Source organism: Trematomus bernacchii, unplaced genomic scaffold (genome assembly GCF_902827165.1).
Source record: "Trematomus bernacchii unplaced genomic scaffold, fTreBer1.1, whole genome shotgun sequence".
Lineage (NCBI taxonomy): Eukaryota > Metazoa > Chordata > Actinopteri > Perciformes > Nototheniidae > Trematomus > Trematomus bernacchii.
In genome coordinates this window covers 11527781-11670647 of record NW_022987739.1, presented here as the reverse complement: position 1 = coordinate 11670647, position 142867 = coordinate 11527781, and the positions used below count along the sequence as shown (strand labels likewise).

At 40.5% G+C, this 142867-nt stretch overlaps 9 protein-coding genes and 1 long non-coding RNA gene across 35 annotated transcripts in view; 5 read left to right on the top strand and 5 right to left on the bottom strand.

Moving 5' to 3' along the window:
- ptprsa (protein tyrosine phosphatase receptor type Sa) overlaps window positions 1–29434 on the top strand; it is a 228539-nt gene extending 199105 nt beyond the window's left edge. For all 11 annotated transcript variants that reach the window (XM_034146584.1, XM_034146591.1, XM_034146593.1 and 8 more), the window contains 11 exons: window positions 1959–2082; window positions 4320–4495; window positions 6359–6478; window positions 11430–11584; window positions 12530–12815; window positions 16282–16460; window positions 17028–17154; window positions 17314–17439; window positions 21947–22101; window positions 24936–25071; window positions 25173–29434. In XM_034146584.1, coding sequence (XP_034002475.1) covers window positions 1959–2082; window positions 4320–4495; window positions 6359–6478; window positions 11430–11584; window positions 12530–12815; window positions 16282–16460; window positions 17028–17154; window positions 17314–17439; window positions 21947–22101; window positions 24936–25071; window positions 25173–25241 — 1653 coding nt within the window. In that variant the 3' untranslated portion in view covers window positions 25242–29434. The remainder of the gene's footprint in view (window positions 1–1958; window positions 2083–4319; window positions 4496–6358; window positions 6479–11429; window positions 11585–12529; window positions 12816–16281; window positions 16461–17027; window positions 17155–17313; window positions 17440–21946; window positions 22102–24935; window positions 25072–25172) is intronic.
- An 8541-nt stretch (window positions 29435–37975) lies between these two features.
- LOC117496191 lies at window positions 37976–57673 on the top strand. 8 transcript variants are annotated; one of them, XM_034147913.1, is made up of 14 exons: window positions 37976–38060; window positions 46741–46954; window positions 47046–47121; window positions 47361–47464; window positions 52673–52753; window positions 53037–53107; window positions 53758–53900; window positions 54182–54379; window positions 54637–54723; window positions 54900–55159; window positions 55413–55538; window positions 56628–56768; window positions 56969–57092; window positions 57336–57673. In XM_034147913.1, exons 2-14 carry the CDS (start codon window positions 46754–46756, stop codon window positions 57653–57655), a joined length of 1932 nt encoding a protein of 643 aa, XP_034003804.1. In that variant the 5' UTR covers window positions 37976–38060; window positions 46741–46753; the 3' UTR covers window positions 57656–57673. The 8 variants fall into 8 exon arrangements, with proteins under 8 accessions (XP_034003804.1, XP_034003808.1, XP_034003806.1 ...); XM_034147917.1 differs by having other exon boundaries at window positions 47361–47542; window positions 54182–54214; XM_034147915.1 differs by having other exon boundaries at window positions 47361–47542; window positions 54182–54244; window positions 54646–54723.
- On the top strand, window positions 47653–52495 carry LOC117496192. Of its 2 annotated transcripts, none has more exons than XM_034147922.1 (2): window positions 47653–49523; window positions 49933–49999. In XM_034147922.1, the coding sequence occupies exons 1-2, from the start codon at window positions 47969–47971 to the stop codon at window positions 49953–49955; spliced, it is 1578 nt and encodes a 525-aa protein (XP_034003813.1). In that variant the 5' UTR covers window positions 47653–47968; the 3' UTR covers window positions 49956–49999. The 2 variants fall into 2 exon arrangements, with proteins under 2 accessions (XP_034003813.1, XP_034003812.1); XM_034147921.1 differs by lacking the exon at window positions 49933–49999 and adding an exon at window positions 52089–52495 and having other exon boundaries at window positions 47916–49523.
- A 2544-nt stretch (window positions 57674–60217) lies between the features above and the next one.
- LOC117496189 lies at window positions 60218–61002 on the bottom strand. The gene is made up of 3 exons (XR_004557247.1): window positions 60975–61002; window positions 60759–60804; window positions 60218–60286 (listed from the first exon to the last, which is right to left on the bottom strand). It is a non-coding gene; the product is annotated as an uncharacterized LOC117496189 (long non-coding RNA).
- Window positions 61003–68906: 7904 nt separating this feature from the next.
- tbxa2r (thromboxane A2 receptor) lies at window positions 68907–81076 on the top strand. The gene is made up of 3 exons (XM_034147248.1): window positions 68907–69140; window positions 75244–76108; window positions 79416–81076. The coding sequence occupies exons 2-3, from the start codon at window positions 75320–75322 to the stop codon at window positions 79710–79712; spliced, it is 1086 nt and encodes a 361-aa protein (XP_034003139.1). The 5' UTR covers window positions 68907–69140; window positions 75244–75319; the 3' UTR covers window positions 79713–81076.
- Window positions 81077–81590: 514 nt separating this feature from the next.
- gipc3 (GIPC PDZ domain containing family, member 3) lies at window positions 81591–91082 on the bottom strand. Its single transcript, XM_034147249.1, has 6 exons — window positions 90653–91082; window positions 87571–87756; window positions 87277–87457; window positions 84705–84814; window positions 83814–83895; window positions 81591–82813 (listed from the first exon to the last, which is right to left on the bottom strand). The coding sequence occupies exons 1-6, from the start codon at window positions 90944–90946 to the stop codon at window positions 82662–82664; spliced, it is 1005 nt and encodes a 334-aa protein (XP_034003140.1). The 5' UTR covers window positions 90947–91082; the 3' UTR covers window positions 81591–82661.
- Window positions 91083–96944: 5862 nt separating this feature from the next.
- si:zfos-943e10.1 (GRAM domain-containing protein 2B) lies at window positions 96945–115030 on the top strand. Of its 6 annotated transcripts, none has more exons than XM_034147378.1 (13): window positions 96945–97124; window positions 106203–106379; window positions 108142–108205; window positions 108326–108398; window positions 108481–108584; window positions 108683–108781; window positions 108978–109049; window positions 109171–109239; window positions 109357–109453; window positions 109574–109663; window positions 110024–110123; window positions 111445–111552; window positions 112952–115030. In XM_034147378.1, exons 1-13 carry the CDS (start codon window positions 97033–97035, stop codon window positions 112965–112967), a joined length of 1161 nt encoding a protein of 386 aa, XP_034003269.1. In that variant the 5' UTR covers window positions 96945–97032; the 3' UTR covers window positions 112968–115030. The 6 variants fall into 6 exon arrangements, with proteins under 6 accessions (XP_034003269.1, XP_034003268.1, XP_034003271.1 ...); XM_034147377.1 differs by having other exon boundaries at window positions 109354–109453; XM_034147380.1 differs by lacking the exon at window positions 96945–97124 and adding an exon at window positions 101918–102032 and having other exon boundaries at window positions 109354–109453.
- A 1043-nt stretch (window positions 115031–116073) lies between these two features.
- On the bottom strand, window positions 116074–117535 carry lim2.2 (lens intrinsic membrane protein 2.2). The gene is made up of 4 exons (XM_034147818.1): window positions 117358–117535; window positions 116643–116783; window positions 116373–116507; window positions 116074–116198 (listed from the first exon to the last, which is right to left on the bottom strand). The coding sequence occupies exons 1-4, from the start codon at window positions 117533–117535 to the stop codon at window positions 116128–116130; spliced, it is 525 nt and encodes a 174-aa protein (XP_034003709.1). The 3' UTR covers window positions 116074–116127.
- Window positions 117536–119491: 1956 nt separating this feature from the next.
- LOC117495260 (WD repeat-containing protein 47-like) lies at window positions 119492–132490 on the bottom strand. Its single transcript, XM_034146411.1, has 16 exons — window positions 132288–132490; window positions 130904–131092; window positions 130627–130710; window positions 129284–129368; window positions 128795–129103; window positions 127705–128141; window positions 126461–126557; window positions 125092–125264; window positions 124767–125009; window positions 124550–124616; window positions 124172–124329; window positions 123389–123561; window positions 123005–123175; window positions 122412–122543; window positions 121505–121723; window positions 119492–120885 (listed from the first exon to the last, which is right to left on the bottom strand). The coding sequence occupies exons 2-16, from the start codon at window positions 131059–131061 to the stop codon at window positions 120743–120745; spliced, it is 2649 nt and encodes an 882-aa protein (XP_034002302.1). The 5' UTR covers window positions 131062–131092; window positions 132288–132490; the 3' UTR covers window positions 119492–120742.
- A 2500-nt stretch (window positions 132491–134990) lies between these two features.
- camsap2a (calmodulin regulated spectrin-associated protein family, member 2a) overlaps window positions 134991–142867 on the bottom strand; it is a 40734-nt gene continuing 32857 nt past the window's right edge. For 2 of the 3 annotated variants that reach the window (XM_034146842.1, XM_034146843.1), the window contains 7 exons: window positions 142089–142867; window positions 141265–141401; window positions 140638–140861; window positions 139943–140039; window positions 138406–138521; window positions 137833–137951; window positions 134991–137298 (listed from right to left, as the gene is read on the bottom strand). The exon at window positions 142089–142867 is cut by the window's right edge and continues 1229 nt beyond it. In XM_034146842.1, the coding sequence (XP_034002733.1) occupies window positions 136993–137298; window positions 137833–137951; window positions 138406–138521; window positions 139943–140039; window positions 140638–140861; window positions 141265–141401; window positions 142089–142867 (1778 nt within the window). In that variant the 3' untranslated portion in view covers window positions 134991–136992. The remainder of the gene's footprint in view (window positions 137299–137832; window positions 137952–138405; window positions 138522–139942; window positions 140040–140637; window positions 140862–141264; window positions 141402–142088) is intronic. The other variant, XM_034146844.1, reaches the window with a different exon arrangement.

Genomic DNA, 142867 nt, shown 5'->3' with positions numbered 1-142867 from the left:
TCTGAGCTCTGAGCGCGCGGTGGTTATAAATGACACCAGAGTTGATTAGAAATCAGGAGTGCTGAATCAGCTCTCGTTTGCATACAAGCAATATCCCCTCTCCGCCATTCCTAAATCACCGCGCCTGTCGCCTCGCTGCACGCCAGGCTAAGGTAGGAAGCAGGTACCCAGGCATAGATTGCTGTCATCATGCCTGCCGGGGGAATGTTTGTGGATAATGACTTCTCATAGCAATCCAGTATTTCTCGGGTATCTATTATTCATAAATCTACATCCGGGCTATGTACCAAGTGGACAAGCTTGTTCCATTCGCTGGAAAGAGAGACGTGATGCCAAAGTTGACGCTTTGCTACAACTACAACTTCTAATTACTTGGCTTTGAGGGAACATTAAACCGCCCGTTCCTCTTTTCTCCCACTCTGTCTTTTTCACTCTCTCTTTCCCGCTTCCCCTTCACAAAACCACCCCCCAGGAAAAATAAATGACCAAATTAAATAGAGAAGTGTAATTTTAATTTTGTTATTTTCTTGATGAATGGCTGCTCGTCCGGGCGCCCTGGCTTGCCAAGCGCAGCTCTACGGGGCTTTGACTGATTGGTTTTTAGCCAGCCGGGATGTGAGGGTGGAGGAAAAATGAAGAGAAGAGGGGAGAGAGTTGAGGTGGGGAGGCTTGGTTAATGATGAGGATTCAGCGAGGGAAAAGAGAGAGAGAGCGGGGCATCTCAGCTGGAGAGTGGAGATGAAGAGGAGATAATCTGACATAGAAACGGCAATGAAAAGGCAGCCACAGTTTTACTGACGATACTGAAGCCATAGAGTGTATTATCTATCTTCTGTCAGGCAGTAAGCAGCAATGTCCTGCAAAGCTGGCCTTCTTAACAAGGAGCCGTCCCTCAACTACAAAAACACCAGGTCATGAAACATAAGAGGGAGAAGTTTTAGCTGTTGCTGAATTTTTGTCTGGACTTTTGCCATACACAAGTCCTAAATCGAATTGATGATAAAATGATTAAAGTTTGGTCGACACAGATGTGGTTTTAAAATGTTTGAGTTGATCGATGTTTCAGGGAAGTGACCCCAATCTTTATACAAACACACACATGCTCACATAGCCTGCCTTAAGGTAATCTCCAAAGAAAGGAAAAATAGCTGGAGGGGGCTGCTATAGAGGGAGTTTAAACATCAGAGGGGAGACAGGAGATCGAGAAAAGAGATAAAGAGAAAGTAAGAGAGAAGACTTTGAAGATTGAGAGACGAAGATAAGGAAAACAGGGACAAAGAAAGAGGGATAGAGATGAGGGGGCAGAAATAAAGACAGAAACAGATGGAGTGAGGCTAAACAGAGGGAAGCTCTGATTGCTGTAACGATTGCATGGAAATTGTTAGATCAGCTTTCCAGTTGGACTTCATTCAGTCTCTCTCCGCAGCCCCCCACCCTACATTCTGAAGCCCTAACTGCAAATAACCTTCAAGCCTCCGTCCCCACACCAACAGAGCGGCAGACGCCAATGAGCAAACATCAGATCGTAATGGAATACTTAATTATCCTGACAAGGAAACAGAATATTTAACTGGAGTTCTTGTATTTTAAACAGGCAGCTGAATATATCTTTACCCGAGCGCCAGGCTCGTTGTAAGCCCTCGCCTCGAGGGGGAGATCTGCCGCCTTCATCAATATTGTTGTTTGTCATTATGCACACGCTACATTAATGATCTTGATAAAGTACCGTGTGCAGATGCTGCCAATGAGCAGATTTTCATGATACCAAGTTCCTTTTCCCTTTCGGGAAATCACACTCTTAATCTCTCTCCCTCACCCTCCCTTTCTTATTTCTTTGATAACATTCAGGTTTTATTGTTATTGCTCAGCTCCTCCCATAGCTCCTCTGATTTTCTTATTGGTGTGTGCTTGTTTTGCCTGTCTCTGCCCCCCCCCCCCCCCCCCCCCCCCCCCGTCAGTCTATCGATCCAGGCCAGCAGTTCACCTGGGAACATTCCAACCTGGAGGTGAACAAGCCCAAAAATCGCTACGCCAACGTCATCGCCTACGACCACTCCCGCGTCATCCTGGCCCCCATCGACGGTAAGGCACACCCATCCTCACACTCTGCATCTACACCACACGGAAGATGAGATCATTTGGGAAATCCTCATAATTACAGAGTCAGTTTGAGTTATTAGGAATTTATACTGGATAGACCGGATGGGGTTAGACAGAGAAGACTAAACTAGAACAGTGCATGGCAGTGCAGAACAGAATACATTAAATACAATGAAGTCCTTAAAATAGGAGAACAAAAATCGAGAATGGACAGGATTACACAATTATTGTCTTAAGACAATGCAGTAACATGAAACGAAACCGAATAAGACATTTAAAATAGGATTTAGTCATTTATAGTGAGGTTCAGATTTAGTTCAGCAGAAACCAATTGAATTTACAGAACAAAACTGTATGTTCAGTAAATCCTGTTATTTGTGAGGGGTTGGTAAGGACTTGTTTTAGCTCATCTATGGACCCAGCACCCTGTCAGAACTCAGAGTGACCAAGGAATTCAACCAGTGTTTCACCGTCCCATTTGTCTCTTCAGATCCGCCCCCCTCTCATGACTTCCCTCTAACTGCCCACAGACACAGTGCTGAGTATCTGGGAGCCAGAAAAGCTCCTCCTCTGACTCCTAAATCTCATTGGACATTGTCAGAGGTAGTCACCCTTCGCCGCTGACATTGTGCTGGCGTTGCATCACCAAAAGAGACTCCTCAGAGGAGTGCCAAACTCTCTACTCCAGTACTCTCCTTTTGTGCGAGATAACTGCTCGGACTACATGTCGACATCTCGCAATAGTCAGGCCAATTTGAGGGTGCAACAACATGCATAACAAAATTATCCCAGGGAAAAAAAGCCTCGTCCATAAATACATAAATTAATCAAGTCTGAAATTTCTATTTTACACTGCAGTGATTTTGCCATTAGTCGCAGCAGTAGAACAATTCATGCACGCTACCATTCTCTGTTCATTTAGCTATGACTAAAGCCAAGCCACTACAGACGTGGTATCCGTTTTAATGACATTTGCCTTTCTTTAGCTTTCTTTCTTTTTTTCCTCTTCTCCATTCTTTGTTCTCAATGTCTCTCACTCTCTCTCTCTCTATATATATATATATATATATATATATATATATATATATATATATATTTCTCTCTCTATCTTTCCCTCTCTCTCTCTCTCTATCTCATTCTTCCTCTCGACCCTGGTTGTTGTCCACACTGCGTCTCTTCTCTTAAATGAGCCCAGTCAAGTGTTTCATTGTTTGTCGCTTGAGTGAGTCACGTCACTCAAAGAGAGACGTGACTCTTCAACACGGATGCCTCCACACTCCAGTCTCTTCTCAAGTGTTGGTGAAAGGTTGTGATGTTCTGTCTTATCACTGTCAGATGCTCAGCGTTAGACATACTCTAATCGCAGATTACAGAAGCAAGCTTTTTGCGATCGAGCTTACAAGTGCCATATACACCACCCTCGTCATTATGTCTCCAGTACACATCCGTCTACCCCAAAACGTGGAGGCGTTCCTCCTTAGGGCTAGATTTAGTGGACTGATGTGCAACAGAGCATGGTGGCGGGATGAGAAGGATGGTAGCTGGATCTACCTCCTGGCTGTGGTGGCTGAGAGGCTGATTTACTCCTCGCTATCCTCCATCTACAAGCATACTCTGTCTGTGGTGGCGGTAAATCACATGTAGGCTGTACAGAAACCGAGGCAGAACCACAGGGGCAGAATAAGAAAATGAGAAAAGAGCAGTACAGGAAGTTGTGAATCTGAGGCAGTTGCTGCATTGAAATCCATTCAAATGGAAAAACAACTGAGGGTTCCTTCAGCTCTGCTGTAGCAAAGGGGGGAGAGGGGTTATGAGAGGTTATTTTAGTAATATAGTATGGTAGTATACTTAGTAGAATATATTAAGTCCCAAAAGTTGACACTGCCACTGTGCTCTGGATAATTCAATATATCTACAGATCTCCAATTTTCACTTCTTTTAACAATAGAGGTGTAAGAACTAAGCAATTAACTTCTTTCCTTTTTTTCCTTTCTGCAATCTTTACACCTTCATTGATTGGGACACAGGGTTAGTGTGTGATAACTGTGAATTGTCGAGGCAGATGGCACAAAACAAAGGGGTGCGAATAATGAGGAAAGTAAAACAATGAAAGAATCAGAGAGATTAAGGCAAGGTGTGGATTAAAAGTGAAAAAAGCCTACAAAACAGATTGATCTATCTCTTACTGTATATATATATTCTCTGTTGTTTTTATCTAGGTATCACAGGGAGCGACTATATCAATTCCAACTACATTGATGGCTACAGGAAGCAGAACGCCTACATCGCCACCCAGGGTCCTTTGCCAGAGACGTTCGGGGACTTCTGGAGGATGGTGTGGGAGCAGAGAGCCGCCACTGTGGTCATGATGACCCGGCTGGAGGAGAAGTCACGGGTAAGTCCCTGGTGGAGATTGGCTGGTCTATTTTTAAATCTCTTCAGCAGTGGCCTCACAAACTTAGAATTGTATATATAAAACCACAAATTGAAATCACTGGCCAAGGATATGAACCAGCTGCAGAGAAGGGCCCAGCTTTACAGGGATTTCCCAGTTTCACACACATTGGTAGGTCAAAATAATATATTATCTTGAGCTGGATTTCTTTCAGAGAAATGTAGAAATGTTAAGTGGTGAAAACAGCTGGGAGGGTTTAAAATAGACTTAATTCAAAGACGGACTACCTGTTCACATCTGATAAGCTAGGCTGCGTTTCCACTGGGAGTATCTTGGCTCTCATTTCTCTCTTTATTTGCAGTGAAAAACAACAAGCTGTTACTTGTTCCCTTCAGTACTCAGAGCTTAGCAAGTTTTGCGCTCCGAGTGCACAAGGCAGGATGCTAAAATTAAATGTAAAGCAACAGAGTGCCTACACTATCTGTGACCATTGCTTTCCACAACCATCTGTTGATAGTGGAAGTTAGAGAAAAGTGCATTGAGAGTACAGCAGCTCAGTCCCAAATGGGAGCAATGAGATGTCATACAAGTTCATTATTTTAGTTTTTCTGTTCTGTTCATACTTTTATCTCCATGGAGAAGAGTATTTTTGGAAGTTTTACAGATGGAGTTTAGCCTGGTATCCTTGAGCTTGCAAAGACACTTTTCCCAAGATACCATAAGTCCAACCTAAACTAAACTGTAAAATAAATTGTAGACAATTTACTCTTGCTTACAATAGATCAAAATACGGAAGGCAACAGCAGCACTTGGAAATCGTTTAGGAAAATTGTCATCTGGCATTGTGAATCAGTAAAAACCAAGGTGGCACTGTTAGGGAAGTCTCTTACATATTTAACATTTGCTATCAAGGAGTGAACTTGTCTAAATGTCAAAAAGCCAGCTGCGATGATTCATCTTGTCAACTCCAACATGTGTCAACATCGGGCTCGCTCACCCCAGGTGTCTCCACTAATTTACCTCACTCTATCCCTGTTCAATTGTTTACCTATCCTCCATCCTGACTTGCGCGTTCCACTCCTGTCAAACGTGATCAGGATTAGTGGGCGGTAGAACTTGAGTGTCAGCTTGAGCAGGAAATGGGAGAGAAAGACGGAGAGCAGCGAGTGCATCTCCCTCACTAGCTGTCAAATCTCATCTGAAGTCCACTGGCTCGTCACACCCCATATTGAATGAATCTTTATTAAGGGACCTGACAGGGGAGGGATGGAGGAAGCTGGTGCTGTGTTTTAAGATATAATGTAGAACCAGTGGGGAAAAAGCCAATCAAAAGTAAAATTGAGATACTTATCCAGAATTTTACTACAAATTAAACTCCTTCTGAAGCATTTACAAGAATACATTATTGTATGTAAAGTTCTGAAATGATGACCCTGTATTTGTGTGTTTGTTTTGACAGATCCTAAATCTAAATGTAATTGTTAAGGTATAATGTGTCCTAAATGTTTAACATGTACAAGACGTACGGAAAGACGCTTGCAGGATTTGTATAAGATGGGTGAAGTTAAGCTATTATAGTTGAGTTGCTGTGACAGTCTGGTTCCATCTGTTCAGTCTGCAAAGCGTTATTTCTCAGCTTTGAAATAGAGAAGAGTTACCTTGGTGTTTCTGTCAACACCGTCTTGAGTTTTAATCCCCAGGAGGGCTGTCTTAATGAGTGGTGCGTGTGTGAATGCAATTATGTCAGATCGAGAATGTTTGGATTTTTTCTTTAATTCTCCATTCGTGTGTGTGATCTTTTTAACACTGGAAACACCATTTATTGGAATGTAACATGCCTCTTTCCCTTGCTCTCATTTCCAGATTAAGTGTGACCAGTACTGGCCCAGTCGTGCCACAGAGACCTATGGTATGACCCAAGTCACCCTGTTGGACACCATAGAGTTGGCCACTTTCTGTGTCCGCACTTTCTCCTTGCACAAGGTAAGATTATTTCTCTCTCTCTCTCTCTCTCTCTCTCACAGTACAAACTTTAGTACACAACCTCTTATTCACTAATACTGTAACAAACTAGCAAGGACATAGAGATAATTCTAGAGTGGACGGTTTCTTATGCAGGACCACAAATAACAACATCCTTATTCAACAGGGATAGTTTATTGATAGGACACACATTGTAAAAACGAGACACAAAGTTTGCAAAGGGAACTCAAATGTTTGTATCAACCGTGTGCTGATTTTACATTGAATGTCAAGGTACATACTCTAAAACACTTATTTCGCATTGCCCTTCCAATCCACTCCTTTTACCTCGTTCAGCTCTCTCTCCTACAATAGATCATCTGTTTATGTGTGTCTGCCAAATTGAAGCACTTAGGTAAAGTGAGCAGAAGATAAACTCAATATACATAATTGGCAGACTGCTTTCATGCTCCTATGCCCACACACACTCACACAAAGACACGTTTTCACACTGAAACGCACATGAATTTAAAAAAAGACACTCACACTTAGACACACCAGCTCATTTACATGCAAACTCACTCTTACCGACTCACACACCTTATGTTCAAACACAATTGTTGTAAAAAAAGACCTGTGAGAAGACATAAAGCTAAAAACCTGCCATTGGACAGATTAGACGTTTCCAAAAGATAGCTCCCCCATAATGTCACAGCTGAGATGTTTGCTTCGTAGGAGTGCAAACAGAACACACACCAGGACAAACCAGTGACATAAATACAGCAGCATTTCAGCAGCCACTGTGCTTTAAAGCTTGCCAGTTGACATTCAGGGCCATTTACATTCTGCTGCTCTCAGCCTCTATCAAACTTCAGGATAGGGTTATTTTTCTATCCATTGTCTCCCCCCTCCTTATAACTGTAGCAATTGCTGTGATTTTTCACTGAGCTGTTTTCACTTTATATCTCTGAGAAAAAAGGCTGTGCTGAATCTGTGTTTACGAATAAGGTAGCAGAAGCTGGCAGTACACACACAAACACACACACACAAATAAACACACACTGCATCTACAGAGCAGTCACCATGGTATCTTTGCATATGTATGTGTGTCCTGCAGTGATGCAGAATTGTGTCCACTGATAAATCCTTAACAAAATAATTACATTTAAATAAAACCAGCAGCCAAGCACCAGGCACATCCATGCATTCTGTCTGAACTGCAGAAACAGGGAATGTCCAAAAGAAAATAAAGGAAAAAAAGATTTAGGCCAGTTTGCTTTTAATGACCACTCTCATTTATTCATTTATTCAGCAAGGAAAACATTCCCTCTGTCAGGGAAGCAGAAACACCGCATTGAAATGCAAACAGTCTCCATTAGAGGAGCTTCTGAGAGGAAAGAGAGGAGTGGAGGACAGAAAGATGCAAGGGAGATTTTTTCTCTCTCTTCTCATCCTTCTTAAAAACCTTCCTCTGGATCCAAGCTTGTATCTTTGATGCGTCGAGCGTTGAGTTTGAGGCGGGAGCTGACAGACGGCTGTGTTATGTGGGGGTTGCTGCATGTATCTGTAGATGTTCAGAGCAGCAATGTGAGAGCAAGAAGGTACTATATCTGTACTGTTAGGTATATAAATGATCGCATTCATTAAACTATGATGTATCCATCCGATCAGCTCCATATGTATGAAAGTGTTTCCCTAAAGGAAAACTATTCCCTTTTAAGCTGCACCAAAAATATTTTTTTCCATTTTGAAACTATAATCCCCTTTTAAAGTAGAAGTATAGATAGCATATGAGAGATGGTTCCTCTATAAAGGTTAGAATTTGAGATTGAGCAGTTTCTCTCTTAAGCCCCTGTCACACTGTCCCGAAATTGACACCAGATGGACACACGATAAAGGAAATGTTCAAATTCGGCTCTGATCGTAACAACATCGGGCCATTCATGAGGGCATCTTAAGCCATCGTATGACCGCCGGTGGAGTTTCTCAGGCTCCGGCAGCAACTTCGTGAGCGGTGGCAAAATCTTTGGCATGCCAAAAAATTGCCAAAGGACCTTGCGAAGGTTCATTTTCGTGTTGAATTCGTGTGTCCATTTTGCCCTTCGTAAGGCACTCGTGAGGGCATCTTGTCAAATCGTGTCATCTTCGTCTTTACTTCGTGTGATCATCGGTGCCATCGGGCATTTTTCACCTCACGAAGACAATACGAAGGAAACAAGAAGCTACCCGATTGTCTTAGGAAGGCAACACGACTACGTGAAGCCCCCGCAATGCCGTCGTGTAGCCATCGTATTATAGTACGATGACATCGAGATTGCATTTATTTCACAACAAAATCATGTAAACATATTATTTAAATAACCCAATTTGTGTTCTGTGAAACTGAAAAGGATATTACATTGTTTTTGTTACTTTCGTTGCAGTTGTATGTCTTAAATGTAATTTAGGTTAACTTCCTGTTTTATTTAGATGCTTTTATTTTGAAGGCGAGTTTACGCTGTTGACAGGAAGTTGTTGTTGCTATGGAAACAACATGACGGAGATAAGTAATATCTTCTAATCTACATGTAAAGACGGAGAAAGTAAAGAATAAAGTGTATGTTTAAATGTTAGCACCCCACGAAGAGGCACAAGGTCTTACGTTGAGTCTGGATACATTCTAAATCATCAGTAAAGTCTACGACCATATTTTCGTGTGTGGTTCGGGTGCCATCGTGTGGCCTTCTGTAGGCATCGTACTTGCTTCGGCTGTTGCTTGGCTGTTGACCAAGTTCGGGGCCATCTTCGTGCGAAATTCACAATTCCATATTCGTGTGTCCATCTGGTGTCAATTTCGGGACAGTGTGACAGGGGCTTTAATCAAACGTAAGATTCAGTGAAAGGTATTGCTTAGTGCACAGTTTCCATTTCAACACACACCTGTCAAGCTTCTTAGTTGGCAGTTGCACATACCAATACTAGAAAAGGTTTTGCAAACCAAGAAATCTGTCAGGTTACACATGCTAATCCTATTTTCCATGTAGGAGATATTAAGGCTTGAGTTGAAGATATTTTTTTTTCAAGGCAGTGTATGTACTGTACCGGACTGAATTCATGCTTTGAGTCAGACTACCGCAGTGAATAGTTAACCCTCCTGTTGTGTTCGGGTCAAATCTGACCGATTTACTACTTTCATCAATCATAACTTTTTTGTTTTACATTCAATTGCATTAAGGCTTTATGATATCCTTCACAGTAGACATTTGAACATATACAATTGCTGATCGACACTTTCATTGAATTTTTGATGATTTAGTCAACTTTGTAACACTGACCGCCATAAAGAAATGGAAATAATAGATAGATGAGTGATTCTACAATTTAGGGTACATTCCATGTCCATTGATGTCCATTGATGATAATTATAATTATTCCAACTATTTTCTTCAAAAATATCATATTTTGCCTATTATTGGAAAGCATGTTATAATATCACACAAACAGTATGTGCATCCTATGCTTTATTTACCTTGAAATGTGTCATGATGTTCTTAAATTGTCAGTTTTTGCTCTGTCCGTTTTTCAGTTGAGGGTGTCTTGGTTTCAAAATAATGAATAAAAACCATTAAAGTAAATAAAAAAAAGTATTCATTTATTTCAAAAGTCTAAATACTAAAGAATAATAACATATTTTTAATTGATTTCCTCCTTTAAATAATTTAAATATCTTAATATATGAATGTCCGCAAAAGTTCTGTCAACTATGTTACTAACAGAACTCCCCCATTTAACTCAAAAATGGTTTGTCCCAATACCATGTCACCAGCATCACATGATGCCATGTTCCTCTTTGGCAGACATTTTGAACACACTGTGGTGATTGTCCTCTAATTTTTTACAATATTTTATGTATAATAGCACATTGTCAATGAGTATATTCATTGACCGTCAACAATGTTACGTACATTGTTATGGTTTACAATTGTTTAATGATTTTAATTCAATTATATGTTCAAATGTGATGTTAACCTGTTCAAGAAAATGACATGTGGTCATCCAGGCAAGGCCTACCATTGAAATGATGGGTCAAAATAGGGAAATTGTCAACTAGGTTACCTGTCAACTAAGTTACCCAGTACTGTAATAACTATAGTAACAGTTATTACATTTATATCAAATAAAATAAAAAAATGTTTAAGCTTTGCAACCAGTGGATATGTTACACTGAGGAATATACTAACTTGAACCACTGATTGTTCTATTGAGAAAGAACACTTTCTTTGTACTGTTTTGTTGATGTGAAATGCACCCTAAATTATAGAATCACTCAGATAAAACACAAACACCCACACACATACACTAGATGTGTCGTCCCCCCCCCCTTATGTGCCCATCCCCCCATGTGAATCACACCTGGCACACACAAACACACACACACACACACACACACACAGAACAATTTGATACATTTCCCGCTCTTACTGTATGTGCCCATCCCCCCACATGGATCACACCTGGCACACGCAATACATGTTCAGTGTCTATTCTTTGTATATTTACTGCAGTTGTTCATGTATAGGCCTACCATAGTCTGATACAATATTTACAGTTTGAAAGGGTGTTAAATTAAATTTGGTGATGATTAATGTTTTTGTGTTAATGCAGTTAAAACAGGACCGGTCAAATTTGACCGCGAGGGGGGGGGAAATGAACAAAACAGGAGGGTTAAATGGGCTCTGTGGGGGCAGACGATCCAGGCATCTAGTAGATGAGCTGGATTGAGGGCGAGTCGCTGTACCTATAAAGTTAATTACAGCTCTCATTGTACAATAACCCTTAAAATGCCCTGAACCATGTCTGTAACGCCCATGTTGCTAAGGAAACACTTTATTTGTGTTTATTTTTGTTGTGACACAAAGAAAATGAGTCGGTCAATGACTCCAAACAAAACTCCACCACCAAATCCAACCCCGCCTCGCTTTGTTATTTCCAGAATGGCTCGAGTGAGAAGCGGGAGGTTCGTCAGTTCCAGTTCACGGCGTGGCCTGACCACGGAGTACCAGAGTACCCCACCCCCTTCCTCGCCTTCCTCCGCAGAGTGAAGACCTGCAACCCGCCTGACGCAGGACCCATCATCGCTCACTGCAGGTCAGTAGCAACGTTTGGTTGGATAATGTACTCTTTTGATGCTCTGGGATCCAACATGTTTTTACATGTTTATGTAACTGGAATTGTCGTGGCCAACTGGGACAGTTGAATGTGCCCCTGTGGTAAGCTGAATGCCAATAAAGTCAAATGAACCCTGCACATGGAAGGTTTTTTCTCCGTGTTGCCCCGCCCATGTGGTATGCGTGTTTGTACTGTATGTCCATGAGCAAACAAAATGCAGAACTCCTCCATGACTGCTATTATACATTACATAACGCACATTATACAAACACATGCTCTCTTTCTTACAAGATCCCACATCCTTTCTTCCCTCCGTTGGTCACATCCTCTCGGTCACATCATCTTTCCTTTTAAGGCATCCCTTTTTTCTCTGCTTTTATTCTCTCTATCTTTGTCCTCTTTTTTTCTCCTCTCTGTGAAAAGCCTCAAAGTAATCCCTTTCCATCTTTCGTGCTTCTCCCTTTTTGCTCCTTAGCCCATCCTCCCTTTACAAGTGATATTTCTCAAATGGCTTATTCAAATTGAAACCTTCCTCTTTGTCAAGATAAGAAGACTTCAGTGAGTCCAAAGCACTACCCAATAGAACTGAAATGTGACAGCTTGCTTTGCTCCGTCTCCTTCCCTGTCCTCTTGTTGTTCTGTGTGTCATTTTCTTTTTTTCAGTATTCCTGCTCTTGCTTTCACTATATCTTCTCCCACTCATTTATATAAAATGCAATACCCAAGCAATCTACAAGCATTACTGGACATACATAATCTCTAATTCTTTCAATCCTTTATATATTCAAGCACTGATAATAGCTATACCTTACACACAAAGCACCTCCGATGACTGGATCTAAAAGCAGGGGTGAAAATCTATGAAACAAACCCTTTAAAATCTATAATTTATATTTCTTCTCATTTCTTCCCCTCCTCTTGTAGTGCGGGTGTTGGCCGAACAGGTTGCTTTATTGTTATCGATGCCATGCTTGAACGTATCAAGCACGAGAAGACGGTCGACATTTACGGCCATGTGACGCTGATGCGCTCGCAGCGGAACTACATGGTGCAGACGGAGGATCAGTACAGCTTCATTCACGACGCTCTGCTGGAGGCGGTCGCCTGCGGCAACACTGAAGTGGCTGCCCGGAGCCTTTACTCCTACATCCAGAAGCTGGCCCAGGTGGAGAGCGGCGAGCACGTCACTGGCATGGAGCTTGAGTTCAAGGTACAGGAAACATAGGAACTTACTTTATAACATTATGTCTATTTTTTAACTACATTTCTATAAGTGAAATACCAAGGTTTTATGACTTTTTCAGTATTAAGTGTATTTATTTTAACTATTATTGGTGTTTGACGTGTACATTACAGACATGTCGGATCACTGTCTGTATTAACCTTCACTCCATCCACTTACAGAACATAATAATGATTGTAAAATTAGGCCAGTGTTATCTTTCTTCGCCTCACACTTTTTAATTTGTTATTGTTATTTGCGGTGTGCCTATTTGTTGCTTTTAATAATGGACTTTTCATTAGATTAGGTTAATTTTGTATACTAAAATATAGTGGTTCTGTGTTTTCTGGCAAGAAACTATGAATCTAAATAGGAACACTGAGGGAAAGATACAAAAAAAGGCCTTTCAGATGAGTGAAGATACAGTTTACAAGAAATGTGTTTATCTCAGATAAACGTAGTAATGAGTTACATAAGAGGCAGGTTAGATGTTTCTTTCCGCTTGTTGCATACAAAGACACAATTAAAAAGGAGTGAACAATTTGTACAACACAGAAAGCGTAAAGATTACAAAAATATGAGATAAAGACACGTCTCCTGAAGTTGTAATACTTGTCAGCACCAGGTGTGTATAATATAGATTAAACATCCTTATTTACATGGCAGCTACTTGTCAATGTATGCTGTACATGCTCCCAAAGTAATAGGATCTCAGATGGTATAGAAAGCAAATCTCTTTTTTTTTCTTCTTGAGCCTCACTTCAATGACTTAATCACTTAGATACACACCATTTGAATTATTATATATAAGCCCTTCAATGTTGGGTCCCAATGTTCATTTTTGAGGATTTGTAATAATATGCTTAAGCAAAGAAATTGGGTTTAATCTAGCAGACACAAGACAAAGCATTTGGCTGGAACCAACATGGAATTAAGTTTAGTTTTGAGATAGAAAGCATGTACGCTTCCTTCGAGAAATACATGACAAAGTAGTAGGTGCGGAGAAACAGCCAGGTACAGTGTTTACATAGATCTCCATTAAAGATCTTAATCATCAGTGTATAAACTCACACCAGCTCGGGTGTTTCATTCAGTATCTGCTGACCTTGAATTGCACACTTGCTCACTCTGAAATCATCCATCATCCCATTGCCATTCACCAACACAGCCCCCCCCCCCCCCCCTCCCCAGTAATAACAGTACTGGTGTGTTACCTTTTTTTTTTTTTTTTTTTTTTCGTTGATGGAATCTCCATCGCCATCTGTAGCGGGGATAATGCTGAGCTGGCGTACAGAGTCAACTGGGGATTAATAGCATCCGTGCTACATTCAGGATACAAACGATAGGTCTGGTGAAGACGGGTGGGGAAGCTTTGTAATTAATACTTGATGATGACAAATGGAGGGAGATGGCAGGGCAAGTGGAGGGAGGAACGTTTGGCTAATGAACAAAGGAACGAGTGTATGCTAACTTGGCACTTAGGAAGTGATTCGACAAAATGCTGCACTATGGGGAAGGGTGGCAGAGCATTGTCATTCTCAGGTGGGAAACGGTGTCGCGCTGAGTTAAGCTGCGACTGGAGGGATTCACAGGAGTTCAGCACGGGGAATAAACAGAGGACAGGGACTTGCTATAAAGTTGTCAGACTGCTGATTTCTGGCATATGTGTGTAAATAATACAGCTTTTTGCGGGGAAAGATGGTTGCACAGGAGAATTTAGTGAACATAACACACATGTAGGAAAAGTATACAGCAACATACTAATTATATCTCAAATGTATAAGCTATAAGTGGGCTACTGGATTCTATTAGAAGTCCGAGGAAAGGAATGATTTGAACTTCAGCAGCAGAGTTTTCAATTGGGATCGAAATGCAAACAACAAGACAAGAGAAGAGGAACTGTTCTGTTTTTTTTAAATATTGTGAAGCGACATTTTCAAAGATCCTTTCTAGGGGTTGTGAGGTATTGTAGCTACATCATAAACATAATTAAACATTGATTGTTCAAGTGTTTGTTAAGGTTATGGCTTGGGCAGGTTGGGATTAGGAAAAACAAATTGCCCCGTTGTTGTTGTTACGTAAAACCCAAAACGTAAATGTCCCTTTTGCTTCCTTACCATTGAAGTGCAGATATACTGTGATTTAAATAAGGAACTGGCAACCGTGACCAGCAGTAGGTGCTTCTCTGGCCTGATAGATGACAGGTTGCCAGGTTTGGCTCCGTTCCCTGCACCCTCTGGTGTTTGGTGGTGTAGTGGAGAGCCTCTTTAGAGCTGCCAGGCCACCTCGAGCCTTTCCAGGTGCCTTTGTGAAACACAGATCAAAGGGAGGACGGTAGCAAGGGATGAAGGGAAGCAGGGAGAAAAAAGGGCTGGACGGACTCCAAGTGGCCACTGACACGGAGATACTGGTGCTATAGGGGATTTAGAGTGAAAGAGAGGACAACGTTCTAATGGGAGAAATAGCAAATTGGTAAGTTCGGCTGTGTACACACTGAGAAATGTGGAGGTACACTTTGACTTTGGACGACAATTGAGAGACAAGGAAGTAAATCTGCACTCCTGCCTACCTTTTATTAGGGTCAATTCAACCCATCTCTCCTCTCTCATCTGATGCTACTGGTGCCTACGATGCGCCAAGCCGTTTGCTGTTTGAAAGGGCCTCTAGACCATCTTATTAGAGTGTCTTCCATTTTCAGGCGAACGCTAACAAGCAAGCACACACACCCACACACACATGCATGCTTCATTGAGACATTGAAGCCAAAAGGTGGCGATCTTATTCCCCCTGAACAGCAGCTCCCGCTGAGGTCCATGTGACGGCGACGACGTAGCAGTACAGCTTGTTTTTGATCATTATGCAGTGTTTGTGTTTCTGAAGTTCCCTTTTTTTAGTCTACGTTTTATGCTCGCATACCACACTGCTGTTATCAAAGGCACTGGTGACCCACTTTTAGAAGAGTTTTTAGTTTCACACAGGCTTGATCCAGCGGCTTGTTACTCTGGGTGTGTGGTATATCTTTCGTTGTTGCTTTCTGACACTGCAAGACCCCATAAGTTACAAAACGTTTTTGAATTGCTTAAATATATACTTAATAAACAATGTTCCTTTGAAGTGGTGTCATTATATGCAAAGCAGATTACTTTCTGTCATTGATATTCTCCCTTTATCTGTCTCGCACCTGACCTCCCCTCCTGCCATATCTCCCTTATCTCTCCACCTTTTATCATCTTCTCCTACTCTTCCTTACTCTTTCAACTCTTTTCATGTCTCTTCTTTGCTCTTTGTAACTACCTCCACCATACCTTTCTTTTCATCTTCTTCCTCCTCCATAACTTTCATGCCACACTTTCTATGTAACACTTTTTTTTCTTTCTGTATTTTTCAACCTCACTTATTTCTGTGAATTCCTTTCCACCATTTCTTCATCTAATCCTCCGTCTTTCCTCTCCAGCGTTTGGCCAACTCCAAAGCCCACACGTCGCGCTTCATCAGTGCCAACCTTCCCTGTAACAAGTTCAAGAATCGGCTGGTGAACATCATGCCCTATGAGACCACGCGCGTCTGCCTTCAGCCAATCAGAGGCCTGGAAGGATCTGACTACATCAATTCCAGCTTCATCGATGGATACAGGTAGGAATAGGGGTGGGATGGCGGGAAACATGCCTGTTCTTATCCGTTGCCAGGAACATCTTTAATAATGCAAGACATACATTTAAAATGTTCCTTTGAGGTTTAACTTAAAGATACAATTGTGTAGAGAAGGTACGGTACATAAGGGAAATCAGGATATGATTTAGATTTCAAAGGAAGATACCTACTTCAAACTGCAAATGTAAATGCATTCCTATTGTTGTTTTCTAGATCCACATATAAAGTATAACTTGTTAACACGAGGACCAGAAACGTTGTTTTAAGCTTCTTCTTGCCCCTGTTGAACATGACTATTTGATTGAAATTATTATTTAATTTTTTTATGTTTGTTTTTTTCTCTTTGTTATAATCATTATTATAAGAAAAATATATATATATTATTATTATTGTTGTATGTTTTGTTTCTGACATTTTAAAAAAATGGACTAAAAAATATTAGCTATCACTCGAGAATATTTTAACTATCAGTTTTGTACCAAGAAATTGGTACAAAGTAATTCTACAAGCTGAACATAAATGATTTTGATATGCTTTTGCTGTATTCAGGCAACAGAAGGCATACATCGCCACGCAGGGCCCTCTGGCAGAGACTACAGAAGACTTCTGGAGAATGCTCTGGGAGAACAACTCTACTATCGTAGTCATGTTGACCAAACTGAGAGAGATGGGACGGGTAGGACATAACACACATCATTTCCAAATATTTGTTGTTGTGTTATTTCTCAACTTTTTTTATACAAGAAGTCAAAGGAAAAGGAAATGTAACAAATGCAATAATTAGTTGTCAAAATCTAAATTAACAAAGAGTTTTTCTTCCCAATTGCTCAAACAGGAAAAGTGTCACCAGTACTGGCCCGCAGAGCGCTCTGCCAGGTACCAATACTTCGTGGTCGATCCCATGGCAGAGTACAACATGCCCCAGTACATCCTCCGAGAGTTCAAGGTCACAGACGCAAGGGTAAGTCATACCTAACAGTGTTGGATTTTGAATGAGTGTGTATTCAGTAGGTTGCGATGTGGAAACAAGCCACACATTATGATCATCCGAAATTAAAGACAATCATAGTAATTACAGCATGAAACATTTGAAAAGGTCTATTGTTTGGTTTTATCGATGTAAACAGTAACACACTTGACTGAATTGTTGTCTGCAAACATAATCATCCTTTGTAAATGTTAAGCTCCCGTTATGAGTCCCTCAATTTCAAAGACCAAGGAGCTTTTTGGATTCTCGATCTTAGACTGACTTTCAATACAGGACCAGTGTTTGGTTAAAAAATAATCATACACAGGCAAACTTTATCAGCAGGCTCACAAGTTTAGAAGGAAACAAAATTATGCTATCATTTCCACAATTGCACTGGCGACCCACCCTTCACTGAAGTGTGAGAAATTTAGGAGACAAAGCAGGTTAAGGGAAAGTAGGTCACATAAATATCACAAGTAGATCATATTTATTTCCTTAAAATCCCCTAAAATGGCTCAGATATTAGTTAGTTGGGTTCCCACACAAAACAAGATATCACGATAACTTAATGTTGAAAGTAACTTCATTCACAAAATAATGAGAGTTCATAACCAGCCTGACTTTCTTCATCTGAACTGCTAATAACCTACTGCAGTAATCTTTTCACCTCAGGATTTCTTTTTTGGATCCAATTAGGTCAGACAGTTTGAAGCAGCAGCAGCAGAAGTGAAGCGAGGATAAAAAACCTGCTTCCTCTCTCTGTGCCAACAGGCTGACATATTCAATGATTTCCCGTGCGTTGTGGCAGCTAGTTAGCAGTCATCCTGTTGTTATTAAAAGTGAAACATATCATATCATTGCACACACACACACACACACACACATAACAACACAAACACATACACACACAGAGACACACACACCATACACTTTAATACAAACAACACACACTTTTCAGTGTGGAAATCAGACAGAAATGCTGTTTAAGCTGGTATGCCATCACCCCCGCATAAAGTAACACACGCACACATTTCTCTTTATACTTTATGCAGTGTGCAAAATATCTCTTTTAACAGGCCCACACACAAACACAGACACTTACACAGGCTTACTTCTCACAACATACCTTTTTCCATGCTGATTTTCTATATTTAGACACATCCTTGTATTTCCTATGTTTTTCAATTTAAATTCAAGGACACAGACATTGAGTTCACAGTTAAAACTCTGACAAATGCACACATGTGGCCTAATGCCCTGCCCAGTGCTGAAGTTATTCCGAGGATTCTTAAAGGAGGATAAAAAGCCAACAGACAGTCAAAGCTTATCATTGGAGTTAAAGGTGGGGTAGGTAAGTTTGAGAAACCGGCTCGAGATACACTTTTTGTTATATTCCATGGAATGCTCTTAACATCCCGATAGCAATGAATATCTTAAGAGCTTTGACAAAAAATCCATAAAAAAATTTCATCTGTGGAAGCCGTAGTACTGTAAAAAGCACGACCAATCATTTTAGCTGGCCCGGCTAAAATAACTGGATGGCCTACCTGCCTGTCAGCCTTCCATCTGTGCACAAACTTATCTCGTGCCCTCATTGGTCATGTGCGCGTTCGTGTGTGTTGGAGGGGCTCTGTAAGGAAGTGGCAGATTTTTTCCGGCTGTGTATTTTCAAATTCTAGCGCACTCGAGCTGGTTTCTCCAAAATGACCTACCCCACCTTTAAGGAAACAAAGGAAAGATAGTAAAGAGATGGTATATGGAGGGTTATGTCTCTGTAAAATATTAAGAAACATGTATGTGTTGATGTAAGTGTGTGTGTGTGTGTGTGTGGTGTGTGTGGTGTGTGTGTGTGTGTGTGTGTGTGTGTGTGTGTGTGTGTGTGTGTGTGTGTGTGTGTGTGTGTGTGTGTGTGTGTTTGTGTGTGTGTGTGTGTGTGTGTGTGTGTGTGTGTGTGTGTGTGTGTGTGTTGTGTGTGTGTGTGTGTGATTTTGCATGTATGTCCCATGCCCTGCGCAGTAATAGCATAGACTCCACGCTTCAACACTCACATCTAGCGAGCCAGTCACGTATTTAATCACACAATTTGACACGCCGCGTGGGCCCTCAGGTTGTGTGTTAAATTTTCCTCCCTTTTTTTCTTTCTTCTTTCTTTCTTTGGCATGCTTGCTTTATTGTGTTGTTGTCTTTGCCCCTTTTTCACTTTTAATCCCCCTGCTGAGGCAAAATGTTTATGAGATGAAAACAAAGGCAACGAAAGAGAAGAAACATGCGATGCGTCATAAAACAGGGAAAGACACGAGACGTTGGACAAAGAGAGTCTGCACACAGAGATTAATTTATGAGAATCCAAATCACTGTATTTGTAGAGCGCAATAAATGTACAAGAAATCATCTTGGCTGCATCAATGCAGAAACACACCAACAGCTTAAATAGCAACACGGTGCTTACCGCCGTGTGGGACAGCAGGACTTCCCACAGGAAGCACAAAGACTCAAAGGACAGATTAGGTAGACATCTGCATGCAGTATGCTTACATTAGAGCGGGGGTGGTTAGCTCGTGGCTAAAATGGATGAATTAGAACGTGGCAAAAGGCACCGTGACAACATGCATGATGAATATAGAAGCTACTTACATCAGCACCTACTTTTCTCCCAATATGCTCTATATCATTTTTGACACAGAAATATAGATCAAGAAAACTCTTTAGGTAAGCCATTGTTAGTTTTACAAGGTTATCATAATTAATCATTGTTTTAACCTTCTTTTACTGACACATTTTATTCTCCTCTGCATATACTATCCTGACATGATGTTATTTCTCACCTCAATTATCCATTAAGCTAGCTAGATGTAATGATACCTTATGAAACCTGAGTTTCAGTGTGGGCAGTAAGTAGTCTTTAGTGGATTTAATTATTTTTCATAATAGAAGTACACCACTCCATTTGTGTCATAGTTACCTGATCAAACATCTATATACGCAGACAGACACAACTGCTATAATATAAATGTACATTTAATCTTGTAATATAACTATAAATGTAAACGGTTCTCTCTTGGGTGTTTCTATGTCCAGTATCAGAGGTATTGTGGAGATGTTAGCCCCTTACACACTGCTTAGCTTTCGACTAGTATAAGGTTGTAGCGAATGAGATCCACATTGATTGTTACTTTCCTCACTGGCTCTGTGAATAAACGTAATTTGTTAATAATTATCACGCTACTTAAACAAGTGCTGATAATTTGCTTTAGGGGAAACATATTTCAGTTTTCCCAACAAAGTTATATCTGTTTCACACAGTTCACATTCTTGCATATATCATTGATTTGCTATTTCGACAAATTCCCCCTAAAGCTGATTTTAGATTTGTTTAATTCTACTAGCGGGATGACAATAGATAAAGGACAAACATATTCCTGTTTACTCACCAAATGAGTATTGATCAAATTAAGCCTTTTGCAAAGTGAGCACATGAGAGGCAAATGTGTGAGAGCTTGTCTAAACACAAGCATAGGGTAGTGTGCAAAAAGGGAGAAATGAACACCTGGTTGTATTAATTGCTGGTGGCTTCAAGCGCACAGCAGCGCGTCTCAAAATCTCTGAAATTGCTACTCTTTGCTTACTTGTGTAACAAATGTATTCACTCCAAACTACTTCTATAACAACTTTCTTTACAAGGACACAAATATCGACTGTGCATTCTCAAACTCCAAGATCAGCTCTCTTAAAACAAAGCAGATCAATTCACTTGTCCTATTGTGATGCCACCTCATTGTAAAAATGTATCTAAGGGTGTTTGTTTGCATTGGAAGCAAATGCAAGTGCACTGCCAACACAAGATTATAAGAATCAATATTAGATTAAATTGTTAAGATTGACATTTTGTCTAGCGGGTTTGTCAGCGTGTCAGGGTTTTTATTTTCAATTGTCAACGTCCAATCCCACCTCCTGCTCCGGTAGTCCTCCGTTCTTCTTACCTCCATCAATCAGGTCGCTGCATCGATCGCATCGCAGGATTATCCTATTCAACATGATGTCTGGGAGAAGACGCTTGTCATGGCTATGACACTATTGATTAGCTTTAACCAGGACCTACTCGTGCCACACATGCACACAAACACGCACACTCACACACACTTTGGTAGGGGAGAATATAGGGACAATAGGGTTGTAGGTAGAGGACACACGGTCCCCTTGTAGGGAGACGTTTGTACATGTATCCATATGTTATGTTACTGTTATAGAGAAAATAATCATCAGTTTACACTTTTAAAGGGACAATGAGTTAAGACGTTATCACCTTTTATCAATTATCAATCTGCATTATGGTCATAAAATGATCCAAAGAGTGTAGAGTGTAAAAAAACATGAACAAAGGTCCTCTCTAACCCAAAAAAGCTTTCTTTACATATTTGTTCCTCGCGTCTCTGCCTCCTATTCTTTGTTCGGCTATCTCTGTATTCTATTCTCACATTGTTTTTCTCTATTTTTGCAGGATGGTCAGTCCAGGACAGTAAGGCAGTTCCAGTTTACTGATTGGCCGGAACAAGGCGTGCCCAAATCCGGAGAGGGATTCATTGATTTTATTGGCCAGGTGCATAAAACCAAGGAGCAGTTTGGACAGGATGGACCCATCTCTGTTCACTGCAGGTAACAAACTCACTGTCATGTCGCGCTATATTTCTCTGCTTTGTATTAAAGTGACAACACACAAAAGGATAACACTTTTTTTAAAACATCATCAATTTGATTTCTTGAAAAGGGGGGCATCACATACCATTTTCCAGGTATTGCAACAAGTATGCTTGAAGGTAAACCCTACAGACACACTTTCCTTCTTGAAAGATATATAAGGCTTCAAATATCAAGACTAGATTAAATCACATTTTAAGATGGTTATTGTTTTAGCAACGTAGCCCCACCTGGGGGGGCAGCTCTTACAGCATTGTCACATCCTCCTCACCTCCGCAGTACACTATCTCTGCTGCTCCACAGGCTCTGCTCCTCCATAATTGATAAGGCTGAAATGCGGCTTGGCATTTGCAAAAAAGTAGGCACATGAAATGATACAGCCATTCTGTTTGATTTTTATGATAGCTCCGTGATGCATTTTTATCACATTGGCTGTAGCTTCCAAGGTAACCTTTATCATTAACTCAAGTACAAACCCATATTTGGAAGTGTTCAAAACCGAGGCTTTCTCTTATTCATGTTAGACCTGCAGTAGGATCCATCCGGATTTGTTTTTACCTTTTGTTCCCTGGAGTTGGATATCTTTGATAGACTTGTTTTTGTATGCTTTGCAAGACTGTTACAGAAAAGAAGGAAATGTCTATAATTCCTTGAACAAAAGCAGGTAGGTGTATGATTCATTATACAGCGGTTTTGTCATCGTCTGGCATTCAGAAAAAGCTTTTAGGATACAACAGTTTCTTTGAATGTGATCGTGTTGACAAAGGTGTGAACACACTGAATAATTTCCTTGCCGTCTCATAAACATGGGATACTTTGAAGGCTGATCAGGTGTCACTATGTCTCTTCGTTTTGTATCACAAAGGCGCCATGACATCATCAAGCATAACCTCACCTCCCCTGTATTAAAAAGCACTGATGTCACCAGCTATGAATAGGCCCCTTGGGAGTTGTGAGACGTGACAGGGAAGCTCCAATAAGTCTGAGTTATTCCTCCCTTCTGTGAATCCTAACAGTTACTGGAGGGGGGGGGGGGAGAGCTTGTTTTCAAGCAGAAAGGGTCTGTTATTGCAGGAAGAATTGCGGGACTGGAGGAACAAAATGACTGCAAGAGTCACATGACTAGGTTTTATTCAGCTGCCAAATGCACAGTTACGGCATCCTTCACACATCTCGGTGAACTCTGTTCGATTTTCAGAGCACTATAAGAGGATTAGCACACAACGCCTACAGCCCACAGTGGAGTAAATCATTAGAATGGCATGCTGTTAATCAGGTTCCTATGTCACCTGCAGTCATTTGAAATACTTGGCGGTCATTTTGTACTTTTTTTATATGTATATTTTTTACGAGTAGGTGTCACTTTGTCATTGGATTTTGGAAATGAGTTTCTCTTGAGTAGTGATGAAAAAAAAGAACTACGCTTTAGTTGGTTTCTTTGTCTGTTACTGCCATAGCCACCTCCTGCTCCTCCCTATTATCCTCCTCCTCTCCCTCCCCCCTCCTCCTTCAGGCTTTTCATCTTCAGAGCTTATGTCTTCTTTTTCTCTTACTTTCGTCTTCTGTCACTGGTCTTTCCCGTCTGTCATCCCTCTGTCTTTTTTTTTTTTAATCCTCTCCCTGGCTCTTCTCCTCCCCTCCATCTATCCTTTCTCCCGGCTCTCCTCCATCTATCCTTTCTCCCGGCTCTCCTCTCACACCCTCTGTTCTTCCACCTCCTCCACTCCCCTCCTCAGCCACTATCTAATAGACCCACATGCTTTTTGTCATTAATTGCCTGATTACTTCCTGTGAATGGGGACACCAAATCCTCTCAGTCTGCAGCGGCTCGGCGAGCCTTCAGATTTGGAGAGTCGATCTTCCTGGAGAGACACAGAGAGAGAGAGGAGCTCTGAGTGAGTTTAAGAGTCCATGTGACAAGCTGTGACCGACTCCCAGGAAGAGGCTTTGGGTGGGATGAGAGTTCCTGCGGTGTGGGGGTTGGAAGTGGGTGGGTGTGTGTGTGAAAAGGGTGGCCGTATGTTCTGCATGATTAGACTGAATAACTACTGTGTTCAGTATAACTTAGATTATATTTAAATAATGACTCATCTTTTGTCGTACGTCTAGGATTGTCTCCTAACAGACACGCACTTGCAGGCATGCCGTACGAAAACACACACACCAAAAGTGGCTGCTAGGAGCCATCACTTTCATTCTTCACACAACCAAATAGCATCGGAGGCTGGAAGAAGCCCAAATAAATCTGTTGTCATATCAATTATTGTTCCATTGGTGAAGTGGAAGTCATTTCACAGAAAAGCAGCTTAGAGAGGCAGCTCTCAAGTATTTCAGGATCCGAGTTAAGACTCAGTATTTCTGGAGAGCAGCAGAAGGCTGAGTTTCTCGACACATGGGAGGGGCTTAATGAGACAAAATGTTTGCTCGGTTGTTGTTGTGCCCGATTTGGAGTGCGTATGTGGGTCCTTGAAGGCTCATACTGTGTTCGACGAGAAGGTGGTCGCACATGAAAGTGGATTCACACATACACAGATTGCGTCCTTTCCATTGCTCACGTTGCGTTACCCTGCCGCACTGGATTGTTGGCTAGCAAGGTTTGAAGAAGAAGAAGGCATAAAGTCTTATCTTATTGTGGAAAACGGTATTTCGATTTCTCTGTCTGGACACACAAACTGGAAGATTGACGATAAAGTTGACTTTGACTTATCCTTGGTGTAAATAGAGTTTCAAAATGCTGCTCATTTACATCTACAACATGCCTATTAAGTCACTTTGCTTTTTAATGTTTCTAGTGCTGGCGTGGGCAGGACTGGAGTCTTCATCACCCTCAGCATCGTCCTTGAGAGAATGCGCTATGAAGGCGTGGTTGATATCTTCCAGACAGTGAAGATGCTCCGGACACAGAGGCCAGCCATGGTCCAGACTGAGGTGAGAGGAAGTAACTGATCTCTCATTATCATAGCAAACTCTTTAAACCACTATTTTATTCTAATGCATTTCTCTTGTACGTGTGTGTTCTTCCCCTACAGGATGAGTACCAATTCTGCTATCACGCAGCTCTGGAGTACTTAGGAAGCTTTGATCACTATGCAACGTAAAAGCCATCTCGACCCCCCAGAATCCTGTCGCCCCCACTCAACAGTCTCCTGAGCCATAGAAACTTTTGAAATTTGAAAAGATGACAGCAGACGACAACAACACCATAACTAATTCAGACACACTTGATCCTAATGTAGATTTTTAGAAGAGGCTGCCCAACCAACCAGTTGAGAATAATTCCAATTCGACTAAAGAAACCTTTTGTGAAGAATCAAGGGAAAATTGCCCATCATCAAGAAAAGGAAAATCGGAAGAAAAACCAGGTGCTGTGGCTCAAGCTGTGGGGAGGGATTTGATCAAAGTGTCAGACTGCTTACCTTACCTCAAGTGTTTCAATGTGGAGGATATTGTAAACATTGGTGGACATTTCTCTTCTCAAAAATATTCAACGGTACCAAGCATCAGTTCAGAAGAAGAAGAAGGCAACAGCAAAAATCTATGAAAGGCAGATGGATGTAGCCAAGATGGGGTGACTTTCTCGTTTTGTTTTTTTTTAGACATACCTGGGTGTCCAAATTGTATTTCTATCAATACATTTTGTGAGTGACATCCAGAGAAAATACATATTGTGGTTGCCTGTGTGAACACAAATGGTTTTCTCCAAACTCCGTTAAGACAAAAAAATATAAACAGTGGAAATGTCACTAGCAATGAGAACATTCCCATTTAGCAACGATCAACTTAACCATGAGTTTTTATACACTCAACTATTAAAGAATACATCAAATATCTCTGTTCTTAAGAGCTAGGAGTAGGCACTGTCAGTCGTTATGGGGAAGTAAGCAGCAACAAATACCGTAAAATCAGCTAGTTTCATGAATTGAGAATTTGTGTAAAACCAGTATCCCGCGCCAGGTAACCATAGTGATGTTCAAAAGAATCCCAGTGTATTTAAAAGTCCCCCAGGAGGCTCGTGTCTCAATCACCAGAGAACTCGGGGGGGGGGGGCTGTTGCTACACACTGTGGCTGGGTCACGGTGGGAGAAATGGCGAACGTGTACCATGGTTTTTTTACAATCACTCCACTCTTTGGAACCATTGCCTCATGGGGCTTCAGTGTTCAAATCCACCATTTTGAACGAGAGATAAATCTGCTGGGCGAGAAGCTTTGGAACAAACAGAACAACCAAACAAGGATTGCCACAGATTCTGGGCTTTCTTTGTGTACAGTGACCAATGCTCATCATCAATATTTCAAACTTTTTTTGTCTTATGAGGAATTAACTTTTTCTGTCAGAACCAAACATGCTGCTTATCTCGTGTATGCTGTAAGTGTGACTCTTGAGGGAGAGGAAACTGACGAACAAACGATGCCAGCTCTGCTAACCGCTAGCATCGAGGCGGGCATGCCTGAAAGCGCATCCACACGACAACATCGTCCACTGGTCTTTTCCACCTCTCCTTTTTCTTTCCCCCAGCCTCCTCTATAATCATCTATTTCATTGTATAAGACACTCAAGAGTGGCTGAGGCCTGTTGCAATTACACAGCTGTGCGTTCATGTGGTTGACAAAAAATTGGCCTTTAGTTCCAGTGTGTGTGTGTGTTTGGTAACAGGTGGATAAACAAAGTAGTTGCTTTGGTTTTGGTCCTCTGTTTTATAGACGATGTCTCTGTGGATGACACAGCCAGACCAGGCGGCCATGTTGGATCTCGACGCCATGATGTGATAATGAAATTCTTCGGTACAAGTTACTTGCACATCCCTAAAGAAAAGAAAAGAAAGTTGAAATGAAAACCCCAAAACAACTCCCTGTTGGATATGACGTATGTGTCTGATAAAAAAAAAATCAAGCTTTTGAGATCACCAGGTTATCATTTTGAAATCAGTGCTTTGGTACAGACGAGTGTACGGATTCTGTGGCGGTTTGTGATGGGTGTGCACAAAAACCAGAGCGATGGACAGAACTGTGTGTAATCTTTTCTTATTTCCAAAAAAGCCTTATTGTTAATGTAACATTATGAAAACATTACTGTTGTATTATGACGACTTATTTTACATTACATAGTAGACTCTTTATTTTCTTTTTTGTTTATTTTCATTTAGTTTTTTAACAGAGATGTTGTATCGCATTTGTTTAAATTAGCAAGAAAAGAAAAAAGCTTATTTGTTCATATTACGTTAAAAGACATTCTATTTTTTCACTGTAGGAATGTTAAGTATAACATGTCTGTGTGAACGTGTGCATATATGTATATATACTGCACACTCACACATGCATATATATTTAAATGCAGAATATAAAGATATATCCAAACACTTAGTATTAATTACATTTTCCTCCTCATCATCTTTTTTTATACCAGTGCTCAAATTATGAATTTTATTATTTTGTTTGTGTGTTTTTTGTAATCTCAGCAACATTGTGCGTTTGATGAGGGAAAGGGGGGGGTGTCAGTTCTTTGCCTGAATCCCCTGCCTCCACTCACCATGTTTCACTTCTACCCCCGGGTAGAACCTGTGCCGATGAGGATATGCCATTTTTAAACCTTTTTGAGATTCTTTATTATCATTACCTTGTAGGCATTAGTATTTTTTTTTTTAAACTGTTGAACGATACCTTGGTCTACGAAATATCAAATCAAGCAAAAGTTTCATAATTCAACTTTTGTCAGCTATATCAGCCTGACTTGACGTACTGTACCTTGTATGATCATGTACAGACTACGGCCCTCACAGATTTTAAGTAAATCCATTTATTTAAGTTCTTTCTCTGTTTTTACTTTCATTATTTTCCAACATACTGGCTCATTCATTTTGTTAGATATCCACTATGAACTAGAATATACCTGTAAATAAACAAATATATAGATTATATGTATTTGTATCATTTGACCCTCAAAATATCAAACTTTGAGTGGAAACGGAATCACAAAGATTGAGGTTCTGCTCATATACGACTTCCTGGTGTTTGTAAAGCCTGAAATGTTCTTTCTCCAGCCCTGCTCCCTGGTCTTTAATTACCACTCGCTTTATTTCTGCCTTTAATTTCCCATTCAAGCAGTTAAACCGGGAAACAAGCCAGCTCCAGTTCTCACACCTATAGCCTCAATGAGGGCACGCAATCAGCATCAGTGACCTGCTGGTATCATTTAGCCGAGGATGGGAAGTTAGTCCACTCGCTAGCCATTTGAAATGCTAATTGACCATCAATTCAAGGTCCTGTTACATTCTCATTGTCAATGTGGACATAAACGTCCTCCTGCCCTGGCATTAGCAAGGGTCTACTAGAGATAAGATGGACTTTTTCCTCTTTCCTTACAGCAACTGGAGAGGTTTTTAAAATGATTCTGTTTAAATAATTAGACCTCCAAAGACTCAAAGTCTAACAAAAAGGGAACACAAAGATGTAGCTTCCACTAATAAGAGAAACAGTGGACCCCCAAAGGTGTTTTTGCCTAAAAATCCTCAGAAGGTTCCCAGCTGTCCAACTGCCTAAAATGCCAAGGTGTTACCCATGAATATTTCATTGGCTGATGGACGAATGCAGCTGTGTTAAAGGCCATACATAGTTCAGTTGCAACATGACATGTTTTTTTCACCTTAGATAATTTTTAAGCATTGTATAGAACCATAATGTGTGTTTTTGTTCGGCCATATTTTGTTGTGGGATGCAGAAAGAAACCAGGACTCAGTGAAACAGAGCAGTGCGATGCAACTAAGGGAAGACCAAGACAACCAAAAACTTGCTGCAAATTCTGATTTCCAGCACGTCACTTCTGAACAGTGGGAACCTTGAGATGTTTCATAATGAACTAAAAACCTGAAGTGAAGTCTTTTTGGAACCCTAAAGGACTGGTTCAAATGGCCCAAATGCCAAAACTGAAACCGTGGACCGGAAATCTTTGGAAGCTTGTGCAATGTGTTACTCTTTTGACTTCATGTAAAGATGCTAGACTTTTGAAAACCGACGCCAAATTTACTGGAATATGTCACCGAATATTTGGGGGAGGGGAGGGGACTAACAAAAAAAAAAACTAACAAAAAATGACTTCAAAAAGAATAGAACATATACAGTACAAACCGAAAAATGAAAAATAACCCAAATTCAGCTAAATAGTTTTTCCTTTCTATGAGGGCCAAGAGCTATCACTTTCAAACTGTTACTTCTAACTGAAACAATAATTGGTTTAAAGCCACTGTGTATGTAGATATGTTGACTTTGTATTAAAGAAATGTTGTCTGAAAACCATTTGGCTGTGATTTGTGACTGATCAAGCATGATAAGGGATGATGCCATTCTTCTAGATATCTGTCGCAATGTCTGTTTGTCGGCGGTCGATCAGTGTGTATGTGCTAATAGCTGTAACATTTATTTAACTACAATATTTCAATGTTTCCATTATTTACTTTGTACATCAATCATTACACTGGAAACTGAACTGAAAAAGCTGTGTTACAACAGCTCAGAGGACAAGTGGTGTAGCGCACAGATGGCGCACTTCTGTTGATAGATGGCTTGATTATCTTCCTCCTATATTTGTCCACCGGCCTCTTCACAAGCATGTCCCGATGGGTCCCTAAGCCCCTCTTTAAGCTTGATAAATGTCACCGAGACACACTGATATTGGTGTAGAGGTAAACCTTCACCTGGTGGCATGTGCTCTCTCATCTATCTTCAGATGTTTGAAAACATCAACGTGTATGAAATGAAATGAAAATATTGGTACCATAATTGAGTTTGCGTAGCTTTTTACTACAGCTTGCAATGTGATGTAAGTACAAGGAGAAAAGAAAATTAACAGAGTAAGGGGGTTACGACTTTTAAATGTCTCTGTCATGTTTGGTTTTGCATGTTCACATTTTTTTTGAATGCATGCATGAGTTACTTTTTAATTGAAGTGCAACACAATTAAGAAAAAGGATTGATCAAATGTAAATAATACAGTGTAAGACCATGTTACGCAAGCTGTAACATGGAGTGGTTACTTGCTATCCCTTTTCACACATTAATTTCAGGGTATGGAGGCTGTTAAATAAAGCATCCTCTTGGTTAACGCTTTGGGTATGCAGGCTTTAATTAGAAAAAAGTACAAACAGTGCAACCTATTTCTGGAACCCACTAAGCTTGTGTGTTTGTGTTTGTTACCTATGTCTTCTGTTGTGCCTTCTAGTAAATACCCAGTAATTATTTCATTGGCACCCTACGTTTTTACATTTTAAAACTGTTACTTCATTTTTGTAATCTAAAGGGTTTTTCTAGCTTCAGATCTAAAGATTTAGACAAACAAATCTAGTCATAGACACTCTGGGGAAACATCTCAGTATTTCAACCCCTCTCTGCTTAGAACTCTCTGTTCATGAGTGTTTCATTGACACGTGTGCGAGCTGCAGAAGATGTGCCAACGAGCTCATTGTCACCTGAAACCACAATCTGTGAAAAGTGAGTAGTGTGAAAACAAACTGAGCCACATGAGGATTGTCATTTATTAAAGGCAATAATATATGCAGGATGACACCCGTTTGGAGGATGATGTCACTAATTGTCTGCTCGGAAAGCTGTGTTTCAGTCCATTCTTTTCTAATAGTGGTGAGCCAGCCGACCGAGTGTGAGGGCAGAAGTGAATTAGGGCGGTGATTATGCAGTGATTCAGACAGCAGCTCATTAGGACCTAGCTAAGCAAGCAATCAACGAATCGATGTGACAGTGGACCCAAAAGCCACAGAAATGTGTAATAAATGGCAAAGCGATAAATTGGATTATCCACAGCCCCGTGGCCAAGCTCTTTCTGTTGCAAATGACAAATCAATCCAATCACGCGATGAAAAAAGCCAAAAGAACCAGAAACAAGGGCCTCGAGTTGCACCGGCCCCTGAGGTTGTCTGTCTGAGATGTGCATTGTTGAGGGTGGGATTTCTACAGAGGTCATTTCTGTATGATATCCAGGCCTCTAAAATATTCATGCCAGACCATTAGGTGTTTATGACCCCCTTTTATAATAAGAGATTTACCGACAATTGAACTTCAGCCAGACTTGTGGAGGTGTCAGAGGGGTACCGCATGCCTACTGAGCAGCACTGCATTGAGATCTGGATGATGTAAATGAGAAGCCGAGGCACGATGATAAATAAATAAAATGCAGATACAGCAGGATCTTCTCTCACCGCAGGGTATTACAAGCACATGGGAGGGATTTACTCGACGGATAGATAGACAAATGGATATATAGATAGATGGATAGATGGATAGATAGATAACTAATACAGGTAAAAGAAAATACAGCAGCTAACATAAAAGTCTAACATTTATTTAGCATTTTTTTCCCTTCCAGAAGAGAACTCTTGAGCTGTTTTCTCAAAAGTCTTTGCTGCCCTCTGCAGGGTATTATATGCTTCTTCATCATAGTGTTAAACACACTGCCAGCCCTATTGCCGTTAAATTAAATTAGAGATGAATGTAGATGATGTATTGTGTTCTCCAGATGCTAATTACATCAGTGTGAGATATGCTTAGTAATGCTGTCTATCAGCAACCTACACATCAGATGTAATACAGTACAGTAACCAACACATGGAACCTGTGCATTTAGACAAATACTTATGGATTCGACCCCAACAAATGAAGCGCCTATCTACAGTGTATAAATCATACACAGTTTTGAGAAGTATCTTATATGCTGCAACCCCCCCCTCATCACCGCTGTTTGAGCATTTGCCATCAGTAAACTGTGACATGACTCCTGTGTTTATGCCCTGGCTCGTGCTGATATTTCCTATAATCTGTCTTGTGTTCCCCTCCATCCTCTCTGTCTCTGTGTTCCCAGACAGAGCTCTAGCACTGACTGATTGCTGCTATTAAAACAGGTTCCTGTTGGAGAGGGAAGAAGGGCTACACTCTCTCATTTTCCCTCTCGCCCTTTCTCTTTTCACTCACTTTGTCTTTCCCTCATCCACCATTTCTATTTCTCCCTCTCTCTGCACTGTTAGTCCCCCCCGCTCCTCTGTTTACAATCGACATGTAACCATGCCAGTGGTCTTGTTCTAGGCACTGCTCTGCTGATTGATCGGTCCAATGCTGGTCCAGAGAGAAATAGGCATACAAATATTGGATGGACGACCGTATAATCGGATCCCCACAGGATAAATACTTTCAGGGTTTTTTTCATCAGGGTTATCTCAGCTTGGGTTTAAACACTACAGATGTTTTTACATAGGCTGCAAAACTAATGAAAGTCTGTTCCTCGCAATCCTTACAACTTTATGGAAGCTCAGTACTAAATTGCCTGACATTCACTAATCAAATGGCACATGGCTTGGCCAATATCTTCACCTAATCATAGTTTGGTGAAGTTGTCTGATCTGCAAAGTGCTTACATGGGTTACTTTGAATGGAAGTGTAACCATGTGTTTTGTTTTTGGTGTTTCTTTGAGAATTATCAGCTGCTTCAATTGGCAGCTGGATATTGTCTTACGAATCGTAATTATGGTTCATTTTTTTGTAATTGGAAGGATTAATTAATTACTTGTGTTTGTTAATATTACCCGCCATATGGTGGTTGTGTCAAAGCAATCAAGAGATATGCCTATTTTAAAATGAATACATCTGCTAAGTGTATTTCGTTGGTGTTTTATACGCACTCGTGTTTCACGATAACTGCCATTTGGGTGTGAGACAACTCATAGCAGGTGTATTTCTCAGGACCTAAGGATGCAATGAGTAGAGTGTTAAGTTGTCGTTCTTAAGTGCTGCAAAAGCTGCAAAAGCAAATACGGCAGCTTACATATAAATACAGTATTGGATACAAGTAGGGTTGCAAAATTCCGGGAATTTTCAAAGATGGAAACTTTCCATGGGAATAAACGGGAATTTATGGGAATAAACTGGGAATTTTCTAAATTGAAGGTTGGCTCTTCATAGGGAACTTAAATATAGTTGGGGAAAGTATATTTTAGCATAATCTTGACTAAAACAAACAGATGCCATTCAAGTACACTTGAATATCCAGCCATAGCACACTGCTTACTGCATGGCTATTGAGACCACACAAAGGTTCGCAACAGGCTCACAAATGTGAGAGTGTGAAAACTGGTTGGCATTCGGGCAAACCTAAGGCTCTTTGAGCCTGACAGAGCCATCCTCAACAAGGCTGGACAGTGACACTGAAGAGGAAGACTCAGAGTTGGATGTTGATGAGGCCCAGGAAGAGCCCGTTGACTGAAAGGGTTTAGCAAAAATGCAGAGGATTGCTTGAAGGAAGTGCATGTTTAATGGGACTTTTTGGAGGGAGAAGGGCTCTTTTCATTTAACATTTTGAATGGGACTTTGTGCAGATTTTTGGATGGGGGTGCATATTTGTTCATTTTTTAATGAGTGGGGTTGGGGGGGATGAGTAATATTTAACTCAAAATTCCTGTTTTCGTTCTTCAATGAAACAAATAATTGTTCAATAAAATAATTAAAACTTGTTCTGTTCTACTTTTAAAAAAAAATGTTTTTAAATCTGTTGAAATGTCATGTTTTTTTGTTTAATTCCCCAGCTTAACTTCCCATGGAAAATGTCCGCCCCTTTGCAACCCTAGATACAAGCCAATGTTCTGCATTCTTAGATGATGTTTTGATTAAGTGGGATCTCATTTTGAGAAAAAGCCAAATGTTTCTATTTAAAGTTTTAACAATTATGTCCATATAAGGAAAAGGAATGTATCTGGCAAAAATGACTCAATCTCTCTCTCTTTCTCTTGGCTTGGATTTATAGACATTTACCATCCATGGCCCTCAAACATAAAAAGCAGTGAAAGCGTTTAAGTCGTATATTTGAAAAAAGAAAGCGGAATAAAAAATGGTTTAAAAAAAGAAAAATGAAGGAACTCATCTGGACCTGGGTCTCGAATGTCAGCTAAAACCCCCAGATCATCACAAAACAGGCTCAGTACTGTAGGGATAATGGTTGTGTAATGGGAAACAGAATGTAAGAATGATGGCAGAGAATAAACCCCCACAGTGCTATCTGCTTTGCGATGCTCTCAAGTGAATTGTACAGTAATGACTAAGGATACATGAAACCATCAGCAGTGGAACCATTAAAGCCTGCCTGTAAACATGTCCATTTGAGCACAATCACATTCTGGAAAAGTGAGGAGCTGAGAAATTGAATTTAGGCTGAAAAATGATGTTAATGTTTTATAGTATGAGTTTTACTAAGGCAGGTGGAGCTGTTAACAGGACTTTTCTATATTCAACCTCGTATCCGAGTGCATACACGGACTGAAGTTTGGGTAACACTTTATGGTAAGGGTACATGAATCATCATGAATTCATGCATGAAAGAGCATGAATTCATTCATGTAGTACTTCATGAACTATCAGTAATGTACAAGGATTAATAGTATTCTCATGCATGACTTAATGCAGGAACAATACCTTAATGAATGCATCAACTAAGGTATCTCAATCATCATGGCTTCTGAGTTATTAATGATGTTCATGTCTTCTTCATATAGATCTGCAGTTAAAGTGACAGGCCAAAAAGTTGACCAGTCACAGCAATTCCAAGTGTTGTAATCATGATTAACTAAGCATTATTTTGTCATTACTTCATCATGTTTGTGCCCCTTCAAATAAAGTGGTGACATGTTCCGTCGTTTACACTGATAAATAACATATGATTAACAATAATAACAATCAAATGGTTATTAACCATTTGGTGCTCATGCATCAATCATCTTTGTGATCCCTCAAATAAAGTCAGCCCTTATGTCTATTTAGGCATCATGTATTTGGCAATATTACAAATGCAAATTAGATCATCATTTTGGACTTAATTTCAATTATCAATTATTTAGTTAGGACTTTTTTTATGTATCATACAGTATTATCTTAAAGCTCACAAACCATTTAAAATAACTCATTCATAATATTAACAAACTTTAATTTATAATCCAAAGCCAACAAGATCACATTTTCACATATCATGTCACATAAGAAAGCAATAACATTTTTCGGCAAAGACACAAGATACATGGCAATAGTGAAGTTAATAGTAAATCATACCATGTATATATTGTTGAATTATTTGTGATTTTAACTTGACCACAACAGATAAAATGCACTGCACGAATGTCCTTCAGTCAACGACCGAGAGGTCCTTTCTTATGCCTGTTTCCAAGCCAGTAAGTCCATTCTATAACTGCAAGATGTTCTTTCAAAAGTTTCCCAGTTCGGTTTCCCCTAAGCCGCCAAATTATTGATAGTTAATCATTCAACAGAATACATGCACTGCTGTGACCGACAGACCGGGTCAACACTTTATTTGAAGGGGCACAAACATGATGAAGTAATGACAAAATAATGCTTAGTTAAGAAGACATGAACATCCTTAATAACTCAGAAGCCATGATGATTGAGATACCTTAGTTGATGCATTCATTAAGGTATTGATTAATAAGAGATACTATTAATCCTTGTACATTACTGATAGTTCATGAAGTACTACATGAATGAATTCATGCTTTTTCATGCATTAAGTCACGCATGAATTCATGATGATTCATGTACCCTTACCATAAAGTGTTACCGAAGTTTGTGTATAGTCAGCCATCCAGGCTTGTAAAGCAAAATGAGAGTGTTCTCTAACCACTACATCCCACATAATGAATTGGGCTTTCCCCTCTGTTCTTTATGTCACCACTATGGGTTTAGGGGCAACATCTGTACGTACGATGTTGTGAAGCTATAACCTTACCATTCTGCTTCCTTCCCTCTCACTCTGTTTGTGTGCTTATAACATAAAGAGGAGTGAAATGGATGGGCCATCAATATGAGAGCAAAGTGCAGGACCTCTGTAATGGTAAATGTGTCCTTCGTCTTTCGATATGTGTCAGGCTGAGACCTGCATGTGAGATTGTTTGCAGACATGGTCTAACACTGGGCCATGACCATTATCAAATCCAAAGAGAAGAAATCTCTCTCCCCCTAGTGTCTCAGCTGATCCAGTGCATGTACTGTACAGGGTGTAGAATGCTGTTATATACTTAAAGACAAATCTGTGGTCTAAAACCACTCTAATATTGTTTTTGGAGCTCAGGCTGTTAGATCTTTTATTAAAGATGATGTTGTGTTCACTGCAAGTATTGCTGAGATTTCAGAACACAATAACTTTGGTGAGTACAATTCAAAAACGAAAATCAAAACTTATGATATCTCTTTCCACATGAAAACCACAAGTCAAAGTTGAACCAAGAAGTATGCAAACTGTGATGGGAGTTTACAACACACACTACGGGTCGTTAGGTTTGCCTTTATTGAATTTATTCTTTTTATGCACAGGCTCCAAGCTGTCTGTTTTATTTTTGTTTGGTTGTTTTTGTTGGCTTATTCACTTTAATTAGAAGTAACTACTATGTACTTTAACGCACTGTGAAAAAGGGAGAGCAAAGCTTAGCCAAGTGTCATGCATAAGCAAAGAGCACAATGTCCTACAGTACAATGACCATGTGGGCTCCTTAATTATGGCCTTTGTGTCACTGCTGCACTGTGAGAGCGTGGGATTATTTGGGTGCTAGGGGAGCATAAGCAACAGCTCTCCAGTGGGCCTTGAAAGTCATTTTTAAATGACAGAAGCATTATCAGTGTATATTAATTCAAATTAGGTAGCTGAGAAGCAGAGCTGTTGGATTAACGTGTGAGCAATAATGCCTCAGAGGAATTACGATCCTCATTATTTTCTCTAGGAGATTTTTTGCTGAGAGGTCTAAAGACAAGTTTACCTGAGAGGGGAAAGATTGGATTAAATAATAATTAACAATGGGCATTGATTTTAAAGGAAAGGTACTTTTTAGTTACTCTATTTGGTGTATTACTAATCTGAAGTCGCAATGACAAGGAGCAGGAAATTCTTCTTACTTCAAGAAGCCATACCTCATTTAATGACTCCATGTCATCCATAAACTCAGAGCACTTTCCTTTTGCCTCCCACCTCCAGTTGTTGATTTACAACAACATTGTCCTACCCATCCTGTTTAACCCCTTCTTAACCCTAATAACCATCTTCAAAAAACAAACTCACCAGCATCACACACACTACCTACAAAATAATCTTCTTCTCATAAGTTTTTCAGATATGAATCCATATCCATATGAAGAGCCACTGAACCGTCACTTCACATTACTCCTTTCTGTTCGGTGATGAAAGACACTCAAATGGAGTTGGGCTTGATTGAGCAGGAGTATTTTTCTGAACAATGCCTAGCTGACCATTATGGATGCATGCTTGCTATGTGTTGCTGTTTTGCTATTTGTAAATCTATATGTATATATGTTGTGCACCAGCTGTAAATAAATCCCATGAGAAAACAAATCTAAATCGGGTAAAAAAGCAAATAACTCCCAATATGTATCAATTAGCACCAATTTGTCACTGATAACCCTTTCTTAAATCTTGGTTTTGAACATTTGAAGTATGGTATCTATCATTGTCCTGCTGCAACAGGTTTCATTCTCACAAACTGCCAACAGCCAGGTGACCTGTCAATGTGTCTACGTGCATTAGCAAAAATGGCATCTCTCTGAAATGTATTTTATGTTACATATCTGTCCATTATAATTGTACTGAAAGTAAGTTTGCCCCTATTGAGACTGGGCCAAACCAGCATACACCCACAGTATGCTTCACGCCTTGCTAATAAGCAATTGGCTTCTAAAACTAGTTCCAACATGCCTGCACTGGCAGTTGAGAATGACGTGAAAGGAGAACGTCTTTTCAGATGTATATCAAGGTGTGTTTATTTCTGCAAGAAGAAATCTACAACTCTCTCAGCAATTGTACTTGAACAAAACATTAGTTTTGTCTGTGCTGCATCTATGGAGACATTTGCTACAGGTAGGACCCTCTGGCGGAGTTCACGTGAAGTTCAGTTAGTTAGTTTGTTTCTCTGTTGCACTGTTTCTTACCCTTATACAGCTCATTAGGGTAACAACGAAAAAGCATACATGAGGCTGGTGTTGGTACATTGATGTGTGTCAGATATAGAAATTGATGTTAGATGGAACAGTCCTTTGTACAGTATGTTTTTACGTATACATGTTTGTTTGTTGCTCTGAATTCTTTATGGGTGTCTTTCTTCTTCTTTGAAGATCTGACACTGCATTCAATGAGCAGCACGCATTTGTCTGGGAACTGTTCCAACACTATCCTGATGCACGATTCAGCATCTACACCACATGTGTCAAACTCGAGGCCCGGGGGCCAAATCAGGCCCGTGGTGGATTTAATTTCGGCCCGCAGGATAATTTCTAATTACTATTAGATCTGGCCCGCCGGTATATTGCACACACACCTTCACTCAATCCTGAGGATTTCCTCAGCTCAGAGCCTGACCCCAAACAATAGGTGCGTTCACACCAGAGTACTTTGGTGTACTTTTCCCACAATAGTTCATCAGAACTACGATATATTTGCGTTCACACCAAAAAGCCCCAGGAACTAAAGTAGCTCAATTTAGTTCGTCCGACCCGCTTTTCCGTCCCTGCTAGAGAGCAGGGACTGTCGTGGGAGAAAGTAGTTCGTACGTCTGATTGGCTGTGCGGAATGCAAACCACGCCCGTTTGACTCTGAATTTTTTGTTGTAAGCGGCCATTGTATTTGCTCGCTTCGGACAGCACACCCGAAGAGATTCCTTTTGTGAAAGCAGTTATTATAGCAACACTAAATAAATCAATTGGAGCGGTGGAGTGATGAGGATGTGTCTGCGCTTCTGGCGATTTACTCGGAGGACGCGAAGCGCCGCATTCAGAAGCTTCTACTGAATGCAGTTTCTGTGGCTCTGCAAAGTTAGCAGACCTGGCAAAGTCATGTCGGGACGACTACCAAGGTAAAATAAAATACATGCACTGCACTGTTTTAATCTGCACAATACTGGTCTTATATGTACTTTTATTTGCTCAGTAGATCGAGCTAGCCATGCTAGAACTTGCTAACGTTAGGTCCAAGCTGGCTAACAACATCTAGCTAGCTAGCTATTCTCAGCCATGCCCGCTATGAACACGTTTTGACTTGTGAATAAGTGTGCAATGTTCTGTAATTTGCTACACTAACTCATGGCACTAATCGTGTGTTTCAGGCGAGGTGTTTCTCTCAGGATTAGAAACTAGTTTTCCCCTCCGGGATAAAACGATAATATAACGTTAGCAATTAGCATGCTAGCTGGACATAATGCTACCTCTAACAATACATTAGTTGCTATAATTTCAAGTAATTTGCAACATTCATTCTACATGTTAATGGTAAAAGCTTAAACAGTTGATTACCTGCATGCCACAAAGACTGATGTTCTAATATTTTTGCACATTTAAGTAGAAATGTAATTGAAATTCTATTTATTTTTCCTTTTTTTTATTGATTGTTATAATTGTACTCAGCCATGTTATGTTAGATGTCAATCCACTTACACTGTAACTACTCTGGCCTTGAAAGAAGAAGAAGGTGATATAACTATTAATAAGTAAAAGTACATCGAAATATGTATTGCATCACCGCTGCTTAGAGTTCATGCACAAGTCATTTGCTTGATAATGAATTGATGCATTGTAGCAATAATTGTAGTCAATATCAAAGAGAGATGTAATTTCGATATTTCAGTCCAAACTTGATTGGCCCAGCTACCTGAGTATATGTGATGTATAAATAAAAGGATTACATGAAAACGGTTTGATCTTCTATCTCAGAGTAAACTGGACTATTAATCAACATTTTGCCTCGTTGTTGCGATTAAACTGATCTTGTATCTTGCATATTTCACCTTAGGAAAGTGGGCACGCGATGACAGCTTCCTTGACACCATCATGGCGATGGACCGCCGTGCCATGGTCAGCAAGGAGAATGAGGACCTGCGTGCCAAGGAGATACAAGGCCCAGGAATCGAGGTGGAGCAACAAAATACCTTTCAGGCTGGGCTTCTGGCAGTGCTAAGCGAGCTGATTAAATCCAACAGGCCTTCAATACAAAAATGAAGAAAAACTTGTCGTTGATAAACTGTACAATGACTTGTTGGGAGGCGTGTGGTGCAGTGGTCTGGTGCGTTGGTGTTCGGATCAGGGGAGCACAGGTTTAAACCCCACTGCAGTCAGGATGTCGTTGTGTCCCTGGGCAAGACACTTCACCCCAAATTGCCTACACCTGGGACAGTTAATTTTGTATTATTGTGATTATATATATATGCCACTGTTATTAATACTGACACCTAACTTTGCACTAAGGTGTGTCTGCTGCTGAGCCTACCTATTGTTATTATATATATATTAGGGCTGTCAGTCGATTAAAATATTTAATCGCGATTAATCGCATGATTGTCCATAGTTAATCGCGATTAATCGCAAATTAATCGCACATTTTTTATCTGTTCTAAATGTACCTTAGAGGGATATCTTTCAAGTTTTTAATACTCTTATCAACATATGAGTGGACAACTATGCTTTATATGTTTGTTTATTATCATTTGAACAATGACAAATATTCTCATGAATATTAAACACAACAACCTGAACATTACAAATATTCGCCTCAATTCAACCTGGAACCTCTCTCATACAATTGTGTGTGTGTGTGTGTGTGTGTGTGTGTGTGTGTGTGTGTGTGTGTGTGTGTGTGTGTGTGTGTGTGTGTGTGTGTGTGTGTGTGTGTGTGTGTGTGTGTGTGTGTGTGTGTGTGTGTGTGTGTGTGTGTGTGTGTGTGTGTGTGTGTTGTGGAGAGACACTGTGATGGATCGTTGGAGCTATGTGCAGCTCAAGGCATATATGCTCAATGGGAGCTGCCTGGACGCTGCAATCATGTTGTGCGCACTATCCGTGCTGAGTGTGCTGACTTTTCGTACAATGTCCCACTGTCTGGCTACCTGCATAAAGTCAAGTGCTCGGCGCAGTTGTCGGCGAAATGTCATTGAAACAGCTGCTTATATCCGTTAGCGCAGCTAGCTAGCACCAGATGCTAACAACAACAACACGTAAGGTGTGCCTCGCTCGCGCGAGTCGCGCCACACATACACACTCCCTCCCGGTGGCCAGTCCGGGCCTGCCAGTGAGCGTGGAAGTGTGGTCTGCCACAAGCGGGCGGCAGGAGCGGGGCTGTCAGCATCAGCTTGTAGATGGTATTTTACACTCGATGCGCTCTGAAACTACGGCGGCCGAGGACAAAAAATACACATGCGTTAATCGCGTTAAAATAATTAGTGGCGTTAATTTTTTTTTGCGTTAACGCGTTATTAACGCGTTAACTTGACAGCCCTAATATATATATATATATATATATTGCCACTGTTATTATATTGTTTTGATACTACTGACACTTATTGATCTGCTGCTGATAAATAAAAGAGAACCTACATGCACGGCACTAGCATCATGACTGTCTTTGTTTAAACCAGCAGCAGTGCAGCGGTACACAGACTAACCTGTGTGTGTGTAACGTAGTTCTTCAGGTGTGCATGCTTAACATGTATGTTAACATGTATGTATACAAAAGTTTTTAAAGAGCTTTCAACCTCATCCCATTGTCTTTAACACACATTTAACATAATATACTCATTAATATACAAATATACAGTATGAGTACTGTTTTGATACTGACATTTAATCTTTGCACTAAGGTGTGTCTGCACTATTGTAATTGTGTCTGTTGACTGGTAAATAAAAGAGAGAACCAAATGCACTGTACAAAATATCAGCTTTATTGTCAATTTACAATTTCCATGCTGTTCAGATGCCTCTCCACAACGTTGCTTCCAGGCGAATACAGAGGAGTTGAAAAGAGCCCTTGGACATTCGGAAATCTTTGATCCACTGCACATGTTGGCACCACCTCCCACCAGGCCGACGTTCTATTGTTCACCCAGAGTTCCGTAGTATTCGCATATCTGGAACACATACAAAGACACAAATTAGCCCTACATAACTCCATAAATCCTACATTAGATAGTATTAATGTGATTTAATGAACGTACCATTGCTGTTCTTTGGGCGTGATAACGGCCATCATCCTCGGCTGTCCAACGGCGAAACATGTCCATAGCGTGTGCTTTCGTCGTCCAATCCTTTTGTTAAGGCTTCTTAACCGCCTTCGCCTCCGACTCAGCATTTCTATTGCATTTGAATGGTCGATCTGTATTTGTATTTGTGGCTGAGTTATTGGCTTAAATAACTCCGTTACGAAGCTGTATAACACGACCACCAAAACGTCAACTCCATACCGTGTCTGAGGTCGGAAGGTAAACAGAAGCATACAGCGGAAGCGGAAGTTTTTTTTCTTCTTCTCTCGGTTTTTTGGCAAATTGCAACTTTAAGGTGCATACCGCCACCTACTGTACTCGCCGTGAAGTTGTTTGCGGCCTGCCAGTAAACCCAAAGCAGAAGAAGAAGAAGTGACGTCAGCGGCTCATTTGCCTAATCCACCCCCAGGAACTCATTTTGGTGTGAACGCGATCTGCTTTAGTTCATCAGAACTAAAAGAGCTCTCATGAACTAAAGTTCTCAGGAACTACTGTGGGAAAAGTACTTGGTGTGAACGCCCCTATTAGGGGTACTGATAAACTTGCACCCAAGATGAGATGCCAAGTATCTGGCTTGAACTAGCATCACAGAGCAGCAAACTGAGTTTTAATGGATGTTTCCTTCTGCACTTTTTTTCTTGCGATAACAGGGCATGTTTGGTTTTTTCTTTGAGGGGAATAGTTTTTTTTAAGCTGTTGTTGGCCTGTGGAAAAATGTAATCATAAGAAATGACTCCGGAAAAGCTGCAGATAGAGCCATAAGAAATGAATGCAACTGATTATTTAACGTTTAATGTTGTTTGTATAGGCAATCATTTAAGCTTTGTTAGTTCCAGGTTTAATATGTGCAATAAGTTCATTTCAATAACTTTTGCAATAAACATTGAACCAGTCCGGCCCTCGACTAGTACCAATTTTTTAATTTTGGCCCACTGTGTATTTGAGTTTGACACCCCTGATCTACACCATAGCAAACAGAGTTTAAATGACTTCATCTTGAGCAAAAAGTCAACCAACATCCTTGTTTACCAGCATACGTAGGTGAACTTGCAAAGCTTTATAATGTAGATGTAAGAAAATGTCTAAAATAGGACAAATGTTATTTGAGACAAAACATATTGTATAGGTTAGCTGCAGGGATGTTTTTATGGCTGCTGATTACTTTGCTCCTTATGCAATTTAAAAAGGCAAACTGTTTTTGTTCTGTTTTGTTCATTGTGTGTGTGTGTGTGTGTGTGTGCGTGTGTGTGTGTGTGTGTGTGCGCACGCGCGCCTGCGTGTGCGCGATTGAGCGAGCAACTAGTATAATGGATGGAGAGAGAGTGAATGTGTGTTTGTTGCTGTGTGGGAGTTTGTGTTAGGAGAGAGATGAAAATGGAGGCCAATTGTCCTATTATGGTTGGGTCTCATTGTTGCTTAATGTTGAGGAAATCACTCAGAATCCTTTTAAGGTGTGAGACAGAGTGTAGTGTAATACAATTTAGTAGGATACACTGAGCTTACAGACACACAGAGTAGGTGAAAGAACAAAGGAGCCGTGCAGCTAATCTATACTGGGAACAGAATGATACAGTAGGAACTGATGCATGCATCGTGATGTCAATAGGAGTTTCAGGCTGGTCTGTAGTCAAACAAGGGAACCAATATTCAGTTAACGATGACAAAGGCAGAGTGATGAAGTGGACTTGATGAGATCAGTATGGGGTGAGATTCCATGTTTAAAACACAAAAGCTGAGAGCACTGCGCTTTCAAGTGTGCCTGATGAGTCCGTGGCTGTTCTATTTCATCCCTACTGACCGCCAGAGGATATGTCCATCGCGTGCATGGGCAGGTCGAGTACCAATCCCAACAAAGTCACCTGTGACCCCACGTTACATCTGTTCCTTTCATCTTCTCGCTGCGCGAGAGTACCGTGGCTACATGTTTGTAGCCTACAGCGTTCGGGTTCGAACTAAAGGATTTTCTGCATACAGATGGCTGCGTGCAGCTTCGCGACTGATCTAGTCGGAGCCGCGGGTTGCTGACTCGTCCTCCAGCGGCTGTGGCCGGCTGTGCGGAACTTCGACGGACAGGTTTGTGTCAACTTTGTTGGTGATGGCAGTGTCCCCTCTCCCGCTCCCAGCTAAGTTGTCCTTATTGTGCTCTTTTGTACTTTTCTGATTGTGGCGTTGTGCCCGAGCTATCAGTAGCATTTTGAGTTTCCAGCTTTAGCTGCGTTTTCTCGTTTAGTTTAGTTAGCAGTAGCGTGGCTCAGCCTAACCCCTAGATTCCACCGGGTCCGTCTGCACCGCGTTACGGCCGCGTTACGGCCGCGTTACGGCCGCGGTGTTCACAGCGATCGCGGCCACTCTAGTCAATGGGTGCTATTCCACCAGACGCGCCACGTTACGGCTAGAAGCGTCCCAGAAGCGTCTCGGCGCTCCGATAAAAATAGGATGCAAGTCTATTTTCGACGCGACGCGAGGTGTTGCATAGCGCCGGGCAGGAAGTGGACCGGTCAGAGCATCCAGTCAATCCCAAAAATAAACTAATTTTGCAGATCCTATCCCTCCGTAGTCTTTCAAGTAGGAGGAGAAATGCTCCGGTTTACAGGCACTGTGTAAATTATATATAGAATAATTATGATGATGAATGAATTTTACCACTAAAATACAGCAACACATCTTTGATTCATGTCGTTTATAACTGGAATATTACAATTATTATTAACTTTGTCTGCACAAAGTAGCCTGTCCAGGAAATATGCCCAAATCCTGCCCCACATCAGTGATTATGTGTTACAATGGCGTTAGCAACCAGAAAATGACACCAGTACTGACAAACAGATGAGAATGCTGCATGGGGTCTGGGTGCCGTGTTGGCGGGACGTTGCGGGGCTCGCTGCTGGAGTGGACAGTGTGAGCTCTGCTGGATTACTCGTGATGTTTCCTGGTTGCTGCGTGGGGTCTGCGGGACGGCGGGACACGGCGAAGCTCAGCCTGGACTCAGCCTGGCTGTGTGTGTGTGTGTGTGTGTGTGTGTGTGTGTGTGTGTGCTCAGGCTGAGTTCGGGCTGGGTTTCGCCGTGTCTCGCTGTCCTGCAGACCCCACGCAGCAACCAGGAAACTATGGGCTCAGAACAGTCTCATAATACACACATGCACACAGAAGGATTCACACTTGTATTTTCGGATCCACACTTGTGTTTTTCAATGCACACACAAATGTGTTCCGTTTCATATACATGTAAATAAAATCCAAACACAGAAAAAAGTTTTACATATGTATTTTTGATCCACACATATTTGTTTACCGTTTAAATCCTCTGAACCTGCAAACACAAACCGCTTTCTGTGCATGGATCGCTGTGCATTCGTGTGTGGGTTTTTTGAGACTCCCCTGACGGTCACCCGATTCATACTTGTAATTTCTTTCATCTATAGCCAATCAGATGTCTCCTCCAGTCTAAGCCAATCACATGAGCGCGCCCCCACGAGGGTAGGATTTCTTGCGTTGATGACGTAGCACTTCATTTACGCTTTTTGCGCTGTCAGGAGCTGACAGGTCAGAGGTCATCTGTAAAATGGCGTCTGGTGGTCGCGCGCCTCCCGCTCCAAGTGTAAGTTATGTTTAAATTATGAAATACTCCTAAATGATGAAGGATTGGTTTTGCTTAGTTGTTAGTTGTTTAATTCGAGAATTATATAGAACTGTTTTGGTTAGCTTAACTGTGTTGTAGCTGAGCTCCATAAGCTAACATTAGCTAGCGTTGTCTGTCTAACGATCTAACGAACTAACGAGTTTGTTGGTCTAACGATCCCCCATTCTTATTAGGTGCTTCTGCTACCAAGTAAAATGTTGCAGTGAAGTGAATGTGAGAGAAAATTAATTGACTGTTTGACAGGGTGTAACGCCTCGGGTCGAGGTAGCAGCACGGGCTTTAGTTCAATTAATAGCCAGGGAGCTGTCTGCGACTCCAACTCCACCAGAAGTGAGCATAGCAGAGGGTGCACCGGTCAGCGTAGCAATCAGGGCGGTAGACAGCGTCCAATCCCACAATGATGTTAGGGTGAGGCAGGCGATGAGAAGGTGATTTAATAGACTTTTTTTTACATTTGGCAGTACAAGATCAAACTGTGGCTTAATCCCGTAGATATGTAAACATCTGATATTTGATCTCACCCCTCGCATGACTCTAATGTAATGTTGAGTTAATGTTTTAAAACATTTTTCCATAGTCTGTATCCTCTATATCCCCATTACTGCTTTTAAAACCTTTAGCAGCCCCTTGCCTTGAAACGTCCCAAACACAATATATTAATGTTTTCAAAAGAAATATTTTGGTAAGATAAAGCTAAGTGTCAAGATTGTTTTTGTATCGACAGAATATTAACTATGATTTTGCTTTTTATTCATGCAATTTGTTCAAACTATTAACACAACCATCAACGCAAGCCAAGGATTTGGAAATGATATAACAATCTTAATATACATTTAATAGAATGTCTAGTCTCACAGATCCTTTTGTCATTCCCACATCAGGCAATTCCCAAGTATGTTCAGTACTGATCAGCCAAGAGGCAAAAGACGATTTCCCACCCCGGCTCCTTGCATCGTCAAACGGACGGACTTTCATATATATGTCCTTTCGGGACCCAGTCAGTTTACACCAAAGGGCTCGGAAGAGCTACCACTTGCCTATGCTGGCCTTGGAAAGAGGATGCTAAATCTACCGGACAACTTATTGCACAGTGAGGTAATCATATAAACAGTATTGAAGATTTCTCAAAGATTTAAAATGTGAATCACTTGCTGAATATTGTATGTTATTTCACTTTGTTTTAAAGACTATGGCTTCGGTTGAGGAAGAATTTCCCAAACTGAAAACATTAAAAGGAGGCTGGATGTTTTTCAAGTCAGCAGGTAATGTTCTCATCTCCATTGGTGAAAATGCTGTGTTGTGTTTTTCACACTCAGAAGCCCCACATATGTGTTTTCTGACGCCCTACTTTGAATTACCATTCATATCACTTCTTCAAGTTGTATAAAACAGTACTAAAGTTTGCCTGACAAAGTGTAACGTATATCCCTAATATTAATGTATGTACTGTCAGTTGGTTTTAAAGCACACTTGTGTTGTTCCTATTTTGATTTTAAAATAGGTGGTAGTGGACGTCGAAAGCTGTCCATAATCCCTACTGACTCCGAGGGGTACTCCACAAGGCTCCTCAAAACAGCGTCCAACAATGGAAAAAACATTGTGTTTGTAATTCCACTCCAGGAGCAACTTTCTACTTTGCAGCTGTTGCCTTTACATGTGGAGGAATGTAATGACATATTGACTGTAAGCTGTGTAAGGGACTGAGAGGCAGAGTAGTGGGAGGCACCTACATTCCCAATAGGTGGCTCCACCCGCTGCCAATTAGCAGTATTGGGACCAGGTGTAGAGACCTCACACCTGGTGCTAATCACTCCCTCAAGGGAGACAAAGCACACAGAGTTGCTCAGTTGTGTGTGGCACATGGAGGGAGCAGGAGGCTCCCAGCGTGAGGAAACATTTTTGTAAGCTGGTAAGTCGGTTAGCGGCCCGGCTACGTTAGCCTTTGTTTAGTTAAAGGTATTTTTGAGTTTGTTAGCAATAAAGCCTCTTTTGGATTTGAACACTGCCTCTGTCGTGATTGCTGCACTACCACTTTTCTCTTTATCTGCCCTGTCCTGTTACACTGGTGGAGAATGCGGGCAGAACAATTTTTTTTTTTACGTTTTCAAGATGGAGGATGTACTAAAGGAGTTGGTGCGTATTTCTACTGAGCAGCAGACTCTGCAACGGCAGATGATACAGGAGCAGCAGAAACAGAATGCACTTCTCCACATGGAGGTCCAAAAATGCCTTACAGCAGCCTCTCCTGTCCAGAGGGAAGCAACCATGCAGCCTAACCCAGGTCGATTCATCCCCAAAATGACAGAGAGTGATGAGATAGAGGCCTACTTAACGGCCTTTGAGCGCACAGCTGAAAGAGAGGGCTGGCCAAGGGACTCCTGGGCTGATCTGGTTGGACCGTTCCTCCTGGGCCCGGCACAGCAAGCTTACTTCGACCTCCCTCCGGACCAAGCAAAGGATTACGTCGTCTTGAAGAAGGAAATCCTGGCGAGGTATGGCTACAGCTTAGCAGCAAGAGCCCAGCGGTTCCATGAATGGAAATACAAGCCAGAGTTGTCAGCCAGGGCCCAGATGTATGACCTAGGCCGGGTAACCAGAGCCTGGCTGACATGCAACCCCGAAAAGTTAAGTGTTTTAGAGAGGATAATGATGGACAAATATATTCGGTCTCTGCCCTATGAGATCAAGAAAATGACAAGCCAGCAGAATCCAGCCGGTCTGGATGAGTTGGTTAACGTAGTGGAGAGCCACGTGGTCACAGCGGACCTGCTTAAGTCCACACGACCAGACACCGAGTGGGGCCGGAAAGTCAGTGGGGAAGCATCACGGACTAGACGGGCACGAGAACCGCGATGGGAACCAGAAGAGGTAAGGCGACGACAGTCCTACCTGCCAGAGGGCCAACCGCGTTGCTACCAGTGTGGGGAGACAGGCCATATTGCCCGGGACTGCCCAGGGAAGGATGAGCTAATGCCGACCGCCAACTCATCTGGTGCAAGGCCCTGCCACCTTCTTGACTCTTGCTGGGTACAGGAAAGCTCCCTGGCTCAAATGATACCAGTCAAAGTAAATGGAAAAGATGCAGAGGCGCTAGTGGACTCAGGAAGTGTGGTAACCCTCATTCAACCCCACCTCCTCGACCATTTGCCATCTGAAGAGACTGTGCCCGTCTCCTGTGTCCATGGGGACACTAAATTATACCCCACTTGCCTCATCCACCTTACCACAGTTAAAGGCAGCTGTGAGATGAAAGTGGGGGTGGTTCCTTCCCTACCAGTCCCAGTCTTGGTGGGGCGAGACTGCCCACTATACAAGCGCCTGCGGCACCAGAAGGAGGTGAGTCCCAAAAAGCACAAGCGTGCCAAAGGAAAACGAGAGAGAGGACAAACTGCCACCCAGGGTACTTCTCCTCAGCAGTTCCCCAACGTTGTGTGTGCTGTGCCGGAGGAGCAGAGAGGCAACCAATCTTCCAGTGCAGACGAGGCAAATGATAACCCTTTTGTTGCTTTCCCTGGAGACCTAAGCACAGGTCATGAGGAGGGGGAAGTCTCATTGCTTCCAAGTTTGAAGGGCCAGTTCGGGACCGCCCAGATGGAAGACCCCAATCTGTTGCATGCACGCAGCAATGTTACGGAAATAGAGGGAAAACCAGTTCCAGGAGTGGGTGAGCTTACATGTCCTCATTTCCTAATAAAAAATAATCTGTTATACTATGCCAAAGAGGTTGAAGGTCAGCGAAGAGACTTGTTGGTTGTCCCAAAACAATATGTGTCCACAGTGTTGCATCTGGCTCACAGCCATGTCCTAGGGGCCCACCTAGGGGTTGAGAAGACAAGGCAGCGGATTGGGAGCCGGTTCCACTGGCCAGGGGTGGTAAGGGCTATAGAGGATTATTGTCGCACCTGTGTTGAATGTCAAAAGATGAGTCCCAAGCCACACTTTAAAAGTCCCCTAATACCTCTACCGATAATCGATGTACCGTTTTCTCGCATTGCCATGGACTTAGTGGGGCCGCTGGTGAAGTCTGCCAGGGGACATCAGTATATTCTTGTGATCCTTGACTATGCAACCAGGTACCCGGAGGCCATTCCCTTGAGGAACATGACAACGAGAGTGATTGCACGGGAGCTGCTTCACCTGTTCAGTCGAGTTGGGATCCCTAAAGAGACGCTAACAGACCAAGGCACTCCCTTCATGTCCAAGTTAATGAAGGATCTCTGCAGGCTCTTCAAGGTAAAGCAGCTTCGTACATCTGTCTACCATCCGCAGACAGACGGATTGGTAGAACGCTTTAACAAGACGTTGAAATCCATGTTAAAGAAGGTTGTTGACAAGGATGGTCGTAACTGGGACCAGCTTCTGCCCTATGTCCTGTTTTCAATCAGGGAAGTTCCACAGGCTTCAACCGGTTTCTCCCCCTTCGAGCTGCTGTATGGCCGACAGCCCAGAGGACTTCTCGACATCGCGAAGGAAGCCTGGGAGGAGCAACCAAGCCCCCATCGGAGCCTGATTGAGCATGTAGAGACGATGCAGACGCATATGAAAGATGTTTGGCCCATGGTCAGAGAGCACATGGCTCAAGCCCAAGAAGCCCAGAGGAAAGTGTATAACAGAGGTGCCCAACCACGTGAGTTCCTGCCCGGGGATAAAGTGCTTCTCCTGGTCCCCACCACAGAACACAGATTCCTGGCATCGTGGCAAGGTCCCTATGAAGTGACAGAGAAGGTGGGACCAGTCAACTACAAGGTACGCCAACCTGGCCGTCGCAAACCATCCCAAATATACCATGTTAACCTGTTAAAGAAATGGTATGCCCGAGAGGCACTGCTGTGTTCTTGTTCCCTGTTTGTATCCCCTTCTCCAGACCATGAGGTGGCCGAAGTTGAATACGGTCCAGGGCTATCCAAAGCTCAGTTACAGCAAACCAAGGAACTGGTTCAGCAGAGTTTGGATGTGTTCTCACTACGACCTGGACGCACAACGATGGTGGAACATCAAATCCACACAGAGCCTGGCCAAAAGGTAAAGATGCGACCCTACCGGGTGCCGGAGGCAAGACGGGCGGCCATTGAGCAAGAAGTGCAGAAAATGCTGGCTATGGGGGTGATTGAAGAATCTCACAGTGAGTGGACCAGCCCTGTCGTTCTGGTTCCTAAGCCAGACAAAACCAACAGGTTTTGTAATGATTTCAGAAAATTGAATGAAATCTCCAAGTTTGATGCGTATCCTATGCCCAGGATAGATGAGCTAATTGATCGGCTTGGGGAAGCCAGGTATATCAGCACTCTGGACTTGACGAAAGGGTATTGGCAGGTCCCACTTGAAGCTGCCTCAAGAGAGAAGACGGCCTTCGCCACCCCCACAGGGCTGTACCAGTACACTGTGCTTCCCTTCGGGCTTCATGGAGCACCAGCCACGTTCCAGAGACTGATGGACAAGGTTCTGAGGCCACATCGTGAGTATGCAGCTGCCTATTTGGATGACGTTGTTATCCACAGTGACTCATGGGATAGCCATCTCATAAGGCTTGCAGCAGTGCTGGAATCTCTCCGCAGGGCGGGCTTGACAGCTAATCCAAGAAAATGCAAGCTTGGACTAGAGGAAGCCGAATACCTGGGCTTCACCATTGGGCGGGGCAACGTTAGACCACAAGAAAGGAAGGTTCAGAGGCGATCCAGGACTGGCCACGGCCGTCAACAAAGAAACAGGTGAAAACATTCTTGGGTCTGACGTCCTATTATTGCCGTTTCATCCCAAACTTCTCCACAGTAGCCTCTCCCCTTACAGACCTGACCAGAGACTCACAGCCGCTAATGGTCAAGTGGACAGGAGAGGCTGAACACGCCTTTGAGGAACTTAAGAGGGCTCTCTGCGCACGGCCGGTGTTGGTGACCCCAGACTTCAGCCGGGGGATGATTGTGCAGACGGATGCGTCAGAGGTGGGCATAGGAGCAGTACTATCCCAGGAGGTTCACGGTGAGGAACACCCCGTCATGTACATCAGCCGGAAGCTGAACACAAGGGAACAAGTGTATGCTACTGTGGAGAAAGAAGGCCTAGCAATAAAATGGGCGCTTGAGCGCCTCCGGTATTACCTCTTGGGACGTCACTTCACTCTGGTAACTGATCATGCCCCACTGATCTGGATGGCAAATAAAAAAGACACAAACGCTAAAGTAGGAAGGTGGTTTGTCTCACTACAGGAGTTTAACTTCTCTATCATCCACAGAGCCGGAGCCAAGCATGGGAATGCAGATGCCCTGTCCCGTAGAGATGCCCTGTGGACCATGGTCACCTCTCCTAGGCCAGAACTGAAGGGGGGGGTGTGTAAGGGACTGAGAGGCAGAGTAGTGGGAGGCACCTACATTCCCAATAGGTGGCTCCACCCGCTGCCAATTAGCAGTATTGGGACCAGGTGTGGAGACCTCACACCTGGTGCTAATCACTCCCTCAAGGGAGACAAAGCACACAGAGTTGCTCAGTTGTGTGTGGCACATGGAGGGAGCAGGAGGCTCCCAGCGTGAGGAAACATTTTTGTAAGCTGGTAAGTCGGTTAGCGGCCCGGCTACGTTAGCCTTTGTTTAGTTAAAGGTATTTTTGAGTTTGTTAGCAATAAAGCCTCTTTTTGGATTTGAACACTGCCTCTGTCGTGATTGCTGCACTACCACTTTTCTCTTTATCTGCCCTGTCCTGTTACAGCTGTTATTAAAACATTTCTCTAATTTATCAAATAAATATGTAATATTTTAGTTTGCTCAAATGACTGTTTCAAAGTCTATAGAACCAATTATCTGTACCTTTTTTGTTTTTTAGGAGAGTGAATCTGGGACTTCTCTTGATGAATTGATTGAGCAGCCAAATCCACCTAACACAGGGATGGAAGAATCGTCAGAGGTAGTTGATGCTGTCTTCTCCTGTTAAAGTTACTTTGCAATTTAGTATAAAAGCCTTATTGTTTTCAGTAAATAATGACAGTATGATTGCAGGTGTGTATATAGGTAGGGTATAACACATTTCACCAAACTGACTTTTTGCACACTGTCTATGTACTCATTTTTTATCATATAATTATGTTTCCTGTATCACTTATCTGAGAGAGAATTATTAAACATAAAACCTTTCTTATAATAATGTGATATGTTTTAAAGGTATTGACATTTGTTTATGTTTTTTACAGGTTTGCCCTATATGTCTTGAGTCTTACCTGATTGATGTCCTCTCATTTCATGCAAGCACATGTGGTGAAGGGTAAGAAATGTTGACTTGTTCAAGCAAAAGATGGAAGATAGACATGTTTTGAGTGAGGTGAACAACATATAAAAAGTGTCAAACCTAATAACGATATCCAGTGTTTCCCCTACCATTGTCTTGGAGGGGCGCTGCGCCCCGCCAACGGAGCACCGCGCCCCCCCTGAAATTCAAGGTATTTAAATAAACTAAACGCTTTCATTTTAAGTAGTGAGTTTAGTGTTTTTGACCCTAAGGAACACTGATGCATTAATCAATAACAATAATCCACAGCTCCTCTCTCTGCTCCAGAGGATTTAAACAATATATATCCCAATGCCACCCCCCTGCTCAGGCAGCACCCCCCCAAAGCAGTAAACCTAGGGGAAACACTGATATCGTTTGGTGAATGTGCTTGTTCCTTTTTTGTGTTTTTAAAATGCTGTAATGTTACAGCTATAGCAGCTGCATCAGAGCATGTGATGCATTTTTAAGAAATGTAGATGTAGAAATCATAACAGAGCCGAAATACTTATTAGGGATCTGATTTAAATTACTTTGTTTGATGGAGCCTATATGCAAGAAGAAATATGTAAAAAAATAATGGGCACTCATCACTTGTCTCTATTTTCCATTCCTGTGAGTATGTTTTTTGTTTTGTCTTTTCCAAGAATGGACCCTGCTCATCATAGCAGTATGACAAGGACAGAGGAAATGCCAAGGACAGAGGAAATGCCAAGGACAAAGGAAATGCCAAGGACAGAGGAAATGCCAGGACCTTCAGTTCAAAGATTGCCAGCAACAGTTTCAGCAGGTTATTTATTCAGAACAATTACTGCTGTGGTGTAGTTTGAAACAGTGACTACTCACAAACACTTAAATAGCAATGATCACCAAAATGAATCTTGTTACATGTTTGATCCAGTAATATGGAAAGGATAATTGATTTCAAGTTACTACCTTTTAATATATTGCTTTAAAATACAGGGCTTACTAAATGAGACAATAAATGAAGTACTATTTTAAAATTGAAGCTGATATATTATGAAGTTTATTGTACCAACCACTTTTTTTTTCTTCAAATTACGTTTTCAGCATGGGCCAATGAAGTGGACGCCCGGAAGGCATGTCAGTTGTTTAGAGAGGAACTGCTGGAACGTAACTATGAATGTCCACGCCTCTTTCTGTCAATCGACATGTTTGACGCAGAAGAAGAAACAGACAGTTCATTGATTTCATTCTTTAAAATGAACAATGTTAACTGGGCAGCTCCATTAAAGTGCAGGCTGAGAGGTATTAATAAATAGTGTAACTTCTCATGTTTCATTATAGGTAGTCATCTGGGTCGAATTTTGCCTTTTTCTTGCCTTTTTGTTTGTTTTTACTTGCATGTTGAGGATTAAGTTCATGTCCCTTAGACCAGGGAAGAAAGAACTAGTTACATTTATTGTATTGAAAGCTTGAAGGATGATTCATGTTGTCTCTTGGTAAGTGTATGTTGAATATCATCTTGTTGGTTGTACTTTTCTAAATGAGGTCGTCTTTTCAAGGGGATGCAGCAGTCGGCCAAGGTGTCAACCGACACGTTTTGTCAATGGCCATGCAGAAACTGAAGACCGGCTTCAGTATAAATTTAGGTGGGGTGTCCCCATTTGTCTTTCAATTGAAATAACCACTTGCAGCTAAATCTTAATAAACCAACAAAGATTACAACATGCATATTCACAGTTGAACCAACACTCAATATAGCTTGACCTAAAAATTACGTTATAGCAATACATGGCGTCTAAACTATTTCTCCTTTTTTATTAAGGCTGTGCAGCTCTGACAAGCCTTTTTGAAGGGGAAATGGAACATCGGGTTCTCTCCGCAGCTGCTGTGCTTCGGGAAAGCAACCTGTTTGAGATGGCAGGTCGGATGATAGGCCTTTCCTTCCTGCATGGTGGTTTTGGTTTCTCAGGACTAAGTGTGCCTGTAGTGACTCTGTTGACTGGTGGGAGCACGGATACTGCAGCATCAGCGCTTACCCTGCTGGACTGTCCTGATCTTGACCACCGTGAAACAATTGGTTTTGTGAGTGTCCTAGTTAAAAAGTGACATGTCATACACCACTGCACCACAATGCTACATACACTTGTCATCTTGTGCATTATGAAAAAGATTCCATTCATGTGTCAAGGCTGGGCTGTTTAGCTAGAAATGATTTCCAACGCTTTTTTGTGTCCCATTTTGATTTTTCCAGATTTAGGCTTTTTGTCCACTTTTGCAGACTGCCGTACACAATTTTGCATGCATTTAAATGATGTCCTCTTTTTTCCTGTTTTAGCTCAAGAATACACAACTTACTGCTCAAGAAACCACCAGTGTGACTGATCTTTGCCTGTCCTGGGACCTCCCTGTTCCAACCTCCACCAATCATGACTGGCTGTTCCAGGAACTTCTTTCCCATGCAGTAATCATTTTATATTGTACCATTTTTATTTATCAAATCAAATCAAATCAGGTTTTATTTATATAGCACATTTAAAAGCGATTTTTGGTCGAGCCAAAGTGCTGTACATGTAATAAAAACACATTACTACAAATCACAATAAACGACAATAAATTACAACAGATATATCTTAAAAACAAAATAAAAATAAAACACACGGAAAAGTCAGGAGTCGTGCTCCGCTCTAACTAGAAAGCCAGAGAGAAGAAGTGTGTTTTTAGTTTTGATTTAAAAACCCCTAGGGTCTGGGCCGACCTCACATGGAGGGGCAGAGTGTTCCAGAGCCTAGGGCCAGCTGCTGCGAAGGCTCGGTGCCCTCTGGTTTTTAGCCTGGTCTTGGGCACTACCAGCAGCAGCTGGTCAGCAGACCTTAAAGCTCTGGCTGGGGTGTAGCGCTGGAGCAGTTCAGCTATATAGGCCGGAGCCAGCCCATTTAGTGCTTTAAAAACAAATAAAAGGATTTTAAAATCAATTCTGAACCGAACTGGAAGCCAGTGTAGTGAGGCCAGAATAGGGGTGATGTGGTCGCGCTTTTTGTGGCCAGTCAGCAAACGTGCAGCAGCGTTTTGGACTAGCTGTAAGCGTTTGATTGAGGCCTGGTCCATACCCACATACAGAGCGTTACAATAGTCCAGTCTCGAGGTAACAAAGGCGTTAATAACCCTTTCTAAGTCATTAAAAGATAAATACGACTTGGTTTTGGCCAATAGTCTTATTTTAAAAAAGCAGGATTTTACTACGGTGCTAACCTGCTTGTCGAATTTAAAAGTGCTAGTGAAGGTCACTCCAAGGTTCATGACCGAGGGGAGGATGTTTTTTTTGATAGAGCCCAGAATATCAACCGGAGAGGCTGGAGGTTGCGGTCCAAAAAAGATGACCTCGGTCTTGCTCTCGTTGAGGTTGAGGAAGTTTTTGCTCAGCCAGGATTTTATCTCTGCTAAGCAATACAATGTTTAGGTAATTAGTAGGTTTGCTTTGTATGTCCTCCTGTATCTGCTACTGTGGTGTTTTTCCATTAGTGCCTCGTTTGATTGTTCCTTTTACTTGCAGGTACTTCACCGTGTTAGGCAGCCTATCAAACAGATTCGCAAAGGCCTTAAAGAAACGGGAATCTGGCCGCTTGTTTCAAATAGGCCAGATGTCCACCCCATATTATTTCCAAGAGAGAAAAATGATGAGCTGAACTCACAGGTAAGTACCATTTTCTTTATTGGATTTATGTTATTCAAGGGATTTGTTTGCAAACACTATCATGCAATTTCATTTGTTGGGGGCTCTTAAACTGGTGTGTAGATCTTAAATCAATGCTTTACAATTTTAAGATAATTCTGTAGCATATAACATGAGCTTCAATCTTAGCAAAGAACACGTTTGTATTTGATCTCCTATAGACTGTGATCCAGAACATCCACTGGCCACAGCCCAAAAGTGACAGCGATGAGGACGAGGACGACGCCGTTCCATTGGAGAAAGTCAGTCTCGTCACTGGATTTTTGAGGCAATTCATAGAGGAAGGTAACACTTTTTATTACATCTCTATTTTAAACTAGTTACTTAAGTGTAATGACTGCTAAAGCTGTAGTGCAGCTGAAGAGATGGCAGTTCTGATTAATAATAATATGCACACACATCGGTGTACAAATACAAATCTATGCATGAGTTAACCGTTGATATTCCTGCAAGTTTTACTGCTCAAATTTAAAGTTTTGATATAATGCAATTTGAGGTATCGCATACATAACAAATTCTCTCCCATAGCATCTCCGAAGGTGCTGCGTGACCTCTTGAAGTTCTGGGTCGGGTGGGAGCTGCTCACAACAAACCTTGAAGTTGAGGTTGTTACTTCAAAATACCCAGTGGCTCTCACCTGCTTCCTAAAATTGAAGCTCCCAAGCCACTACCAAACCTATGAAAAGTTCCACCAGGACTTGATGATGCCCTCAGTTCCATCAGTTCAGGCTTTGGGCTTGTGTAGCTACACACTGACTATTTTTCTGGAGAAGGGTTTGCCTCTCTATTCAATACACTGTGTGAGATACAGGGTTACAGTTGGTACACCTACCGTCTTTTATAAATAAAGGACATTTGGAAAAAGACTGTTTGTCCATTATCATTGTTACACTTTAACAATGCCCAATCCCTTGAACAGTATACTCCGAATAGTTCTTTTACAAAGTTTTTATTTTTTACCGAGTGTAAAATGAATGTAATTCTGTTGCTCTGAAACGGTTTTTGATCCTGACTGAAAATACATCTCTAAGAACACTTCCATTCATTTCTCTTCCAATTATAAGTCAAAAGAAAAATGTCAAATCATGCAATTGAGATTAATTTAATCAAGCATAAGCTATGTAAATATAAAATGATTAACTTTCCATCATTGCCAAATAACTGAAATCATGACACAAATCATACTATAGTTGTTAAATGTGTAACAACTATCGGTGCTCAATTAAGTTCTCAATGTATTGGACAGTATTGAGATATATGTCCACTCCGAAACATTCAGATTCTTCCAATGGATCAATGTTGTCTTGCAGTTGCATCATTTCAAGTTCTGAGAGAGGGAAGTTCAGCGTAGGGACATTGACCCCGGTATGATGCTCATTTGTGTATCCACTCTCTTCCCATTGAATCTCTGGTATGAGTAAACCCTAAAAAAGACAAAGTGCGTGTACAAATATTAAAGCAAGCACTGTGCCATTACTGCTTCTTATTACAAAATATGTGATCAGGTGAAATAAAGAGGGTATGCAATTGTTCTATAATAATAAAAAATGGAGTGATTGTGGAATAATGTTAAGGTAATAGTGTAATATTATAGAAAAGTGTTCTTGCTTGCACCCAGCAGAGGCTTTTTTAATCCAAGAAGGGGAGTTAGATTATGAATCAGATAACATATTATACTGTTTGGGTTTTTATTGATTGATAATAAACAAGAGATAGTGATGGTTTTGAAAATTCACAATTTACCTCAGGCTCAGGATCTGCAACAGGATTCAGGTGCTGGCCCACCTGCCACAACTGATTGGGTGTCAGATTTTGCTCTGTCCTGATGGGATGGTTGGCCCAGGCCTCACTGAACACATCCAGGTTGGCTTGGATGCGTGGCAAGAAAACGTAGTGGCAGCAGAAGATGTGCAGGACGTTACTGATGTCAAGCAGGTGTTGTTCCTCAAGAGAGTGCAGGGTGTTGTAAAAGACACCCGTAACACTCATGAACACATCACGCCAGAGGCGTTCAATTCTGTGTTAGAAGAAAACACAATTTTTTTTAAACTTAAAAGAAAATCAAAACTGTTCACTATGAACAATTTAAAGTTTCCCAGTCCTAGTCATTGAATCAATGGCAATGTCTCTAACTGAAAATTGCATTTATTTAAAAAAGAAATCAACTGACTTGACAGGAGAGTAAAACATAGCAGTGAGACTGTTAAACAATTGAACTGCTGAAACAATTTCATAACATTCATCTGCTACTTAGTAATATATATCTACTATCTAATATATATCATTCCTATAACTTGTATATAGACTCGTACTGCACTATTCCACTTTTTTTCTCTCTCACTTTATTTTAGAACTATTTTTCTTTTTGTATTACTTTTACTATCTGTATTATTATGTTGCATTGTTGGAGAAGCCTGTGACCTACTGTAAGATTTTCAACGACATAATTACTCTGTAGCTATGTTAGTTTGACAATAAAGAACCTTGAACCTTGAACATAGTGAGTTTTCAAATGTTTCAAATGTTTGCTTGGCTGGTACATTTCTGTGAAAATTGTCATTTTCTTCTTTGTGAAGGAATGGTCTCAACATGTGCTTATGAAGGTTTGTTAAAGGGAATATTAAGAAGAAGAAATATGCTCATAAGCTTACAAAATTAGGTTTAACTCACCGTTGATTGTGTACGCTTTTCCCTGCAATGAAGCTGTTACTGTCAGTTCCACGAACTGAGAACATTAATTGTGCTACTCCCACATTTTCTCCACCATGATCTCCTCTCACTCTGGAAAATAAATCAAATAATTATGCATAGTTAAAATATACGTATTTGAAGGTCCAAAAAACAAGGGGTACAATTCCATAATGATCTACATCCATAATGTGATCACAAATGGCTCTCTCTGGACATAAATATTTGAGATATCTGGACAGGTCCTTAACTGTAACCCTTAAGAGTTCTCTTTCACTTTATTAAACCTCGAGTTATCTTCCACACCTGAATGAGGGATGGTTCACATCAGCTTGTGAATAGATTATATTTTCATATTTCTGTACATTACATGAATCTCAGCTGAGGGATGGGAAAATCTGACATGTAGCTTATATATTGTCATATGTGAGGGGCTCACATAGAATTAACAATTTATATGGCTGTGTCCGACAGCACTTTTGTGGCCTGGAAAGGTACAGTTTATAATGGCAATTGTTTTAACTTATATGTTCAAATTGCCTCTTTGAACTAACAGTAAAGCACGACAATATTTGCAATGAATGAGTCCCATCAAAAGTAAAGTGGTCGTCACTGATGCAGCCATTGGAGGGGAGCATCTAAATTTGATGGAAAGGTCCGCAATTACACTAATGATTACATATGAAATAATGTGAATACCTCAGAGGAAACCCGTGGTCGTTCACAGCTTCATTGAAGAAACACAAGTGGGTGTCAGCCCGGTTGTTGTCTGCTATCTTCAAGTACATAATCTACACATACAAGTACACATAAAACAACATATTAGTACCTTGATGAATCAGTTTAACTTGAAGCATCTGTCAAATGACAATGTGCAACATTAAGAGAACAACGCACAACAGAATTATTCAATGTATAACAGAATATCATGATAGCTCAGGCAAGCTTCTTGACATATATTGTGCGGTTACTAGTATAAGTGTTTTAATTATTTCACAAGTTCTTCAAAGTATTTATTTTGAAATTAAGTAAACAAGTAAATGCATATTGTTTGATCTGAATCACTTAAAATATAAGGTGACTTTAGAAGTCCAAATCGTCTGTTTGGTAAGAGGTGATATGTAATTAACTATAGATTAGATTGTGTACCTAAAGATCACCACCTGTTGGTACAGAAAATAAACTGAAGCTTAGAAAAGTAAAACCACATGATGTTCGGCAACATTTTGCAGTTGTTGGTTCTTGACAATAGAATAGTCTTACCTTCCTTGAATAGCCATCTATTCCCCCAAAGATAACAAAGTTGTACCTGTTTTAAAAAAAAAGGAAAAGATAAGAATTAACCCCTAAACACAAAATCTGTTGATGTTTTGTGAAGTCAATGATTGACAATGATATGATTACATTCACAAGATATATACAACTAGACATTAAAATAATAAAATGAACAGATTACATACAGACAGCATGCAGACAAACCTGATGAGCTTGTGGTTGGTGTCAATGTACACCATGTACTTAGGGTAAGGAACTGTGTATGTTCTCCTCACCACACATCCCATCCGGGTCATCCTGGCGAGCACACCAACACTGTCCACACGATGCATGGATGCATACACCCGTTCCCATTGCACTCTGTGTCCCTTCGCAAGTAGAGCACCTCGGACTACACTGTAGCCAGCATCTGGCATTGCACTTTTTATTGTGGTGATCAATGAATCCAATTCGTCATCAGTGCAGCCACTATATGAAGCAGATATAGAAATGTCATTTTTGGTCATCCGCCTAAATAACGTTGCTTTAGACACACCCAGGAGTCTGGCGATGCAACTCGATGGCAGTCCCAGTTCAACCAGATGTGTCAGAGCCTCTACTGACACATTCAATCGTGGACGCCCACGTCCACAACATTTTTGCAACTCAAGGGTCACAAATGTCTGTTGATTATCTCTCTCTTGCTGGATAAGGCTATTCAGGTCTGCAAGTGCAGACTATATATTATTCCCTAAATCAACAATGTCACCCAGTGCACTCAAGATAACAAAAGCCTGACGGCACGCAAACTTTAGCCCTTCGAGATCAACAGGTGTCCTATCAAAGATGTATGTCAGTCGATCTTGAAGTCTCTGAAGGATTTCACGCTTTACTGATTCCTGGGGGGAAAAGAATAGAAAAGATAGATAAAATATGACCAACAGTGCTCAACGTTCGACCGTTTGTTTACCAACACCGGTTAATCCTATTTAACGTCAGAGGCCTGTACTACGAAGCTGGTTCAACCTAACCTGGATATGTTTGAGTTAGCCGGCTGGCCCAATCCAAAACATACGCGCTCTGGCTAAACTGTACTACGACGCTGGTTATCAAGTGGATCGCTCAAGCCAGCCGTGTCCTATCTAGTTAGGTGCGCGTTCACATGAAAGGGGTGGTATTTGGAGCATTCGACCAATCTCAAACACGGACAAGCGTACTGACAGCGCAGCGTCATACTTCCTGAGTGAAAAGTGAACTTTAATATTAGTCAAATATGAAGAAGTTAAACTTTAAACATCCATGACTTAAACACTTTATCCAGGATAAAAGCCACATAGCTGCACCTGCAAGGTGAATACAGCTGGTAAAAGAAAAAGTGTTTGAATGCGTACATTAACAGGTTTATGAAATCACTGCCCCGTCCAAGACACGAGTGGATCTGACTTTAATTAGGAGAATTTGACTCGAGTGTTTCATCAACTTAATGTGTTGCTTAAAATAATACTTCTGCATACAGTATGTGACACTGTGAGTGTTGCACGGCCAGATACGGCTCAAGAAGCTGACTCAAATAAGGAAATATATGATACATTATGATGTGATATGATATGAATGATAATGGAACACATCGACGTCTGCACTCACAGTGCCGCGGACTGTACTTAATGTTACTCTGATCCGGTTACTTATGTCGTGGCAGATATTTAAGTAAGCTTTCTTAACGCTAATATTATAATAGTCAGATTGCTCTGAAGATGGGAGGGGATATTCTATTAATTTTCACGTTCACACAGTCAGTTGATTTTGGCCGGCCGTCTTTCCTGCAACGGCAGTTTTTCTGTATTTCCTCTATCCTGTAATATGAATTGATCGCTTTAAACTCCGCACACGGAGCTCTGATTGGTCAGCAGGCGGTGCTTTCACTGAGTTGATCTCTTAGCCTGCCACCTAACCTGCTCCGGAGCAGGTTTGCCGCTCAGCATAAGTTACCATGGAAATCTAGCCTGCTAAAAAGAGAACCAGCGTCGTAGGACCGGAAAGCCCGAGATTTCCCTGAAGTTAGCCGGCTAAGCGAAAATCCAGCTTCGTAGTACAGGCCTCTGCTCTTAATGTTCAATTCCACCCCATCATTAAACACAATGGAATATATTTTGAATAATAATTTGAGCAGGAAACTTTGGATTCATTCTGTCTAAGCTGTCCCTAAAAAAGAAAGCAAGAAAATGAAAGAAGTTAAAGAAATGTTTGGCTAATGTTAGCTATGTAAGGTTATAATCCTAGGTAGTCTATTAGCATTATATAGCTAACTTGCCAGCAAACGCTAGCATTACATGCCACCCATATTACTTCCATGCTAACACATCACTAACATAACAAGAATTCATACCTAAAACATATTTAATCATTCACGCCGAGACACGTATCACTTACACTTGTGCTAGACGCCATGTTGAAGTTGACCTGTCAGCTCCATGGATGTTCCGTCAGCTCCGGAGTCCGGACAGCGCAAAATGCGTAAATGAAGTGCTACGTCATCAACGCAAGAAATCCTACCCTCGTGGGGGCGCGCTCATGTGATTGGCTTAGACTGCAGGAGACATCTGATTGGCTATAGATGAAAGAAATTACAAGTACGAATCGGGTGACCGTCAGGGGAGTCTCAAAAAACCCACACACGAATGCACAGCGATCCATGCACAGAAAGCGGTTTGTGTTTGCAGGTTCAGAGGATTTAAACGGTAAACAAATATGTGAGGATCAAAAATACATATGTAAAACTTTTTTCTGTGTTTGGATTTTATTTACATGTATATGAAACGGAACACATTTGTGTGTGCATTGAAAAACACAAGTGTGGATCCGAAAATACAAGTGTGAATCCTTCTGTGTGCATGTGTGTATTATGAGACTGTTCTGAGCCCATATTTTAGCGAGCTGCATGAGAAACTGACGGGCTGTCAGGAGAGAGGGAGGGAGAGAGGAAAAGAGAGGATCCTTACTCCCATGTTATTAGCCATATCCGGTCATAGTCCGGTAATTACCTGCTAACGGAAACTCTGCTACACAATTCTTATTATTATTCTTATTATTATTGAAACATGACCGGTAAGTTTCAAATTTGTCCGGTAAAATTAAATTCTGTCTGCGGAAACCCTGCTCCGGACAGCGCAAAATGCGTATATGAAGTGACATGAACGCAAGAAATCTACCCTCGTGGGGGCGCGCTCATGTGATTGGCTTAGAATTGAGGAGACATCTGATTGGCTATAGATAGAAAAAATTACAAGTACGAATCGGGTGACCGTCAGGGGAGTCTCAAAAAACCCACACACGAATGCACAGCGATCCATGCACAGAAAGCGGTTTGTGTTTGTAGGTTCAGGGGATTTAACGGAAAACAAATATGTGAGGATCAAAAATACATATGTAAAACTTTTTTCTGTATTTGGATTTTATTTACATGTATATGAAACGGAACACATTTGTGTGTGCATTGAAAAACACAAGTGTGGATCCGGAAATACAAGTGTGAATCCTTTTGCGGATCATGAAATACAAGTGTGAATCCTTCTGTGTGCATGTGTGTATTATGAGACTGTTCTGAGCCCATAAAACTATGCCGCGCCTACCAGTGGCGTCGCCTGGCCTGGGCATCCGGGGCTTTAGCCCCGAATGTTTTTTCTGTAGCCCCGGACAATTCTCCCTCAATAATATAATACATTAACCGTGCTTTACGTGAACCTCATCATGACACAAGAGAGGACGACAGCACTGTAATTTCCCGTGTTCAGTGAATGCAACAGAGGCATGACACCAGACCAATCAGAGAGTTGCATGGAAATAAATGTGTGCTTGTGTCATTCAAGCTCTGTGTGTGTGTGGCAATAGCGCATTTAGTGTGATAGAGAGAGAGAGAGGGAGAGAGGGACCTGTGCCAGCATGGACCGTGTTGTTAGCATCTGGTTAGCTAGCTGCACTAACGGACATAAGGAGCTGTTTGTTCCACAAGAAGCTGGAGGAGAGTCCTCTCCTCTCAGACTGAGAGACTCAGGTGAGCTAAAGGACTCTCTGAGTGTTTAGATACATAACTTTAGTCTAAGTTATCTCAGTGGGTCTCAAACGGTTTGGTCACAAATTATTCAAAAGATTATTTCCACAGCACACCTTCATATGATCATTATAGTTATAAAAAAAATAAGAGAATAAAGGAAAAACAGTTATGAAATACTATATGGCAGTAAAACAAGAATAGAGTTTAAAAGGGGAGTGATTAGTAAAATATCCATAAAGAAAAAGTACATCTGTTTACAGTTCTGCTTCATATGGGTGTTGAGAGAGGTATCCATAGATCTCTTCATTTTGCTCTCAAAGTGCACCAGATTGATGCATTTAACTTCAATATTTAAAAAAAAATCTTCCCGGGGGAGCATCCCCCCGGACCCCCCTAGAGGAGGTGAGCCCCCCACTCATAAAAAATACCACTTTACCCCTGCCTATATGCCGTGAGCTGATTATCGAGCCTTCATTGTAACAGTCGCGGGTGTTCTGTGTGTGTTCGTGTGGGGAGTGTTGCAGTGAAAAATGCCACTGTGGTGCCGCCGCCACTGTGGGCTAAGCCCCGAATGTTTTCAGGTCCAGGCGACGCCCCTGGCGCCTACACTAATCGACGCATAAGTCTGTGTGATCTGCGTGTAGGGAGGGGCTGCTCTGCCTTTAGCTTACTTTCAACATACACACAATGCCCTTTCAGATGTATCCACTCTTCAAAACACAGCCTTTTGTGTGAGAAATACAGCTTTAGTGTTGAAGGATTGTAAAAACGCAGCAAAGAGGTGACATTTAGATGTAGCCTGCTGTGTGAACACGCTCTCAGCGGTCATAATATTTACACAAACATCCACAGCAGAACAAATGTCATCTAAGCACGCTACGCTTGAAATGGTACCCGCTGCATCAGATCCATGTTTACGATATTGGGGAAATAAATGGTGTTTGGTCTGCTAGTTGCTTCAACGTGTTTCTAATCTCGGTTCTACTCTGCACGGCATCTATTTTCTCCCTAAAGTCATCCCTCTCATAACCCCGGAATAAAGCCCAAGGGATGGCTCAAGTGTAATAAATTGTAGTTATTCGGACACCCACCATTTCATTCCTTATCTCAAACCCTTTCATCTACCACATGGGGAATAGATGAGGGAATATCAGTAGCGCTCTTGTAAGAGAAAACACATCAACATGGGCCTAAAGCAAGGCCGTAGCTTGGTAAAGTCAGTGGATCCTCTATCGATCATTATAATTAGCTCTTCTGTTGTCCTATTTTTAGTTTTGTGCATAAGATTAGATTTATTGTCTTTTTAAATGATCATGTATTGGTTAATTGTGTATTAGATTGCAGTACTGGCATACCTCTTAAAAGGGAAACTTGAAAGCAACATGTATCATAATGAGTGATGCACCATAATATGTTGCTGATAGCCTCACCCATCACTCTCATCAAGCTGCATAGCAGGGATATCATATTTGATTAAATTAATCAAGAGTCATTGGCAACTATTACAAGTAGGGATGCTCCGATCGATCGGTCACCAATCGAGATCTGCCGATACTCACTCTCTACCGATCGATCGGTGCTCTCTAAACATGCCGATCGCGAGGGCCGATCGCATGACGTAAAATACATGACACTTTTCTCTGTACGCGGCAAAACAAGCTCGCCAAAATGGCTTCACCGGTCTGGCATTATTTTAAGGTGTCCGAAAAAGACAGTAAAATAGCGGTATGCAACGTGTGTGTGAAGCAGAAATCCTGCAGCTCCACCCGCTGTGACGGAGACCGGTGAGCGGAGCGAAACACACAAGAGTTAGACCTAACACACTTAGCTATTTTATCTACTTCTGGAACAAGCTAAACTAGTTATAAATATGTTTATTCTTCACTGTCGGCCTCACACATTACTGGATCAGTGAGCTGCATGAGACGATACTGGCGGGCTGTCAGGAGAGGGGGAGAGAGAGGGGGAGAGAGGGGGAGAGAGAGGGGGAGAGAGGGGGAGAGAGAGAGGGAGAGAGAGGGAGAGAGCGCTTCCGCTCATTTCTCCCGTGGTATTATCCAAAGTGAATGTAAACTTGAATAATATACATAATTTGAATGTAATAATTAAGTTGATTGTTGTTTGTGGAAGCTCCAGTGAATGAGCCCCATTAACTGAGTTTTAAACATCACTTTAAATGGAAGATTTAAAGTGATGTTTAAATCTTCCATTTAGGCCCCGCCCACTCGATCGGATCGGCGATCGGTTCGGTATCTGCCGATACTGATTCCGGCGATCGGCGATCGGCCCCAACATTGGCGATCGGAGCATCCCTAATTACAAGCTATATGTTTGCTGCCAAACCCTAAATAAAGGAAGATATAGTAATGAATTCTGGAATTAATAAAAGCATAACACATCTCCAGGTTATCATTAAAAAAAAATATTCATCTTCCTTTTGTGCCTAACCTGAAAGTGATAGCCCCACTTTTCCTACTCCTTGAGCATCAAATGATAGGCCTGTTTGAGAGATCACACCAAAATTACAGGCCTCTGTTTCTTCAAATTGACAAAAGGCTGCACAAACAAGAAGTGAGATTGCTCAAAGTGTTGGTAATGTGTGGGAAAATTACAACAATTTCTCACTGACACCATAATCCATCACTTTCATTCTTGTTTACATTTTTGCTATTTGGAGAGTCTCATGGGTGTCTTCATTGGATAGGATCCAGATTATGATTTTATGGTCAGTGATGATCCCGTGGCTGCCTTCTCTCTTAGAACTTGTGAGGCTGGCCAAAGCTATGAGTCTTCAGTTGTTTCCGTCCTGCAGATACTATCGACTTCGACTTTGTGGTTTTGTAATGCAAACATTTTATAGACTGTGGTAAATCGCTTCAAACACTTCTTGTAAGTGAGTGTATGTGTGTGTGTATGAATGTGTGCTGGAGAGGAGTACAGCCAAAGGAAACAAAACCATACCTTCATCTTTATTGTTAGACCTTTGTGGGTAGAAATTAGATTATAGATGCACAGTAATTTATCCACCACCTACTCCTTTGTACTGAGCATCTCCAACTATAGTCCTGGTTGCCTGCAACCTCTCTTTAATATCCAATAAGTCACTTTGCACAGCTGTTGCTCATCAATGAAAGGTTATACCACCCAACACCTCCTTTAACCACAAATGGTCATTTTTATATTTTTCTTTGTGCTTGGTATTAACACATAAATTAGCTAAGAAGTATTTTATCTATAGATGTTTGAAGTGTTTTCCCCCACTGGCTAGCTTCCACTCTTCATGCTAAGCTAAGCTAAGCTAATCACCGCCCCAGTATAGCCTAGTATAGTCTTTTAAGATATTTCCAACATTCGAAATTCAACACAAATGTAAGGACTGTAACTTTTGTACTTTTATAAAGCTTCATTCCTGCTACATTCTCCTTGTCACTGATTTACAGGCCTGCTTTTTGCTGAATTTGTCTGGCAGCCGTGCTCCACATCTGCATTGCATATGTCTATGTGAACAAGTCGTTAAGTTATATAAACTGTGAAAAGGTCAGATTCAGATGTAAAACCTGTAACCAAAGAAATAAAAGCATATGCTGATGGCATGTCCAGCTTTTTCCAATTGTTCTGTAATAGTCTTGAAACCTATGTCCTTAAAACAGATTGATTGCTCCATCCAAGTCTCTTCTCCGACAGCATTATGTATTATAAAACATCTTGTTGTACACCTTTTTTTCTTTACAGTTGTATGTAAAGAAAACAATAGCTTTTTTTAGCCTTTTTTCAGTTTTCTTTGACTATTGAGTATCAGATTATATAATGTTGGGCCACATCTCAATGTCAAATGTCAGCATTGTAGCTATTCAAATCTATGCTCGGTGCAAAAGTTAAGAAAAAACATTTTTACAGCTTGTAGAAATACTCCTATGCACCCAATACAATTAATAAAAAGCCTATTTGCACCTTTGAACACTACAAATTCAGTTGTATGCCTGGGGACTTTCTCTTGCCTAAAAAAACCATGTCTTCCAGGAGCCCTTCCCCTTTTGTTTTCCGGGGAGGGGAGAACTGAGCAAAGGAAAGCCTGACTTTCGGGGGAGAGAAGAGATGAGTATCTGAGCTGCGGGGGAAGAGAGTGGAGATGATCGAGGGTTCCTGCTAACAGGAACAGCCTGCTGTTGTACTTACTATATTTACATCAGATGGGACTTGATATGCAACCGGTTTCCCTCCTCTTCCTGTGACTATTGGGTTCGTTATTTATCTAACAAGTGCAGAAAGATGGTTTGAAGGGAACAGAGCAAACCTCCAAAGTGAAAGTCAACTGGGAACTTGATAGTGCGTCTGTACTGGTAAGACCCATTTAATCTCTTAGTAAACTAACTTCTGAAAGAACAGCTATGAAGCATGAAACACCTCAAATGTCTCATTAAAAAAAATAGGGGAAGTAAGTAATGGGAACACCAATGTAGGAATTGTTTTACACAGGGATTCTATGTTGTTTGAAATCAACCAACCCCTTTGATATGCCTTTTTTTGTTTCGTTGCTAACTATTTGCAAATGTAAATGCAATATTTTAGCGGGAAGTCAGTCAGAGTTGGGGGTGCGGGAGGCGCTTACACTGTAGGTGCGCCGCGTTTGCGCTTCAGATGAGGCTCCCTCCGCAAAATGAGCCACATTTTGCCTCACCTCATTCTGCCTCGCAGTCTGCGTGATCTGCGTGTATAGGGCGGCCCTGTATAATAACGTCATATTAAATGCAGTCATTTGGTCTTTAGCAACCGCTTGTCAGAGCAGCTCATTCATCGGTGTTCGTTTTAATGCTGCCAGTTTGTTGACGGCCTGTGTGTTGATGGGACTTCTCACGCTCCCTAGATTTCTCCCCTGCCTTTCGCCAGTTGTTAAATCCTCCTTTCACCAAACTCCCATCCCTGATCTTGTCTGCACTGACGAGCTTATTTTCTATAGCAGAGCAACAGACGAAGCACACCGCATTATCACTTTCTCTTATATAGTGAAGCTTTTTATAGACTGCTTACACTAAAATGCTAACTCAAAAATAGTAACTCAAAATATAACTTTTGTATTGATTTGTTTAGTGAACTTTTTGGCGTTGCAGTTACAACTCTCCGCCAACAGATGGGGGTGCTGCAGCCCCTTCAGCACCCCCCTTCCCGCGTCCATGAGCATAGTTTAAAGCAGGGGTACTCAAACTTTTTTATTAAAGGTCCAGTTGTGAACTTTATACAAGGTCACTGGTCCGGATCAATGCCAGTAAAGTCCCCCCCCCCGTCCCCCGAGCGGAGAAACGAAACTGAAATTAAGAAGCAGTTTCTTGGCGCTCTATGCATGGGGGGTTTTCCCGACATGTCGTTGCAGTAAATTAAAGGGTGTGTCATGTTGTCGTTGCTGTGGCCCTTCTTAATCTACCTTCTTTGGGGGCCCCCTTCTGCTCCAAGCACTTGCCTGCCTTGCCTGCCTTGCCTGTCGGTAAACGGCGCCCCTGTATACACACACACATTCAATACATACATACAGTATGGTGGCTTGAACTAGTGGGAGAAATGGCACTGTTTGTCTGTAGCAAATGCCTTGAACCTCGGCAAAAAAGGCATTAGAAGCATTAGAAAGTCAAGGTAAACTTGCGGTTAACTTGCGGTCTGCTATGCGTGTCACGCTCGCGCACACAAGTAAATATATATGCACGTTCATTCTCACAACGCGTCAGACACAAGACGCGCGTACATGATGATGTACATTAATTTATCAGAATATGATTTTTTCTTTTTTTTTTTTTTTATAATGGGACACAGGGTTCGGTCCGGATTGATTTGCAGTTCGGTCCGGATCCGGACCTTGGTCCGGAGTTTGAGAAGCCCTGGTTTAAAGGTTGGGTATGTAATTTATTTCAGAAATACTTCTTGTTATATTCCATGGAATGCTCTTAATTAACATCCTGATAGCAATGAATATATTAAATGCTTTGACAATAAATACATAACAAAATGTAATCTGTGGAAGCCGTAGCGCTGTAAAAAGCACGACCAATCCTTTTAAAATAACTGGATGGCCTACCTGCCTGTCAGCCTTCCATCTGTGCACACATTTATCTCGTGCCCTCATTGGTCATGTGCGCGTTCATGTGTGTTGGAGGAGGGGCTCTGTAAGGAAGTGGCAGATTTTTTACGGTTGTGTATTTTCAAATTCTAGCGCACTCGAGCTGGTTTCTCCAAAATTACATACCCCACCTTTAAGTTACGATAATGTAGTGATTTAACATTCTTTCACCATTTTAAAGAGTGATCATTTAAACCAGTGGTTCTCAACTGGTCAGGCCTCGGGACCCACTTTTTACTTGGTCAATACATCGCGACCCAACATTTTGAAGCACTCAAATCTATTCAACAAAAAATCGTGCTGTAATATACGCTTTTCAGAATACAATATTAATAAAAGTGAAGTACAGTGCATATATCCCTTATATCCCTTCACAGAACTAAAGTATGCTTTAAAAAAAGGTTTAATGAGATGATGGAATCAAAGCTGAACTATATAAAAAGGCACACATGCTGAAAACCCAACCCCAGCAGGGGGGTCTGGGGGGATTCTCCCCCAGGAGATTTTTAGAAATACTAACATAAACTACGCATTCTGGTACACTCTGAGAAGAAAATCGGGACTTCAAAATAAAAGTTTGAGTTTTTCCCCCCCAAAAAAAAAAAAAAAAAATCGAATTTTTTTTTCCCAACTTTTTTTTCTTCACTCACACATCCGCGACCCACTCGAAACGGGTCCGCGACCCACTTTTGGGTCGCGACCCACCAGTTGAGAACCACTGATTTAAACCTAACATTTTCTTTAACAAAATATTTACTGGAGATGAATGGCTAATGCTTGACGTCATCATCTATTCTAGAGTCCATATTAATCAACTCCCACTGATGATGTTAGAATAAACCAAAGCTTGGCTCCTGTGGGAGAATTCTTGTGGATTTCATGCTTTTTGATCCAACCTTGTTCTATGTAGTCTGTGGAAAAAAACACCTACTGTCTAAAAACAAGCTAAACAATATTTATGAAGAAAGCAGTTAGCTCCCTTTGAGAAATATATTGTCAGTATACACATCAGACTTTTGTAAAAAAAACAATTCAGTGTTTTTAGTTGAGATTCTTGGCAAGACCTAGTCAAACCTATAGGCTGTGAAGTTTCCGTTTTATTTATTCACCTCAGTGAGAGCACAACGTTTTCATTATCTCTCGTCTAATTGATCACCTCTATGTGCATTTGTCCCTGTTGCCTTGATAACGTATTGCATAAGAAATGTTTTTACTAAGGGATATCTTTAATAAAATCCCATTAAAAGGTTTGCAATACAAACAAATAAAACAAATAGTATAACTTTTTACAGATGGGTTATACAGGGCAGAATACTCGATGTACAGCAGACTATTACAGGTATCCTTGGGCAAGATATTTAACCCTGAGTTGCTCCCGATGGCATGGCCAACGGTGTGTGAATGTTAGTTTCTAAGAACAATTGGCTTTGAGGGGTCGTACAGACCTGATGAAGTGCTATATAAGTACAGTCCATTTACCATTTACCATCACAGATGTCTCAAAATAATTCGCAACCACAAGTATACTGTATTAAAAAATGGTTTGCACCACAAACTGTAACTGTAATATAATTGTGTCTTATGGAGGCTGGTCTGTTAAGTGGCTGAAAAAGATCCCATGCTCAGTTTACGAACCTCTTACCACACATTTTGCACACACTGCATTTTCCATTGCATAGAGTGCATGCACCTCATGATTATGTGTCTGTGGTTGACCATTAGTTTGAATAGAAAACCACTGTACTGCCTCCTTAATGCAAAATGGGATACAATATATTGATTTGAGAAGCTAACAGGATTTTTAGTCTAATTGCACACTCAAAGGGTTATTAGGGTCACAAAAGAGCTGGCGCCAATCTCCGACTGTCTCCTTATAGTATTCTCTATGGAAGTACCTGAACAGTGTAGTTAGCTTTTAGCTTTAGATCCTAATGTTGCCTCTTAGGAAAATGTCACAATTATACAGACAAATTACTGTCAGGGCTATAGAGTGCTGCAGGGACGATGTAATTTTTGTAGGCTACCCCGCAAGTTAGCATCGCACTGGTTCCTTTGACAAAATCTCTGTTGGATTTTGTATTTGATTTTAGATTATTGCTCAAAAATAAGCTCTGTAAACAAAAGTGTATGACACCCGTGATGATCACCAGATGGACCCCACTTTTATGATTTTTGAAGCTTAAATTAAATTGCCTGATGTAAAGCAAATGTAAGTCACAAATGAACTACTCCCTGTGGCATGAATTAATGTCACCACAGCTAAGCCAGTGTGTTGGACGCGATGGAGTAGTCTTATTTGGCTACTTGTATGTGACTGCTCTTTTTTAAGATACAAAGAAGCTTAAAGAATCTACGAGTAGAGGATCACCGCTGTCTTTTATGTCGTAGAACAAAGCATGTAATTGTTTCCAAAAATGTATCACTCTATTTTAGCCATAAATACAAATATATGCACAGTTTATTAATCAAACACTATCCATTTATTTGTTTATTTCTCATTAGCTGAAGTATGGCCTCTAGTTTGCTTTCTTTTTTCTCTTTAGCTGTCACTCTATTTCCTTCTACATTTGGATCGTATCTTGAAAAGTATTAAATAGCAGGACATACAGTGGCCTCACACCTTTTGTTGGCTGATGAAACAAGTGTTAGGAAGCTCACAGGAAGTTAAACCCACAGTTTGCTATGTGCAGTGTTATCTTGATCCACCTAGTAAATTTAAATGAAGTATTAGACAGGACGTACTGAGATCACTATTGAAAGATGAGCAAAGACATAATTGGCAAATCCGTGAGGCTTACATAAACATTTAATATTTCTTCCTATTTCGGGATTATATGAATATCCTTATAGTATGCCATCAATCTAATGTTTTGCTTAGGGAAAACATTATTATTTATTGCCCATATTTGATTTCACTTCACCTTCTGACCTAATGCATAACTGCACCTAGCTTGTCACCAGTCTCATACAGTCTGACTATGGCAGACATGATATTGGGGACAGACCACTAGGGACAGCATCACAGATCCATTGTGACACTATGTGTTTATTTCGAGTAACTCTGTGTCAGCACTGTTCATATAACTGCATTTCCTGCCAGGATATGACAGCTCTCCTACTCTCTGTCTATAGCAGTCTCTATGTCACTCTCTCCATGCTGTCTGTATGTGTGGGTATTATGTTTTTGCTCTATCTTTATATGGTTTGCATATCCATCCTAAAAATGTGCTCACAAAATGTTATCGATTTAAACAGACTTGTATAAGATAGGGTCTGTCGGTATTGGTTACAATTATTGTACCTGCAAGGACGATTGCTAAGATCTGGGAACATCTTCTCAAAAGGTGTCTGACAGGGCAAGCAGCAGTAACAGTCACACAATCAGACCAGAAGACAAAAAAACAAACGAAAACAGTAAATGGCCGCATTTAATCGTCCATCATAGTTAGCAGCCTTAATACCTCTTTTGATGTTGACTTTAAAGGTAGGGTAGGTAAGTTTGCTCGAGATACACTTTTTGTTATATTCCATGGAATGCTCTTAACATCCCGATGGCAATGAATATCGTAAGTGCTTTGACAAAAAATCCATAAAAAAATGTCATCTGTGGAAGCCGTAATACTGTAAAAAGCACGACCAATCATTTTAGCCGGCCCAGCTAAAATAACTGGATGGCCTACCTGCCTGTCAGCCTTCCATCTGTGCACAAACTTATCTCGTGCCCTCATTGGTCATGTGCGCGTTCGTGTGTGTTGGAGGAGGGGCTCTATAAGGAAGTGGCAGATTTTCTCCGGTTGTGTATTTTCAAATTCTAGCGATCTCGAGCCGGTTTCTCAAACTTACCTACCCTACCTTTAAGTATTTAGGATTTATCAGCAACATTGGTGCGTTTACTTTCAAATGTACCTCCAAATGAATAGTGGTTGAGATAATCTGGCTAAACTGTTTCTAACTCCTTTTTCAATGTTAGCCATTGTTTAAGCAAAATACAAAAGCCATGTTCCCAAATCTTAGCAAATACTTTGTACATAAAATGTTGAACCACTGGAAATGATGGCAAGAAATGTAAATGAATAAGAATGTACTAGACCAGCCATGCATTACTTTAGATAGGAATATGCATGTAGAAGATTGAATCCAAGCACCAGCAGTTATGCAACACACCTTGCCTTAATAAAGAGTTGGAAAAGTACCATTTAGCATTACATCCACAAAAGCGTGTTGGAATTGCAACAAAACCAGCCCACTCTCACAGCAGAAAGTTTAGTATGTCTCTATTTCTTCATGTGTTTTGAATGTCTCAATGTTTACATTTTCTCTTTTTTTTTACTTTTGAGGTTGAAGAGGGAAATGAAATTCCTCCTTCCATCTCTGAGTCATCTGTAATCGAGGAACTCACACCAGCTGATAATCATGAATGCCTCATCATTTGCCAACAACACCCAACTATGCTACTCCATCAACAGCCCTCCATTCAGGCCCATCCCCAACGCCTCGGCCTACTTCTCATCCATCTTCAGCGCCTTGGGTCTCACATCAAATTTCATCGCCTTCGTAGTTCTACTCAAGTCCTTCCAGCGGACACACAGCCGCTCGCGCACCTTCTTCATGATCTTCCTGGGTGGCCTGGTGGTTACTGACTTCATGGGTCTTCTGGTCACCGGGTCCATCGTGGTTTCATACCACATCACTCACTTTAATTGGCGCAACTTAGATCCAAACTGCCACTTATGCAACTTCATGGGTATGTCTATGGTCTTCTATGGACTGTGCCCACTGATGCTTGGTGCTGCCATGGCCATAGAGCGCTTCATTGGCATCAACCACCCATTTGCACACTCCACCAGCATGCCCAAGTGCCGGACAGTGTTCATGGTGCTGATGGTGTGGTTGATCGCAGGCTGCATAGCTTTGCTGCCCCTAATTGGCATTGGGAGCTACCACATGCAGATACCTGGATCCTGGTGTTTTTTCAACATCAGCTCTAAGGGGAATGATTTTGCCTTCTCCCTGATCTTCTCTCTGCTCGGGTTGATGAGCATCACTGTGTCATTTTTGCTAAACACGGTGAGCATTGTGACGCTAATCAAGGTGTGCTGCCGACAGGGTAAGAACCAGCGCCGCAGAGATGACGAAATAGAGATGATGGTTCAGCTCATCCTCATCATGGTCATCGCTTCCAACTGCTGGTGCCCCCTTCTGGTGAGTTTGCCAATTTTTTACAATAATAATAATATATACTGTATATATATATATATTGAATAATATTTCAAATGAGCCCTATATGTGTGTAATATTTTAAGGACTGGTTGTGTGGCAAAAGATAAAGATGGAACAAAAACACACTTCACACTCCTCCCTGTATGGTGATAAAATCACAAGGGAATGTGCCATTTTTGGCTGCAGGCAAAAGAGGGAATTTCTCTTCCCTCAGTCCTAGTGTTTACAGATGAGCATCTTGACATTTTGCACATTTTTGAAATTCATTATCAACGTCTTTAAATATCCACCAGAAAGCCACAAGACACCCTAAAATAAAACAGATATCTGATCTGTACACTTGACCAAAGTAACCATGAAACAACCTCAATTATAAGGTGACTAATGCAATTAAAATGTAGCCAGATATTATTTTGCAAAGCACTTTGAGTAATGGAGTCATCCATTATTCTTGGTAGTATCTGTGCTGTTTTTCAATTGTTGAAACCATAATAAGGCATCAAAGGATCCTAAGCTCCTTTTGTCCACTTTCCATGTATATGCTTCACTTCTCCTAAGCAATGCAGCTACCTAATTGATCTGAAAGCCCTCTGATCTGGATTAGAGAGCCCCTTAATGCCTTAGTTGAGATAATGCTTCAGCTTCAGATCATGGGTGAAATCAGTGCCTTTTAAGGTCAACTCCAGTTTATCACAACTTGGATTTAACTTGTGTAGCTATAGCTTTTGGTTTTATCCGATATAACATTGCACTCAACTTTCTTTACTGATAACATGGCAACATCAATACACAATCACACATTTATTGGGAAGGAAAATAAAAGTGTAGGTAAAGTGTAATCCAAGTGACCTTTTAATTTTTACCTACTGCTATTGCCATAGTTGGATTATAAGAACAAATATGGGGATAACATATTTAGAAAAACCTTAATGTTTAGGGATGTTGCTTTATCTAAGATCTTAGCTATTACTATCCTGAATAAGATGTTATCATTACTAATAGCACAAGCTACAACAAAATACAACCCAAGTTATTTTAAACTGCTGTTTTCCTGAGACCAGTCCACTAATTGTCTTGCTTACAACTGTAGAAGCAACAAGAGGAATTTACTCCAACCTACGTACACTCCTTTCATGATACCATCATGCTTGTTCCTACTTGTATTGGGCTTTGATACAAAATAAATGACAGAGGTGTATGGAGTGCCCTTTGATTACTGCTCAACATAAGGTCAAAAGATCATTAATCTGTGCTTAAAATGATATCTATGTGCCTATGTGTTGCTTTCAGACCAGCATACATAACCATCTACAACACCTAAAAGTTGTCAATTCATAACTTTTATAAAAAAAAATTGATTTTAAATGTAGCCCATCAGAGTAAGCAACACAAAGGCTAAAGTTACCTGACTGGAGCACATATTGTTCTTCAGTCCTGTCTTACCTCAGTTGTGTGACACCCTGCACAGATATATATTCTGAGGTACGTGACTCAGGTGACTACTGAGATGACTGCAGATCCTGAAAGAGATGAAAATGTTTTGTTCTTCATACGAATGGCCACCTGCAATCAGATATGTGACCCCTGGATATACATCATGTGTCAAGTGTCCCCACTAAGGCGAGTACAAAAACCATGATAGCAATAAGTTGATATAATAACACAGCTTCTCCAAAGTAACTTCTCATCACCAATCGTAACTTTGTGTTCTGGTTGGCTGGCTAACTCAGCATGTCCTGAACATCTGCCAATAAAACTCACGGATGGAGTGAACAACAAAGTTTACTTGCAGCTTCCAAAACATTACCCAAAAGCTCATCATGGGGAGCATGCTTCATAGTGAGGCCAATTTCTCATCTTGGCTTTGATGCTGCTATGTTAACTTCATTCCATTCCTAGTCCGTTAATAAACATTTCACCTAAATAGTTTCAGCCTTTTGTCATGTTTGTTTATTGCCCTTGTTATTCCCTGAAACTAACATGAATGATTTATTACCAGAACTTGATACCTTAACAATCTGAAGATTGAGGTTTTGTTTGGTTACTCAAACATTATTTGAAGCAGAGCAGCAGATGTCTTTTGGAAGAGTTAAACATCAAGCACGTTTTCCAGGCTCTGTGAATGTAGTATTCCGGAAAAATGCAATCTTGCTTTAGTAGCTTATCTAGCTAAAAACAAAGATTGTTGCCTGTAAGCAAGACTGTGAACGCTACCTTCTGCGAAAGTGAAAGTTAGCAACTAAAATAAACTTGGAAAAGTGACTGGTTTTTTTCAGTCCTTGGAGCACCTCTGCTTCTAAGAACATTTTGCCTGACTTAAACATTGGTTTGCATTTAATCTCAAAGCTTGCATGCAACAATTTCATGATGAAGGGGAAGTATATAACTGTTTCCTCTCACTGCTTGGGTGTAAACCACAGTTGAACAGTTTTTTGGCACCAGCTGAATTTGAAACAGAGACAACAACAAGGCAATTTGTCATTCCTAAAGGAGCTTGTTAGTATGTTTTTTTCTCCACTAGAGACTGCTTGGGCAAATGCTAATAGAGTGGTGCAGGGATGACGTATTTACCCGGAAATAAGCTGCGCATGGGTTCCCTCCACGGATGTATAATAAGAACGGTTCCCTCGACAAAAAAGCAATGGGATTTCTCCATAGGATTTTGGAAAATAGCTCGAAATAAGGTCTGTGGAAAACTCACCTGTTAGATAAATGCACGTTTTGTTCAGCCGGATAATATCCACATGTCTACCCTACTTTTATAATTTTCGAATCATAAATCTAATCGCCAGAAGCAAAATGCTAACGTTATGCTATAAACGAACTACAGCAGGGTCGCTGCTTCAACGTCACGCCAACTTGGGATCGATACTCAAAAATGGACTCTGAGACAAGGGAACCGGTAGTGGTAAAATGCTAACTCACTTCCAGGTTTTAGAACTCGTCACTGCACCACTCTATAAGGCTATGCCTCACAAATGCAGCAGTTTTAGTAAAGCAAGATAAATATATTTTAGCCATTTCCCTCAGTAGACCTAACACATGTGTATGTGTCTGTGTGCATTTGCAATATTAACCATCTTTTGCCTCTTGTTCCCTACTTCATCTCTCCTTCAAAATCTTTGCTGTCTGTGGTCATTAACATATTTTCTCTCCTGCAACTATTTTACTTCCCTTCTTTAAACCTACCATATCATGTCATCTCATTCCTTCCTCACTCCATTTCTCCATTATATCTTGCCTCTTTTTTCCTTCATCCATATCCCCACTTAAACCCTTTCCCCACCAGGTCTTTATTGCACAAACTGTGCTGTCCGGACGTCCTCTCCAGATCAAATACCTACTGCTGTGGCTCCGCTTCGCCACCTTCAACCAGATCCTGGATCCCTGGGTCTACATCCTGTTCCGAAGAGCCATACTTAAAAGAGTCGCCCCCCGCCTCGACTGGTCTCGCAACTCCATCGTGTCTTTGTCTTCTTTTGGCGACACCGTCCGAAGGTTTACCCGCTCCTCACTACGGAGCACCATGAACCAGGAAACCGCAGGAGACCGGCGGAAATCTAACCTCCCACCTCCTTCTCCGTAATTGTTTGGATTTGGGCTTTTGCGGCAAGCTGAGTGATATTGTTGTGGAAACTGGAGGTGTTTGACGGTGTTTTCAAGCTCTGTGACCAAAATACCAATACTGTGACCAAAATAAGAAGCAGATTATGAACAATTTGTTATTTTTTTGCATAGCACTGAAAGCTTTAGCAGTATTAGCAATGACACTTTAATTTAGAGCAGTTTATAGAATACAACAGTGGCTGATTGGAAACGTATACTTCAGGTTTAAAAGATGGATACAATCGGTCTCTGTAACCACAGAGATGCACTGCTCATTCTGGTGTACTGCTCCATCAGATGTGTATTGTGATATATGAGGTTTGAACAATATACTTTTTCTTGTAGGATATTATATATCTTAAGCTTGTACTTTGCTCAGTTGCTCTTGAGTGTCCCATACATTTGAGGAATAGGTATTTAGCTATGATTTAAGGTTCATGCTAAAGTGTGTATTCGTGTTTTGTTCCTTTTCTGAAAGTATTTACCCTTAAACTGTTTGGAGACAACTTTGTATGTTGAAGGAACAGTGACGGTGGAACAGTTGATCCCCAGAGCATCCAACAATGATCCTAATCTTGGAGAAAATAGTTTTGACTAAATTGAAATTTAGCTTAGGCCCCCTAAGAACTGTATTCTTAATATAATACTTTTTCTGATGATTCACATTATTCAAACCAAACTTTACAGATCTTGTAATGATCACTTGTAATTTTTCTGTAGATTTGAATAAGATCCTCTGGTTCAGTCATGCATGTCATTAATGGCCACATTAATGTTTGGCAGAATAGAAATAACTGCAGAATAAAGCAATGCCAATGAGAATGTGATTATCATAACAAAGATACATATTTATGCAGAACTTGCAAATGCCAAGTTTATGTTGTAAAGACACATCTTTAGTACTTTAGAAATTTGAAATGTAACAGTATAAGTGTGATTGTAAAAACGTTGAACAGAGTAGGGAAGGGTTTAGTTTAGTTTGTTGGATGAATCCAAATTCAGCCGGATCATTTGGGAAGTTAAATTACAAACATTGTAGCTGTATTGTAATAGATTTAAATGCACTATATTATGGTTGTATTTCAATATAATGAAACTGATTACATTCTTTATATGTGATTTCTAATTAACCTACATTAGTCACACTGATCTTTTATACATTGTATCACTCATATCAATGTGCCACTAAATCACCAAACCAATATCTAATAACAGCTAAAATGTGTTTTGCTTTAACTCCTTATTTGTATCATCCGGTGACAATGAAGTGTAAATGTTGAATGTGGTTGACAGAGATGGCATGTGATTGTACATATAAATAAAGGATTAGTGAAATGCAGAACATCCGAAATATTTTAAAAGGACTTTTCTGTTAACACACAGGCGTGATAACTCATTTTGAATCTTTTTACAATTTAAACATGTGAAGTCGGCCATGCATTTTAATGTCTCAATAGAAAGATGCAATCATAAACAAAGTGGTGAAACAAAACCAGACAAATGCAGATTTAGCTGAAAAAGTTGAACCTAAATAAATATAGTTGAGTCCAACTGAATTTCAGCGTTTACTTACCTGCATTTAAATAATATGACATTATACCTTCACATTGTTTGTTGAGTGAGAAAACATATAATTGTCAAAATCTAAGATGTAATTTGATGCCTCAATGCGGTGAGAGTATACATTGAATCAAAGTCAAGTATAAAGACTGTCATAAACTGGTCAAGCATATTTACATTCTTTACTTGAAACAAACCAGAAGAGTTTCCTGTGAACTCATGGCAAAAGTGGGAAGCAAGTTAATATGTGATACAATGTTATTTTATCATGAGCATGATAACCTTTATGCAATACAGATTTTAGGCAAAATGATGCATGACACATGCATCAGCAAACTTTATTTGAGGTTGTTTTGCAAATGTGTGGACATTATGGGCATGGTTCCTGTGTGAGATCACAATTTGGGTAAGTTTCTTGAACTTAGTGTTATTTGCGAGTTCAAATTCAGATCAGTCAATATCAATTAGATGATTTCAAATATGATATCTTTCTGCAATGGGGCCACTCGTTAATTTCAAAAAGCCTGAAACAGAAACCAATTCCTGATCAATATAATGATAACCTGGTGCAATGATATTACAAGTTATAAATCCTGCACATCGATCTCTAGCTGGATTTGATTGTTAATAATTGAAAAGTAGTAATACATTCTGACTTTCCAATGACGCAAAGATGTATTACATTACATGTTACTTGTTAGACGCTTTTATCCAAAGCGACTTACATACTCAATGTATCCTTGTTTGTCTCCTGTTTTCCCCACTGGGTTTCATCAAAGGAGAAATATTTACTGTAGCGAACTTCCCTATCTAACTTCCTTGATTCCCAGATGTCTGGCTGATTGGCCTCTGTTATGAAGTTGTGTTTCCTGACGTGTTGTGGACTTGAAAGACTCTTTACATAATGTTTGATGCGTATGTACGAGAAAGGGAGCCCCCAAAACATGTTTTTAACTTTTGTCTTTAATCAAAATTAGAATAAGATTGTATTTTTGTAGACCTACAATTTACAACTTATTTTCTGAACTAGATCATCAGCTAAATTCCAACACCATACAAGGTTATTTCAATATTTGAGTCACTCTATACAAATGTATTTAAAAACTATACTGCAAGATTTGTCTAAACCTAGTAACATTAATAGTTATGATCTGCTTTTGGGCAAATTATAGTAATTTTACTGTTCAAAGGGGAAATGGTTGAATAAATTGCAGTCACTCACTGACATGGTTTCAAAGAAAGTGATTAAAAATTAAAGAGTACAAATTATTTTCGCAGTTGGATACACCCCGTCTATCTGTGCATACATATTTGGGTTGTAATGGTCTCATGTGTTTCTCCCTCTATCATGTGAATATATGGTAAATGGCTACATCTTGCCATTCTTGACATCTCCGATAGCTCCCCATACATCAAACAAAAACACATCAGGGAAAGCAAAATCTCCCAGAACTGAGTCCAAGGCCTCTGCAAAATCGTCGGGGTTATTCTTGTCTCTGCCCGCTTCCACGATGGTGGTTGCTGCAGAAAAGAAGGGACAGGACAGATGTGATTCAAGATGAGGGTTTGTATTATAGCCAGTTCCTTTGTCCCTGAAAGTATCTAAAAGTGAAAGGATGGCTTGGATCCCCCAGTGATGCATAAAACATAATGTAGTTTCATTAGGTCAACAACAGACAATTACAAGCAATCTTGTCTTGCCTCGCTACACACACATCCTGAGCATAAATCACTTTTTTTCAATAACTGTTCTCACCATTATTTTAAAATGAACCATGACATTCCAACACTATTTGGATGAAAATATTCAACCAAAATATTTCTGTTGGATCAATTATTGGATCAGGAAAACAGGAAGAATATCAGATTAGCCCCATGAGCCCTTTTATAAAAAAAAAGTTCTTCCAAAGACCCTTCACAAGGAGATGGCTTTCTCCTTTTGTGATCTTCTGTAGGAATTAAAGTAAATAGCTCCTAACTGATGCTGAAAATTACTTTTCATCTCTGTATGCACTATTGTTATTGAATTACATTTTTTATTTTGGACGTCTGAAGCTTTAACCACTTTTTTTAAGGCTTCCTCAGCAGGTGGAGTTTGCTCAATCAAGGAAGAAACGATATGCATGACCTCTCAATGCAAACCGACCTGACTGAGTTCAAATATTCCTCTCGTATAACTATCGTTATTATTTCCACCTCAACAAAACACTGAATGCTGGTAATGCAGGTATAAAATGTTAATGAAACTGAAGTACTCAAAAAAATCACACCAACAATTTCGTGGTGAGTATACATTTTTTTTTAAAAGGACCTGGCCTGAAGTGTGCTGGTCCTGGTCTATCTCAGCATGCCGGAGAACAAGTGGGTTTGCCAGTTTTTTTACAGCCCTAAGAAACAGTCCATAGTATCCCCACTCACTCCTGGATGTGTGAACATCCAATGGCTCACATCCTTACATCTAAACATGGATTTAAAGGTGATTTCTATTTAAAGGAGACAGGCGTTATGTGGGTGGTCTTACCCAGCTCCAGGTCTCTGATGCCCATGTAGCTCTCCAGCAGGTCGTCCACTTTCTTGGTGGCCCGTTCTTCAAACTCATTCTGCTGGCAGATGGAACAGGAAAATACAGAGGTGTTAGTGGACAATTTGCAGGGCTTGTAGTCCAAATATGGACAAGCATATCTTCCTCTACCAAAACGTGTATGAGCCAAGCATATATTGGCCTGTTGTTTATCACTTGTCTTTATGTTAAATAAATATATGAAAGTTTATAGTTGAAATTGAGTATTTCTGGTAAGTGTTAACTGCGGTCAAATGTTCTATTTTTTTTTTTTTCCCTTTTTGTAAACATTTTCCCCCTAAAATACGTTTTTCTGTGTTATTGTTAAAAGTGTTATTGTTTGTGGATTCCCTTCAGAGTTTGATGTAATGTGAAGCATCCTGCATTGAAGTTTTGGAAGTGGGAATAATTTGGTGTACAAGCTAAGAAAGAGAGAGACATTGTTTAATGCAGAATAATGTGTGACTGTGTTTGTGACCAAGGTCAACTGGGGCATTCAGCTCAGGTCCTTTCAGTTCTATACTGTCCCATTGGAATCTTTTAGCAAGACTCAGCATAGCCAAACATTTCAATCAGATCATGTTTAAGATAAAGAAAGATCAGCTGTAGAATAATTTAACAAAATATTGTTTAATTATCTACAAAATGTCTGTGTGTGTGTGTGTGTGTGTGTGTGTGTGTGTGTGTGTGTGTGTGTGTGTGTGTGTGTGTATGTGTGTGTGTGTGTGTGTGTGTGTGTGTGTGTGTGTGTTTGCATATTTGCGTACTGTATACCATATGTGTACGCATGTCACTAACAGAGTTGATCAGGAAGTAACACAGTCATTGTTGAGCAGAGTGTGTGAAACTCACCACTTCCTGAACTGTTGCAGACCCCTTTGAGCGAAGACGCAGCGTCTCCCTCCCGTTCACCATCTTGCCTTCAGTCGATTTTGGAGCTCTTGTCCTCATTCCAATCATGTCTAACCACAAACACAAAAACAGGATGTTAATCAATTTAAAAAGACCGTTATTATGAAGTTTAGTCAGTTCCTGCAGGTGTCTCTCACATATTGAGTATTCTTTTTTCAGAATTTCCAAAGAAACTGATGTGTTGTCAGAAACCTAAACATAGTTTATTTTTCCTGAGAACTACCCATGTGAATCATGGATTTCCAAATCTTTCCATTTCCAACTGTCTGTGTTAACAATGACATTTCTGACTGTGAATCAGATGCTGAGATCCCATCATCATATCCGTATGCAAACACCTGCAATACTGATCGCATACCCATCAATATCAACTGCATGCTGTAAGCATTAAGTTCAGAGCACCGCCTCACACAGCCGCAAATATACCTTTAGCTTTCTTTCTAAAAAGTACATTTGAACAAATGCCCCCCAGGGTCTGCGTGAAAATGCATATCTGTTTTCATAATGTTACATCAGTTTACAAAAGGGAATTAAACCCTCTCCTGAGGGATGTCAAGGGTCAGCATCAACTACTGTATGTCACACGCTAACAGTGTATGGGAATAATACTCAGCACACATCACATTTTCCAAAACAGACATGGTATATAACCTTCACTAAATCTAATTATCTCAATAGTGTAAAATAGTTACATCAGACCCAACATTTTCACATAATGCTACATAACTGCATTTTAATTGTTACAAAAAAGGACAATAGATGGAAAGGGCCAGCGCTGTGGAACTCAGAGTTGTAATTAGTATAATACACTATTTACACATCAAATCTAATCTGTTGTACACAGATTTAGCAGCCAGCCATTGTGTGTGTGTTTCTATTATAAAGAGATGTATTAACAACCTACTCCCTTTTCACTGAAAGGACCGTTTACTGTTGCTTCCCAAAACAGGTTGTGGTTTGATAATAATCAGTACACACTTAAATATGTTTACCAAATGGTTTACATGTGGTTTGTGTTGAGCCTTTTTTACCTTAAACACAGGAGCTCACAAAACAAAACTTGTAAGTTGAAATGGTTGAGTTTGTTTGTTATGTTGTCCCACAGTCGAAGCCAGTTCTTATAACATGAGTTTGCCTGCATGGTGACAATACACTAAGAGCTGTCGATTGTTAACAGGAAATAAGCCCTATGACCATGGATTTAGTATCCGGTGAGATATATATAAGTGAGGTTGATGAAAACTGGACTTCAACCTAATCTGCAACATCCACTCTGGAAAGGGGACTTCCTTTGTTCCTCTCAATGTTCTAACCAGATGTAATAAATAGACCACTTATTATACTTTTGACAGGTGAAACATTTGTTGGAAAGGAAAAGGGATAGGCTGCCTTCATTGTAGGGAGAATCTTCAGGAAGAGTGGTCACAGGTCCAAAGTGCACACAATTTAGCTCACTTATTAGTAAGTGATGCGATGAAAAATGTGATTGATAATACAAACATATTTCAGTAACCTTGATATACTGCATTACTATTTTTTGTCACTATTGCCAAAATACTTAAATGTCTCTTAATAGGAGCAGAATTTACCAATATACATTCTATGTTTTGTTTCTGTGTTTTGGTCAGGGTTCTGAAAATAAAAATCCTACCTCACTGAGCCATAGTTTTTCCTGCAGAGACACTTTAGAGTAGACACACAAGATCATTTAGGCTGAGACTTAAGAACAAGACTGGTCAACTAATGTTAGCTGTTAATTAACAACATTTCCTGGCTCATTGGCAGAGAGCCAGTCATCTCTAAACAGTTCCTGTTTCCTCTTCATGTATGGCTCATGGGATATGGGGAAAGTACAGAAGAATGCTGAAATCCATCAACCACTCGGGCTAGCTAAGAGTGGTTGTGGGACTCAGCTGTTCCAAGGACAGTCCAATCATAATATCCTGGGGGAGGCTTTTTGCTTTTATATCAATTCCAGTTTTATGAACCAAAGCCAACACAAACGTCTGGTTCCCACATGTTGAAAGCCATAGCAATAATATGAAGAACAGAAATGTTTATTTTCCCTGTTGAATTCACTTTCTGTTTCTTAATAACTCAGCCCATATGTTTTTTTACTTAACCAGGAATATATTTTTACTGTGGAATGAAAGTGATTACCACGTCCAGGATTCATGGGAAATAGAAAATGAAATTGGAAATACATGGGTGCAAACACTTTTACTGAGTATTAATTAGGTGCAGACCTTTTGTCAACTAATGCGGTACCACCAATACCCAGACATGCTGAACATGTGAGCATTGTCTTACTCTAGATATGTTGAAATAGTTTGTTTATCAGAATAACATTGCAAACGAAAGCAGAAATGTACTACAAAGTGAACCCCAACTGTAAATAATAAAAGGTTTGCTTTCAACCACTGATTTATGAGGGCATGTTTATAAATCCTAATCTTCATCTGTTCTACATATGACAGTAAAGCCTGGCCACATGGATACATTTTCCACTCACCAAAGGCCTTCTTGGGCCCCACCAGGCGGAGAGTAAAGGGTATGCCTCTCGGTTGCTCTTTTAGCATCTTAGCCACCTCGTAGTGTCGACAGCCTACAATGCTCTGGTCATTGATGGCCTCGATGTGGTCTCCAACACAGACTGTCTTCAGCTGGTCTATGGTGCTGTCTTCCTTTATCCTCTGAAAGAAACAGATTGAAATGTTTGCCATGTGTCTCACATTAGATTATCAGTTTGAAGCCTTTTACACATTTGTGGCAGGGCTCAGACAGTTTAGCTCTTCCACTCGTTCACCTTGATGAATGCATATCCAGCTCCGTTGTCTGTGATAGTGAGACCCAATGCGTCTTCTGTCTTTGTCACCTCCACCTCCTTGGTCTCCCCTCTGACGTGAGCGAAGATGAAGTCTTCCAATCCGATCTGGCCTCCCAGTAGTTTCTGCATGTCCACTTTATGGGAGTTGAGGGTGCAGAAAAGGATCTAGAGGTAGGAAATAGACCAGTACAACTATAGAATAACAATTGTTTTCAATTGAGTTTTCTGTGTTCTATTTATAAATATTAATAACATTAAAACATACCTTTTACCATTTTAAAGTGCTACCCTGAATCCGTAATGACTTTAAATTAATCCATTAGTAAAAGCTATTAACTTTTTTAAATCAGTTCCATTTCCCAAGGAATTAACAGTTTTTCTTTTGGTGAAAATGTGTGTTGTTGTTAAATTATGGTTTGATCCTCCCTACCAAGTTACTTTTTATGAAATGAATGACATATGTTTTGCAAAACATAACAAATATGCTTCATTTTACAATACAAGTGGTGGTTATAGTTTCTGTGGTGTTCCTGTAACATTCACTGGTGTTTCATTTTCTTCCTCCTGTTAATGGAGCCAAACATCATTCCTTTAGCTGTGCTGTATCAGAATGAAACAGCAGAGGGCAGTAGAGACAACAATTTGCCATTGTGGCCATTTTGTTAGGAGCTGTGTGAAAAAGCATTATGAGTGTTTATATATTTTAAGATGAATGGTTAAGTCAGTCAAAGCACATACACACATTTTTCTGATAGTTTTATCGATAAAGTGCTTAAATCATTGTTGTAATCAAATGTTAGTTCTTAAATTAAGTGTCTCACATGACATTTGAATAATATCAAGATCACACTATTAAATACCAGACATGTTTGAGAGGAAATGTCATTTAAAGAACAGCTTTTTACATTTGTATTGCTGTATTGAACTTGTACATTTCTAATATCATGTCTTCAAACTCTTGAAATAACTATGTATTACTGTACAGTTTATTTATAGTTTGGAACTGTAATTGCCTTTGGCGGGATTTGCAAAAACAAAAGCTATTTCAAAACAAAGCCTTCTGAAATCTGAGGTTAGAGTTTAAATTTGACTTTATAATCCATGCCGGAAATTCAAGATAACCTATGTGAACTGTTATCTCCCTTGTAGATAGTTGTCTCCCTTGTGGAACAGTCTGATTACATTCCAAGGACTTCTTTGCCGTCAAACTGTGCTGTAACATTACGCTTTATGCAATTCAGTACAGGAGTTCAAGGGAACTGCTATACATCTCACTATCACCGACTAATTGCTTGTTATTTCCCATAGAAAGTCTTGTATCTTGAATTCTGACTGTAGTTCAAGGTCTTACACAGGACGCTAAATCAACAAATATTTAAATAATGGCCGGCAAAACCATTTGTTTAAGAATAACCAATGTTGATTGTAAAACAAAGCAAATTCACAAAAATGAAAAAATATCAAGATTTGAAAGATTTATTTTAACTATTATTATTATTATTATTATTATTATTATTATTATTATTATTATTATTATTATTATTATTATTATTATTGTTATTGTTATTATTATTATTATTATTATTATTATTATTATTATTATTATTATTATTATTTTTATTTATTTATTTTTTATTATTATGTATTTGTTTCAGTGTTATGCTCTACTAATAATCGATCAAAACATGATATAAACTTCTTATTTTTTCAGAATTGCTGGAGATTATCCCAGCATACACTTTGCAGAGTTGACCCTGGACTGGTTGCCAAGAATCCACATGGTTTACATGTAAAGGAAGATAAACACAATATCAGGGAAAGAGAGTTGTATGCTAAGTGTTTAAACTGAACATGTAATATCAGAAGAGGAATAAAAGTGACAGCTATGTTTTGTAAGTGTGCTTATTTGATGTGGTTTGATTGCCTTGGTAAGTGAACATGGGTTGTTCATTAACATGTAGCGTGCAGGCATAAACCTTGTGTTACACAAAGAAAACAGCCTTCACAAGACATAATCACAGCTGGTAGCTGCCTGATAAGATCTTTTACGTTAGCTCCTATGAAATGTACTGTATATTGGTCTACATCCCTTTATCTCCAGTCATTTAAGTCCAACAGGCAAGGATACATTGAAAGGAAAACCTTCATAGTGGCCTTCAAACACGCTACTGATAAGTATTAGATAAGGCCAATGTTCAATATTTATTGCTCTGTCACCACAACATACTGGAGAACCATGCAGGCCACAGTTATTCTTAATAAAAAGGTAACACTATTTAAATGCAATCCTTGTAGTTTGGAACTGAACTGCACAAATAACCACAGCTGAGTTCAGTAAACCAATTTCTACTCACAAAACGTGCACAGGCACAAGACAGACTATCAGTTTCCTACAGCTTAAGTGCTTTGACAGTCTTTACTCAACTATTCATTTCCTCCTATGCAAACTTTGATCAATATTTTTCCAGTTGATCTGGAAAAAAGGCCTGTAGTAAAAACGAACAAATGAAGCCATTGATAATTCATTCTGTGATATGGGCCTGTGACGGCCTTGGGCTTGTGGACAGCCCTGACATCAAAACAGTTTAGTGACTAGACCTCTCCTCAAGGGTTCTGGCCTTGTGAGCAGCTGCCTGCTGTAACCTGACTGCAAACCACACATTTGATCCCCTACCCTGCTATGACTTAACTGTTTAGTCCGATACCATTTTAGAAATCTGATTGACTTGTTATGTTGTATGTGTGGTATTGTGTGACTACATAACATTATCCAGTTAATATTTGTTTCCGTTATTGATCCTGGTCAAGGCGCACACAAGTACAAAGTCTGGCCGACAAAAGTGAGGTCAAATGGTCTTCGATAGTGCATCATGGAAAACAGCCTAGAATGGAAACCTAAAACTATTTGCGGCTGGCCTATCAGACCAGAAAGGAAAAGAGAAATAACACCATCAAACTCCAAAAAACACCATCAGTATTTGTATCTTGATCATTTCTCAAAACACTGGAAATGTCACTTATTAGCCTAATCATAACATGCATGGCAGAATTAGTTTGGTACCTCTGAGGGGGAGATGTGGAACACTTCAGCGATCTTGGCGTAGAGCTCTTTTACGTTGGTGAATCCGTGGATGCGGCCTGTGGGACTCCCATGAGCCAGCTGGGTGTGGAAAATCAGCCTAGGTCTCGGGTATTCTGGTGGCCCTGGTGGTGGTGGTGAAGGCGGAGGAAGTGGAGGGGCTGTGGGCTCCGCACTCCCCTGATTATGGCTCTGGTTCTGGGCCTTCTGCTCCTCCATTGGCTCTGCCACTGCTGCCTTGGAGTCCTGAGGGCTCATAGCCTCCCCGTTCTGCATCGGGCCACGGCTCAGGTAGGGTCCTCCTCTGGGAGCCCCGGTGCTACACTGCTCTGGGAAAGAGAGACTCTGGCCTTTTCCCCTGCTTAGCAGACCAACCACCCAACCAAATAGCCACCCAGTGCTTTGGGGTGAAGAGCGCAGATGAATAAGTGATAAGTGTAGCCTGGTAACAATAGCTGGAAGAGGACAGCCAGCCCTGCTGGGCAGAAACCCAACACCCTTTGAGTTGAGGACTGCATGTGTTACACCTGAGCCTCTGGCTGCTCACGCATAGAGAACAGAAATAAAACACATTAGGTAAAGGTTTCTTCATAGACACAACACAGTTAAAACTCTAATCCCCCATATCAGTCTGGGAGGAAGACATACATGACCCTGAATATGCAAACATCGCTTTGAAGCGTGAAAATGCCAAGCATATGCAAAACGATTTCCAAAGTGGGCAGCTTGGAGATGTCCCAGTGCAACAGGTAAGATGATATCATTGGGTATGGAGCAAGGTGCTCCCCCCTTTGCTGGCCTCTTAAATGAAATTGGCTGTTGCTGGGGTGAATCCTTGGTGATGCTCTGACCTATTTGACCATACTGACAGCCCACAGATACAGAGGATGACAGTTAAAGCCGCTAAACACATGTTTAATTCATCTGGGTAGTTTGTGCTTCTGGCAAGGTTTTTAAATATCAGTTTTCAACCTGAATGTACGAAAATGTGTGTACACGTGACAGCCCTTTAATTAAATAAATAATACTACAAGTTGTTGTTAAACTTGTAGAAACGATGATATACTTTATAAATAAAATATATATATTGAAACATATCACTTAATTAGCCTGGTAAAGTTTTTTCTTTACTAATAATCTTTTTCATATTGGATAAACACTGAAAGGTTAAAAACAACATATTTCAATTTTCACACATTTTCTCATGTGATGCGTTAATCATTTGCAAACCAAATTTGCTGTCATGCATGGACACGGAAAGCTATCTATCTCTCTATCAGATCTGGAAATTCCACAAAAATCCCATTTTTAAATGTCAGCTGGGAATGTCTAAATTACCTTTAAACAAAAGATTATTTCAGGCTGAATGGCACTGCAAAAGAGGTTTGAGATGCAGAAGTAGTCGACTGATTTCAGCACTGTAGCCCAGGACTCTACTGATCCTTTAGAGCTGTACTGATCTTTAGGACTATATTGATCCAGGACTACACTGATCCATGGCTGTACTAATTCAGGACTGTACTGGTCCATCAGTAAATGCCTATACCATGTTTACATTATTTATAATATTAAGACAAACATGTAAATTCCATTTATTGTATAGTAAAGGGCTCAAGCCTTTTATGTATCTGTTTTACTGCTTCATAAGCATTCTTTTCCACCTGTGCTGTAACGTGCGTGGCTGCAGCTGTTTGTGCGTCACAGCCTTGTTTTTTCCAGGCCAAGGTGTTGTCAGCCTCTGAAGGTCAGAGTGTTTAGATCATCAGCTGATAATAATGATCTTCCTAACAAATCATACCTTTTCAAACAGAAACAAGGCAGACCGCTAAGTGAAGGACATCTCCTTTTCTTTTATTGCAGAAAGATGACTTAGCATCAATTAGTCACATCAGTGATAACTGACCGACTTGGTTCCCAAGATGTGTAATTGGAAGCACAAGTTCCAATATTTGTTGTAAACTATTTGCTTAACAAGATAAGACCTCTGTTTTAAAGTTGTCAATATAAAAAAGTGGCTATTGCACAATTCTAAAGGACTTTCATCCAACTTAAATAATGTTGATTGATATTCACAGACAAACAAATCAATCAAAAGGTTTATTTAGCTCACAATTGTCTCTGAAAGCCTTATTATGCATTTTCTGAAATGTTTAAAATGTCTTTTTTCTGTTCCTCTCTACTTTTTAAAAAAGGTATACCATTTTTCTTAAGGTATTTGCATCCACTGATTCAGTACAGGTTAAGGCAAAGCCTTTTTTGCTCATTTTCAAACTCAGCTCTGATTATGCAAGTAAAATGTAAATGTTATATAACAGATTAGGAACTTAACATCAGCCTGCCAAAGCCTTAAGTACTCTGCAGTGGGTATGTATTACGTTACGGAGAAGTACAAGAGAAAGTATTAAGACTTCAAATATGCTTCCCCTGTTTGCAAAAGCATATTTCAATGACGCCCTTCTTATGTGACTATTCTCTCATTGGCTCTGAACAGATGGTGTGCAATTAACAAATATTGACTACATCAAGAGTGATTTATTCAGGGCTAATGACTCAGATGTGTGGTTTTATGCGACTTAAAGCATTTATAGTGACAAATACAAATGTTTCTTATATTTTATTTCCTTAGTTTATGGTTTCCTTGATACACGGTTTTCATCCAGCAGTGTTGGTCTAGTGTGCTGAATGTGGTTTTACATCAAATTGATATCTGACTGACTGACGCACAGTGCCTCTTTACAAGACAGTGCCTCAAGGTTTTGATATTGTGCATCCTTCATATTCCAAAACGAATGACCTCAAACCAATTGACACACTGTGATGCTGGGGCTTTTTGTGAGACCTGGGTCTTTGCGTAGTTCCCCACGTTGCCCAATTATCTATCCAGCTTTCTCACTGATGAATCACACACAAGAGGCTGTTATTTACAGTCGATCTACACCCCCTTACTGCGTCACATCCTTCTTTATGAAGCGTGATTTCTTCCTCTCTATCGGCTTTGATGGAAGGGGAGACCGTGGGCTGGCCGGTGTAGGCCAGATTGTGTGAGTGGGTGGATGGTGTGTTTCGTGTGTCATGATGTGATACACTGCCTCTTCTGTTTGTGGTGGTGTGATGGCGCCTGAGCTGCCTGGTCATAAAAAAAATCTAGATGCTAAGATTTGAGTGCATTTCCCTGAACGCCTCCTGATAATGATTGGCTTTCATATATATTCAAGGTCTCCATCAATAGAGTGGTGATATACTCTTGGTACCTCAGTACTATTCACTATGACTTCTTATGATGCTGTTACTTATTTTCGTTCCATGGCTGTGAATGTATTTTCTTTTCTTTCTTTTATGTGTGCTTGCCTCTTTATTTAATGTTACTGCACTAATCTTGTTTTTGGCTTTTTCTTCACCCTGTCTTTGCTGGAACAGAGTAAATTACCTTTCTGTGGGCCAAATAAAGAATTTCTTCTGAAAGCTGTGTTGTAATAAGACTGAACTGTGTTGCACCGATTTGTAAGGATGTGATGTATTTATGGCACAAGGACACATTTGTGGACAATAACTACAATTAATCAATAGGCCATATTGTCAGTCTCACTATATAATATTCAATATAATCATTACGTAACCTAACCAAGCCAAGGTCAACATTGTGTCAGTGTATAAACACTTACATTTCAACTGAATAATTTTGAATAGAAGAATAACCCAACCAGAACATCCTTCCCCATCAGCATTGTGTCTCAATATGCCACCCCAGAGCATAATCCATTTGTAATCACATAAGGAAGTCACAAGAACCACCGTCATCCGTTGTGAGTACAAAGTGACATAGCTGATGATTTAGCTTTGGCCTTGTGCCAAGGTCTGCTGACAGCAGTTGTTGCCTTTTTCCCCATCAATCAATCAATCAATCAATCAATCAATCAATCAATCAATCAATCAATCAATCAATGTTTATTTATATAGCCCAATATCACAAATGTTACATTTGTCTCAGTGGACTTCACAGTTTGTACAGAATATCAGTATGACAATACGACACCCTCTGTCCTTAGACCCTCACATCGTACAAGGAAAAACTTAAAAAAAAGGAAAAACCCCACAGTTTAAAGGGGAAAAATGGGAGAAACCTCAGGGAGAGCAACAGAGGAGGGATCCCTCTCCCAGGACGGACAGACGTGCAATAGATGCCGTGTGTAAATTGAAAAGATAATACATTTACAACATAGGTAGTCCAAATGTTTGGAAATGCATGTGTCTATAATAAGAAGATGAATCCACGAGGATATCCATCCAGGACCAGCCACGACTCAGAATCCCGGCGTAGATAGACACCAAAAAGAAATGTGGGGAAGCTGGGTTATTCGGAACATGAGAGTACACAGGTACAGACAGAGAGAAGGAAGAAGTAAGGTGTCCCCCGACAAACTAAGCCTATATAGCAGCAAAACTAGGGGCTGAATCTAATCAGCCATAACTATAAGCTTTATCAAAAAGGAAGGTCTTAAGCGCACTCTCAAAAACGGATAGGGTGTCTGCCGCCCGAACACAAACTGGAAGCTGATTCCACAAATGTGGAGCTTGATAAGAAAAAGCTCTGGCTCCCATTGTACTTTTAGAGACTCTAGGAACAACCAACAACCCTGCATTATTGGAACGCAATGCCCTAGTAGGACAGGTATAATGAGTTCTTTAAGGTAAGATGGCGCCTGCCCATTAAGGGCTTTGTAGGCGAGAAGAAGAATTTTAAATTCTATCCTGTGTTCTATAGGGAGCAGGTGTAAGGCAGCCAGAACAGGAGTAATGTGGTCCCTTTTCCTAACTCTGGTTAGTACATGAGCTGCAGCATTTTGAATCAGCTGAAGCGACTTAACTGACTTCTTGGTACACCCTGAGAGTTACAATAATCCAGCCTTGAAGGAACAAATGCATGGACTAGTTTCTCTGCATCGTTTTGAGGCAAGATATGCCTGATTTTTGCAATGTTATGAAGTAGGCGGTCCTTGAAATTGATTTTATGTGGGCGTTAAAGGATAAATCCTGATCAAATATAACACCAAGATTCCTTACAGTCTCACTGGAGGCCAAATTAATGCAATCCATAGTTCTTTAGATAATTTGTTTCGTAGATTCTTTGGGCCGAGTACAATAACTTCAGTTTTGGCCGTGTTTAACATCAAAAAGTTTAAAGTCATCCACGTTTTTAAGTCCTTGAGGCAGTCTTGAGTTTTATTTAGATGATTAATTTCATCAGGCTTGATTGATAAATATTGTTGAGTATCATCCGCATAACAATGAAAATGTACAGAATGATTCCCCAGAAAATGAGAGGCCCCTACATTAGCTGCTTGCATAATACTAGGCTGAAATTAAGTGTATTATTCAGAGGCATCAGAATAAAAGCCACCAACTGAGCCATTGACCAGCCTTCTTTCTGTGTCAGTGCCCTCCACTTCCTTTTATAAGAACAGGGACTTTGGTTATTATGATTCATGAGGTTACAGTGAATTTACAATTTGACATTATTGGTGAAGTCAGTACTTGTCTGCCACTGCTTTCTCTTAAAGGGAAGGTTGGTTTGATTATAGTTTTATAAAAATAACTACAAATATGAGTATCATATCAAGACATAAGAGCTATTTCCTGTTACAATTATTGATATTATGTTTTAGAATCATATGTATGGTGTACATTTACAGGGCCTCAATACAATACAATACAATTCTGCTTTAATATAGTTGGTTGATGTTAAGCAGAATGCAAAACAGGCCCCACCCTGGTGGACCGACAGCAGTTTTTTATTTTATTTATTGGATTGAGCATAGTGTGATGTGGCAAAGAAAACACTTTTGTTATAGCACAAAGTGTATTTGCCAAGTTGTTCACAGGTGGAACGTAACAGTCACACACATTGTACGATGTGAGGGTCTAAGGACAGAGGGTGTCGTATTGTCATACTGATATTCTGTACAAACTGTGAAGTCCACTGAGACAAATGTAACATTTGTGATATTGGGCTATATAAATAAACATTGATTGATTGAATCACATGTTTATAGTTAAAAAGACACCGCAAGCACAATATAAGTCCTGCTGTAGGTCTCAAGACAGAGACCACCCTGCTACCATATAGGGTAATGGGCGGTCGCTGAAAGCCAACTACCCCGTTCTGATTGGAGGGCCAGTCTGACATGACCGATTTTTTAGAATCGTCATCGACGCTGATTGGTCGGCTGACTTGGTCCGATATCGGCTCATTATCATAATCAGATGGAGTGAGAGGGAAAAAAAGCAGAAGCCAAACAGGAACGGTGGAGTCTGGTGTGGACCGTCGTTTCTAAACGAACCGACGACCACTGGCTGAAAGAAGAATGCTTGAAAACAAGAGAGAGAGATTGAAAACCTTCCTCAAGAAGATCGACGAAAAGGCCATCGTCAGACTTAAGCACTTCATGAAAGAAAGGTAAGCGAATGTGGCTAGCTGAACCGCTATCTGCCGGTGATCATCATCAGCCGGAGGATGCTAACGGTTAGCATTTCTTTGATGAGGAGACAACCTGTCTAATACGATTGAATTGTTTATCTCGCAAAATATTTTCCTTTTAACACAGAACCAAGAAATATCGTTTAGAATTTTACATCAGCTGTGCATAAGGGGTCAATAAGTATTTCAGTCAACGAGTAACGTTAGATTTTGCTAGCAGGTTAGCCACCCTCCTGGCTGAGGATGTGAAGGCATTTAAATGACGTTACATCTAGCTAACATTACCATCATCAATTACACTATAACAACTGTACGTTGTGTTCATTGTTGTCTACTGAGTTTTACACGCTGGCTGGTGATAGCATCTTTGCAATATTGGTTTAAACAGTGTGTGTTTTAGCATAGGTTCACTGTAAACGTTATGTTGTTGTCTTAGCTAACGTAGTATAAGATTGGTCATTGATTGAACGGTTGTTGACCTTAGCACCTGATTCAGATGATACACCATCCACTATAATAATAACAGACTTGGATATCCCCGAGTAAAATGCTTTTTAGTAGTAAAATGTAAATGTTTTAAAATGGGCGTTTTTCTGGTACGTTTTTTCATTGTAATGTTAAGCTTCTCTGCAAGTGTTTCTACAGACACAGTCCAGGCAGGGGATTTGATTTAATCATTTCATCAAGAACACAATGATTGACCCACATCAGACCTGTAAAGTGATTTCATGTGTGTTGTTGGAGACTAGTAGCTTTCTAATCTGGTCCAGGCAGCGTTTATAAACATCTAAGTTACATATGGAAGAGTTGCATAAAGACAGGCAGGTCCAGGTCTGGAACTTTCTTAATCTCGTCTGTGCCTCCTGCTCAGAAATCATGACTTCATCCACCGGCCTATGTGGGTCAGATTGGTGTAACTTCTTGACCTGTCATGGAGGATCCAGCCCTTTTTAGACCAAGAGCAGACCACTCTTGCAGGATTGCATATACATGTTGACTCTTTTAAACATGCACACATATATTGTGTTACCCCCAGGGAAACACACGCTTGTGACACATGGGAGCAAGTCTAGCTTTTCCCTGTAAAGACTATATTTAGCTCCCTTGAGTCGACCACAGGTGGTACATGGTGTTATATAAATGCCCGCTGTATCTCACTGTTGGTACTTCTCGTCCTCTGAGCTTCACCTTTCACTTGCCTCCATAGATAGCCATTCGCTCGAGTAAAGGAGCCCTGCCAATCACACTTGGCCTGCTGCTTATCAGCATAGCTATGGTGTGTCTGTAGAACGGTATGAGGGGGGGATTATCTGTTTCCACAACACACAGTCAGTCACACACTTCCATGACAGTGTTGTTGCATTGGCCTCAGTGAGCCAATGCTCATATAAATGCAACAGCTATCCAAAGTAATTTCAAACACTTCTGATCTAGTCGCATTGCTCTTTAAATACTTAAATCTTCCCTATAAAAACGCTATAGCAGCCAAGAAGTTTGATGTAGCAAATGAGTACACCACCTTAATGTAAAAAATGTGTAGCCAGCGTATAGTAAGTCACTACATACAGGTTTGCAATGAACACAGTGGCAACAATTTGAATAGCATTGTTTGAATGGGGAAGAACCTACTGCTGCACAGCTTGTTTAGATGGAGGAGCCTGGAATAGTCTGGGTGGGGCAGCTTTGCAGGCGCTCTGCTGGCTCCAGGAAGATGCTCCCAGGACACAGCCTCCTTGCTGCTGTGGGCAGCGTAGACTGTGTAGGTCTAAATTATGAGATGTGCTGCAGGCGTAGAGGAAAAGCCAAGTTAGAGGATGAAACCACATCAGCAGGACTGTATATTGCTAAATAAAGGGTTGCATATTTAACAGCTGGTTAAAGTTATGTGTAGCTTCTGTCAGGCTAGTGCTAATGGCCACTCCTCTGCCCTTGTCACAGGGTCAAGAAAAATGCTGTATTCTTCTCAGCTGTCTCACCTTTTGGTTTTCACGGTAGCCTGGTGAATTCCACCTAATGTAGTTGCCATAGGTCAGACTAATTCTGCCACACAAGGCTTTTATGCAAGCTTAGCTAAAGGCTTGGTGTTCTGCTCAGCTTTGATCACCAGGATTGCATAAAATACAGTTCTTTTATTTTTTGTTTTAATAGTATCTTGATTTTAAGATGAACCTAAGGCACTTGTGCCCTTTTGGAAAGTGGGTGTACTGCCTTGGCACCACTGCATCAAGGTTGCTTATTATAGTTTGGGGTAGCTGTATGGAAACTCTCAACACAAGGATAATGCAATCCACTCCACTCAGAAACAATTCATAGGGACCCTGCCATACACAGCGCTGGCTTGCACCAGGTTTTCAAATGTACAAGTAACTGTTGAATTCATTTAGCCTCTAAATGGCTTTGCTACATGTCGTGCTTATGTTTATGACTCCCCTCCCCCCCCCCAACAACCTGTGGTTCTGAGGAGGAGGGGTCAACAAAATTCTACTGTGAGTAAAATAGAAGCCCCCTTGTACACGGTAGAGTAGCCTACTTTTACTTTTAACGATTTTAAAGTCAGGTGGGATTTTCAGCAACCACCACAACACGCCCCCCCCACCCATGCTCATATGCCTGGTTGCTGGAAGTACTCTGAGTTTCCTGAAGAAAGACCCTCTGTCTCTGTGCCCAGTTTGCAGAGAGGAACTGGAGGGAGATGCCGCATACTCAAGGCCACATGACTTCCCACTCCAACACACACACAGTTATTCTGTAACACATGCACACAGATGCGTTCTCTGTTCCATTTGGCACACACCAACACGCAGTTTTCCTGCAGACCGAGCCCTGGCAGGCAGCCACAGACGGCCTGTTATTTTGCAATAACCACTAGCTCGCTTCCCTGCCCTTCCTAACGGCTATATTGAAGTTTGCATACATAAATGCATGCATACATGCAAAGACACAGAACCCTTTTCAGTCACACTCATTATAATACGATTTCCTCTTGTCTTCAATTTCCTAATTTTGACAATCTTTTGTTAGTTTCTGTTTGTTTTTTTAAGTAGTTAAATCAAAATATAAGAAAAAGGGGAAACTATATGAACTCAGATGCTGTGTACGTGGTTGCATACATCTTAACTGAACCCTTTGGCTTTGTAAAGCACAGCTGCAACAATCTGTTGTTGGCATTGGAGAAGCATGGTTCTGATGACGACAATTATCCACGACTCTCCAGAAGATGGTGCCCTCACACTATCTTGTCCAGCAAATTCTCAGGCAATCTAGATTATGTGAAAGTCAAAACTTTGTCAGCCTTGAGAACTATGAGTGGTGTTGTTAGACCAGTCATGTTACCTGTGGGAAAGCTTTTACATAAGCATTCTATACTGAAGCAATTTTGTCTTAATGGCACTAGCACTGAAAAGCTGATGTGGCTGATTCCTAAGGACTCCTGGGATCATATCTCATCTTGAGACCGCTAACAAATGCGTCATAACTCTGCACCAATGGGAGTTATTCTGCCAGCTGGACAGCCCTGTGCTGGAGAAGTCATCCCTCACGTTTTAGTGCAACCTAGGCTCCAGTGAATTTAAACATATGCATCTTTTATAAGCTTAGTTTAGATTTAATTTATAACTTTCTGGTGTTTTTTTTTGTAATTTTATTAAATAAAGCACTCTGAAAGCCTTATCTATAGATGAAATGGAGAGTGACAAACACAAGGTAGAATTGATCATGGCTGCGTGCTTGGGTAGCTTACTTACTTACTAAGGTGAATGTATAAGTATCTCCTTTTGTAAACTTGGCAGTGTTATGTTTCAAATATTACATATTGTTTTCACCGATAATCTAAACCCGTTTCCTGTTTAAATGCCACTAATATTAACTCAGAATTAGACAGTTTATCAGACTTGCAAGCAGAAGGTTCAGTTCAGAAAGGCCACAGGGCTCTAGCAAGGAACAATCCTGTGCACATTTTAATGTATTTATAACACGGCCATCCCTCTGAATTGATCCTGCAACTTGACAGCAAGAGGGATAGAGTAAAAACTTGGCAGAGTAAAGGAGTCGTATGGTGGCTATATTAGGAATGATGTCACGAGTGCAGTTGGACTTTATCTGCCTGCTTGAGTGTCCTGGATGGTGATCTCACCAGGTATAGGAATAGCGTGGAGAACGTCAGCCCTCAACTGAGGTTTAAACAAGGTTCTGATACATCAAGAGTATGGAGTACACTGTAATTATCTGTTGACGGTTTTGCATAATATATTCTTCTGAGCTTTTCTCCCATTTTCCCTCTAGTTAGACACAAGTATTCATGTGTGTGATGGCTCCATTAACACCATCAACAAAGAGTATGCACTGCCCTTGTTATGCACAATGACCTAGCCGGCTTCTAAAGCAATCTAACTGTTGTTATTGAGAACAGGCTATTGGATGTTTTTTGTTCTTCTAAACTGAGAATAACCTGGCATAGTTTCTCTCACCCCCCACCTTTAACCCCTACTGTTGTAGCTGTTTTCCCGACAACACAGACAGAGAAAAGGCTCCGAAAGGACAAAGCTTGGGAGAGCATTTTAGGATTAAACCACACACAGTCTCTTTTTTGGTCTTTTGAACACCCTCTTTTGGGTTTAATTTGACTTTCGCCGTGTTTCTTGCACTATCTTCATGTCGGGCTCTTTGATGCTTTTAACATTGCAGTAAAACAGACCTTTACACCCTTTTGAATTGGCTGGCGATGCTCCAGGTCTAAGTGCAAAAGCTACAAACCGCCATACTCGTTTGGCTGCCTCGACGAGCGGTGGCAACACGCTTTTAGGGATTGGTGGTCATGGAGAGAGGGAAAGGCTTGTTGAACCAACAGGGTGCTGTGGCCGGTTCTCATTGCTCCGAGGATCAGGGAAGGTAAGGCGAGCAAATATATCACATTTCTCAAATCAGCCCTTCTTAAACCGTCTCAGATAGGAAAGGGCTCACTTGAGAAATGTAAGTAAACGTAGGATAATAGGTTGTCTATGTTTTCTCCCCATTGTAAAACAAAGGCTGGCTAATGTGTGAAAACTTTGTAAAATCGTACTTTTATGTGTTCTTCATATACAAAAACAATGTAATCATCAGCCCATTTTCCTGACAAAGTTATTTGTCGTTTTCTCAATGGATCCTATGTAAATCGGGTAAATGTGCTAGCATAGCAGTGGTTACAGTTGTGAGCCGTCTATCCTGTGTCTTGTCTCGTTTCTTAAGATATACCAGAACAAAAGTGATTAAGAAATTGATTAGACTGATATGAATGTAAGTAATCTCTATTTCACGGAACATGTCATCATGGGAACAAATGACAGGCGTCACTGACCTTGTTGTTTATGCTAGCAGCTGTTGTGCAGTTACATTATATAAATAATTATAATTTCACGGCTGCCTGCCTGATCGTTTCTGAAAAGGTGCTAGAAATATTGGGATTAGTTCCCAATCCAAAGTATCAAGTACTTTTAAAAGTATTGTGGTGCTAAAGAGATGTTAAGCATACACATTATATTCTTTAGACTTGTATGTATGTGTATAAGAATGTTGTTTGGTTAAGATCCTCGGCACAAATACATCATGATCATCTTTTCAGTTAAAAGTATGCAGAAATCATCATTCAAATATGGCAAATCCCTTCACATTGCACAATTGGTCAAAAATAATTCCAAATTCGTTATTGTTCATTTTTAGAAGCAAGTCTCGAAATGCCCCCATCATTTCATGCATGTCCATTTGAATCCACTTCTGTGTAGAATTTGATGTGCCTATGTCTGCTTTGAGATATCAGAATTGTTTGTACAACCCTTAAATACGTCAGGTGGTGTGACACATTCAATATGTGTTCCAACAAAGAAGTAATCAGGTCAGAAGTCAAGGCCCCGGTCTGGCCATTACACAACCATTTCAGACAGGCCGCCCGCTATTTTGTAAACATGAAGTGGTCATTAAGAAACGCCACTTTTATGCACTCCATCATTTATTTTTAGATCTAGATTTTGTTTCCACATTGCAACCTTTTAGATGTTACATTGGCTGTTGTCACGCACCTGTTCACCCTTGATAGCTTTGGCCTTGAACACTTTTATAGGTTATCAGGCTGACTCAGTTTCTTCCTTTTGAGATAGGCTTGGCATGAAATGTACTTCCTTATTTCATTTCACTGGAAGATGTTAGATAATCATATTGCTGTTTATTTTTTCTTTTATTTTTTGTCGGTGTGAATGTCAAGTTTTCTATACAGGACAACCTGCCAGTATAAAGACAATGCCCTTATTTACTGGAACCTTTGCAATAAACATTATACACGGGAGAATTGAGAGGCAGACTGCCAGACTGTCTGTGTGTATTGACTGCATGCTAATAAGGCTGTCATCCACGTTATACATAGATTTTTCTGCGACAACATACTACTTAACTCAATTCACAAAACCTCCCTAATCTGTGGGGAAATTGCAACATTGAAGTGTTTTTAAGTACACAGAGAGCTGAAGGCTGCCCGAGTGTTTCAGGAAGTGGCTTCAACTCTGCCTTGTTAATGGTTACGGTTAGTTGTGAGTAAAGAGAGGAAGTTATTGAGAAATTCAAACAAATAATGCTTATTGGTTTGAGACTTTAACCCCCTGCCTACGAGAAATGGGTCAGGTGAGCATATTTGAACACCGGGAAACAAACATGTGGTCAACGGTTCAACCTGTTTTTAGAATTGTTCTCATTGTGTTTGCTTAGTCCAAACGCCAGCCGCAGGAGCCTACTTTCCCCAATGTTTACTAGCTGATTTGGATATTGATACGTTTTATATTTTAGAATAAAGGATGTCTGTCAACAAATAACAGGCTTAATTGTTCATGACACAAGCAGGAAATGATCATTACAGGAAGTTTTGTTGCTGAACACAATTTGATAATTAGTCTAATTACAGGGGAGGCGTCCAGGTGAAGCTGCATTTCATGATTTCTTTCTGACCTTTACTCCAATTACACAGGCGACGCTGCAGAGACAAGGGTTACTAACAAGTTCAAAGAAAGCAGCACTATTGTTAATTTGTGCAGGATTAAAGCAGTCCGTAAACATTCAGTGCACTTCCTCAGAATAACATTCTGCAATATCATGCTGCCATATGTTAAGTTTGTCACTTTTTTGGAAATGTCTGAATTCTTATAAAGAAGTTCCTACCATACTGAGTGTGTTTGAGAAAGACTTGAGCTTTTTGTTGTCCTGCCATCACCTTGGTAAAATGCTTTGCCTAAGGGGGAACAAATAATGCACTGCCGGGTGGGCCCGTCTGAGCATCCACAAGTATTCCACTTTCTTACCCGCTCATATTTGTGTGTTTTATAAAATCTATGATCCCACTTTTCATACCAGAACAAATCCCAACAAGACAGGATTCTCATGTTGGATAATGGCACTGGAAGGTTTTATGGGTTAGGCCTTGTTTTCTTAGCATGTCAGTGCCTGTGTTGCACACCGTGGACTCTTGGGTGTGTGTGTGTGTGTGTGTGTGAGACGGAGAGAGATTGAGATTTCTCATGCTTCTCTGGCTCTGGGGGAGTGGCTGAGTTTGACGTCACCAACTACGGAGTGTCACACCATTCTCAACACAAAGTTGCTTCCTCCTACCAGCACATTCACAGAGCTGTACAGCAACCGTTTTTTTCTGGCAGGATATGGCGAGGACACTGACTTAACTAGTACTAAACTCTTTTTGGACCACATATTCAAAAGCTGAAGGGAACTATTACAATCTTTTTTGGGAATTTTAATATCTTACTGACTTTTGTTAGAACTTTTTGGCTTTGATGGTATGGAGTCAGTGAGTATAGCTTAGAGATAAAGAGAGTTTAGTGGGGTTCTTTTTGTATAATAGAAGGAAATGCCTACTGTTAGTAGGTATATGAGTTTTCGTTCATCAAAGCGATGTAAAGTTACCAGGTAAGATTGTCTCTGTTTGTTTGTTTATAGTCGTTTTCTAAGTTTGCTTGCTTTAAAAAAAAAAACAAAAAAAACAGAGGCTTTCTGACTCGTAATCGTTGTTGGTAACGTCATTAAGTTTAAGATTCATGTCTGTAGATTTCACAAGATTATGTATTCTTCCATGATTTTGCAGCTTGTTTGTTCCTGGCCATGGAAAGGTTATGGCCTTAAAAGAGCACTTTGCCAATATGTAAATTCAATTAAGTAAAAAAAAAAATGCCAGAGGCTCGTAAATCTAAGAGCATGAGCCGACGTTGATGAGCTTGTAAAGTTGCTAGAGCACTGACGCAACGTATATCAATAAAACTTTCTCATTTGGAATTTTCCGACAGATTATAATGAAACTCACTGTCTCCCAAATCTAAGTCCCATTATCACATGTCATTTAAATAGAATTGACTTCCAAAACAAGTCCAAAACCATAACAAGGTTCTTTAGTTAGTCATACGAACATAGCTACAGTGTAGTTGTGCCGATGACATTCTTGTGTCACAGGCTTCTCCAACAGAGCAACACAGATAAACAGACAAATATAGTGCAAGTAAATAGTAATACAAAAAGAAAAATAGTTTAAAAAAAGTGAAATAGTGCAATAAGAGTCTATATGCAAGTTATATAGGTAAATAGATAAAACATTTCTAAGTAGCAGCCAGATGAATATTAAGGACGTTGTTTCAACTGTTCAGGTGTTTAACAGATTTAGCTTCAACAGTAAAGTGTTTAACTCTTTTTGGTGCTGAATGATGACACTCTGGAGATTATAATATGTGTCTATGCAGAGAAATGTAGGTGGTGGCTGGTCTTCCTCTTTTTGTTTCTTCATGTTCTCATCATTCATATTCTCTATTCATGTTTTTTTTTTTAGCTCACAGTGATGAATTTACAAGTTATTACAGTGGGGAAGTTTTGATCAGTGGACATGTTGGCTGTGACATTTGAGCTTGAGCTGTGCAACATCTTTTCTCTAACCCTTTTTAAAGAGACATTCCACATGCCTATTTCATGTGTGCATTAGAACTCTTGTAAATGATTATTATGCATGTTGCTAAATCTCCTTTTCTCCTCCTCCTTTTCCAGCAGCTACCCAGTAGAAAGCAGTGGTGGTGGGCTGCCAGCCAAATTGAAGAAAAGCAAGAGCAGCTGCAGCAATGGCAGCATCAAGAAGGCGGAGAGCAGGAAAGCTTTGAGCTTGGAGGCTCCAGAGCTCGAGGTCCAGCAGCAACACAAAACCCTCACCAGACAGGAAGCCATCAGGTAGGACTGAGGGGAAGAGACTGGGATGTATACAAAACGCCATAAGATGTCTAGAAACAAGCCTTCAAATAAGTGATGACTCTCGTGTAGGGCTGTGCGATTATGACAAAAATCATAATCACGATTATTTTGGTCAATAATTGATATCATGATTATTAAATACGATTATTCATGACTTTGAAAACATCCATTTATTGAACTTTTAAATACAAATAATAATTTGAACAGTATCTTTTTAACTGTTGATTTCCCTGAACGTATAATTCAACTGAAAAACCAATACAAAAATAAATGATACATTTATATCTACATTTAAATAAATAATATCAAAATAATAAATACCAATAAACAAGATCAACAAATATTTTGGAGTGCACTTCAACAAGCTACTAAACATATATAAATATGATAAATACAAATACATTTGATCAAATATGTTGCAGTGCACTGTCACAACCTAGCAAAGCAAAATAATCGTTTTTTTCGATTATGTTGTTTTCGTAATTGTGGCAGGCCAAAATCGTAATTGCGATTTAAAATACGATTAATTGCACAGCCCTACTCGTGACTCCTAATGTCTTATCCGATGTGTGGAAATACTATTTGTGTTACTTGAAATGCAGACAATTGCACAAGGTGAAGACTCAAAGCTATTCTGGAGAGTATCACAAGACCAGAGCTCCCTCTCAGCTGGTAGTCGTGACGCACTCATGACTGCACAGCTGCTCCACACCGACTGTCTTCTCACATGATTCTAACATGTGAGGTATATCGGTGAATTTATAATATTCATCCTGAATACTGCCTTCATGACAGAGAGATGAACCTGCTACTTTCCACAGATGTTATTATGAATTGAGGAACTCCAAGTTCAGTTGTATTCTAAACCACAATTTTAAACTGGGAACTCTTTATATTGACTTTATAAAAGAAACAATTGGATCTCTGCAATTTGGTGCTACACTTTGATGTTTGTTGCTATCATTTTATTCAGAATAATCTACATTTTCAGTTAAAATAAACCTTGGATTCAGTTTGCACTACAAAGTAACACCTTCAAGTACTTTGATGCTCTATATACTTCTGGTGCCACTTAAAGTGGACCTGTCATGCTATATTTGAATAATATAGTGTAGGACCATACCTATATAAGGCATATTTATACTTTTTTTTTTTTTTTTTTTAATGCCAAACAGATCATGCATTTTAGCCATGCCTCATTTCGCTCAATTTGAATTTTTTTTAGCTCTGTTTTTGCAAGGGCTGATTCTTTGAGAACAGCACCACCTACAGGCCTGGCATATAATGTACTACAGCGTCTCCAGCGCTTTTGAACGGCAATGGCCGTGGCTGTCTCCTCCTGATTGGTGGAGTTGGCCCAATAGCCGTAGCGCCACCGTCCTGACGTCAGGAAAGTGTTCAAATCTGGATCAGTTTTTATCAGATCCGTTGCAGCCCCTTTTTTAGAGATTTGGGTATGGAGGAAAATAGAGAGGGTTGTGTTTTCTGACACTTGGTGAGTTCCCTGGAACACCGGGGACACATATTCATGTATAAAAGACGTACAAAAGTGCATTTTGCATGATAGGTCCCCTTTAAGTACAAATAACGTCATGCACAATTTAGTTGAGTATACAAATGACTGGCACTGCTTTCCCACGCTCTTGCTTATCTCGTGCTCATGTAGCCTCTCGGTATGTTCTTGCGTAGCTGTAGCGACAGACTTCCTGTGAAATGACAGCCGTGATCTTTGTCTCTGCAGGTCGCAGACTTTCGATGTTGACAACAGAGCGTTTGAGAAGACGGAGGGCACTGGCTCGCAAAGTGTAAGTATTAAACATTTAATGATACTTGTCAGGTGGAGGGCTACAGACCTTTTGTTGTACCAATGTCATTATTGAAATCTAACCTGATCCTAACTTCCTTTTTTCTTTTCCCTCTTTTAGAGTTTTATGAAGCACAACAAGACATTCCACAAATTGTTTCCAGACATTCCTAAGGGCGAAGACTTGATACACGGTAGGTAAAAGAAAAGAAACGCATAATGACTCGATGAAGGAATCACATAAAACTAAACATGATTCTGCTCCTCTTCTCCCAGCATACATCTGTGCCCTGCAGAAGGAAGTGCCCTACCACGGTAGACTGTACGTCACTGACACCAACGCCTGTTTCTACTCCTCAGTTCTGCTCAGAGACACCAAGGTAGGCTGTCCTAGTGTTTGTGTAACATCTCAATTGTAATATTTCTTGTTGTTTCATTACATCGTTCCACTTGTCCTAACAGTTTCATGCTTCTGCAGGTAGTTATTCCAGTTTCCTGTATCCATATAGTGAAAAAGCAGAACACAGCTTTACTGGTACCCAACGCGTTGTCCATTCGGACGACAGACGGAGAAAAGGTTAGTTTCTCTACTTAACTTCCACACAGCCATTTTTGGTAATACAGACTATACAGTGTATTTAATAAGCCTTGTTCGAGCACATTGAACTCTGCTTTTGATGTAAGCCAATCGACTGCTCTTTGTTGAATGGTTCAGGTTGGCAGGCATGTCAGATGGCTAATATTCCTTCTTTGTTTCTCTTCTCATTGTGTAGTACCTGTTTGTGTCCCTGCGGAACAGAGAGTCATGTTATCAGCTGCTGCGCTCAGTGTCTCCGCAGATAGAGGTGAGGTGCCCAAGTCAAATGTAAAAGAGTTTACAAAACTGACTATCAAAATGAAAGTACCATTTCAAAATCAAAAGTGTTTAATACATCTGTTAATCTAAACATTTCTCTTCTGATACAGGATGGTAGCACCAATAGTAGCCCCATCTTTTCCTCAGCGGACAACAGCTTCGATAAGAGCAAACTGGTGGTAAGAGAACTTTTCTCAATAAAGCAAATATGTAGAATGTCATGCATTGACTCAAATATTACATTTTTAAAGGAAAACATAAATCTGATGGTGTTCCGTGCTCTCTTATCTCAGCAGAACTCCAGCCAGTCGAGTCTGGACGACAGCTTCGACCAATTCGATGGTTCCGAGTCTCGATCTTTACGGGACCAGATTCTGCACAGACCACACAGAGGTGAGTCTTTTACCCCTCATTAACATCGACATTAGTTCATTTAACAACTCTAACCAGTCATCATGGAAAGTCCAAAGTATAATAGCTGGCTAACATATTTCTTCTCTCTCCCCTCTTCAGAAGCAGTGCCTAATGGCCATGTACCGCCTTTCAGGAGCCTTCACATGCAGCAGAGTGACAGCTCATCCTCAGAAGAACTGTCCGTTTCAGGTAACACTTTAAGACAGCTTAGTTTTACTCCGCAGCCAAGTCCTGAAAAACACGTTTCTTTACCAAACACCTGTAAAGACACCTGAGACACCTGACCACCATTTAGGTGTTTTACGGGCCTATAAAAAAAAGCAGCTTGAGTCTCTATCCCCTATATACAGACTTCAAATATACATTTAGAAAGTCTTACTTGGAAGATGTCTGTTTGAATCTTGCAATGATATTAAGAAGTTTTCTCTTTGCTCATAGTGTTAGTGTGCATCTCACTCTATGTATCTACAAAATATGCGTGTACTTTTAGTGCATGACTACCAGAACATAGATAATAATGCTTTTGTTTATGTTCCTTTTACTGTTCAGGTGGATCGTGGGTTTGGAGCGTGACGGAAAAGGCCAAGTCCCTGCTGGTTCAGAGAGAGGCCAGCACCCTCAACACTCTACTCTTTATATACTTGATCTTGTGAGTAGCTCTTCCTCACTTCGTCTGCTCTTCTAATCTCCCTATGTGCTCATCTTAATCTGCTCCTCACTCTTGAAGTCACACTTATGAAAGGGAAGGCTGAGGAATTTCAGCAGCCTTGCTGAGGTTCTAATGAACTAGGTGATCTTGTTGGATCTCATTGCATAAAGATAAATTCCAAGCTTGCAAACCAGTTTTTGGAAGCTAAAATTAGAAGTCTCTTAAACCATATGTTAGCCTATTAATGAAGACTTCAACTCTTCATTTCATTTCAAACCTTTATTTATTCAGGTTGTATCCCATTGAGATCATTGACCTCTTTTTCAAGGGAGACCTGCTCAAGTAGGTTCCACATGAAACATTAAAAACATAAACAGAACAACAAAAGGACATCAAACAGTAGCATTACAGGGATTACAAATTACATACTATCCACATGAACAGGTACCAACAGCTTCCGATTCAGTAGCATCCGACCGAGCTTTAAAAACATTTAGTGGCAACAGATTGCTCAGTTTCCATTTTAATTGCAGACTATTCCAGGACAGTGGAGCTGCGCATCTAAATGCTATTTTCCCTAAGACAGTCCTAGCAGTTGGCACATTTAATAAAACCACAGCATGCGATCTCAGGCAGTAGCCACTTACAATTCGCCGTGAGATCAGGGAGCAGATGTAGGATGGAAGTTTCCCTAACATGGCTTTATATATAAAAATGTACCAGTGACTGAGCCTCCGTACAGTTAGTGAAGGCAAACCAGCCCTTGCATACAGGGTACAGTGATGAGTTAATGCTTTACAGTTTGTCACAAATCTCAGTGCACTGTGATACGCAGCATCTAACTTGATCAGGCAATTGGCAGGTGCATTCATATAAATCAGATCACCATAGTCACACTTATGAAAGGGAAGGCTGAGGAATTTCAGCAGCCTTGCTGAGGTTCTAATGAACTAGGTGATCTTGTTGGATCTCATTGCATAAAGTTAAATTCCAAGCTTGCAAACCAGTTTTTGGAAGCTAAAATTAGAAGTCTCTTAAACCATATGTTAGCCTATTAATGAAGACTTCAACTCTTCTTTCCCCCCTGCTGTTTACAATAAGAAGGCATTCAGTTTGAGAGCTGTAACGTTGGCAGTGGAGTGAGATCATTGATATGAAGTGTGACATGTAATCATTCTATTATCTGATCTTATCTAAGGAGTTTACGAATATAGGCGTTGATTCGGTGTTAAGCTTTTGTTTGTTCTCTCTGTACCTGCTGTTTGCTCAAATCTCTGGTCTTTATCACAGTGAGTTTGACTCGTATATTTTCCTCTTACAGGGTTGTGCTGCTGCTCTTGTCTTCTGGATACATTGGTTTACGTATCGTGGCCCTGGAGGAACAGCTGACGTCCCTAGGGGCCCTGCCTGAGTTCACCTTACAAAGCGGGTAAGTACTTATTTGAAAATGAACAAGCATAAACAACCCTGATAGGATGGTTGGCATAAAGATGAAACACTGGAAGTTAGCAGCTGTTTTATCCATGCAGTAGAGCACCTTAGAAAAATAAATGGATCAAAGTCAGCCTTACTTGTGCACTGACGATCCTCATCGCTACACATTGCTGCCACTGGGTGGTCAATGTTGGGTACTGACTACGACACAAGGAAAAACTGAAGACTTACTCTTTTCCCCAATTATTCTTTACTCGCCATGACAAACTAATCTGTAGTTACAAAAATAAACATATGTGACCTGCTCTATCGAAATCAGTCGCATTGACCCGAAGACACATTTTGAGTTGTATACACAGTTGGAAAGAGGAGATTCCTAGCTTTCTAATGATATCAGGATTGTTTTTGTACTCTAAATATTAAGCAAAATATGTCACATTATATAATGACTGTCATCATTTTGAGAAAAAGGCCTTCAAAGTTTCCTCTTCTCTGGAATCCATCGATCTGATTGATTATTAGCGGAGCAAATGATCAAAATAGTCCGGAGGGAAAATATTTCCGTTTGGATTACTGGTCTGGGGGAAGCTCGCGAGTGTGTGTGTATACGTGTGTGTGAGTTTGTGTATTTTTGCATTTGTGTATATTGTGTTTGTTTCCCGGGGAAAACACTCAGGAGAAACACCGGCTGTTGTTATGCCTGCTGTGACGTCAAGTTACTCCGTTCTACGCTTGTAAATATGCCGTTACAAGCTTCATAGTTGTATTTATCATCTAAATTTGCCGAAACAAGTTTAATATTCTGAAAGCCAAGACTTTGTTTATTTGAAATCAGATGAAAACAAACTGTCACGGACCCTGCCGTGTTATCTATGATTACTACACGCCTTACATTCATAATTTCCGCCGGAGGGAGGGGGGCGGCGCTGCGGAAGAGCAGAGTGCGAGTGAGAGGTGCCTGTCATCTTCCCTTTACAAGCTTCAAAAATGTATTTATCGTGTGATTTTGGAAATAAAAGTTTCATATTCTGAAAGCCAAGACTTTGTTTATTTAAAATCAAACAAAACACCCGAACCCCGAAAAAATTGTTTTTTACGCAAATCCATGTTTATTTTTTAAATGAGCCGTTGCGATTTCGATAGAGCGGGTCACATATCGTGTTGGCCTCAGAATGGCTATTGTAATGTTGTTTTCAGAGTAAGTCTACATTGTTATCTTTTTAATCTAGTGTTTAAACTGTTGCATGATTGGCTCTGTTCTCTGTTAAGGACAATGGGCAAATTGATGCCTGTAAAAGGTGTTGCCTCACAACAGTCATTCAGTATTGTTAGGCGTGTATTGCGTTTGCTTTAGATGTGTCACTCAAAACTGGTTCCCTCTTGTGTTTTCACAGGTACCAAGACACATAACCCTCAGTGACTGAAGGAGAGATCGGTCGACTGAGGACTGGAGGATTTTTTTCGACCTCTTCCAGCAGCAGGAGAAAGATTCAATGTACTTTAAGACTGTGCTCCTAACATGGCCTGTGCTGTTGGCGAGAGGAAAAATGGCCGACCTGTGCAATATCAGAACAACTCGTTAACTTGAAGGGCTATACTTCCTCATATTGCAGTTGACGCATGGACATGCCGCGACTAAGTCACACGGAGCCGAGCCAAAATGAAAACACGCACTGCCTGGTTGCAGCGTGTCTGTCGTTGAAACCAAAGCCAAGCGGCTCTCAGCAATGTGCCACGCCAAGTTATGTTATCCATCGTCCTTCAGACCTTCTACCTGAGCATGCAGTCTGAACAGGGCTACACCAATCAGCATTAGCCTGCTCTGGTGCTTATAATGCACCTCCACACCTGAGACGTAGTGCTATGCATAACCAAAGATGCACACGTCTTTTTGCATGTGTGCACGGAGATGATTTTGATATTTCGCTTATTTACACTTTCATCTATCTGTGGAATAATCAGATCTGTCTCTGCTGGGTTATATCTCTCCGAATGGTTCTTATCTTAATCAGCTGTGGGTTGAAATGGTGATAGCTGAAGCCTCGATATCAGATCAGCCCATGGAGGCGTGAAACTCTCCTGATGGGCGTGTCCTTTCTCTCCTCCTCCAATTGGCAATGATTGCAGTATTACTTTCATGTTCTTTGGCATGATTTAAAGCAGTTTAATGATCAATGCTCAGCGTTCATTTTTCCCTGCAGTCCCAGCTGTGGATGAATGCATCATCAATGCACACATATTTAAAACGAAAGGACACGCAGAGGTTGTCTCAGAGGCAACGATGTGTTTTTGTGTACGACTTTTTTACGACCTTCGTCTTGAGGAGTACATTTCAAATGTGTCTTGTTAATCCATGGCAGGCCTCTTGAACACCCAAGTGGCGTTTTTATAGAATTTTCAGGTTGATTAAAGTAGCACCAATAATGTATTTTTAATGCTTATGCATGTGTCTGCAATATCGACACTTGACTGATACTGTATATGCGTTCTCCTTCTTGTCAACGGAAGAGGAGAGTTGCAACCACACTCCAAGGTCTGAGTTTTCAGCAGTGGTCCCAAGAAGACATTTCAATATGCAACAAATTATTATGCATGGCAAAAATGTAATTTATCTTTTGTGTGGCGTTTTTAAATGGAGCTTGATGTTTGTGGGGAAGAAATTGTGTAGGACAAAGAAATCAAAAAAGATTTGAGTGAAAGAAACTGCTCAATCGTGTGAGTGCACTTTAAAAAAGAAATGTGTTGTGCCTGTCACAATCAGAGACTTTGTGTCTTGGGTTGAGAAGAAATGGCAAAGTGGTATCTGATGGTGCTAAGACGGTGCTCCAATTGTTTTCACTCAGGGGTGGTGGGCACTACCTGCCTCGTGGTTTTAGGTCGTCGTCTTGTCTTTCTGTCATTTCAATGTCTAGTGGTTGTGATGGGGTTCACATTTTTGTACATCTTGGCTTGGGTGAGAGAATACTTCATTGAGATGGACTTGACTTGACTTATTGAGTGATGCAACTGATTCTCAGATTGCCCCCCCCAAATGAACTTTTAAAACTAACCTTACAATGCATATCCACCCTCCATCTCAATGGTTTAACACCACTGTTGTTGTGGAAGCTGTTGTTGCCCAGGTGTAATGATTTGTTTACTACATCCTGTTTTAAAGAGTCACACTCCATGTTCAGCTAAGGTGAAAGTCAACATGTGAGAAACAGTACTGTCATTTCTTATATCCCCCACAAGGGGGCAGCACACACATCCACTGTCCTTGAATGGACTCTATGCAAGAATCCCAATGATGAGGGCAGTATTTGTGTGGTTTTGCACTATTCAAAGTGTTGTAAATAATTTTGTATCGAATGTTAATGTCCTTAATTCTTCTATGGTCCTCTATATATTTATTTGCATTCTGTGTAATTCAAGGTAGTCTCTGTGAGATGGCTTTGCTATTGTTCAAAATAAATCAAATGTTGCGAAGTAAATCATGGTTCGTTGTTACTGTTCTTTCACAAGACTTCAAATTAATGGAAAAATAACTTCATCTTATAAAGTTTTGGGGTTGGCAAAGATAACTTGGAAATAAATGAAAGCATTCACAAGACGCATGTCACATTTGCATTTCACAGCAATGGTGGTGAGGTAATAAAAAAACAAAAAGCAACTTCAAATCTTTGGACACAGAAAAAATGTGGAATTAACCTTGTGTTACTCAGACTGAATCTGGAGGTGTTTGAATACTTTTACACTGAAAAATAAACTTGCTGTTCACATGTAATCATCATTCTGTTTGTGAAAGGCTACCATGCCATGATATTGAATTGCAAAGTCCAAAACTTGTAGCTTTTTAGAGATATGTGAAGATGTGCACTTGATGCAAACAATATTTTTCAGATCTGAGTTGAAGAAATATACGTAAATCTTTTAAGCAAAATGCACCAAGACCAGTTGTCCGTGTTTAAATGTAATAGAAATACCTTCATCTCCTGTTGCTCTCCTGTGCTGTTGACTGTGCTGAAGGCTTGGTGTTTGTTATAAAAGCAAACCCAGAACCAGTTGAATTCAGCCAGACTTTTTTTTGTCTTATCGTACAGTGAGTGTGGAAACAGATCATGTGTGGCCTTATCTTCTGAGGTGTTTCGCTTCCTCTATGTGGCTTAACACCACCATCTAGTGGACAATCTTTTATCAACAGACACTGCAGTAGAAAACTACACATTAGAATGGACATTTCAATTTTGATCAGTGGAACAGAGGGCATCCATGTATTACACAAGCCCTGGATGCTTTGTTTTTATTTAATTAAAATTAACTATAATTGTTTAATAAAATGTAGTAGTTAATTTTTTTTTTTTAGTGAAATTAACATTGTCTTTGGTTTAAGATTAGCACATCTACCCTCCCCTGAAGAAAAGGTTAGGTATGTTTTTCAAATGTTGAGGTCAAGATTTAGAAACATGTAAGTGATGCAGTTGCAGTGAAACACACAGGAGTCTATCATTCTATTTATTCCATTCTATACTAAAAAGCAGCAGTGACATGCATTGCAACAGTCCTGAAGCTAAACGGCATGCTGTCCTGTTCAGGTATCCGGGTTATTTGATGGAGCCGGTTCTGCAGTGGTGCGCTGGTATGCACAGAGCTGGAACACACCTGGAAGACACCAAACAGCAGGAGTTAGTTAAGTCTAGCTTCCACTGACCCAAGAAATGTGCAACAATGGAATGCTTTAGATTATATTATTGCTGACAAGGATTGTAGTCCCAACTGTTAACTCCCATTTAACATTATTACAAAACATTAAGAATAACTTCACACAGTAAATACCTGCTGTAAAAGCCAAAATGATGGCCACCCAGGCAATGAAGTAGGACCAGGAAAAACGCCAGTCCAAGAAGCGTTTGCCAAAGAACGTGACGGTCACTCCGGTGTAGATCGCCAAAGCCAGCAGAGCGAGAAAACCTTTAAAAATGGGAGGTAAAGTTAAAAATGCACAATATTGCAAAAAAGATCTCGGAAACGTTTAATGCAGGGAAAATGGAAACCAGATAAACATGTTTTGGCACTGACTGTTGATTTCACTTATGTGTGTGTTACCTGACAGGACCAGGGCGATGCCCCCCGTGCGGACCCTCCGGTTCTTGGTGCCGTTAGTGAAGGCGCTCAGGCCCAGCACCACACCGGCGAAGCAGCTCAGCACCGCCAGCAGCATGAAGGCCCGGGTGGCATCCCAGAAGGCTGGACACAAACAAGACCAACAAGTCAGGACCACGCACACATCAACACACAAACACTAAGGCCTGGATTTGACAGAAATACAGATTTCCTCTGCAGTACTGTGCAGTTGGGCATTTTACACTATAAGACCATTTTCTGGATGTATTATGTAGAATTCTCGTCTACTTTAATATGCTCTTCTTTCATTTTAAAACATTTTTTTAAATCATTTAATTGTGTAGATAATTGTGTTGTTCTGATTACAAATGATTAACATTCTGAACAAGACAATTCCTCTGCTATTCAAATGTTATCATTATTCTGTTTGTGAAAGGCTATCATACTAATCATTTTAATTGCAAAGTCCAATGAGCTTTTTAAAGATACAGTATGTGTAAATGTGTGGCAACAATTATTTTTCAGATCTGAGTTGAAGGAATATACATTGCAAAATGCAGCAAGTCCAGTTGTCTGTGGCTAAGAGCTGAGTTTTAAATGTAATTGAAATAACTTAACATTCTGACATTTCCTCAGAAACTCCTGATTGGTCCATATCATACTTGTTCTCTTGTTTGAAGGCCTCTGAAGTACTCACCCACAGTTATGGTGTGGGCATGGCATTTGTGGTTGATGCAGAACCTCCAAAGTCCCTGATTAGCAGAACTACCCGAGTACCGATACTGCATCCAGAAATCAGTTGCCGTAGAAACAATGAGGAGCACAAGGGCAGCTAAACCGCAGAGCGTGCCCCCTCCCGCTAAAGTATACAGCATCGTGGAGAAGCCAGGGGAAGCGCTGTCCTCCTAAACATTCAGCAACTGTTCAGGGAGGACAGGGCAGAACATGGTCATTATATAAACACCACACTCAAAGATTTACTCATGGATGTCCTTCATGCCAAATATATTCATTATACATCATTATACAGTATATCTGGTCAAGTTTTCGTGACAATTTTGGAAAACAACGTATTACATTTCCTGGATGTGCTACAGACTGAAATCATCTGTCATGGGATGTGTCCATGATAGCTCTACTGACCTGCTGCCTCTCTTTTCCTATCTGAATCAAGTGCATTTATGTGTATGTCGTTTCAGACAGAGGTGGAAGAACAAAGTACTCAGATCTTGTACTTGAGTAAAAGTACCAGAGTGTACTCTGTTACAAGTAAAAGTCCTGCATTCAAAGCGTCACTCAAGTGAAAGTAGAAAAGTATTAGCGTCAAAATATACTTAAAGTACCAAAAGTAAAAGTACTCATTACGCAAATTGGTCCATTTCAGAATAATGTGAATGTATTCAAGGTGTCCCTAAAGTATTTTTTAAGAGTTGTTTATATTATACATTGTTAATCCAAGTCTGTTAAGTAAATAAAGGTACAAGATACATTTACTGGAATAAAAGTACACGATTTAGCTCTGAATTGTAGTGGAGTAGAAGTACAAAGTATAGCATAAAATGGAAATACTCAAGAACAAGTATCTCAAGTTGTACTTGAGTACAGTACTTGAGTAAATGTACTTAGTAACTCTGGTTTCAGAGCAGACAGAATAGATTGATTACACTCCAAAACTAAATGTACAGAAAGAAACCTATTATTTAAAACAGTTAAAAAACAATAGCAAGACTGCTTTTGGAATTACCATAGGCATTTCCCATAAAATACAAAAGTCAAAGATTTGACGGTAACATTTCAATCATACATGCCTGCGCGTTAGAAAAGAGAGTGAGCCATTATTCAGTGTCGCTTGCAAATTGTTCACTGCCAGCAAAGCACTTGACCCACAGCGCTGTGTAACAAAAAGCTTGCCTATCAGGCAGTTCAGAGCCATTGTTCACCACTAATTCCCCCCAATGCACCACAAACTAATCTTCCAATACTGAGCAACTGAACTGTCAGCAGTGTGGCTCTCTGTCACACAGCCAGCAAACCAATACACTGATCCTCAACCCCGTAATCCTCAATGCTGCTCTTGGAAAAACCCAAATACCTAAATCAAATCCAAATAAAACGTACAAATCTCAATTTCAAATGTGTCAAACTATGTTGTTGTTCGTTCTTTTAAGGAAACATGAACAGACCAGGAATAGTTATTTCGCTTTTCCCTAGACTTGCTGTTCATCTCCAAATGTCCTTTCTCTCTTTGGTCTCTGTAGATCCGCTTGTTCTGCAAATCAGTTTCTCAGTTGTTGATTTGCCTTTGAAACCCTGAAAGTAAGAAGTATCTTCCTGGATGTACAGAAAAAAACAAACAGATTCAAGTTTTGCTGATACCTCTGGGTTGGCCGGTGTCTCTCCAGGGTTGCTGGCTGTGACTGTGTGCCTATCCTTTTTAAGCCCTGTACCCCTGGCTTTCATTGTCCAGCTCACAAAAGGGGGAATGATCCAGAGCAGCATGTGAGGGACGCTAAATCCCTGCTAGCGCTCTTCCCTGCAGTTACCTCTTGCACTTTGTCTTTCTCTATGTGCCGTGCATGACTTCTTCTCATTCCCCTCATCTTGAAATGTTTTCTTAATGTTTTCTGCAAAGGAATTGATACATTGGCTGGTCCCAATCCCCACAGTTTACAGAACAGGCATTCACAGTCCTTCTACACATTAAAACACATGCAATTACCAGGAGCAGAACATATGTTTGTGTGTGTGTGTGTGTGCATAAGTCAGTAAAATGTAATTCAAATGTGTGCCCTCTATTTGGCCAAAATGCATACAAACAACAGGAAGTCTCGTGACACTTGATGTCTTTATTCCATCAGGTAATTTACACCTCCAAAGTGTAACTTAAAAATACCTTTATTGATTTAGCAAGAACAACATGTGTTATTAGACAGCCACTATTTGATGTTTTTGTACAGTTTGAACCCCATTGACCCCTTGGCATTTCATCATTTGTGGACACACATTGTTTCTAACTGCACAGGTTTTAAATGACACTGGATATGCCTTTGTGAGCCACAGATAATGAAAAATATAAAGCATGATAGCCTTTTCTCTCACATCGATCTGGTGTCTGCATAGTCTCAGTAAAAGTGAATATACAGTTGAAGATGTGTGTGGATTTGTCATTTCACATTGTGCAGTCCAGCAGCATTCATCTCTTCATATTTTACTTTAGCCTGCTAACTTTTTCTGTTATTTATTTAAACATTTTGTATTTTGAAAAATATTTAATTTTTGTTGGCAACAACTGCATATCACCTCAATTTGAATGTGATCTGAGGAGTTGATCAGTGGTTACAGTATTCTACTCTTATTTCAACTTTCTAAAATGTCACAACCAACATTTACTTATTTCCATGTTGCAATTTATCTATTTAATTCACAAATGAGTAGCCATTGATGTTACAAACTTGAACATACTGTATAGCTCTAATTACTGTTTTCCCTTTTTAATAAGTGCGCAAAACTGCCAATGAGTGATCATTTTCTACATTACAGTGACATTACAATGTTTTACAGATGACAAGCCTTATGACAAAATACGTAATAAATAAATAAATCTCTCAATCAATCCAATTCACACATCCAAAAATATCTACAAATGTCACAAAAAAGGCACATCATGATATGCATAACCAACCGTGGCTTTTCTTTCCACAACATGAAGAGTCCAGCTTACTGCCTCCTACAGAAACTAGAGACAGCGAACGCTTCATGGTTCACCAAACGCTCCTTCCCTTCTGAAGTAACATTCATGTTTTGTACCAAGTACGGACTTATGCTGAATAAAATGTAGTTTAGTATTGTGAAAAATAAAACGAATCTAACTTGCAGGTGTGCTTGCAGTGAAATTACTCATGCCTTAAAATACAGGCATTATCAGTCATCTTTATATTCTAACTTTATCCACACACACACAATTGAACACACACACAGACCGACAGTTAACTCGGACACGCAGCAGTTAGTGATCCCTCGCTGGGATGTGAGTACTCTTGTGCTTCCTGCTGCGGCCCACCAGTGATCCTCCAGTGAACGGCTCAGGGGCCGGGGGCCCAGAGCACGACAGTTCGATCTGCAGAGGAGGAGAGGAAGGTCCGATCGTGGGGGTGCCACCTACACTGAATCACCTTGTCCCAGTGCTCGCCTGCCACCGTCTGAGGAAGGGGCTTGGTTAGGTCACCTGGGTATGAGAAAGAAGTGGCAAACAGTGGGTTCAAACACCAGAATGTTGTTTTCAATTGACATGGTAGCAAAAGGATCAGATATATGGGTGTAAAAGTGTGAAACTCTTTTAAAAGTAAGTGGAAATTACAATATTTCTCATGACTTCATAAAAAATCCAAAACACCAACTGACCCCCTACCAACCCCAACGGCCCCCCAGGCTACGGAATTCCCTCCCCCAAGATCTCTGTGATTCCGAGTCCCTCACATTCTTCTAGTCCTGCCTCAAAACTCATCTCTTCTCCTCTGTCTACTAATAGACCCATTAATCCATGCCTTTTGATTGTCTCTGTTTGTCCTTGTCTGTTTGTCCTTGTCGGTTTGACCCCAACCCTCCCTTATATTGTTTAATGACTTTGAGTGCCAGAAAAGCGCTATAAAAATGTAATTTATTATGATTATTATTATTATTATACGGCAGACACCGTTTTAAGTAAATAATGGGCAAGTTTTACCTTTTCAAATTGGATTATATGATCAGAAGTTTAGTTTAAGTGACTCATCTTTTTTCATTCTGAGTCTACTTTGTCACACACCAGACATTGAGTTTATTTCCCGCCCCGTGCAGACAGCTACCTTGAAGGTCGCTGATGATGACTTTGTTGTCGTAGGAGCCGGTGAGGAGATGGTGGGCTCCGGGGGAGAAGCGCACTGAGCGGATGTCGCTGCTGTGCGGCCTATACGTCTGGACCATGCGGCCTCCTCTGATGTCGTACAGCATGCAGGTGCTGTCCTCCTGACCTGAGGCCAGCAGGCGCCCGCTGGGGTCCACCGCCACCGTGGCAACGGCACTTCCTGTGAGAGACAGAGAAAAAATGGACTGCTTACTTTTTGATTTTTCCTTAAAAATATTTAAACTCTAAAACTCTGAACTGGGGATTTGTTTATCTCATTGAGCCTCTACTGCTAATAATTTTATTTATTTATTTTTTTTTTTAAATGGGACAACTAACTTGGTCTAATCTAAAGTGTCTATTTTAAAAGGATTTCAGAATTTGCACTTTATTTATTTATGTACTTCATTACCAAGGTTATTTACTTATAACCAATTATTTTGTTACTGTACATTTGTATTTCAACATGTATATTTTCTACTTTTTTTAAATGCTATTTTATTTCTATTTGAGATGTTTACATTTTGGATTCTTTATTTCTAGTCTTTTAATTTCTCTAATGTACAAATGCCTTGTCTTTTTATGCTGCTGCAACGCAAACATTTCCCAAATTGGGATCAATAAAGTACTTCTTATTTCTTATCTTATCAAGAGGAAATCTAAAATACAGGCAAAGTACAGCAATATTTAAAAAGATACTATAAAATACTATGAGAAATCGGTAAGATATAAGCTGTGCAGTTTAATAAGGACATGTGTGAAGCTGTGCTGTGTTCCAGAAATCTTCACGAGGCATTAGTGCCCTCCTGTGGGTGAACTGTGGTACCACACCAACCTGCAGCAGTGAGGTGAAAGTAGTTTGGACTCACCTGAGCCGTGCAGAGTTGTTCCCACCACCCGCACACAGCTGGGCACCCGCAGGTCCCAGAAGCGCACCGTCTTGTCCTGAGAGCCAGAGGCGATCATCCACCCGCCCCACGTGTACAGAGTCAGAATGTGACCTGGTCAAACAAAAAGGGGACGTGTTAAATAATTAACATTTTCAAGGATTCAAGGCTTTTATTGTCATTCGTACATAGCTACAGTGTAGTTATGACAATGGAAATCTTAGGTCACAGGCTCCTCCAACAGTGCAACACAATAAAACAGATAACAGTGCAAGTAAATAAAATAAAATAGAATATAATAGAAATAGTGCAGAATAGTCTATATACTTGGTAATATACAATATAAGTAATTGGAATATTGATATATATAAGTTGCAAACAGTTGAATGTTATGGTGTTTAACAGTCTTGGATTTTATACCGTTACCTTGTTTTACCAAGTCTTTTGTGTTTACAAGATGATATAGTGTTCATTTGTTTATTATGATGAAAAATGCAGATACTGTTTATGCATATGATCAACCATGTCTACAAACTGATTTCTTAAATGTCCTGTAGGAGCTGTTGCTAAGGTACCAGTGTGTCCGCTGAGGGCGTGCAGGCCCTGTCCCCTCTGACAGTCGGTGGTGTAGATGTTGCAATCTCCGGCCCCGGCACTGATCAAGATGGATCCTCCGCTCTCGGGCCCCTCCATGAAGGCCAGGTCCCTGATGGTGCCGTCATGCATGCTGAACTCCAGGTCCGGGCCTTAATCAGAGGAGAGGCGAGGGTGAAAACAGTACCATAATCTCAATATCCTTAGAGAGAGAAATAACTTGACTAAGGTATTCTTCCTGAAATTGTATTTTACATTCTCATAGGTATATCATCCATCATTAAAACATAGTTCTTTAGGTTAAAGTGAAGTTGCTGTGAAAATGGACACAACTCATTAGCTACACCCCAAAAATGACCTGTTACCTGTTGCATTGCAGCTGTCTGCATTGAAAGGCAGGACTTTGACAAATTTATCATTGGACCCAGTGGCCAGCAGCTGTCCGCAGTGGCTCCAGGCGACACAGTAGATGGAACCCTTGTGGTGTTTGTTCCTCCTGAAGCGCACCGCCGGCTGCTTGACTGCACCAGAAGCACTACTGGAGCCAAGAAGACAAGACAGATACACTTAGAAGGTGCGAAGGCAGGCATTCTAAAATCTTATATAGTAATAACAAATATTAAACACAGCAGAGACCAATGAAGCATTATCAGTTTCTCTGGTTTTACTATTTATAGGTATGTACTTGAGTCAAATGTATTTTATTCTATAAACTACTGACAACAATTCTCTGTGTTGGAATTCAAAAGACACTGGAATGGAATGGCTGCCATACATGTAGAGACTGAGATTTAAGAACAATTTGGAGTTGTCAGTCGAAAAATAACTTTCTTATGTGTGAAGTTGAACCTAAACCAATTTTCTCCAATGTGTCTGTTTTTTGTCAAAAACATTCAAAACAAAACAGGAATTTAGCAGTTTCTCCATTGTGCTTTCTAGGTAATAATCAACACACAATGCCCAAATCCGCTGTGTACTTGAATGCACATTACATTGATATCCATGCTGTAGGTTAAGTCAAAACACTTTTTGGCTTGTTAGGTTTACTTTCTATAAACACTCTTTAGTAATATAATTTAGCATGTAAATAATCTATCATGTACTCAAATGTAATAGTTTGATCTGTAGGTTCCAGTAGAGGCTCCTACCTGGGGGAGAGTGTTTCTGGGTAGGCACAGACTCTGAGGGTTTTAGAGTTGGAGCCGACGGCATAGAGCGCTCCGGAGGGATGGAAGGCCACGGCGCGCACCGCCTGGGTGTCCTCCAACTGGTTCACCCTCACAAACTGCGCTTTGGACTTCCCCGGCTGCACAGGATCACAACAGATGATCTTTTGAACTATGATCTACATAAACATCAGCATATATTTTTTAAACGCAAATTCTCTCCGGGTTAACCTTTAGGATACAGCTCCAATAAATGTGTAGATATTTTTTATGGCATTAACTTTACAGTTTGGAACAATGTACCTACCTATACTACAATAACTATGATAATAATATACAAGTAATCCTTGAGCAGTTCACCTCTTGTGAGTTACGTGTTGCAGAGCAGTCAGAATCATCTTGCACTGCCTCTCTGATCTTCTCAGCACTGAAATGAAAATGCACACACACATGCAGTCAAAAAGGTAGATTTATTACTAGTACAAATTAATTTGAAGAGATTTTGACAGGAAAAAAATTACATTATGAAAATGTAAACCAAATATGACGCTAGCTCTTGGGAGTTGTAGGGTCTTACCTCTGACTGGTAGGGACGGGGGACTCTCCGAGGGAGGGCAAGCCGTGGCCCCCGGTTCTTAGAGGGGTGCTGCTGTCCCTCTTACCTGGCTTGTTTGTTGGCGGCCCAGTGTCTGGGGTGTGCTGGGCAGCGGTGCTTTGGGGGCTGGAAGTGTTTTCTGTCAGTCCATTCCACTGCGTCGTCGTCACCTCATCTGCTCTGTGGTCAATCCCCACATTCATCTCCTCCAACTTCTGAATGGATCTGAGCAAAAACACAATCTCACTGAAGTTGTGTTTCATTCATTAAATCACTGATGTTGACTCTTTTAAGGTGACTTGCTCACCTGCTGAGGAAGGTTTCAGTGAGGTTGTTTTGGGCAATGTCCTGCGGCTTCACCCCTCCCTCCAGCAGCATCTGTTGGTAAAGTTGTCTCTGATGCTGCTTCTGCTCCAGATGCTGCTGCACTCGGAGACGCTGCCGGTGATACTCCTGGATGTGCTCTGAGGACTCGGGATGCTGGACAAACACACATCCACACAGCGAGGGGAAAATTAACTTATACCGTGGGGCTTGTTTTTGCAGAAGATGTCGAAAGAACTCTCTAGCAACTTCCCCTGAGCAGGCCTTTAACCTGAATAGCAGAGTAGTTATCATCGCCTATCAATATTCTTTGCTTCAATGCTTGGCAGTTCTCATTGCCACAACACACACACACACCAGATTATAATAGACCAACTCTCCCCGAGAGCCTCTACTGACAACTCTTCAACTCCCAAGGCCTCGTCCTCCATCATCCATCCCATAAAAAGTTTTCAAGGACCATCACACACACACACACACACACACACACACACACACACACACACACACACACACACACACACACACACACCACACACACACACACACACCACACACACACACACACACACACACACACACACACACACACACACAACACACACACACACACACACACATCACACACCACCACACACACACACACACACACACACACACACACACACACACACACACACACACACACACACACACACACACACACACACACACACACACACACACACACAACACACACACACACACACACACACACCACACACACACACACACCACACACACACACACACACACACACTACACACACACTACACAACACAACACACACACACACACACACACACACACACACAGCTACTTTGCTCCTGCATGGGATGGGTTCTGGGATGCATAAAGATGAGCGATGATGGACAGCGGGACATCTCGGGTGTGACCCCCCCCCCCCCCCATCAAACCAGGTGATCTGCCTCCGGTGTCCATGACCTCCACTCTCTTCACTGGGACAGGGTGGGACCCCGTGGACAGAGGTGGGGGGAAATTGGGGAAGGATTTATGAGGCAGTGGATACAAGGTGGTTCAGGGGGAATGTATTCTAAATCTCTAAAATATGGAGTAATGACCGTGGAGGGGAGACAGACTTAACATCTTACTCTGACCAGACAGACGTCCATGGCTTTTTACAGTCTTCACATAAGTCATGAAACCAATTCAGCCTGAGCAACCAACAGTGATAGACACTCCACAACTCCAAAACATATTGGGCTTTACATTGCTCTGAAGGGTTCATATGAACCAGAACTAGTCTCAACATATACAACAAGTTACTGTTTAGGGTTTGCCTTTCTTATTACCTCATCTGTGTCCGTGCTGCAGGGGGGCCCGCCATCTTTTCCGGGGGTCAGAGGTGTGCGAGTTGTTTTGGGTCCATCCAGCCCTTGTGGTTGCTTCCTATAGACAGGAAACAAATGGAAATGTAAAGTGAACTTAAGGAAAATAAAATAAAGTAAGCAGCACAAATAAAATCACAGTCTCTGTATATTTCACTTGAGAATACACTGTATGTAGCGAAAGGAACGGAATTGAATGATTGCTATTCGTTTTGCAAAGTTTTGTGACCAAGTCATATGCCAATGCCAGAGCACTTCAATACAATTAGACATGCTACATTTATTTTACTAAAATAATTATGTTTTAATGTTAATGTTATTATGCGGATTTGATTAATTGTAATCATGGCTTAAATTGCATTACATACTGCAAGACAAATTCCTGTAAAGGATGAGCGATCTCACTTTTGAACCAGTTGAGAACATTATTGTTTCCAGCAGGTGGAGCCATAACCTAACAACAGTGAGACGCACTGCTCAGTTTAAGGAGTTCCCTCAACTCATTTATTACATCCCTGTGTTCTGCATTACTTTACTTTTTACTTATCTGCATTTCCCTTGTAGAGCAAATATGTCAGCTCACCTTTACTTTTAATACTTGTATGGACTTTAAACAAGTTTTGCCTAATTTCCTATGAGACCCTACTGAATCAACTTTCAAATCAGTAAAATGAGTTTCTATAAGGACAAGTATTTTACATTTTCAACCTTAACTTATTGTAAGGCTCAGAAGTACTATGTTTTTCATGAAATGCTTTAGATTATATTTGATCCATCGGCTCTCAGCTGATTCAATATAATTAAAGCTTGCTACATAAACTGTATCACTGATATTGGACAACCTGAGTTTTGGAAATCCAGGGTTCAAAGTATTCAAAACAAAAGTAACATCTGCTAATAAATCAGTTTATATGTGTTAAGACACATACAGTTGTGAAAGTGATTGAGGGAAAGTAGCAATAATCAGAGCAAAACATGTGATGGGATACTTTTAGAAGACAATAAAGTGTGTTATCGCGACAGGGGAAAAGTTGTTTTGCAGTGATACAGGCTCATAGTTTTGCAAATGAAAAGGGACGGTATGTATTGACACGTATTGTGCAGTGCTGCAGACATTTGTGGTACTGAACTTCAGCCATCTGGTTGTCCTAGAGAACATAACTAACACAAAACACATTGCTCACAGGTGTGCTCATGCTGACCCTTACTTCTCAGGTGAATCGTCCTGGTGATGCAGATTATTCTCCACTAAACTCCGACTCAGGGAGTCAGCCTGGCTGCCCATGCCTCTCTTGTCCTGGGCAGCCAGGCCGTGGGACAGGCCGTCCAGAGCTGGGTTGAGGGACCTGGACATGTAGGTGTCTGCTGAATGAGGCCTCTGGCTAAAGGGGGAGGTCGGGCAGGGGGACAGGCGGTTGATCAATGGAGTGAGCAGGTCAGATTGGCCCGCCTTGCTGGGCTTCACCAGGCGGTCCACGTGGATGTTGAGGGTCTTCTGCTCGAAGGCGCAGGAGAAGGCCCCCGGAGAGACATTCTGCAGCCAGGAGAGCAGGGACAGGTCCAGCTCATCACAGCCATTCCCACAGAGCAGATCCACACCGAGCAACACCTCCCCCTCTGTGATCGCCTCACCAGTGGCTTTACTCTGAAAAATAGAAGCAGAGGAGTTTTCGTTGAGTTTTTGTGTATGACTTTCAAATCAAGGCTGAAGACTTTTCTTTTTGCCGCTGCTTTTAATTGATATATTCTTATCTCACACTGCACTATAACTTTTATTCATGTACATTTGCTTTCATGTTTTATTATCTTTGCTTTCAAATGAGTGTTTTTAAATGCCATTTTATAATATGTTTCTTAATGCTCTTGTCTTTCATTTTTGTAAAGCACTTTGAATTGCCTTGTGCTGAAAGGTGCTGTATAAATAAACTTGCCTTGCCTATGACGATTTTGAAACATGTAAGGAATGTTTTGTAATGTTTTATAACAGCTTCTTTTATTTGCATATTGACTGGTTAATGTGCCATTTCATTTGTGTTTTACGACAGCTGTATTTGTCTGCCTGTATTGTTTTGTGTTGTTCATGCTGCCCTCGTGGCCTGGTCGCTCTTGAAAAAGAGATTCTAATCTCAATGAGACTCTTACCTGGTTAAATAAAGGATATATATAAGAATGCAATCAGATCTGACATGTTGGAAAACTTGAAAAGTCAATTTAATAGGTTTAGCGAGGTAGCATTAGGTTTGAGCCTTTTAACATCTAATGAATGTTACCCAATTCATTTTCAGAGTGTCACATTACCTGACAGAACTCCACACAGCACTCGTACAGAATCCCTTTGATGAGCAGCTGGAAGAGACGGTTCCCGCTCGCCCTGAAGCCTGCCTCGCTCAGCTTCCTGTCGGCGGGGATGAACTCAGCCACCATAGCACAGGCTTCTTCGAAACAGTGGACCCGTGCCGTGCTGGGGTTCCAGTCTTTGAACTCTGCGTGGTGGGTGAGGCGTGGCAGGGTGAGGAGGAGACAAAGCTTGCTGTAGTCGTCTTTGGTCGGACAGAACTCCTCCAGACTGTGAAGACACTTGACTGTCGCTTGCATGGTAAGCTCCAGCTGAAGTAGACGTACAATTCAAAAAGGAAATGTGAGTAAGTGGCTGTAAGATGCTCTTTTTGCTTCATAGTCACACAGCTGTGTCAAATCTATTCAATCACACTCACACCATTGGATCTAATGAGACTATTTTCAAATTGCCAATAATCATACTTGGTTCCTTATTTCATATTCACGTACGTTTTGAGGGTCTTCAGCAGCAGACATGGCGTTATTTACACACAGAGCTTCTAGAAACTTCTGCTTCAGTATAATGTAGCGGAACCTGAAAACACAAATCTCAGTATTAAAAAAATGACTTTGTATGACATGAATTCAATAACTCCAATTGGACATTTCCTAGGCTGGATTGTTTTTGATAAATCTGTCAATGAACTAGGATTAGGGATGTCCCGATCCGATCACGTGATCGGGGATCGGAGCCGATCACGTGATTTTCACGTGATCGGGGATCGGGAGAAAAAAATCGGGGATCGGAATTTCTTTTTTTTTTTTTTTTTTTTTTATAAAATATTTTTATACATTTTATTTAATGTTACAAAACAAAAATGACCATGTTCACGTCTTAAAGTCATCCTGAGGCCTTAGTTTTGGGTTAAAATTACACATCATGTATGTGTTGCTTCTTTTGGGCTTGTTTTCATAGACCTGGTTGCTTATTTCTCTCAAATCTGGCAACAGAGTGGGCGCAGTGTCTAATAGTAGCAGTAAGCTAACGAGAGGCTACGTTCAGCTGGTGACTCGGGAGTCGGGACAGAGAAAATGTCAGGAGTTTGGAAGTATTATAAAATTGAAAGCGAAGGCAGTGTAACAGCCAGATGCAATGTTTGCAAGGCGGAGGTTCCGCGTGGTGGAAAGAACAGAGCTACGTTCAACATGACCAATCTAATACAAACACCACCAACAACAACACGACGAGTACACAGCGGCCACTCAGGTAACGGCACTGAAACAACCGACACTTTCAGAGACTTTTAAAAGGAAAGAGAAACTACCCCAGAACAGTGAAAAGGCCAAAAAAATAACAGCCAAGATAGCTGAATTCATCGCGTTGGATGACCAGCCGTTATCTGTTACCTTTTTTTTCCTCTTAATGCATTGCATAAAGATCGGATCGGGAAAAATCGGTATCGGCAGATTGTCAAAATCAAATGATCGGAATCGGATCGGGAGCAAAAAAAGGTGATCGGGACATCCCTAACTAGGATGATTTGTGCTGAGTGTTTGGTGGTTAGAAAGAAATAGAGGCCGTCAGAAAATGACATGATCATGCCACTGCAGTACTGAGAATCACCTAATTTAGGTCCCTAGGCTACCAGTGGCCTGCTTAACTCGTAAGTCTACACTCAGTCACTTTTTAAGGGAAACATTATCACAACTCCACACAAAATTAACAAGCTACAAGCATCCTACAGCTCTAGCTCCAAGAGTTTCAGGTAGGTCTCCTCCTGATAATGTGATAGAATAAATACAAAATAATCTGCATGTCATGTTAGAATAATTCCCCACATGATTTCTCTCACCTTTTCTTTTCAAACTTGTCCATTCCTTCCAGAGGTTGAATGAACTGCATCACCTCCTCCCACTGGCCGTCCAGAATGAGTTGTCTGTTGAAAGCAGCACATTAACAATTGAGGAGGACTCTAAAAATCCTGTTCCCATCACAGTGCAGTCAACCACAGAACCAACCCAGATCTTAAAAATACAGCACTGCCAGATAAAACAAAAAAGTCTAATTTTCTCTTTAAGGACACGAGAATCATCTGTTATCCAACACACAGGTCTGCTGTACAGTTGTACCTGAGGAAGAGCATGTCGTCAGAGTAGAGTCCATTGATGACGCCGCTCTCCTTCTCTAAGGCCAGCATGCTGATGTGGAGCTTCCTGGAGTTCAGGAAGTCCAGCATCAGCTTGATCACCTCCGCCTCCTTGATGGCGATTGTCTCCTCTGCCGTCATGGTTACAGATATTTGGTCGCAGCTTACACAGCTGGATGAAATACACAGAGAGAGAAGAGGAGATGCTGACAATGTTGCATCAATAAAGAAAGAACCGTTAATGGTTCATAAACAGTAAATTATCTAATTAAACCCTAATACATGGATTGAAATGAATTGGTGAAATCCCAGTTTTTAAATTGTTAGTTGTTTAGTCATGTGATATCTTTTTCAATTGTTCAGGAATCTCAGTTTATAAATATCATGCAATCTGGCCATATGTTTTAAATGTTCTGTCAAACGTTGTAAAACGAAAAACACAAGCTAGGTATTGGACTTAAGAAAAAGTGCAGGCAAGTTAATTAGTGACCAAACAATAATAACTGTTCTGATATGAGTCACTTATTATACATCATTATCTATGTGTGTGAAACAAAAGAGAGTGCCCTGATAGGTTAACAGTTTGAAATCAATGTTAATGATTTAAACACTGACAAATGGTCATTCTTTATATGACACAAATGCAACCAATTACAATACACTCTTATGGTTTGAACAGCTGCTCAGTAACAACACTAACCTGATGTTTATTTAAAATCAACTCTTCTAAAGGAGCTTCTGATGTCTCTGTGCCTGCAGTTTGTTAAAACGGGATCTTACGGTGATGAGCATTCATTAAAATTGTAGTGGCTTGCAGTCCACTAAACATTTAATAACAATAATTTGCTCTGAACGTAAGAGTATCTTCGATGCACCATAAGGTGGGGCTGTAAATAGTTAATCACAGAAACATCACAGAGGCAGCTACAAAAACATGATGCATCTTCATAATGCATGATCCTCTTGCCCTGTAAGAGCAATACGAGGCTAAGGGAGCAGCGATGCCCCAGAGGTGTGTGCGTGTGCGTGTGCGTGTGTGTGTGTGTGTGTGTGTGTAGGAGACTGCCGGTGACACCGCCCTGTTCCAGTGTTCCTCCCTAAACACAGAAACAACATCCAGCTCTGTGCATGTGACAGTAGGTCTGCGGCCCAAACCGACAGCCTCAGCACTTTATCTGCGCTCACACACACACCTTGTTTACCTAGAGTATGACACCACATAGCGCACACACCAACACCAGTGACCAGCATACAGAACGACAAGAGCTAATGTCATACATTTCCACTCTAATGTGCAGAACTTCGCACATGGCTACACCGGACGGTGCAGGCTAACACGCCGTCTTGGATCCGTGCCAGCTCCTCACCTGTCAGGCTGCGCCAATAACACGCCGCATTAAAGCCGCTCCAAACCGTCTGCAGTCTCCAATGGTACAGTATGTCCGAAGAAGGAAACAGGAATTGGGTGTTTGAATGTTGAAATCCCGGTCAGCGTCTCCAAAAGGTCCCTTCTTCCCTCTCTCTTGTACACAGCTCGCGGTTGCCATGCGGACGCAGCCGCAAACCACCAATCAACTGTAGTGATGACGCCCTGCAGTCACACATACAACACGGCGATACAAATAATAGCACACCTTCAAAAAGGTGTTAGGCTTTTATTAAGCTCACTCTAATTGTGGTTTACAAGACACCTAATATACTAAATTAAAATGAATTACAACCTACGCAGCGTATTTAGGTTTTATGACATAATTATGGGCCATTCTACCGAATTGATGCAAAGTCAAGTTGGAACAGTTTTGAAATTTTGTAGCCTATGTTTTTTTCCCAAAACTTTGTCCGTATATATTTTGTACCATATCTAAATTACACATATCTAAAGAACCGTACATTTTTATATCTTATTTTCAGACTGTATTGGAATGTTCTTCCTCTACCAAAATTGGTCAATACCGAAGCATAGTAGCCTACATACACTGTAGTAAAAAAGTATTATATTAAACTGTTAAGATTGTTTTACCTTCCCTTCTCTAAATAGTATTTTAACAAATATTTCTTGAGGGTTTTCACAATTAAATCAATGCAATTTAATTTTTAATACAATTTCAAAGTTCAATTTATACAATTCATAAAAATCACAATGCAATTTTTCTTTGTAAAATGCATAATACTGATCATATTGATTCCAGTGTTGATGATTGTTGAAATTGAACATACATTAAACCAATCAGTATCATATCATTTTATTTGATAAGTCAATATAGTTTATTTTTTACAAAACATCCAGTGTTTCGGTAGTGACCACAGTATTTTGTTCTCAAGGTTGTATCATATTCCCTCAACCTTATTGCTTAATCTTAACTCATAACATGCCTTATGTTGAAGTGTGAATGTTTGAAGCTACTGACCCAGAATCAGCACTTTAGTAACAGGCTGAAATAGAGGGGAATGAGGCTAGAATGCATGATCTGTTTGGTATTTTGAGCAAAACACTTCATAGACATGTTTTTATATATATCTGAGACCTATAATATATGCCTAACAATAGTATAATAGGAGACCTTTAAAGCCACACACTGATTTTCAGAATTTAAAACACATTTATTTCAAAACTATGGGATTTACCTGCTTACCATTCACTACATGGCTAGCATACACGTTTTTGAAGAGGTTTACACACATAAAAACATAATACTTTGCATAAAACTCTGAAAAAGTTTACTTAATTGAAGATAATAATTCGGTTCGTTGTGTTCGGTAGTGACAATTCTTAAGGTTACACGCCGATTTTCAGATTTTGGAACAGATTTATATAAAAAGTATGGGATATAGCTACTTGCCATTCAGCCATGAGGGACAGGGATGCAGTTGGTGCGTTCACACCGGAGTACTTTTCCCACAATAGTTCATCAGAACTACGATATATTTGCGTTCACACCAAAAAGCCCCAGGAACTAAATTAGTTCATCAGAACCATTTTTATCCCGTCACTGCCTTGTCAAAAATGCAGGGGTGTGGCTAAAAACCAGGCTCAGCCATTGGACTAAAACCCATTGTGTTGAAAACTGATTTTTTGAGTATAGTTTTTTTATTAAAAAATTAAACCCACAATAAATCTAAATATTCCAACTTCTGTTTGAATGTAATCATACAGATCTTCTAAATACACCATTCAACAAAATAAAAAATAAATGTTTTAAGTGTTATTTACAGAACATGAAATGTAGATGTCAGGGTTGGCGACAGCTACTTCCCAATAGAAAGTACCCTATAAATGATGTTTTTGTATATATTAAGCTAATCACTATATCATTGAATGCCTTATGTTTAAATAGACCATAACATATTCTTAGTAAATATCTATGTCTGAATACTTAATTGTTTTGTTAAATAGTTTTTCTTGTTGTGGGACCGCACTTTGCATCAATTCGGTAGAATGCCCCATATACATTCGAGCCCTCGCACTTCTATTGACCTAAAAAATAAATGAGCATTTTCGGTGCTAAACCTTTATATATAGGCCTACAGTCTATGTGCTAAACTTACTCAAATTATTAATGTGTCTTATGTGGCAATCATAACTGATGTGTCATGAATTGATAGCATTTGAGTAGGCTAATAGGTGTGTCCTATTCGTCCCATTTAGTCATACAGTGATGTGAAATGAAAGTTATTGAAAAAATCCAAGAGTTTCAGTTAAAAAAAATCTGTTGGCTATTTCATAAAAATATTTATATAAAATAGGAAAAATGCACTTAAATCATATAGGCTACAAATAGTGACTCTCCTACTCGTATACTTTAGTTATACAATGCTGCAATGGATTCAGAGTCACTGGGCCATATGATATGGAAGCTATTGAAAATAAATAAGACTTTTCAATTTTGAGAATGCCTTACATTTGATACTGTATCCCCAGAACGAAAGTGCTGATGTATTGTTTTTGCAAAATGTCTACTGTAAAAAAAAATGTAACAACTTAAATAACAAATTAAATCCCAAACGTCCTAAAAGTAACCCATATAAATAATATAAATCCTCCCTTGTTTGATTTTACAATTAAAACCAAATAAATGCTGAGACCATGCTTAGTTTTATTGAATGCCAAAAAAAGACAAAAACTAAGCAAAAATTCAACTTCAATTTCAGCAAAAAGTTGAATGACAGCACAGCGTCTGACAAACAAACAAATTCATCCTAGTAAATTGGTACACTTTCAAAGGAACATACTGTACAATATCATTACAGTTTAAATAACCATTCATCCTGGCCTTAAACAGCCATAAGCAGGTGGACAGAGCTTCTGTGGATAAATCCTTCGATTAAACAACAGGGAAACACTCCGTAATATATTACATTTTCAATGACATCTACATGCTCTGTTTTGGTCATAATATCCCTTCAGTCATAAACAAAGCACCCTGTCAGCAGATTCCATTTTTCCATACCCGTATGCAGCAACAAGTTTCTCACTTATTCTGCCTTTGCAAATTTAATCTTTGAAATCTAATAAAATGACTATATATCTGGCCATTTTAGGACATGTTACATGTATGCAACATAGAAAATCATCTAATGCGTAGTTTGGGTCAACACACATTTCTGAATTTAGAGCAAATATGAATAAAGGTGTTGAAAATGACAATCATAATAAAAGTTTGGCCATGTTCATTAATCAGGCAAAAATTGCTGTGATGTCTTTTTCTTTTAATAACAGAGCAGAATTTGAAAATGTAAATCTTTATTACATTTTGTGTTTGGTGGATACCTTTACCAAAAGTGCCTAAGAGTAACATAAGTGTAGACTTTGTTAGGATAGTTGTGAATCTGAAGAATTTAATAATGTTGAAAACAAAGTACCGGTAATAGTACATTTTTTATTTGAAATCCTGATATTGCTGTGAAGAGAAAAACCTCTTACTGTAGGTTATGACCTGACATTGAGTCATATTCCTGATATCAGTGGGTGAAAGTTGAATTGTACAACATAATATACTGCAAAGATCCTACATGGTGCATTAGGCAGCATTTCAAAATAGAATATAAATAATACTGAAGAGTTTAATTTGTTCACAATGTGCTCTGAAACAGCAGCAAAGTGATCTCAAACACTGGTTCTCTGCCTTTTGTGGCTGACGCAATGCCAACCCCAAGTGAAAAGCAAGCACTGTCCATCAATTTGACTTGATTGAATACGTCTACTACTACTGTATATTTTGAAAAAGAATAATACAAACATGACAGCATATTTGTATATAAGAAATATACACACATCATAAGTTAAATTGTCTGCATGTGTCCCTACACACAGGTTGAGAACCAGTGATCTAAAGTAACTTCCTGCATTGTTTAAAATCACTTTCTTAAAAAGGGGTTTGAAAAAAGCTGAAACCGCTTAGCTTTGTTGAGTTGAACACACATTAACTGTGTTGCTATTACTAGCTGTATGCAATTCATTTTTTGGCCCTTTGTAGTTTAACGTACCTTAATATACAAACTGTTCAACCTACAGAGATGACAAAAAGTGTTCTTCCAAATACAAAAAAGCCTCTGTATACGCTGTCTCGCAAACACCTCATTGCGCTCACACGCTAAAACAAACGCGTATAAGGCCCCACAACAGGATAATGCACAACATAAATCAATCTGTACATGAATTCAAAACATTCAGTGCTTCGTTAAAATGTCCTGGCATTCATACTGTCTCTTTTTTGACGTTTGGCACATAGGAAAAACAACACTCACACATGCCTTCATAATTAGACTTAAACATGTAAAATCTCTAAAAACACAGCTGTGATAAGCATTTACATCATTCTTAAAAGGTGGCATACATTCCAGTTGTTCATAATCTTTGAGTCCTATCATGTCCAGTCCATAGTAAGTAGTAAAGACAAGGACAGGAATGCAATAAGAGGATAAAACAAACACACATTAATAAGACAAGTATGCATTCATCTAACTGGCATTGCAGGTGCTTGAATCTTCATGGATATTTACAGTGAAGTGCAAATTGAAATGGGTATGTTCCATTTGAGGGGGGAATGGTGAAGTCGGGGGTATCAAGTTCCATTAGGACTGGACAGGCACTACTTTTTTAGGGGTGGCGGGCTTCTTGGTGTGCCAGAGATGGCTGTGGATGGTGACCGCGTCCACGCTGGCTGACATGGTCTTAGCTGGAATCTGACTGAACTGCTTCTTGTCCGAGTTGTACTTGTAGAGGCCGTCGATCATCTTGCGGGTGATGCTCTTGGGGCCGATACCTGTCAGCTTGTTGATCTCCTCCATCTCGGGGCAGCAAATGTAGAGAGAGCGAAACTGACAGCCGCCATCTCGGAACAAAACCAAGAAGTTGCTGGCCTCGGATTTCTCCATTTCCTGTTAATGTCAGGGGAAAAAGCTCATTAGATCATGTATACTGAAGGAAAGCAACCCTATATTTGTATGTACATTTCCCTTGGTGGACTAGCCATACAATGTGTTGTATGTCACTGTGATGGAAGAATAGTTAACTTAATATAACTTGATGCATTTGTTTGAGTTTGTACTGTTTCCTGGTTATAGAAAAAACCTTAACCCTAAACTTAATTTTCCTCTAAATGTATTTCTCTTTCATCAACAAAATAATTCCAGCCTTTCCTCCTTTGCCGATCAATGTTAAGAAACAGTTAATTATATGTCCTGCAGAATTAAAAGCTTTTTCTTCATTGAGGGGCTTTTATTGTGAAACACCTTTTGTCAGAAGTGTATACTTTTCTTTGATACAAGTACAAAATAGAAATGGAAATAGGCAGAGATAAAAAGGTCCCACGTAACATTTGAATCCACAAAGTTGTATGTGGCGTGCATATTTAGGACACCCCGACCCCTGCAAGTGTAAATGACAATACATCAAACGCTCCGTGCCGTTACCTCCAGGATCTTGTTCTTTTGGCCCTCATTAACCTTGCCTGCGAGGCAGCAGTGGGCCAGAGCGTTCTGGATGATGTGCTTGTTAGATTTGGCACTGGGCTCCTTGTACAGCTTCGGTCCTGAATGAGAAGAGAGGAGAGAACGTCTAGATGGGACTGTTGTCATGGCAACTACTCTAGCTATGTCCAAAAAGATTGCTACTGGTTACATATCCATGTGTTATTAGAGGCATTTATGTTTTAGATCTATTGAGCGATACAAGAGGATGACTTCACTTTGATCAAATACAAATGACAATATTAAAAAAGCACAACGCTACTTAATCATACTCTTTGTGCCTCTTAACAGATTAAAAACACTACCCTGTACGTTCAATATTAGCTGCATTGTAAGATCCAAAAAAGTAAAAATATGTTTATGATATTATTTCATATCATTATCTCATGTTAATATTAACCTTAATGTGTTTAAAACATACAATGACATATACATATATACAGTTTAGCTGTTTAGTCTGCTAGTTTTAACATCTTACAACCAATGCTATAGAAGATATGTCCGAAGTTTTCCTACCAGTGTACTCTGCGTTGGATATGACAGAGGAGGTTGTGGATCCGTTCTCCCAGTCCTTTTCTCCATTCCTGCTGCTGGAGCGGCTCGGGGACAGGAAGCCATCTGCAGAGTCTGGCCTAAAGCACACACACACGTATACAAGCAGTGTCAGATTACCTTTCTGCATGGTTGCTGAGTATACTGTAGGGAAGGCAGGAAACTACAGTACTACTACACAAGGTGGCATCTCTAAAAACAAATCCTATAGCAGCAGTGTTAGGTTGGTGTGATTTGACCTCGCTGTCAACATTATGTTGGTATATATTTATCCTTTACTGTAGAGGGATTTATTTGTACTATTCCAGCCTAACTTGTAGCAAAGCGTGCAAGCACAGGCAGGGAGTGCAGTGATGTGAAGCAGTCTGGTGCAGTCAAGGTCAATCAATTATAGTGCAACACAAGGCATTTACTTGCTTTTTTTCTGGACTGCAAGTGCATTTTCTCCAGAGTGTGTTCCATAGAATTGGTCTTGAGCTCTGAACCAAACTAAAACATTTACTTTAATGTTTTTATAGGTGTGAAAAAGCCAGAGCGGGAGTGGGCATTGGTGAGGAAGGTACAGCAGAAACGTAAGTGAGAAAGACAAGTGATTTTGTGGTGGCGATGTAGCATTCGACAAGGGCTTTGAAGTGAATCATAAGGGAATAAGTAGCTTTTTCTTCAAATGCTCTATCAATCCATTATAAAACTCAGTGTGTGGAAAGGGTTTTAGTGCAGGATTGGGCTCAGGGCAGCGTGAAGAGGCTAAAGGTTTAACCGCTAAGCAGAGACTAACCTTCTCCTTCTCAGTTTAGGAGAGTTCAGATAGTAGAAGAGACCACCAGATGCTAAGCTAGCACTTCTGATGTGTGTGAAACAGCAGGAAAGAAAGTTTTAAAGAAGGAAGATAGAAGAATACAGGAAACATGTTAGTCCTGAGAACTGGAGTTAGTGAAGAGCTTGGCTTTCAAAAAACAGAAAAATCAGAACAATCACCTTTACTGCACATGAAGGATGATTAAATAATTATGTTTAAAAATGACTACAAAGTCAAATTGTCAGGGCATTGCAGTTCCATATGTCAGCCCTGTATAATTCAGTGAGCATTTACTCTATGTATTATGGATTTAATGTTCCTCCACAGTTGCTAAGTAACTGTAATTCTTAAATTAGGTAAACCAGATTGACATTTCTAATTATTTCTAATAAAAGCAGGGTGCCAAAGTCCTTTATTTTGTTTTAGGACTGCCGATTTTCATATTTTTGATCATACAGCAAAGAACAAGCTGGCATGAATGCACATACGTAGGTTTTCACCTAACTGAATGAATCAGAGTTATGTATCCAAACGTATGACATATTTAAAAAAAAAAAAGATCTTCAAAACATCAAGGTTTAAGTTAACGGTTATAATACTATACTATAATAATAGTAGGGACCAAATGATTACAAATATTTGTATTGCATTTTACGTATGTTACATCATCAGCTAGAGTATAGAGTTGTAAAAGCATCTCACCTTGGCAACCTCTTCTCAGAGTGAACACTGTCGCTGTCTCCCAGGTTGAGGGAAGCCAGGGACAAGCTAGAGACTGAAAAGACACGTTGGCGTGAACCTGGATGTGAGGCGAGATGTGACACAGCATGACACGGTTACACAGACACAATGAGAAACACAACAACAACACAACCACCCCGCTGTCCACTGGGTTTTCTGCCAAACCCTGTTGCAGAGCAATGCAATCTCAGTGTTATAAAAACAATGTACTCTAACAGCCAGTAATACACACAATATTCACATGGTCATACCCTGTAACACTTTACTCTGTATTATTATACAGTATATCATTCATTATTTTATTTGACCCATACAAACTTATAAACATACAATATTATTGCATTGCTCCTTCAGTTTCATTATGTTTAAGCTCAACATTTTCATCCTACTGTATCATTTTGGGTTTGTTGACTTACAATACAATACAAATTGCCAATAATATTGGAAATATCAAAATTAACTCATTTGAAATCTGAACTAGACCAAATAAGATATATATTTTTTTATTTAGTTATTTTAAATAATAAAATATACATAGGAGATGATTGTGATTCAAACATATTTCTCAAGTGGCTCAAAGCACAGTGGCAGCAGGACACAGATTCGACAGATGGGATGACCACGACCCTCTGAGTGGGGGTCGTCTCCATGGTTACCTGTGGCAGCTCTGACAGGGGTTTTGGGGGAGTCCATGCTTTCGCGATGGATAGACTTTGGACGACCCCGCCTCTGCTTGGCCCCGCCCACTGGTCGAGGTTTGATGACAGTGTCCATGTCCTCCATCAGTTTCAGCTGCTTCCTCCTGAGATACTCCTGTTTGATGAACTCCCTCCTGACCTTCTCTTCCTCCTTCCTCATGCGCTCCTCTTCTGCTTTCAGTCTGCACAGAACGGAGAGATGGGTCAATGCAGAGAAATACTTTCAGGTCAATGAGTCAATGATGATTTATGATTCTAAAAATAAATACAATATCAACCAAGTTATGTATTCTAAATTGTTCCTTTTATAAAATACATAAAAACCTTTGGCAATGCAGTCACACTTTCTTTACTTTCTGATGAAAACTAACTTGCCTATTCTTTTCTGGACAGTGGTAGAGAGATTTACATTTATTTACAACCATGAAGGGAAAAGAAAGTAAACAAAGGCAGGAAGTAGACAGGATTGAAAACGGTAAAAAACATTGACACACCAAACTGCCTGTTAAATATTGTTGAGTACAGTGCTGTGCTCTATTCTGAAAATGCGTATGGACTTATTTTCCAGATCATGTGTCGACATACCGAGCTTCCTCCTTCTTCTGCTCCACCTCAGCCTCCAGCTGCATCTTCCTCTGCTGGCTCTCCTTCTCCCTCCTCATCCTTTTCTCCAACAGTGCAGCCCTCTTCTGAGCCATGTCCTCCTCGGCCACACCATCCGCCTGAGACGTGAAGGAAGCAAAGTCAGTCACTTCACACCATCTACAGTTTTTATAATGAATGATAGAATTCAAACTGTTACTGTGAAAGCTCAACTGTCCTTTTTGTTGTGGGATGAGACTGAGTAGGAAAGGTACATTCATCTGTATTCTTATTGAATTTAAATGTGAACCGTTATTATGCAAATGGTTTTATTCTGTTATTCTTCACGTAATTTGTATAATGTATTGTTCTCAACATAGTCATATTAGGCTGCTAATTAGTACACATTGATTTCATTTTCATGTGAACACCCTTTGCTCATCCCCTAGCAGCCACCATCTATTTAACCCTTCTTTACCCACAGCTGTGCCTGAATTATTCACAACAGCCCCAGTTTTATGACCTACATCGAAACACAGACTGCAGCTAGCAAGCCATCTTCCAACCCATTAATAGGAAGATGATGCTTTTCTCAGCAGACATGTTTCCTGAATTATTCATCCTCTTGTTTTGTTAAAAACAATAATAAACACCAAACATGGCTGCCTCAGGTTCAAATGTAATTATGTTTAACCCAGAGCTGCAGCATTGCTTTTAAAGGCCTTGAATGGTCCTGGATAGTTTCTACATGGACTCTGTATGCTATGTTTTTAATCATTTCTATTGGTGACACACATTGGAGACATTCTTTTGTATCATCTGCGTACCTTGAAGAAGAAACCACGAGATATCTTCTGTTCGTGATCAGGGCCGTACTCCTCCCCCAGCTGCATCTCCAGATCATCATCAAGTTCCAAATCTTCCAGTGGCTTCACGACCGACAGAGGAACCTCTATCAAGCTGCTCTTCACTTGGCCTGGGTCTTCTGGCTGGGGAGGGATCTCTGAAGGTGTCACTGTGAAAGTCTCTACCACAGGATGGGCCAGAACCTCAGGCACTGATGACTCTATGAGAGGTTTCAGAACTGAATCTGCTTCGGTTGGTTCTCCTTTGAGCTTGAGGTTTGGGGAGCTGGGCGCTGAATTAGCTACACATATACTGGCACTCACCCTCTCTGGGGAAAGGAGTGACTCTGTCTCCTTGTTTTTATCTCCATCTATTGTATCTGGATTGGCTGTTGCTAGTTTCTCCCCCAAGTAAACCATGGCATATGCCAAGGGCTGGGAGGGAGAAAATCGCCGTAGCCTGGGGATGCTGTCGACAGATTGTGGCGCAGTTAGGACTCGATTATAAGGGGCAAGCTTTAGCTCGTTGGGCCGAGGGTTGCGAGGAGTACGTGAGTGGAAGGAAGCAGATTTGCGTTTGATGCTGGTTGGAGAGCGGTGAGTAGAATGAGGAGAGTCGGCAGGAGAAGAGGGTCCTGAGGATCGGGTAACGGCTCGACTCTGTTTTTGTGGTGATGGGTTTGCGTATGAAGGAGGGATTACCCACGCCTGCTGGTGTTGTTTCTCCCTCATGGCCATGATCACTTCCTGCTGCTGAGCCA

What these genes read in the sequence shown, in the direction of transcription:
- LOC117496191 (XM_034147912.1), top strand. Translation starts at nt 46,754, where the DNA reads ATGTTCAGTACTGATCAGCCAAGAGGCAAAAGACGATTTCCCACCCCG. An exon ending in ATTAAAGTGCAGGCTGAGAG is followed by an intron (nt 54,380 to 54,636) that starts GTATTAATAAAT and finishes CGTCTTTTCAAG; the next exon opens with GGGATGCAGCAGTCGGCCAA. An exon ending in ACCGTGAAACAATTGGTTTT is followed by an intron (nt 55,160 to 55,412) that starts GTGAGTGTCCTA and finishes TTCCTGTTTTAG; the next exon opens with CTCAAGAATACACAACTTAC.
- LOC117496192 (XM_034147921.1), top strand. Translation starts at nt 47,969, where the DNA reads ATGGAGGATGTACTAAAGGAGTTGGTGCGTATTTCTACTGAGCAGCAG. An exon ending in AAAACCAGTTCCAGGAGTGG is followed by an intron (nt 49,524 to 52,088) that starts GTGAGCTTACAT and finishes TATCATCCACAG; the next exon opens with AGCCGGAGCCAAGCATGGGA.
- tbxa2r (XM_034147248.1), top strand. Translation starts at nt 75,320, where the DNA reads ATGAATGCCTCATCATTTGCCAACAACACCCAACTATGCTACTCCATC. An exon ending in ACTGCTGGTGCCCCCTTCTG is followed by an intron (nt 76,109 to 79,415) that starts GTGAGTTTGCCA and finishes TTTCCCCACCAG; the next exon opens with GTCTTTATTGCACAAACTGT.
- gipc3 (XM_034147249.1), bottom strand. Translation starts at nt 90,946, where the DNA reads ATGCAGAACGGGGAGGCTATGAGCCCTCAGGACTCCAAGGCAGCAGTG. An exon ending in CTGCAACAGTTCAGGAAGTG is followed by an intron (nt 83,896 to 84,704) that starts GTGAGTTTCACA and finishes TCCATCTGCCAG; the next exon opens with CAGAATGAGTTTGAAGAACG. An exon ending in CATCAGAGACCTGGAGCTGG is followed by an intron (nt 82,814 to 83,813) that starts GTAAGACCACCC and finishes TCTTTTCTGCAG; the next exon opens with CAACCACCATCGTGGAAGCG.
- si:zfos-943e10.1 (XM_034147377.1), top strand. Translation starts at nt 97,033, where the DNA reads ATGCTTGAAAACAAGAGAGAGAGATTGAAAACCTTCCTCAAGAAGATC. An exon ending in AGGGCACTGGCTCGCAAAGT is followed by an intron (nt 108,206 to 108,325) that starts GTAAGTATTAAA and finishes TCCCTCTTTTAG; the next exon opens with AGTTTTATGAAGCACAACAA. An exon ending in GGACGACAGACGGAGAAAAG is followed by an intron (nt 108,782 to 108,977) that starts GTTAGTTTCTCT and finishes CTCATTGTGTAG; the next exon opens with TACCTGTTTGTGTCCCTGCG.
- lim2.2 (XM_034147818.1), bottom strand. Translation starts at nt 117,535, where the DNA reads ATGCTGTATACTTTAGCGGGAGGGGGCACGCTCTGCGGTTTAGCTGCC. An exon ending in CATCGCCCTGGTCCTGTCAG is followed by an intron (nt 116,508 to 116,642) that starts GTAACACACACA and finishes CCATTTTTAAAG; the next exon opens with GTTTTCTCGCTCTGCTGGCT. An exon ending in CATTTTGGCTTTTACAGCAG is followed by an intron (nt 116,199 to 116,372) that starts GTATTTACTGTG and finishes GGTGTCTTCCAG; the next exon opens with GTGTGTTCCAGCTCTGTGCA.
- LOC117495260 (XM_034146411.1), bottom strand. Translation starts at nt 131,061, where the DNA reads ATGACGGCAGAGGAGACAATCGCCATCAAGGAGGCGGAGGTGATCAAG. An exon ending in AGACAGCTGCAATGCAACAG is followed by an intron (nt 123,176 to 123,388) that starts GTAACAGGTCAT and finishes CCTCTGATTAAG; the next exon opens with GCCCGGACCTGGAGTTCAGC. An exon ending in CATCATCAGCGACCTTCAAG is followed by an intron (nt 120,886 to 121,504) that starts GTAGCTGTCTGC and finishes TCTCATACCCAG; the next exon opens with GTGACCTAACCAAGCCCCTT.